The 135,375-nt window shown below is 40.0% G+C and overlaps 7 protein-coding genes and 2 long non-coding RNA genes across 27 annotated transcripts in view; 8 read left to right on the top strand and 1 right to left on the bottom strand.

Annotated features, from left to right (window-relative positions):
• Positions 1–19,200: 19,200 nt before the first annotated feature.
• Positions 19,201–54,014, top strand: LOC124397682 (ceramide transfer protein). Of its 2 annotated transcripts, XM_046867322.1 has the most exons (18): positions 19,201–20,219; positions 21,892–22,026; positions 35,411–35,527; positions 40,145–40,252; positions 41,098–41,236; positions 42,426–42,509; positions 42,757–42,914; positions 46,113–46,205; positions 47,569–47,655; positions 48,296–48,388; positions 48,561–48,644; positions 49,217–49,312; positions 49,407–49,539; positions 49,701–49,771; positions 49,851–49,979; positions 50,120–50,249; positions 50,408–50,541; positions 51,268–54,014. In XM_046867322.1, exons 1-17 carry the CDS (start codon positions 20,079–20,081, stop codon positions 50,533–50,535), a joined length of 1,926 nt encoding a protein of 641 aa, XP_046723278.1. In that variant the 5' UTR covers positions 19,201–20,078; the 3' UTR covers positions 50,536–50,541; positions 51,268–54,014. The 2 variants fall into 2 exon arrangements, with proteins under 2 accessions (XP_046723278.1, XP_046723279.1); XM_046867323.1 differs by lacking the exon at positions 48,561–48,644 and having other exon boundaries at positions 19,205–20,219.
• Positions 54,015–54,506: 492 nt separating this feature from the next.
• hmgcrb (3-hydroxy-3-methylglutaryl-CoA reductase b) lies at positions 54,507–62,539 on the bottom strand. The gene is made up of 20 exons (XM_046867320.1): positions 62,389–62,539; positions 61,485–61,678; positions 61,148–61,259; positions 60,968–61,055; positions 60,806–60,890; positions 60,267–60,372; positions 60,073–60,179; positions 59,871–59,990; positions 59,598–59,722; positions 59,144–59,379; positions 58,826–58,977; positions 57,929–58,123; positions 57,676–57,834; positions 57,326–57,483; positions 56,727–56,832; positions 56,421–56,591; positions 56,198–56,338; positions 55,608–55,766; positions 55,318–55,472; positions 54,507–55,239 (listed from the first exon to the last, which is right to left on the bottom strand). Exons 2-20 carry the CDS (start codon positions 61,650–61,652, stop codon positions 55,185–55,187), a joined length of 2,598 nt encoding a protein of 865 aa, XP_046723276.1. The 5' UTR covers positions 61,653–61,678; positions 62,389–62,539; the 3' UTR covers positions 54,507–55,184.
• A 1,946-nt stretch (positions 62,540–64,485) lies between these two features.
• On the top strand, positions 64,486–69,707 carry LOC124397637 (immune-associated nucleotide-binding protein 10-like). 3 transcript variants are annotated; one of them, XM_046867238.1, is made up of 4 exons: positions 64,486–64,650; positions 65,516–66,642; positions 67,721–67,782; positions 67,894–69,707. In XM_046867238.1, the coding sequence occupies exons 1-2, from the start codon at positions 64,626–64,628 to the stop codon at positions 66,535–66,537; spliced, it is 1,047 nt and encodes a 348-aa protein (XP_046723194.1). In that variant the 5' UTR covers positions 64,486–64,625; the 3' UTR covers positions 66,538–66,642; positions 67,721–67,782; positions 67,894–69,707. The 3 variants fall into 3 exon arrangements, with proteins under 3 accessions (XP_046723194.1, XP_046723195.1, XP_046723193.1); XM_046867239.1 differs by having other exon boundaries at positions 68,814–69,704; XM_046867237.1 differs by having other exon boundaries at positions 67,721–69,707.
• A 57-nt stretch (positions 69,708–69,764) lies between these two features.
• On the top strand, positions 69,765–76,896 carry LOC124397644 (golgin subfamily A member 6-like protein 7). 3 transcript variants are annotated; one of them, XM_046867249.1, is made up of 8 exons: positions 69,765–69,846; positions 70,210–70,258; positions 70,737–70,789; positions 71,355–71,372; positions 71,815–71,832; positions 72,433–72,456; positions 74,697–75,953; positions 76,449–76,896. In XM_046867249.1, the coding sequence occupies exons 3-8, from the start codon at positions 70,765–70,767 to the stop codon at positions 76,451–76,453; spliced, it is 1,347 nt and encodes a 448-aa protein (XP_046723205.1). In that variant the 5' UTR covers positions 69,765–69,846; positions 70,210–70,258; positions 70,737–70,764; the 3' UTR covers positions 76,454–76,896. The 3 variants fall into 3 exon arrangements, with proteins under 3 accessions (XP_046723205.1, XP_046723207.1, XP_046723206.1); XM_046867251.1 differs by lacking the exon at positions 70,737–70,789; XM_046867250.1 differs by lacking the exon at positions 71,355–71,372.
• A 788-nt stretch (positions 76,897–77,684) lies between these two features.
• Positions 77,685–80,229, top strand: LOC124398409. Its single transcript, XR_006928058.1, has 4 exons — positions 77,685–77,701; positions 78,550–78,570; positions 78,719–78,736; positions 79,914–80,229. It is a non-coding gene; the product is annotated as an uncharacterized LOC124398409 (long non-coding RNA).
• Positions 80,230–85,184: 4,955 nt separating this feature from the next.
• Positions 85,185–87,147, top strand: LOC124398115. Its single transcript, XR_006928020.1, has 3 exons — positions 85,185–85,749; positions 86,440–86,500; positions 86,620–87,147. It is a non-coding gene; the product is annotated as an uncharacterized LOC124398115 (long non-coding RNA).
• A 1,097-nt stretch (positions 87,148–88,244) lies between these two features.
• Positions 88,245–92,011, top strand: LOC124398272 (GTPase IMAP family member 4-like). Its single transcript, XM_046868366.1, has 6 exons — positions 88,245–88,379; positions 89,840–89,863; positions 90,167–90,184; positions 90,276–91,193; positions 91,296–91,355; positions 91,912–92,011. The coding sequence occupies exons 1-5, from the start codon at positions 88,337–88,339 to the stop codon at positions 91,334–91,336; spliced, it is 1,044 nt and encodes a 347-aa protein (XP_046724322.1). The 5' UTR covers positions 88,245–88,336; the 3' UTR covers positions 91,337–91,355; positions 91,912–92,011.
• Positions 92,012–99,273: 7,262 nt separating this feature from the next.
• Positions 99,274–115,047, top strand: si:ch211-241b2.5 (programmed cell death 1 ligand 1). The gene is made up of 7 exons (XM_046868260.1): positions 99,274–99,489; positions 105,049–105,105; positions 105,216–105,566; positions 106,596–106,880; positions 110,354–110,467; positions 111,349–111,427; positions 114,173–115,047. Exons 2-7 carry the CDS (start codon positions 105,054–105,056, stop codon positions 114,621–114,623), a joined length of 1,332 nt encoding a protein of 443 aa, XP_046724216.1. The 5' UTR covers positions 99,274–99,489; positions 105,049–105,053; the 3' UTR covers positions 114,624–115,047.
• Positions 115,048–135,284: 20,237 nt separating this feature from the next.
• add1 (adducin 1 (alpha)) overlaps positions 135,285–135,375 on the top strand; it is a 32,590-nt gene continuing 32,499 nt past the window's right edge. For all 14 annotated transcript variants that reach the window (XM_046867461.1, XM_046867459.1, XM_046867460.1 and 11 more), the window contains exon 1: positions 135,285–135,375. This exon is cut by the window's right edge and continues 75 nt beyond it. The gene's annotated coding sequence lies outside the window, so the exon portion shown is untranslated.

The following is a 135,375-nucleotide window of genomic DNA, read 5'->3' as shown; positions in this document are numbered from 1 at the left end:
TGTGTGTGTGTGTGTGTGTGTGTGTGTGTCTTAATGTTCAATTATTGGACATGTGAAAACTTGACTCGTGTCAAACAGTAAGTGTAAACCAGAGGTTCGTTGTTTTTTTTCTCCACGTCTCAGTGAGACATGTGCAATAATTTTGGCACCCTGCAGAGATTCCATCTGGCTGCTGCTTTCCTCTGCTTCTGTCTGTGTGACTCTGATAATGTGTGATGCACGATTAGTTCCATATGTTCAGTATTGTAGGAATAAGTCATTTCATGCCTCATTGACTCTCGTACTGCACTATCATCTCGATGCCATGTTGTATGTGTATGCTTTACATCATACACCCTGACACACCATTATCTGTATCGTGGGGTTGAACATAATCGAAATAATGGATAACACACTCATCGTCATGCTGTTACATGAAACTAATCAAGGGTTAGATGGTGGGGAGTTACTGTTCCCAACTAAAGTTCTCGTTCTCTTCTAATCAGTAATATACTATATATTATATATACACTTTATTAGCAAAAGTTTGTGGACACTTGACCATTAAATTGTCTGCTTTCTGAACATCCAATTCTACATTTGGTCTTCATTTACACATTCCACAACTCTAGTTTGGAGATTTGTGTTCATTCAGCTGCATTAATAAGAGCATAAGTAAAGTCAGGTACTGAAGGAGGTGAGGTGAGGAGACCCAAAGGTGTTCAATAGCAGGTCATTCCCACCATGGAGCTGGCTTCCAAAGATATCCTATATAACTGTGTGCCTCTGAGTATGGGGAAGAATCAAATATGGCTGATTAAAGAGGTGTCCCAATACTTTTGGTAATAAAATCTTGGCATTCTTGAAGCTTTAACATTTTCTTACTGACATCAGTAGATCTGACCATCTGTATTTTGCATTTGTACGAGGTGGTATCAAAAAGTTTTAAGGTTTGTAACACGCCAACAGATGGCAGCACAAGGCTGCACGCACGGCCACAGGGAGCACCGACCTTCATAAGTCACCACCTGTGTACATCGGGAGCTGTGCAACTGGTGTTATTGAGACCACGTGTGTTACCACGTCTGCTATTCTGACCACGTGGGCACCCATCGTACTCTTCCTAAAGATGAAGATCAGGCTCAATAATCACCGTTTTAAAACCATTGCGCAAAAAAGAAAGTGCTTGACACTCTTCGAAAAGAAGACTTCCAGGACATGTTACAGAAGTCTCGTGCTGTAGGTGAAAAGAAACTTCACACAAGCAAAGGAACTCTTTTACAAACTTTATACCCCAAAAACTTTTACGTCTGTACAGATTTTTAATTGCTTAACCACTTCTATCTACCTACAAAAATGTATTTATGTATCAATAACTGGATAGAAATCCCACCCTTGTTACTATATGGATTTAACAAGGTTCTGTGGTGGTGGTGTGTATGCAGTGTGATCAGATTTCCTTTCTCCTGTGCAGTAAGTAAATACTGTAGGTAGGTAGGAAGGTGGGGAGAGCGTGGGATGGTGGCCAGCTGTCAACGGGATCCTGAGACGAGAGCAAATCCTGTGTCTGTTTACTTTTCCACTGGCAACAATGCTCTTGTATGAGACGGTGGGACAGAGATGATGACATCAGACGCCACAGGAGCGACTGGAAATACTACTGCTGGAGATCAATGACTGTGGATCAGACAATTAGTGTGATTTCATTCAGCCATATTTCAGCCTGTTGCTTAGTGTGTGTGTGTGTGTGTGTGTGTGTGTGTGTGTGTGTGTGTGTGTGTGCATGTTTAATAATTTGATGATCATACAGTACAAATTGTCTTTATTCACCATCACTTATCGAAACTACAGAAGAGTGCAAAAGTTTGCATACCCACATGTATTTAACCTTTTTTCACATCCATCTATTGGTCAATCCGTCTACAAAACAGGATTATGCATAATCCAAACCATTAATAATATTTCCTAAAGAGAGGTTCTGCACTGTTGCTTCTTCTGCTCAGGGATCAAGCCGGGCTAAAACAAAAGAATGAGCGAATATTACATGCGAGAGCTTCTGAGAAAAAAAGAAATTCAGCGAGTTATTAAGGAGCAATGGGAAAAGATTGGTCAAAAGTTTGTGGACACCTAACTATAAGATGGATATGTGCTTCACATTAAGTCCCCGCTTGCTGTTTAATAAGCTCCACTCTTTTGGGTAGATGTTCCACCAGACTTTGTGGAGATTTGTGCTCATTTAGCTACAAGGGTGTAAGTAAAGTCAGGTACTGATGTAGGTGAGAAGGTGAGAAGGTCTGGGGTGCAGTCAGCATTCACATTCATCCCAAAGGTTGGAGCTCTGTAGCTGGAGATCTTTTACTCCAACCCATGGAAATCATATCATATCATGCTGAGAACAGATTCAGGGTTTCTAAAGTCCAAAGTCGTTTCTGAAGGCTTTACAATTGTGCGCCTCAACTTTCTGATCACTGATTCTGGTGACTCCTTTCATAGATGTTCAAATAAAGATCTCTTCAGAGAATGCTTATTTTTACATAATTGGAAATATATAAACCTGTGATTTGCTCTGAACTGCAGTCGGAAAACACCAGTCAAACAACAGATATTAATTTTTCCGACAGTTCGCATTCCCAAATTCTTTTATTTGCTCTGCATTTTTTTATGCATTTCAGTAGTTTCTTTTTTCTTCTCATAAATAACTGCGAATGAGATACTCATCAATCTTAGTTTCCAGGTTCATTTTTGACTTGTCACTAAACGTTTCTGACTCCTCCTTCTTCTGCCCGCTTATCTGTTCCTCTGCATTCATCACTGACTACATTACTGCAGTATGTTATATGCAAATCCAGATAGGCTTTGCCTCGAGCTTTGATTAATGTGGATAAAAACAAACATTAAAAGTCAGGTGGTGCTTCACTACGCATGAACACATGACTTATTAAACCATCTGCGTTCACTTCCAGCATCTCGGGCGTTTTCTACATGACTCATTAGCTTAGAATTGGCAGGGAAAAGGAAGGAAATGTATCTAAGCGGTATAGAAATGGCATCCCGTAACGTAAATATATTCATACTTAATGAAGCTGTCAGACATTGCAGCAGTGGAAACAGGGATGAGGTTTTCAAATACAGAGTAAATTGTGACTTTAGACTTCATCAGATTCATCTGCATTTCACCGTAAAGAGCCTTTCATCAGCATCCAGCCGCCGTCATGTCTACAGAGAACGGTAATGTGTGTGTGTGTGTGTGTGTGTGTGTACCATGGCCCATGGTTCCAGCCACCTGTATGCAAATGTAGTCATATTGTGAGAATCAGTTGTAAAAATTTGAAAAAAAAGAATAAAAAAAAAAATTTACATGAAAAGAAATTAATTATAAAAAATCTTAACAAATATCAAATGAATTATTCATGAAGAGAGGTTTGTGACTTTTAATGTAAGAAAACATGAACAGACAGGTCTAGATGAAAAGCAGATGTGTGCATCTGTATGTAAAGTTATGACGTATCACAACACTACAGAGACCGAGGCGTGTCCTGAGAGTCACGTAGAATACAGATTAACATGGCAGAGGTAGAGCTGTAACCTCCTGCAGACAAAACAGGAAAAGAACATTTTTATTTTGTTATTTTATTTTTTTCACTACAAATGAGTGTGTGTGAAAAGACCACGTGTTAGAAGTCAGAAGGCTCTTCAGTAAATTGATGATTTGCTGTCTGTCTGAACCGAAGGAATAAAAGTGAAGTATAAGTACCATGTTGATTTGCACAGCATCATATTTTTCCATTTTATCGTTTTGCATTGAATCGCATGGCAATCGGATCGCTCTGCATCATAACAGAGGGGAATCGTATCGAGAAGAGTGAGACAAAGGAATAAAGACAGCAGAAGAGACAGAGAGACGTGTCAGTATGCGAAAAGTTGCACCTTCAGGCAGGTGTGAAGAGTGAATCAGTGAGCAGACTGAAAACGACAGAGAGGATGAGAGAGAGAGAGAGAGAGAGAGAGAGAGAGAGAGAGAGAGAGAGAGAGAGAGAGAGAGAGAAAGAAAGAGAGGGAGGAAGCGCAGCAGTGTAGCCTGCTGGTGGATCAGTCCAGATCATAAGATTCATAAGAAAGTCCAGATTATATGATATATTTGAAAGCTGTGTGAGATACTCTCCTGTGATCAGGTGATCATCCTGACCAATCAGATTACTCCAGATTAGAAATCATAAACTACTCAAGTGACTCATTTTTATACAAAATTTGTTGATTTTTTCAGATATTATTACTTTTTACAATCATCCATTTTTACATATGACACATGTATTATCTCTTTTCATGTTATTCTTTTTTATCCACTGTTTTTTTTGTTTGTTTGTTTGTTTTTACAAACCCTTCATTTCCACCTGATTAATTTATTTTTAAATGGGTATGATTTCAAATCCAAATCGTTCGAAGCTGCAGACGACATAAACATTTCACAAAAACCCCAACAACTGATCCAAACAGACAATTTTACTATTTTTAATTAAACGATTTATTCCTCATTTATTTGTAAGTGTGTGAAAATTTTAGCATTAAAATGAGATAAGAATAAGATAGACAGCAAAAAGTATAGAAGTATTTGGTGTAGAAGGTAAACATGATGTCATGCAGAAGCTTTTCTCACTGATTTGTTTCCTTCACGTGCAGGAAAATGAGTTTATGACATTACACATTACACATTTCAATTTTTTAACCTTTAGGTAGGTTATTTCATTCAAGTTGCTGATGCTAGCACAGAACACTGGCCTGAGAGGATGTTAAAGCTCTGTGTATGTGTGTGTGTATGTGTGTGTGTGTGTGTGTGTGTGTGTGTGTGTGTATTTGCCAAGTGTGCATGCTGATTTGGCTTCCTTTCAGTGGAATTGGAATATATTCCAGTGGGACTGTGAGTGAAATTAGTTTTTGTGTGTGTGTGTGTGTGTGTGTGTGTGTGTGTGTGTGTGTGTGTGTACAGTATATATGTGTACATGTCACACACTGTGATTAGGGTTTTGTATGGCCTGCTGCTCTGGTTAATAGTGTATGTATTGAGGACAGCTGTAATTTTTGACCTGGTGACCTTTCACCACTGGGTGGCGCCACATTGCAGGTTACATCACAGCATCAGTCACCTGCAGGTTAAAATTAAGTCCAGGATAATTTGCCCAGGACCCATCCTGAGGAACTGTTCCGAAATAAACCTGGATAAAAACAAATTTATTAGATGAGTCCTTTTACTATTTTAAATGTTACACTTCTCTTTCCCCTCTCTCTGTGTCTCCCAAACCTCCCAGTGATGTGACTTTTCCTCGGTATTAGTCGGTATTCCTGAGCTCACGCTGAGACTTCATAACTCTCTCACTCCCATCAACGTTAACAGAGTCAATGAGCTTTAGTGTGATGGCAGCTATCCTTCAAAAAGCCTGCGTCCTCGGGGAGCACACACACACACACACACACACACACACACACACACACATACAAGCTGTCACTTTCCAGGACGGATGAGAAGCTGATTTCTGGCCCGCAGGATTAGATGTAAAACTCTAATGGGTTTGGCTGCATTAGCGTTGTGTGTCTCCCTGCGAGACCTCGGCCCTCTCGTTCACTCTGCTGCTTTTCCGTTGGATTTTTTCTCCCCCTCGAGCGTTTCAGTTACGACTCTCTCATTATATAACGAAGCATTATTAAAAAGTGCACATGCACATCTGTTATTTATTTTATTCCAAATCATGCATTTGTACTCTTTTGGCTGTGAGATCCAAAGTCACGATAAAGCAGACGGGGCAAAACATTTTACTCAGGTTTCGTTTTTATAGCTTTATATTTAATGTGTATAATGTAATTATTCGCTGCAAATCACCTGCATGTGAAATGAATCAGCTCGTGAAACGCTCAGTAACTGAAGGCCGTGTGGTGGAAAACTCTCATATGCCATAATTGTGGTGTTGTGGTGATTTATGAGCCTTTCAGATTGCACTCTTTCAGATCTCTCTCTCTCTCTCTCTCTCTCTCTCTCTCTCTCTCTCTCTGTCTCTATTTTTCTCTGTCTGTCAATCTGTCTTTCTCCCTTTCTCTGTCTCTTTCTCCCTGTCTATCTCTCTCTCTTTCACTGTTTCTTTCTCTCTGTCTGTCTCTCTCTTCTCTGTCTGTCAATCTGTCTCTCTCTCTCTCTCTGACTATCTGTCTGTCTCTCTCTCTCTCTGTCTCTTTCTCTCTGTCTCTCTTTCTGTGTGTCAATCTGTCTCTCTCTTTCTCTGACTATCTGTCTGTCTCTGTCTCTTTCTCTGTCTATCTGTCTGTCTCTCTCTTCTCTGTCTGTCAATCTGTCTCTCTCTCTCTCTTTCTCTCTCTGTCTATCTGTCTGTCTCTCTCTTTCTGTCTGTCAATCTGTCTCTCTCTCTTCTCTTTCTCTCTGTCTATCTGTCTCTCTCTTTCTGTCTCTTTCTCTCTGTCTATCTCTCTCTCTCTTTCTGTGTCAATCTGTCTCTCTCTCTTTCTCTCTGACTATCTGTCTGTCTCTCTCTCTCTTTCTCTGTCTCTTTCTCTGTCTATCTGTCTGTCTCTCTCTTTCTCTGTCTGTCAATCTGTCTCTCTCTCTCTCTTTCTCTTTCTCTCTGTCTATCTGTCTCGCTCTCTTTCTCTGTCTCTTTCTTTCTGTCTATCTGTCTGTCTGTCTGTCTCTCTCTCTTTTCTGGCTCTTTCTCTCTGTCTGTCTGTCTGTCTCTCTCTTTCTCTGGCTCTTTCTCTCTGTCTATCTGTCTGTCTCTCTCTTTCTCTGTCTGTCAATCTGTCTCTCTATTTCTCTGTCGCTTTCTCTCTGTCTATCTGTCTGCCTGTCTCTCTCTTTCTGTTACTCAGTCTCACACACACACACACACACACACACACACACACACACACACACACACACACACACATACACACATACACACACACTTATTACATGATTAGCTGCATTTCCCCAGACAGTGTAATAAAGTGTAATCGGTCAACACACCTCTTTCTTTGCCAGACACCAACCAGGTCAGCGTCAGAAGGGTGTCTGATGTTCCACAATCAATCATCTTTGTCTTTTCTATTTCACTTGTTCACTCTTACATTTCCCGAATGAATCGATTCTCGCCGCCCTCTCAGCTCGTTTAATCCTGCTTCTCCATGCTGCTCGCTTCAGCTCGGCAATTTCACAGATTTACGTGCTCGGTAATTTCGGTTACAGCCAGCAAATGCTGCTTGAAACGACCTTTTCAGAGATGTGGTGGAGCTTTCGTGCTCGCTCGAGTCACTGCTTTATTATAGAGGAGAGAAAAGGAGCTGATGAGGTCTGGGATAAATCACACTGCAGGTCTTTTACTGTATCACTTCTATCAGTTCTGCAGCAGCAACTTGGCCTTAAACAAACTTCGGTGTGAAGGCAAAAGACACGCTGATAAAACAACAAGCTCCATTTCACCCTCCTGATCCATTTAGGTTCATATTCACCTAAGTAAATAGGTGAATATGGATAGAAGGTAAAGGAAAAAGATTTTGGTTTTCAAATTCATCCTGATTTATAATAGACCTAAGCCATGTCCATACGAATACGTTTTTATTTTTAAACGCATATTTTTCTCCCTGTTTTGGCCTTCAGACTACGCTGAGACGGCGTTTTAGTCAAGTCTCAGCGAATCCCAGCGACACCACTGCTCTTGAGCAAAGCTTAACCCTCAACTGATCAGTCTTAATGAGACAACTGTAAGTCACTCTGGGTAGGAGTGTCTGCCAAATGTTTAAAGTTTATAAGAGAAATAAAACACCTCGAGTGTGCTGGTACAGGATAATGATCAACTTCAGGGTGGTAACAGTTACTATGTAGAGAATCTCTTTACAATCTCTGGATCAGATTTAATCACGTTGCTCATTAATCATGATGTAGAAGAAGATGAATAGTTTGAGTTTACTGCCCCCTAGTGATGTAAAGGAAAACTCTGCGCTCTCTCTCTCTCTCTCTCTCTCTCTCTCTCTCTCTCTGTGTGTGTCTGTGTGTGTGTGTGTGTGTGTGTGTGTGTGTGTGTGTGTGTGTGGTGATTAAATGTCTAAATGGAAAGTGGCAGACAGTAATAGCTCCTCAGTAATTAAAACAGTGACTAAAATCTTAAATCATTTCTTTCTCAGGAGTGTGATCCTTTACACTGTTATAAAGACACACTGGGCCTCAATAACGATCATCACAACCGAGATCAGTTTTTAATTCAAGATCAATTTCCTTTTTTCTTTTGGGCTGGACGGCATAATCTAATTATGGCATGATGTAGATTGCCTTCTGCTACTAATGAGAACAGGAAGTTGTGACCAAATATGGAAGTTGGAATAGAAAAGGATCAGAAGAGACAGAATTACTCTACTGTAGGTTAAACATTGGATTCTAATCCTGGAACTCTGTTCACCAGAACACGAAACACGAAAAGGGTCAATCAGAAATACAGAATATTAGGATATTTTATAGAAAGGCGTTCATATGAATACAATTTTATAAAAAAATATCACTGGAACATGGAACACAAAAAGGGTCAATCAACATACAAAGTATAAAGGGTAAAAACCATAAATTAAATCATTAGAGAACAGAAACATATACGGAAAGTGGAACACGAAAAGGGGCAATCGGTACACAAAATATGTAGGAAAAACAGGGAGAATATCAGAATTATTAACCCAATCAACAGATTTAATGTGAACACATTTAGATAAGAAAGTCAACTCAATAAGAACATTACCAAATACAAAAAGTGGAACACAAAAAGTGTCAATCATACATAATTTTTAACTGTGCGCAGGTACGAAATCAAATCAGCGAGCCAGATGTGAACTTTCGGCCGAGTTGAACATGCCCCTTAGGTTCCAGTGACCACTGTTCCTGCCCCTCTTTCCTCCGCGGATCTTCCTACTTTGTCCAGGCCTGCCTCTGGATAGTGTTCTCTTGGTTTGGAGGCCACTCTGTGCAGCTGGGGACGGTTTCTCATCAACGCCTTGGGTGGTTCCATGAAATTCGGGAGTAAGAACAGAAGCTTTGAGGATGGATTTGGACTGTAGTTAATGTCAACACTGACTCAGAACTACAATTTGCTTCTGATCACCATCACTGTACCCCACAACATCGTATATCTGGAATAAATGGACATTCGGTGCAACCCAGATGCAGATGGGTTCCCTCTTGAGACTGGTTCCTCTCAAGGTTTCTTCCTTATGCCGTCTCGGGGAGTTTTTCCTTGCCACAGTCGTCACCGGCTTGTTCATCAGGGACAAACTTATGCTTATAAAGAACATCTTATTCATTTTAATCACCACATTATCTGTGTAAAGCTGCTTTGAGACAATGTTCAAGTGCAATACAAATAAAAATGAATTGAATGATTGAAGATGATAAAGGTGAAAAAGGTAAAAAAAATCATCTTGTAATCATGTTTCCTTTTTTTTTTTTTTTTTTTTTTTAGACTTTACAATCTTCAGGTTAAAATGTTGCTCTAATTTATAAATATTGTATGTTTACTATTTATTTCCTGTGTGTAATGAAGGTGTGTTTACATCAGTATGCTGTAAAGTGTGTGTTTCGGGTTGTTTCAGCCGAGGCATGGTTCCCAGCTCAACAGAACCTTGGCTCTCATTACCTTCCTTCTGCTCTGGCTTTCAACAGCAGTCTGCCAAACTCCTGAAGGTTGCTAATAAAACACACGCTGTATATCTGTGTGTGTGTGTGTGTGTGTGTGTGTGTGTGTGTGTGTGTGTGTGTGTTTCTGATTACAGCTCCCAGAAAGGATATGAAGCCTCCTCTCTCTTCTCCTCTTGCTGTATTGCTGACTGTTATCTAACAGGAAAAGGGGGAAATGCTGAGCTCGAAGCTGTGTGTGGATATGAGCTATGAGAGGAACAGCAGCTGAGAAACGACCACATCCTTCCACCTATTAAATAAGCGATTTCTCCTAGTTAATAAGTGGAAATTGAGGAATTTATTAAAAATAAAAAAATCATCAGAATCATTAACCCATTTAACTCAAATATAGAAAGTGGAACACAAAAAGGGTCAAACAACATAACTGAACAACCAGTATCTGGATTTAAACTAAGCATTGATATAATGATAATAGTAACCAATCAATAGAAAGTGTGTTTATTGGAACATGACCGAATATAAATAGTTGGAGATGATAAAAGGTCAGAGGGTAAAAAACCTATCAAAAAGGATGTTGCCATGTTCTCATGGTCGTGATGGTCATTAATCTGTGAAGAACATGTTATATTTCTTTTAAGTAAGCAATTCATTCTGGTCAGGGTTCTGACCTATTCTCAGAATGGTATTCCTGGATATGAGGAAGGAAATACAACTTGTATTAGACGCCAGTACACACACATATTTACCCACTAATTCACATAGAGAGGCTATTTAGTTTAGTAGTCAATGTACCCTCATGTGTTTAGGAAATGTTAGGAAAGGATTCATATGTGGAAATAGATGAACGGTTTAAAAAAAACATATCTTAAAAACTGTAGGATTTAGCACAATTGTCATATTAGTGGTGATGTAGTGAGTGTATAAAAGACAAAGGTTATGTCATGTCAATGATTTACACACACACACACACACACACACACACACACACACACAAGATCAAACTCCATGAGTACACTTTTGGATAGACCGATGTGTGAGTCATTCTGAGTTTTCGTTTTAGTAAATGTTCCCATCGTAGTGTGCCAGTAATGTCAGGCAAGAGCTTGTGGAAGCCCCTAGAGCAAAAGCATGGCAAAGAGAAATCAAAACATACACACATACATACACACACATACACACCACACCAAGACCTTTGAAAACCTGAGACATATTTAACACGAATGCTGAATTTCTTGTTCAGCATTTGGAGGCTTTTATGCTTTTGAAGTTCATAATTCTTCCATTTATGCTGCAGCTTCTGTTTCAGATTCATGCACAGATTTTAAAGCTTCTACGTTGGTACTGCCAAGTCATAGATCAACATCTGTTACACCTAGCTGTGGCACACACACACACACAAACAGTTGTCATAATAGGCATGTCAGAAAGGCAGTAACTAAGCACTAAGTCATCTCCAGAAGATCTGCTGTTCATGGTTTGGAAGTGTGTGGATGATCTCCTAAGAACCCTTTTGAACAATGAATGTGCACCCCAGACATCCTCACCTCACCTACATCACAACATGACTTTACAAACACCCTTGTGGCTTTAGTGGAACATCTTCCCAGAAGATTGGAGGTTATTATAACAGCAAATGGTGATTAAATGTGGAATGGGATGTTCAAAAAGGAGCACATGCCAATCTTATGGTCAGGTGTCCACAAACTTTTGTCAAAATAGTGTAATAGAGCAAATGGGGGATTCAAGTAGAATAGAAATCACATACATTCGACTTAAGTGTGATAACCACAGTAGATTTTGCAGACAACAAAAATAGAAATTATGCTAAAAACCAGGTAATTGTAATCTCTCAATTAAAAACCAGTGTCTGGCTCACAAAAACATCTCAGGAACATATTTTGCTTTTAAAAGGGCAAATCAGAAAGCGTTTTGTCGGATTTGAAGAAGTATTCATTAACACCAGCAAGACCACCAAATCATCAGACGCATTTTGTAAACCGTGTTTAAAACTTCTATCTTATATTGACAGCTACAGAATTCCGAATAATATATTGAAATTTCATAGGACTGAATTTAATTTAATAACTCAATTTTCACTTTCATCCTCATGCATACGCACTACATGGGCATTTTTAAAGAAATGTCATATTTACTCTATATCCTGGAATTTGAGGTGCGGTCAAGATTGGGAGGGTGGCTGCTGGGGACTACAGTTTTCCAGTAGGGGGCGCACGCACGTACACGCACACACACACACACACACACACACACACACACACACACACACACACTACATGGTGTACTCCAGAATGAGGGAATGTGTAGGGTGGGGTAGGAATTCCTTGTGAGTTATTCGGAAGGATGAATCACTGATCTGAGAAAGCCGTGTGGGAATACACCCGCACACATACAGGAATTACAGAGCAGTGTAATCATACATAAGAGTATCGTACTTAGTAATATTAGTCCTGCCCACACACACACACACACACACACACACACACACACACACACACACAGATAGGGAAAGGAAACACAGATGAACAGATATCACACATATTTAGATTTAACATTTTGTGATATTCACACATTATTGCCTCTGCACTTAGTAAAGTATTTCTATATGTGTGTGTGTGTGTGTGTGGGGGGTATGTTTTAATATCTTGTTATGGATGAAATGTCAACGTAAAGTTAAGGGTTAGAATTTAACGTAGGAACAGCAGAGATTAGTTGTATTCATAATGATGTCAGTGGAAGGTCCTCAGAAGGATAGTTAGTGTGTGTGTGTGTGTGTGTGTGTGTGTGTGTGTGTGTGTGTGTGTGTGTGTCTGTCTGTCTGTCTGTCTGTCTGTGTGTGTCAAGAAGCAGAGGCGAAGTACAGAAATGAAATCAATCCCTAAGTTTCATGAGTTTTCTTGTCTTTAGCTAATATTGCTAAATATGTGGCAATAAAAGAGGAAAAATTCCAAATCCTAAATCCGATGTGCTTCATTAGACTTATCAAGCATTTTGAGTTCAGAAAAGTTTGTTACCCCTAACCGGCTCTATGGCAACATGATCCAGTAGTATTGCTTGCTATCTGATCGCAATGGTTTTGTTCACTGGTGTGTGTTATTGTGTAGCGTGCTATCTGATACACTGTAGATTACCACACAGGAGACAGGAGAGCTCGGGCAAGTCTTCTACTGTTTCACTGTCACAATCCGACAGATTAGATTTAACCTCAGTGCTAATCTGCTCCACCCGAGCCGGTGACAAATGCTAATCCTTCATGCTTTGTGCAATTGCAGAGATTCGCAATACTCACCTCTGTTACATCCAGCTAAACTTTCCATGCAAGATTTGGAATTCTGGGGATTAATAGAATAAAGGTTTCATTTTCTTGTCTGTCTTTATTATAAAATGTCTATAACCACTGTACCAATTTATTGAACCTGATTCGTCAGTGCCGTCTGGTTTATATTAATGCACACTGGTACATAAAACGCCCAAAGTACCAGAGATCCCACATATCCATGGAAAATCCTCCCTATTATTGTGAAGTGAAAGTAAAAATCCAAAACAATTTCGAGCAGAACCAGTGTCTGTAAATAAAAAAAACTAAGTAAAAATGTGAGTGGCCTTTAATAGAACCAGAACTCCAGAAAAAAACCTTATTCAACCTATTGAACCAAAGAGTTTTGACATATCCTGTGGAAAAAAAAAATACAGAAAAAATGTCAAATGACTTATAGAAGAACCAGAACACAACAAACCTTGAAAATTATCTATTTCAATTCAAAGGCTTTGTGAAAGAACCAAATTTCCCCCAGAAAAAAAAGCATCCCCAATATCCTAAGGAAAAAACAAAAACCAGCATTCCAATCTATACTGGATTTAAACTTAAATGGTTTTCCAGAAGATAAAAAATTCCAACATATTCTAGAGAAAAATCCCTAAGAAAAATTAAACAACCTCCATAAGAACACAGAATTCTCAAATTTCCTATTGGGGAAGACCCTGAAAATTTCAAAAGCCCTTTAGATAAAGAACCTAAATCTTTAAACCAGTGGAAAATAATCTAGAAAAATGTCCTAGAGGTATGAGCTACTAACATCCTGAAGAAGTGTACAGTCGACCTGTTATCACATATACACACAAAACTATAAGCAAAATCAGCAGCAGAATCGTAATCTTTCTGTTTAGAAGGAACGCTGCAGAACTCAGTTTATACGAACATGATATAAAGATGCCTTGAAAATACTGTAATGTTCTGTAATACCTTCAGCTTGATAAAGTTTAAAATGTACTGTACGCACAAGTCCGCCAACAGCAACGTGGTCTCTAACGTGTCAAAGTCTTGGTGTCAAAGCCCCAGTTACCATGAAACCTGAATTCTGTGGTCTTGTTTTGACACTTTAATGATGGTGTTAGTCTTGAACATGTTGTTCTGATGAATTGATGTACACAATGGCTTCACTCACCTCTCAGCTACAGAAGCTTTATACACACACACACACACACACACACACACACACACACACACACACAGTGTTCAGAACAATGGCTCCCTGTGCACAAAATGTATATATTGATTATTCAGTATGAAGGCTAACAACAAGCTCTCAAACTACTCGAAGAGCATGGCGTGACACCCGGCTTGCAGAAATGACACCAGCACAATATGTTACACCACCAAAACCTGCTACCAGTTTTTCACGCTTAAATTCACACCAGTGCACAAATTACATCCTGAGTTGCTAATACAGTTGAATAGTTAGTTTAGCAAACACATTTGACTAGTAGCTACTTACATACACTAACCAGGGCAGCTCATGCTAGGCTACGTATGCAAGTAAACCCAATCTAATCTAGCTAATCTCTAACGCAAGCTAATCTCACTGGAAAACTAGCGATCATTTACTTAGTTTTGTTTTGCTAGGTGTGGTGGGAAAATCAAAGTTAGCAAGATTTGCTGACAAGAAATAGCAGGCTACAGTCTTGGGATAAATCAGTAAAATATGGCGAAAATAGTGAACTTTATTAATATTTTACCAGGATCATTACTCTTATCCTTTACCCTGTTATCTCTGTAAGTGTTTGTTTTTGGCAGCAGTGGATCTTAACCAGAGAAGAGAACAGTGCTGACTCTAATGTGAAAGCATTAGCTCTGAAAGCAAGGATTTCTTGTATCTAGAGCGTTAGCGGAAAAGGAGTCAGTCCTCCGGGCTAATGGAGGTCTTGTGGTCTCCTTCATGGAGCTTATGACGACACAGAGGATCTCTTCATGGTCAAACCCATGACACGGCCATGGGGCAAGGCGTATAAGGGTTTCGAGGCAGGAGATGACACAGCCCAGGAGTAGTGGAAGGAGAGAAAGAGGAAGCAAAAGCTTTCTAAACACTCTCATTTCTCCATAAATGAAAGTTTTGCAATTCCTGTTCGGTTAAGTGTGATCGGAAACGCACGGCTTATACATCACACTCTCATGTCTCATGTGGGTCGGTAATAGTATTTATATATTGATAGTTAATTAAGAAAATTATTTGATTAGATTAAATACGTATACAATGAAATGCATATGCAATTAAAATTGTAGTGTTATCAGAATTACTTTTCAATTATGCCGCAATTTTTTGATAAGGACCGGCTTAGTTGGAGTATTATCTATTGTATTTTGTATATATTTTTAGAAATAATAGCGTGGCATGTACTAACACAGCAATCCACAAAGTTTTTGGCATCACGGAACAATTTATCACGAGACTATTTTTCAGTGGACCAGAGGGGACTGGGGTTGAGAAGGTGTTATGCTCAATAAAGTGCATATTACATTACAATTATACAATTTATATCATTTAATTTTTATATTACTCAACTCACATTAATGGAGAATCAGTAAATATAAAAACTTTTTTATTCTTTCTGTGCAGCCTGGTACCCAATGATACCCGGCCCAGTGTTTGGGGTACTGATAGAAAACACCTAAATATAAACCATAAGTCTGTTTGAGACACTGAACAACAAAAGAAATTGCGCGATATGGTTTAGTAGATTGTATGGTGCTAATCTGGTAGCTATAATATAAACACAAAGTAAGATTTTTGCCTAATTAGTGTATTTCATGTCTATGCTTTTTAATCTGTATTAGTACAGAATCTCCAAAAATGATTAGAAAAGTATGTGTGGCCAGATTTCGGTTTTAATCCAGACCACAAAAATTTAGAATATGTGTTATACGTCGAGATTTGTGGATTATTATTGAATGTAAGATTCTAATATACTTAAATAAACTCTAATAGACTCAGGTACTAACGAAATATACAATGTTAAATGACTCAAGACATGAAATGAATTACAGCTCATGATCAAAAGTGATTTGTCACACTTGGTATCAATTGTATAGCTGCAAATCCTATGCTACATCAGTTCTGGTATGTCCTGTAACCGGTTATTTGTGTTTCACAATTAGATGAATGACCAGGTCTGACGGTGTACATCGAGTCAGAAACTATTTACACACGGTTTACATTATTGCTATGTAACTATGAAATTATTGAAATATGAAAAGGCTTCTGCAGCCGTATACAACATGCAGCTTGTGAGGGATTTACCCCTGCATGTTCTGTCAAACTGCAACCCAGCTGCGAAAGTAAATTCTTGAATAACACTCAGGGGTTGACTCACGCTAGTGTGTGTGTGTGTGTGTTTGTGTAATCCTGCCGTGTGTCGTCAAGACGGTTGCTATGCTCCTGACTAATTCGAGTGCCTGACACACTAAATGATCTGCTAGCCACAAATGGGGCCTTCCTGAGTCCTGACTGTGGTTGTGTGTGACAACAGAGGCTAGTTTTCAAAACACGGATAAGCACCATGAGAGAAGTAGACTGAAATATCATTCAGTTGTGTCTGTTTTTGGAAATTATTTGTATTTTATTTCACATATAAATCTGATGACGTGACGTGTCTCCATTACGACATTTGTTACTGTTCTATGAAATATTTTGAGGATAGTTTGTGTTATCAAATAAAACTCAATTCCTTCTGTAATGTATTATTTGCTGACTCTTCCATCCATCCATTCATCCATCCATCCATCCATCCATCCATCCATCCACTTATGTTTTCATTCATTTATCCATCCATCTAATCACCAATTTGCCCAAATCTCTTTTGACTACATGAGTTATCTATTCAACCATCCATCATCTATCCATTTATACATATGTCCATGCATTCTCTAGTTCTTTCCCATTTATTTATTCATCCATCATCCATCTTTCCAAGCATCTATTTATGTATACTTTAATTCATCAAATCATACAAATACCACCTTTCCATCCATTTGTTTAACTTCTCACTTTTTTACCCAGCTATAAATGTACAAATGTATTTTAACCATTTATTTGTCCATTTATCTATCCATCCATTCCTGCATCCATCCATGTATTTACATATGTATTAATTTATCCCAGACCCACTACTTTTCAATCCATCTTTCCATCCATCTACTCACTCATTTATCCATCCAGCCATCCATTTTTACATCCAACTATACAGCATACAACCATCCCCTAATTTATATATCTGTCCTTTTTTCTATCTATCTGTCCAGCAATTCTCTCTGTATTATCCATATACACCGATCAGCAAACCTTTATAACATTATGAGCGGTGAAGTGAAGAACACTGACGATCTCTTCATCATGGCACCTGTTAGTGGGTGGATTTATTTATTAGGCAGCAAGTGAACATTTTGTTCTCAAAGTTGACGTAACAGGAAAAATTTGCGAGCATGAGGACTTGAGCGAGTTTGACAAATTGTGACGTCTAGACGACTGGGACAGAGCATCTCCAAAACTGCAGCTCTTGTGGGATATTCCTCATCTGCAGTGGTCAGTGTTTATCAAAAGTGCTCCAAGGAAGGAACAGTGGTGAACCAGCAACCGATCCAACCGACGAGCTCCTGTAGCTCAAATTGCTGAAGACGTTCATGCTGTCGATGCTTGAGGGGTCAAAACTGTTTTAGCAGCAAAAGGGGGGCCAACACAATAGTAGGCAGGTGGTCATAATATTATGGCTGATCTGTGTATTTCTCCATTTCCTTTTCATCCAGACCTTTACTCTGTCATCCAGTATCTGTCCATCTATCTATCTATGATTTTGTCTACACATCTGTCATTTTGTCACCTTTTTACCAATCTGTCCAATCATACACTCATTTATTAATCGATGTACAGTCCATCCTAACAAAAAAACACCCCCTTGTTTATCCTGTATTGTTTGTTCATTCATCCATTCTCCAGTTTCTTTCCACCACTGCTCTCTGGTGTAAAGTGATGACGCAGTATGGAAAGAGTTTTCAGGCCAACATACATGTTTCCCCCCTCTTTGTGTTCGACAGCATCAGTGACAAAAAAGAATAAAGCAGTGCGGTTTCAAGAGTGAGACCACAAGTGTTAACGCAAGCTCGAGTTCACCAGAATCTGAAACAGGAGATTTCATAGTTTTGAAACTGGAGTTCTGAAAAGCATTGGCTTTCACTTGTAGATGATATTTGATACTTGTGGTGGTGAGCAACAAGACTTTAATAGCAAGATCACCAGGAAGTTACAGCTGATGATATTTGAAATTGAATGGGTCTAAGAGATTCACTTGTTGAGTGGAGATTTAAGAGATGGAAAGTCCTGATCTATCATCGCACATCTAATGTAGAAAAAGCCTTCGTTCTTTGTGTTATGGTGCCGCACTAACATACATTACCAAAATGATTCTAGGGTGAATTATGAGCATGTTTAATGAAGGCAAATAAATGCAATGATTTTAATAATATGATTCCACTTTATTGCACAACCACATTTACTGTCTTATTATCGTGTTGTGTTGTTTGTAAATATTTGCATCTTGGTCCTTGAAGGAATGTCATTTTGTTCTATTGTACACTTTTCCAAGCGTATAGAGTGAAAATGACAATAAAATCCACTTGACTTTATTAGGCCATTGCATAACTTCATATTTATTTCTGCAGCCAATATAGCGATCTAAACAACTGAAGGTTTACTGATACAAAATGTCGGACAAATTTTGACATTTTGTATTACAGCAAATCTTAAGTGGTTTAGATTAATATATTGGCTGCATAAATAAATGTGTGATGCAAGTGATATTTTTTGATACCACCTCGTAAAACATGGAAGACGATGCACGTGCAAAGTCTCGCGAAAGCAGATATTGTGTTATCCATGTTGGTCTTTGTACTGTAAAGTGCTGTGTGTTTGTGTGTGTGTGTGTGTGTGTGTGGTTTCCAGAAGCAGCTAGATCGGGGTCACCAACCTTTTTGAAACTGACACCTACTTCTTGAGTACCGATTAATGTGAAGGGCTACCAGTTTGACACACACAGTTTTCAGTTTGATCTGAAATAACAAATTTGCTCAATTTACCTTTTATTATGTTATTATTAATAATTAATGATATTCATCTATGTGAAGACACTGATCATGTTAATGATTTCTCATAATAATTAATCAACAATGATTTAACAAAGTAGGAAACAGCTATTTTAGAAAAGGCCCACGGGCTACTTGTGTGGTCCTTGCGGGCTCCATGTTGGTGACCCCTGAGCTAGATGGTTAAGTGGTAGCTTTGTGGATAGGATGTTGACCTTCAATTGCTCAGTATAACGATGATAATAGTTATAATTGTAAGTTGCTATGAATAATGGTGTCTGCCAATGGAAATGTAAGGTAGCTTGTGTGGTCTATTTGCATTGTGTGTGTGTGTGTGTGTGTGTGTGTGTGTGAAGGATGGGGTAGTAGATGACACCTCTCACGACCAGAGAATATATTTCTATACTTTGGTGACATATTTCTGTGCTTCGTATCGTTTCTGTCCCGTTATTATATAATAGAGATGAAGTGTAACCTGTCAATCAATCAATCAATAAATCAATCAATCAATCAATCACGCCTCTAAGACGAGCTACGTCACAACTAAGATGGCGGCGTCTGTTTAGCTCCGTGCGCTTCGTCTTCTTCTGCAGACAGGACTGGATTCGGGAAAAAACGATCTGCGTGGTTTATTTTTCGATCACCGGAGCGTCTGTGCAAACAGTAGATTATCGATTCCCAAACAATTAAAGAAACGTGTTGACGGTTTAAAAAAAAAAATACATAACATACATATACAAAGAGAACTGGGCGTGGTTTGTGCTCAGGCTCCTCCTTCCCTTAACGCTTCCTACTTCGAGCTGCACCGCAGCAAACCTCCCATCATTTGGTCTGAAGCTCCACTGAAAGGCTGGCCAGGTACGCTAGCGCTCTCTCCGGCTCCACTCTCATGAAATCAACACAGGTGGTCTCTGGGTGGATTTTTAGATGCGAAGCCGAACGTCTCCGAACGCAGCCGAACGCCTCCGAACGCCTCTTCGGACTCTCCTGGGCTGATCCCTCCGCCGTCCGACCATGAGCTCCAGCCCGCTCTCCAACGGCAAGCAGATGTCGGACAACCAGAGCTGGAACTCGTCGGGCTCTGACGAGGACTTGGAGACGGACCCCGGGCCTCACGGTGGCGGGGTGGCCGAGTTCAGCGGCGTGCTCAGCAAGGTACCGCCAAGTCGGGGGTGGAGGGGGGGTCTCATGTTTACTACACCTGGTCTGGAGGAGGCCGCGTCTCAAATCTAATCCTAGTTTACTAAATAGGATCTCAAAATAGCTCACAACATCCCCTACGTAGGCGCCCTACTTAGTACCGTTGTACTCGTTGAGGACGTTACCCACTCAACCAAATACACAACACTGCTCTTCGGATCTAAACACGCTGACAGCGCAGACTTCTACGTGGATTTTTCGGAAAAATAAATCAAATCTACACGTTATATTAGTTAAATCAGCTTGACATCATTGTAATGTTTATAAAACTTGCTTTATAACGCGGTGACAGCCGAATAATATGGATTTTCTTTGCTGACGCTATTTGTTTACCCATTCATTGTTGTTTATCAGCTATATAACATTAGTATTTGGGGGGGTTTAATGTCTAGATCGAGTATAAATCGTGTTTTTTGGATTTTAATGGACACGCATTTACACACCGGGGTTACTAGAGGTCACTGCGACGCGGCTAAGCTTGAACAGCTAACAACAACCGCGATGAGCGGCTCGGGTTGATGACGTCACGCGGCGATCGATGCTAATCTTTGGTTTTCCGCAAACATAAACCCCCCCCGCCCCCCCAAATACGTTTTCCGAATGTCTCATGTTTTTCCAACACCACCACTAAAATTACATTTCTATAGATTTATTTATATATCACTAATAAATAGTTAATAAATAATTAATTACATTTTATTAAAACCCTATGAACATTCCTTTTCTCAGCAATCCGTGTGTTTAATTTTCAGAAAAATATTATACACAAAAGTCTTCTGTCCTGCGATAGAAAAAAGTAGACGTCACGGCTTTTACAAAAACAATGAAACTGGAGACTCATTCCGCTGCAAAAACCTGACCCACCTTCCGACCAATCAGAATCGAGCATTCAAATGCTGATTATTCACCATCATAGGATACAATTGATCAATAATCTGGAGTAGAGAACGTTAATACTAAACCTGGTGCTTAATATTCTGGGATGAGATTTAAATTTGCACGTATTCAGCGTCCTGGGGTTTATTTAGTTTATGATCATTTTCGCGGTTGTCGCATAAACACGAGCGCATCGTGTGTAACATAAGACATTTATTCATGTGTAATAACATACAGTGGATTATTAGGACGTATGTAAGAGGGAGTTGGTTGCTCAGTGGTTAAGGCATTGGACTCTGGATTAGACGGTCGCAAATTCAAATTACAGCACTATCAAGCTCCACTGCAGGGCCCTTGATCAAGGCCCTTAACCCTTAACTGCTCGGTGTCTGCCAAATGCTGTAAATGTAAAACTACTCAAATAAGAATAAACAAAAGGATTACATGAAGAACCAGACCTTTTATGGTAAGTTTGACCTTCAAAAAGTACAGAGAGTAGTACCGCTAAAAATAGTCTTCAAAAATGTATAATAAATTTTAGAACTCTCACAAATAAAAATAGTCAAATCTCAGCATTGCAGTGAAAGCAGAAAATCCCCAGGGTGTACAGCTGTGACCTTTGCCCTCTTGGCTGGCCTGATGTGAAAGATGCAACGATAGCATCTGATTCCAAAAAATATATATATAATCTGTGAAGATGTCGCTTTGAGTCTGATGTTAACGCCGTCCCACTGTCTGATTGCATCCACAGTGGACGAACTACATCCACGGCTGGCAGGATCGCTGGGTCGTGCTGAAGAACAACACTTTGAGTTATTACAAGTCTCAAGATGAGAGGGAGTACGGCTGCAGGGGCTCGCTTTGCCTCAGCAAGGCCGTCATCACGGTAAGAACCCGGACACGTGAGGTCTTGCTCATATAAGGATGTAACGTTGGTGCCGTTTCGGTTGTAAATTTCTTGCCGTAAAACTTTTTAAACGTCGCACAATTTATGCTACACTTAAGTCCGTTTCCATGGCAACCTGTAGCTATGTTGCTAGTCTGTTACAATACCAGATGTTGCATTATCGAGGTTAAGTAACTAACACGACTGATTGTCTTCTCATCCTTGTGGTTGGGCTTAAATTAACCCCCCCCCCAATAACTATTCGGTGTAGTTCGCATGACCCCATGACCCCATGTCTCGTATAGATTCTCATTCTGCGGATTTATGCTCTTCCATTCTGTTTAAAAAAAAATAACGACTACAACTCGATTTGCGAAGTAGAATTCAAATCCCAGATGTTCTCCAGTGAAATGATTGCATCCGTGCACCGCCTGGAAAAAACAAAACAACTAATCCTGTCTGAATAGGGTTTTCAGCATAACATGTGAGAGCTGGTTATGTTTTGACTAGAGCCACAGACGCTGAATAGATGATTCGAAGCTGAAAGCAGGGAACAAATACACACATGTGGTTTTGTTTATTCTTTTTTTTTTTTCTTTCATTTTGAGCAAGTGACACGGTCTAGCCAAAAGTAATAGGACATCTGATTTTTCCACCAGTAAGAAGTTCCTCTCCAAGCTGTTTCTTTTGATGTGGTGGCATAACATTTTTCCTTCACCTGAACTAGGAGACCAAAACCTGTTCCAGCATGACAATACCCCTGTGCACAAAGCCAGAAACATGAAGATCTGCGTTACATGGGTTGGAAGAAGCTCCTAATATTGAGCTCCAACCTTTTTGAACACCCAATGATAACTTCACCCCAAGCTTCCTCGCCTGCATAAATACTGGACTTTACTAACACCCTTATGGCTGAATGAGAACAGTTCTCCACAAAATCTAGTGGAACATCTTCTCAGAACAGTGGAGGTATTATGATCACAGGAAACAGAGACTAAATGTAGAAGCAAAGAACAATCTTGTGGTCAGGTGTCTACAAACATTTGTTCATTTATTTTGTCCATATACTCGAAAGAAAATTCTGGCTCCGACTTTGTTTTGATGATTGGCAGTGAATTCTTGATGTAATAATGTGTTTATTATTATTATAAATATTAAATTCACCAGAGAACTTGCTCCAAAAGCTAATAAAGAACAGCAGGATGATGTTATGACGGTCGAAACACAGCAGGACGATTGTTTATGATGCTGTGTGCCGTATTAAGATCCTTGGCTCAAGTCTTTACTCGGGTGTTTGTGTTTTTCTTTTTTTTTTTTTTTATACAAAAAAATTAATTTTATTTGTCAATTCAAAACAGAAAATGAGTTAGTTTATGGAAATAATCTGGGAATATACAAAATTGCAGGATCATTTTGGTTAAATTTACAGATTTATTGCAATTTCAGTTGAGCTTCTACTCTGCACATCCATCAATTACACCGCACACTCACTGCAGGGTTACTGAGGCCACGCCCCCTACATGCTTTTTGCATTCCTCAATCACGTAACACACACCATTTCTCGAATCCTGCGCGCAAAATAACGTCAAAATAATTGTTTGAATAATTGGAATAATTTGTTCCACTTTCTTTATAAAATGTTCTCCTTTTGCTTTTTAAATTTAAAAAAGTGAGATGTTTCATTGTTTGCTTTGGCCCCCTCGTATGATCCTGGAACACACGCAGCCACCTCACGTGTAACTACAGTCGCTGCGGCCGGCGTGAAGTTCTCGTTAAACGGCGGTTTCAGTTACGAGCTGTTTAGTGCGCGAGACAGTGTAGCGGGGACTCTGTCATCAGCACCGGGCATCCTGCCAGTACAAGACAGAGTGTTGCTTATTTCCTCCCGTTTGTTCTCGAGCACGCACACACACACACACACACACACACACACACACACTTTGCTAGCGAGGAGCCTCCGTGACCCTCGCGTTATCACACGTACTTGGCGCTCGGCTTCTTATCGCTGCCGACAAATATTGATGGAGCCGCGTGGTGGCTGAGCACACGCGCTTCTACGATTAAAAAAGGACGAGAAGTTGTCGAAAAGAGCGTCTCGTCGAAGACCGAAGTCCGGACACTCCCAGGTCACGCAGGCCGCACTTCTCAGTTCCACAAAAACAAAAGAAGGAAGGTGAAAGTAGGACCAAAGGCTCCGTCACCATAGAAACCGACTGAGCGAAAGGTACAAGCCTGCAGCCTTTCGCTCCACCTTTTTAATGATTAAACCCCGAATCGTAAACCGCAGCAGCGATTTCTCAACCCCGGGAGCACACGGGCGCTGAAACGGGACACCAGATACAAGGAAGACATGATCGATTTAAAAAAAATGCAAGCACCTGAGCTTTTAGAGTGAGACGGCATGCCTCTTACACTGGGAACAGCACGCCATGGCCACGGGTGCTTATCTTTTCTAAAATTGCGCCTCCTTGCTGCTTTTCTCCTCCTCACGATCCAAAGAACGAATCAAGGACGAACGTGTTCACCAAACAAGGTTAAACCTGTACTCGTTTAACCGCCCGAGTGTGTTTAACCCCCACCGGTCTCAAACGTGTGGACGTTTAACATAGGATTACGAAGCTCGCAATGAGCATGGCGAAATAGTAACATGAAGTCTGAGGCTTAACGTGGATGAGACAGAGGGAGTCATTGATGTAAACATGACTGAGTACAGACACATTCCTGATCATCATCATCTTTTCTCTGCTTGTGTTCGAATACATTCATTAGGCAAGACAGCCGAATCTGATCAGCGGTTCACGTCGCGGACGTGTCAGACGAGTCGGTAAAGTTTTTCCTGTCGCGGTGAGGTGGAGGTGTGGTACATTTCCACCTCTCATGCTGTTTCTGTGAAGAACAAGAAAGAGTAGAAGAGGGCCTGGAGAGAACGATGAGCCATATTTGGAGGCTCTGTTTACTTTCCCATTGTGTAAAAAAAAATTATTGAACACACACACACACACACACACAGTGTGCGGCTGCTACTCTTGGCTTCTTTTCGCGTTGTTTGTTCTCCGTCCCAGTTTTCCGAGGTCGTGTTTTGCATTTCGGAGTATGAAAATGGAGTCTGTTCGTCTCGGGCCTGTTCGCTCTTTCACAGCTGTTAAGCGACGTAGCAGGAGGCATTCCTGACTGAACCCGGCTCTCTCCTGGCATGCACGGGGCAAATTCAGGCTTTTCAGGTTAACGCTTTGCCCAACACACGCCTGGATGTGAGTGGGCGATACAGAATGTCCGTACATGCCTGCGTGTATTGCTTTATTAATTCAGGCTGTACCGGTTTCTCGTCTGGGAACAAATCCACATGCATGTCATCATCTACAACACACACACCAAGTCCGGCTTTATTGGGACACCTGACTTTTCCACCCATCACCCATACGTGGTTCTTTTTCAAACTGTTACCACAAAGTCAGAATTGCACAATTGTATCAGCCGTCTTTTGGATGTGTAGCATGAAATCTTCCCGTAACTTGATCTACGAGACCCAAACCTGTTCCTGCATGACGATGCCCCTGTTCTCAAAGATGTGATTTCCACAGGTTTAAGTGGAAGATCTTCTACTGTAAAGCTCCAAGCCTATTGAAGATATGAATATGACCGCTAACTGCACCCCAGGCCTCTTTAACTCACCTACATCACTACCTGACTTTACTAACACCATTGAAACTCAATGAATCTCCACAAAATCTCCACAAAAACTAGTAGAACATCTTCCTAGAAGAATAAAGGTTATCATCAGAGCAAATGGAGATTAAATGTGAAATTGGATGTTTAAAAGGAAGCAATATTATGGTCAGGTGTCAACAAACACTATGTTCCTAAAGTATTTCTCAAACATGCAGTGGTGCATGATGTCCTGGAAAACAGGATTCCTGTCAGCAGTTTGGTATTTAATTTTGTGGGCGTGGCTCTGGAGAACGTTATATTCGCCCTAGCTTTTCCAAAATGGAAGCCTGACTCCATATTAAGTCTATATATCTAGTTAACATTCTTAGCAAGGCATCATTAGCATGGAATCGATGCTAAGTGAGTGTATGTTTTTCTGTTCAACCAAATAATTAATTTTTTTCCCATATCAATGTGCAGAACTATAAAAACTCCCAGCGGTCGTGTATGTGGCCTTTTTGTTGCAAAACGACACTTTTTTTTGTCATTTATTCGTTGTAAACTTCCCCGCCGTGATGCGCTACAGCGACGCAGTGTAGCTCAGACTGAACGTCTGCACATAAACCTCTCAGACCGTCTGCTTCTCGTTAATGAGGCGAGCGGCAGAAGCGCTGGCGCTGATCATCATTACAGCGATGCGCCGGAGGAACTGAGCGGGACGTGATTGCATTTCGTGTCATTGATGTCCATCTTCGGAGGACACGTAGACGAGATCTGCTGGGGAAAAAAGGTCGGCCTGGATGATGTGTCCTGATGATCATTTCAAAATAATTTAACAAGTAAAATGGCTGGGACTGCAGGTTGTTTTTCCAGAGGTGGACAAGTCACAGGTTTGTTAGGTGGACCTCCAGGCATGGCAGGTCTCCAGCGTTTTGTGTTTTGGTTGCTTAGAGATGTGTGTGTGTGTGTTTTCTTGATATATTGTTCATGTAATTAGCATCTTTATATTCTCTCACCTTGTGCTGGATTTTTTTTTTTTTTGCATGTTCTTGAAGATCACGTGTAGGAATGCTAATACACCTAAATCTCAGCACGGATGATGTTTGTAGTGCTTTGGGTGGACAAATTTTGTAGCTTGTTGAAATCTGCTTCTCCTGAGACCCGTGTGTTATAGTGACTCTTCACACAAACTCGCTTATTATAAATGTTACGAGCGTTTATTCACGTTCTTGCAAGATCTAATAAGAGATTCGTTCTTCACCAACTTATCGTTCGAGTCACTGCCAGGAGAGAAAAGTCTCAAAGTTCAGCGAATCCAAAGTACACAGGTGAAGCATTTGTTACGGGGGGCGAGACCTTCTGCTGCGTGATTGTTGAACTCGAGTTATCAGCTTGGCGAGGTGTTGATTGAGGCGTTTCCGTGATAATTGTGATAAAGACACGAATCGGACAAAAATGTTTAACTTTGGGTTTCAGTGCACTCCATCGTAAACGGCGAGAAAAATCGAGCACAGTAGGAAGTAACGGAAAATTTGGATAATTGTAAATGCAAGAACGTAGCGGTGTCCTAGCAACCGAGTGTGAGTCCCCTCCCCTTTTTTCCCGAATGAATATTGAAAGGACATTCAAACAAAACTATAATGTGTTTAGAGCTTGAATCGGACGGATGGATGGGGTAGAGGGCTGTGGGGGAAAAATATTGCTTTCTCAATCGCGAGCTTGCTCCACTTTCGTCTCGACAGCGCTGTGGTGTATGTGGAAAGCCCTCAAGGCTCACGTGATGTGGCTTTACGAAAAAAAGTCTTTCGAAGTCAAAGGTGTTTTTCCCTCAACATGTGTAACATCGGTATGTGACGGGAATCTTTTCTGTGCTTTTTGAGCATCGGACGCATCTCAGACAGACACAGACGTCTTTGGGATACACTTATTTTACACATACACATAGTGGTAGGTAGAGGTTGCTCCGAGATCAGGCAGGGCAACACAAACACTCCGGCGCTGTTTAAAGCTGTCGCTTATCACGTGTTTGGACAGGAGGGGTGTGTGTGTGTGTGTGTGTGTGTGTGTGAGAGAGTTTTTGGAGGAAAAAACGAGAGGAAGGGTCAAGGGGAGGGAAAGAAGTCTGAGGCAGGATGAGGAAAAAGAAGGTTACAAAGAGGTTAGATAAAAAAACAACAAAAAAACAGGGAAACATGAAAAGGAAACGTTCATCTTTAAACATCACGTATCAAATCACGCACGCACACACTGAGTTCTCAAAGTGAAGTGAATCACGACACAGCAGACCCCCATGAATCCCTGCTGTGTGGGTGTGTAGGTGTGTTTGCATTTTGAAAGTCCAGGGGTGTGTATATGGAATGCTGCAGTAGCTCTGTTCTATGGCTGATCCCTCGCTCCGAACTCGTTCGTGCCGCTCCAGCGCTCTACCTTCTGCACTGTTAGCAGTGGGGAACAATAACGAAGTTACAGTAATTCGTTACTGTAATTAATTTGCTTTTTCACGTGTCTGTACTTTACTGAATTGTTTCTATTCGGGGAGATTTTTTCTGTAACTTCACTCATTTCAAAGTCAAATATTTGACTTTTTACTCAACTACATGTAGTGAAATCAGTCGTTCCCATTTTTATTGATGAGGATAAAAACATAACTGGTGAAACACGCAGCGAGTCACCAATCAGGATCGAGCGCACGCTCTGTTTTACACGTGTTCTGATTGGCGCTTGCTGTATCTACTGATCACCAACATACAGTTCAGCATCAGTTCAACATCAAGCAGAACATTTAGAGAGGAATAAATGATGAAGAAACTCCAGACTCGAATTCGCCACAACACACGTGACCTCATTTACACGTTTTTTTTTAGTCACATTCGAGTCTTTACACATAAACTGAGGTGATTAAGTAAAGAATCTTGTGATAAAAATGATCATAGGAACATTATCGTTATAATAAATCACTACTTTGGATACTGAAGTACATTTGAAGGCAAAAACGTTTTGTATTTTTACTCAAGTGAAAGTTTAAAGGGACACTTTTACTGGAGTCATATTTTAATGTGGAGCTCTACTTTGACTCTACATGCTTTGCGTCCACCACTGGCTGTTAAAGATGCAGTGGGTTGTTATTGAAGAACATCTCTACAGTATCTCATTAGCTTTTCATCCCACAGCTTTTTATTTCCATCATCTACAAGGGTGTTGGTAAAGTCAGGTACTGATGTAGGTGAGATGAAGAGGCCCTGGGGTGCAGTCAGCAGTCACATCCATTCCAAAAGTGCTGAATATGGTTGAAGCTCTATATCAGGAGAACTTCCACACACTTCCAATCCGTGGAGAGCATATATTCATGAGCTGGCTTTGTGCACAGGAGCATTGTCATGATGGAACAGGTTTGTATCGTATAACACTCATTAAAACGCTTCTGCTGCACTTCAGGATGGTTTTGTTTGTTAGTTTCTGTGGTGGTGTTTTTTTATTTTACTAGTTCAAATATAATTCGCTGAATTACGATTACAAATGAAACCCACATGCAATCAGCCAATCAGCTTTCTGCTATTGGTGTGTATTTCGATCGGATTGTACCACAGACGTAAAAACGGATTGTATTGTTCAACTATGAGGAAGTGCGAGTTTAGGGAAACTCGACTTGAAAAAAAGAAGAATTTAGGGCTCGGTTAAGGCCAGTCGCTAGCAAGGTATTTGTGTGTGTGTTTTTGTTGTTGTTATATAGGTCTTAAATATCATTTGGTTTTAAATTTGACTTGGTGAAACCTGTAGAAACCCCGTACAAGCATTTCACTGCGTCGTACCGAATACCGTATTAATGTGTATGTGACCAATTTATTTTGAAACATTAACCAAAACTCCAACTCTGATGAACATGTTGAAGTGTGTGTGTGTGTGTGTGTGTGTGTGTGTGTGTGTTTTAAACCATGATCCAGTCCACTGTTTTGTGTATTGTTTGGCTTATACTGATGCGAACCTGCGATAAGATGAAACACTGCTCAATTCAGCCACCTGAGATTGTATTCACAGATTAGCAAACCATGTTCCTCTGGAACAGGAAGTAGTGCGAGGATGCGAACCGCTCAGTATTTCCAGACTCGTATCGCACATTGAATACTCGCCGAGATGTTTACCGCCCGGTCTGGAGACTCTTTGGGGATCGTTTTCTTAACATCTACATGACATCACTGACGTAAACCATATGCTGATCTGGGAACTTAATGGGAGGGGCTTCAAGAACATTTTCGTTTTTTTTTTCCCAGGATAAACAGTCGGGCATGGGAGAAAAACAGCCTGCTATAAGCCGGGGTTGATTATGAGCAGATGAGGTCGTACGTCCAAATTTATTTTGGTCACGTTCATTTTATATAACAAGTTTCCCAGAAGTGGTGTAAAGATTTCTGGGGGGAGGGGGCGTGGCCTCTGCATGTCAGTTTCAGTGAGGGTTTGTTTCTTTTTTGTACATGTCGGTACATGTAACCTTTATGTGTGTTTCTGAGAGGAAGGCGTGGCTTCTGTACTTGTTAGTTACAGTAAAGGAGGTTTGGTGTTGGTTCTCAATTCCAGTGAAGGTGGTATGGTTTTTGTCTGGACCAAATGATGGAGGTGTGGGTTCCATTGATGGAGATGTGGGCTCAGTTGCACTGCTGCATCTTAAATTGCAACATTTCACTTCAGAAGGCTGCATTTTATTCGAACACACCCCAAACATCTCTGTGCTTTTTAATCCACTGGCCCTGACCTGCACTCGCTGCCCCAGTTGCAGAGCTTTTATCTTGTTAATGCTCCGTCTTCCAATTACCAAGCAGCTACGAGTTCCTCATTTCCAATTCCAATCTCATCTGAGTGAAATCCTGCTTTTTTTTTCCTGCACCAGTCCCGGTCCTGGCTAACCTCGAGCTTCTGCAGCTGCACCGCTCTTATCGCCGAGGTTCCACTCGTTTATTTAGCGCAGAGATAATAAGGGTGTGAGAGTCTACAGCTGGCTGCTTGAAAGTGAGGTGTAGGAGTAGAACCACAGCCAGGGGGAGAAACAGCTTTAGGAGGGTAGGTAGAGGTGGGAGTTTTGGGGAGAAGATAAAGTGTCTCCAAAATCGGGACGCCATTTCTTTGATGCCTTGCTGTCTTAAGTACTTTGATGTACTGAATTCTTCTCTAATTTATCCAGAGCGATGCCCCTGTGCACACATTCAGCTCCATGAAGATCTGCTTTACATGGGTTGAAGTGGAAGATCTGATTTATAGAGCTCTTGATCTCGTAGAATTTTTTTTTGTTGGTTTTGATGTTTTTTTTTTATGTATTTTTTTCACTTCAGCTCACTGAGCTGGAGGAAATCCGAGTGTTTAAGTGCAGCATGGTCGAGTTCAACTCAGGAGGGAAGCGGAAGCCAGGAACACACATTGTCCGTATTGACGCCCTGAATATTTAATAAAGGCACGGCTGTTTGTAGGCAGGGCTGCTTAACTACGAGTTTGAGGGTCAGGAGCATTTTAAAGTGTGTGTGTGTGTGTGTGTGTGTGTGTGTGTGTGTGTGTGTGTGTGTGTGTGTGTGTGTGTGTGTGGTGTCACGTGTTAAATCCTGGGCCTGCTCCAGAACTGAGCTCGCTGTTGCCATTCGTTTAGGGCTTTTGGCTTCACTCCAGCACAGACATACACATCTCAGCTCACATCTGCACACCAGCACACACTCGCGCGCACACACTCACGTGCGCGCACACACGCGCTCGTACACCGCCCTGCCTCTGAGCGACCTTTATCCTATTTACACGTCGCACTAAATAGCATGTCCTTCTTGCTAAACGCACCCGATGTAGCTTACTAACTGATTACAAAGCGCTCGATCAGCTGATCTGCGTGAGTCAGAGCGAGTTCCTGTACTTGTGACCTTTTTTTTTTTTTTTTTTGGAGTATACACTTAAGTATGAATTATTTACATTTTGTCTACACACGTGCGCAACATGGAGCTGTGATTTCAGCGACAATGGATTCCTGGCTAATTGCGTGGTCCAACTTCTCTTTCGTTTCCCACTCGTAGCATGTACGTTGCTAGTACAGCTAGCTTGCCACGCCTAACGATAACAGATTTTCACCACGTTACTCTGTTATTAAATTAAGTTGGATTTATATATAGCTACTAGTGGTGCAATTGATCACAAAACTCACGCTTTGGATCACATTACATTTTTTTGAGGAAATTTTCCGGATCCACAAAAAAGGGGAATAGACAAGTATAATTTGCTCTCCATTTACTACAAGAAAAGTTACAGCAAGGAAATCTTAACAAAATTTAAATTATTTCGCAAGTTTAAAAAAAAATGCAGGTCGTGCGTGTCGACTGCGATTTGTTGACACCCCCCTGGAAGAACAGGCCATGCCCACAAGACAAATTAAAACATTGTGACTAGTTTGTGTCAATATACTAAGCAACCTTTTTATGTACAGTACATATTTTTTCTAGTTTCACGTGATTGTCAGGACGCTGAATCAGTGGACTTGTTAAGTTTTTGTCATACCGATGTAGCCGTAGATGAGTGTTGTTTTCTTGGCAATCGGTAATTAGAACGCTTGTGAACTTTATCGACCCGTTTAAAATGGTTGGACCAGGCGTGTCTCATGTTGTGGAAAAATTGTGTGTGTGAGATTGAGAGCATGTGTGCGCACAGCTGTGGTTATCTAGTAAACCCAGAGTTCTCAAGCGGATCCGTGCGAAAGCTTTGCGAATGCTCTTCGAATTGCTTAAAACCGGGAAACCGGAAAATGCTCGAAACTTGTGAAAGTTCCCGTCGAACGCGACGTCGTGACGAAACGAATTGCTCAACGATTTGAAGCTGGTGATGAAATTCAGGACTCTCTTTAGTATATAAAGCAGGAAATGTCTCTCCTTTTCCTGTGTTGCACTTTCCTGTGTGTCCTGATGTGTTTGAGGTCACATCCTGCACTTCTCAGCCAGCAGGTCCGGTTCTCTTCGCTTCGGCTCCCTCGAGATGCATTTTATTAATATCTCAAAAGATTTAAATATCGATGAGAGAAATCGTTAAAACTACATTGAGAGACTTCTGACGTTTTCAGAAAACTGTGACCTCGAAGTTGGAGGCAAAGTGAACGATATCTTTTCTTTCTAAAGTGTTTTCTGCCCTTCGGACTTTGTTACTCCTCACACACATGCTCTCTGAGGGGAGAAAAAAATATATGTACACAGTGGAACCTTGATACTAACGACCTTGACACTCGCGACCTCGATAGTTGGTGACTTTTCATCTGGAGCCGGACTGAGAGTAACTCGTGAAAAACCTGATCGTTTACTAATAAATGACCAAAAAGTTTGAAAAAGTATTTTATTGTTGTATTATTCATTTAAAGTAGTAAATCAAACATTTATGACAAGTGAATCACAACTTCGCCATTTTTTGTTACGTGAACGCGGAACGTAACCCCCACGAGTAGACTCTATCCCCCAAAATAATCATAAATGTTAAGGGAGATGGAGGGAAGGAGAAAACGAATTGAGAAGAGGGATTAATGGAGAATGAATGGAGGAATAAAATGAAGGGGGAAGAAGAATTTAGGGGATAAACAGATATTGGGAAGGCAAGAGAAAGAATTGAGAAGAAGAAGAGAGAGAGAATTCCCCCCTTTTTTCACCACCTTTCTTCTTTTCTTAGTCGTCCTTTTATTTCCGCTTTCTATTTCTTCTCTGTGTCATCCCTCACTCTCCCCTCCCTCAGAGCTACATCTGTTTTCCGGAAATGCAAATCTTTGCGTTTGTTTTCTCATCGGGTTCCTCGAGTGGATCAGCATGTGTACTTCTAGCTGGTTTTAATTCATCAGCTGCTTTACACACACACACACACACACACACACACACACACACACACACACACACACACACACATTACCAATCCAGCGAGCTTTGAGTCATCAGTTTTGCAGTTTTCCCGGAAGCTGACTGGTTACTACTGACCGACATGTTACACTGAACTCTCCTCATCTCCTGGTTTCTCAGACTCCAGAGATGGTCGAGTTTTGTCACACCTCTACTTTTAATAGCTAGAAACAAAACCAGTGAGCGCTTCAACTGCTGACTCGTGGACTTTTGTGATGAGTGCACATCTTACTAGCTGCAAAGACAATCTCTAGTTTATTTTTATTCGCGCTCAGAAATCCAATCAATTTTTCCTGTGTCGTATTTAATACATTTATAGTTTACTGGTTCGATGCTGATGATGAAACCTCCTGCATCACCGAGTAGCAGGCGTGTAACGGTACACAAATTTCACGGTTCGGTACATACCTCGTTTTTTTTTTTTTTGTATCGGTCCGGTTTAATTTTGGGAAAGTTGGGGTGGGGAGAGAAATGCAAAACATAAAATTGCTTGTTTTTTTTTTTTTTATTAACGCAGTTTATTATCATTTAAATTTGTGACCATCAAACAGTTTTTTTAAAAACAATTTTTAATAAAATGCCCACTTTGTTAAATAATATAAATAAAAGAATATTTGATAATATTCAACGCTGACTCCACCCCAGGCCTGCTCACATCCACTAACACCCTCGTGTCTGATTATACACAAATCTCTACAAAATCTAGTGGAGCATCTACCCAGAAGAGTGGAGACTAGATGTAGACACGTTTGAGTTTTATGGTCTGGTCGACAAACTTGGTTAAAAATATGAAATTCAAATCTACAAAAAAAAATCGTATTCAGATATTCAAATCTCGAGTTTTGCAGCTGTTCAGTTTTGAATCGTGTTTATGCTGCTGAGGTAGAAGCTCCAGCTCAACTCAACCCCGCTCTGTAGTGATGATGGACAATGCATTAGCTGCGTTTAGCTCGTCCCCACCGATCGCGGAAGCTTCTAGAGTGGCGTCCGGGCTGAAAATAACCCCCCGCCAAGGTATAAAAATAATTTAAAAGGGAACTCAAGCGTCCAGCTGTGCTTTACAGGGTTTTCTCCTCTCCCTGATGGAACCAGTGAGTCTCTCTCTCTCTCTCTCTCTCTCTCTCTCTCTCTCTCTCTCTCTCTCTCTGGGCTTCTCCTCGTCTTCTCATGCCTCATTGTTCGAATTGATCCGTTCTCTGGAGAACGATGTGCTGAAAGTGTTACACACGGGTTTTACATGCAAGTCACACTGATGGGTTTTCTGATGTTCATAATGTGCTCACAACAGAAGAGCGTATCGTATACCATTAGTGCTCTGTGAAATCGACCACCAGATCACCCACAGACTTGGGCATTAAGTGGCAGGGAATCATGGGAGTGCGCTTAGCTCAGCACTTTCTTTGTATACTTGCAATGCTAGGCCTTCGATCGAGACCATAACCGTCACACGGGTAGGGGCGTGGCCTAAAGTTTAACGGTGAAAATGTATGGGAAGTATAATGTAGTTTAAATAATTAATAATAATAGTTGTAGACATAGAATTAGTAATAATACACATTTTAATAATATTTTAAAGTACGTTTGTAAGACACAAGCACACACACACACACACACACACACACACACACACACACGAACAGTTTGACTTTTTTCCTTAAAATATTACAACTTTATTCTTGTATTGCTACAATCCCAAGATTTTTTTAATGCGACACAAACGCCGTTGTAAAATCCAACTGTATTTTTGCCTTTGAATCATTAAAATTATTGGACTATTTTGTTTAGGATTTACATTTTCTTTACTTATTATTAAAATTCTACATTTGTGTGTCTCTCTGACTTTACAGCCTCACGAGTTCGATGAGTGCAGGTTGGATATCAGTGTTAATGACAGCGTGTGGTACCTGAGGGCTCTGGACCCGGAGCACCGTCACCAGTGGATCGACTCCATTGAGCAGCACAGGGTGAGTCTGACATCACTACATCCACACTTCCCATAACCTTTTACTGTGCAACATCGAAGGACTTTAGTGCTAGCTTATACGTGTACAGAAATCTCCAAAAGTACACAGAAACCTCTTCTGCATTTTTTACCATCCTGATTTCAGCATTGTGCTTTGACACAATGCAGTCTAATGGGTCACTACTTAATGGTACAACCCTTCTCCTTTTGCCTCAAGAAATTCTTACCCGCGTTCCCTTTTGCAACTTTTTAATTTTATTTTTTATGCTGCTTCATGTCATGACAAAAGTTGTAGCAAGTCCTGTTTTGCTTTTGCTCACATTTTGTAAAAAAACAAAAAACAAACATATAATAAGTAATAAGATTTGGGGTAATAAGATTAGATTTCCGAAATGTTCTAAATATACATTTTATATTATTTAAATTGTACCTAGTGTATCTGCAGTGTTTTTTCTTCTTTCTTCCGATAGCTAGCTAGATTGGATTGTACTTGACTATAACCGTTGAATCAACCGTTTAAAATGGATATTGTATTAAAAAAAACCCATAAAAGTCCATGTAAAATAGTACTGAACTGTATTAAAAAAATACAAAAACAGTACTGAATCATAAAAGTTTTAAATAAAATTTGAATATATGCATTATATTAATAAATATTTAGGTAATTAAAAAAACATGGATTCAAACTGAAACAAAAAGTACCACCAAAAAATTCAAACAGTCACATCCAAAATGAAGAATAGAAAAAGACGATTCAGATAAACAGCACGTTACATCTGTGATTCACCTCTAGAGGCTGCTCTCGTACTATAACGCAACCTGGAAAAACTATTGGTATGGATTTTTGCTGATTTTTCACCAGAAAACCCTGCACATGTTTATCGTTTCCGCCTGAAAAACTCGTCTTATGATGATCGGGTTTGTAAAGGACATGCAACTCTGTGGTAACAGTTTAAGGAGGAACCAAGAACTACATTTGTCTGTATTGCATATTGATTTCGATCAAAAAGGTCTTGGAGGTTTTGTTTCACTACAACATAACAAATGTGCCTGTACGCTTGAACGCCTTCAAATCAAATAGACCTTCATAACATGCTTATGAAGCGCTGCGACTACCTTTAGCAGTCTCCTCAATGGTCTTGTTGGTGAAAATTGAGTGTGTTCAGATAAAGAAAAACCTGCAGACTTTTTTTGAGGACAAAGTGTGTGTACTTGCAACGCACTTGAAACACTGAAGAGGTTTTGGCCTCTTGTTGCTTAGGACTCCTGTCTGGTCCATCTGGCCCTTTAATCACGTGGGCATCCCCATGGAGACATGTTGCCGAGGGGTGTCGTCTTTTCGTAAATTGCCTCGGTTCCTGGACGATACACGTGGTTTGTTTTTTTTTCTCTACAAACACTGGACGATTGTCTTCCTTTTGCAGTAATCCTAAAGTAGTAAACATCATCTGTATCAATCTTTCTTTTTTGATAGTACAAAAATTTCCCACAGTAAACTTTTTGAATCGTGAATCTCTGGAAACTTGGGCAGATGCCAAAGATGCAGAGCGCTGAAGGCTGTAAATGACAAATCAGACGCCATTGTAGGAATTCTGCATGTTGGTTAAATACAAGTAACGGGAATTAAATCATCATATTATATTTTTAGTCCACAACTTTTTTTTAGCCTGAAGTGGGGCTGATCAAGACCCTGAACCCACAACGTCTAAGTTGTATAATTGGAAGTCGCTCTGGATAAAGGTGTCTGGTTCCTCTTGAGGTTTCTTCCTCGTGCCATCTTATGGGTTTTTTTCATGCCACAGTCACCACTGGCTCACTCATTAGGGGTAAACTTGGGAAAAACGTAGGCCATGTCCACACTAATACGTTTTTATTAGAAAACGCATATTTATCTCTCCGTTCTGGCCTTCTGTCCACATCGAGATGGCGTATTCAGTCAATGGAAACACGTCGCAGTGTGGACTGTGTAAATGAAAGCTTCAGAAAACGATGACGCATTTTTAGCCATTGCCGCAACATTTCAAATAGCCGGAAAAAAGCGGCAGGCAAGAACGACGCGGGTCGGGGCGTCTTATATTTTGCTCTTACACGGTACAGGGACGTGAGCAGTTTTTAGACGTTTCAGTGTGGATCAGCAACTTTTTAGGAATGATGAATTAATTAACATTAAAGTCAGTCTTTTTAATCAGAAAAAATGAGCTGACAGGAACCACAATAGAAAGAATTTTCCAAATTCACGGATGTGATTGACAGTAAACAGGGCGTGACACCGTGTCGTTAAAAAGGTGTCAAGTGCAGTTGACCAGAACTGAGTTGCAGTGGGCGTGGCCTGCTATTGAAATCAGCTGTCTCTGTGCTCAAGTCTCAGCAGTGCAGCGGATGTAATTTATTATTTTACACACAGAGTGTGTGTGTGTGTGTGTGTGTGCGTGTGTGAGAATGTGTGTGTGACCAAGGCTGGGAGGAGACTGAACTGTAGCCATAGGGGTACCATGGCTTTTAACACATATATACACACACGCACACACACACACACACACACACACACACACAAACACCACATCCTGCAATGTGAGTCACTCATACAGAAACATGTACCCCAAATATTTTCATTTCTAAGTAAAAGTCACACACACACACACACACACACACACACACACACACACACACACACACACACACACATTGAAGGAGACTCTTGTTCAAAATACACAAACACTTTACCAACACAATAGGTGTGTCATTTGGAGGAAAAAGAAAGTGTTTGTGTGTGTGTATATATGTGTGTAGGGTTTCCTCTGAAGTCAGCTGCCAAAAAGAGACGTGTGTGTGTGTTGAGGTGTGGCCACATTACTGCACAATAACACACTTTTGGATGGACAAACACACTCCTCTGTTGTCTTTTTTTCTCTGTTGTCTTTTTGTGCATCATTTTCTAACTTGTGTTTTTCTTCCTTTCTTTCTTTCTTTTTTTTTTTTTTCCACATTTATTTGTATTTTTTTCAAGTCTGTACTTGGAGAGAGTCAGATTTGTGTTGTGTGTGTGTGTGTGTGTGTGTGTGTGTGTGTGTGTGTGTGTGTGTGTGTGTGGAGGGGGGTATAGAGCAGTCATGCTAAAGATCACATGGAAAAGTAAAAACATGAGATTTCCAGTGGCACGCACACACACACGCACGCAGAGGAGATGTGATTTAATCTGAAATGTGTGTGTGTGTGTGTGTGTGTGTGTGTGTGTGTGTGTGTGTGTGTGTGTGAGATTTACAAAGAAGACCCGACCCAAGTAAACACATTTCATCTTTTATTTACTTTATCTCTGATATAAAGTTCCCGAGCTTTACACTGTAGACCACACACACACGCTCTCGCTCTCGCTCTCGCTCTCTCTCTCTCTCACTCACTCACTCACACACACACACACACACACACACACACACACACACACACACACACACACACACTAAATCTTTTGCTTCATCCCATTAAACTTTATTGGATCGGATGCTGACTCTGCGCTATTAGATTTAGTCAGTAATCGATCAGATAAACGCGGACTCTACCCGGCCTGTGATTGGATGGTACTAATGTCTTGGCGTCAGCGCGAGACGAGCCGATTGGCTGGAACGGCCATAAAAGCGACTCAGTGTTTATTAAGAGGATCGTGTTTGAACTATAGTTACCTCTGGAGGTGATCAGGCCGAAGGCTGACTGATTGCTGACTTTTGACGTCGCTGCCCTCTAGTGGTGAACCAGCTACTGATTTTTATGTCTTTCCAGAGCCACAAATGACACCTGTTTTTCAACCCAATGAAATTGCTAATTTAATACTGAGGGTCATTCAATTAATAATTTTATGTAAAAATCACTCCACAATCTGTAAAACATTATTTATTTCAAATAGCCTTATTATTGTTACTATTATTTAGAAATCGAATTTTGATTATTTTTATTGGATTTAAGTTTTTTTTAACTAAGAATTAAGGTTGTAATATACTGTATATTTCATGCAATATATTGTGCAATAAAAAAACAGGCTTGTCTTCAAATAAAAGGAAATTGATGATTTCATAGTGACCAGTTAATATTTTTTTCCAAATGCTCAAATATTTTTTTTTTTTTTTTTTTTTTTTTTTTTAATAAATGGATTTATTTAACACTATAAATATACATACTTATTATAACGTCGAGGAACGCTCCCGCGGCAAATTGGCTCCTGTTCAGACTTGCACAATAGCAGCTATAAATCGCATTCGAAATCCTCTGTGTCGACACAGTCGGGGATGTACACAAGTGTTCTTGGACCCTGTTCTGTGTGCTCGTCTCGTCTCGCTCAGACACCCTGTCTCTCCTCTTGTCTCGTCTCAGGGGTATCATGCATGTGTTTTATGTGCTCTTGTTCTGAGCTGTTCCTCAAGATAAGCGTTTCTGATGCGTTTCTTCTATACTAGAACATGATTACTTTTTCTTTTATTTAATTATTTATTTATGTTTTTAAGGTTATAAATAAAGAAAAAATTAAAGAATCAAGAATTTAAAAGAATCAAGCGTGGCTGCATTTGTGTTTATGGTTTTTGATGAAGTTCTCGTTCTCTCTCTCTCTCTCTCTCTCTCACACACCCAGGCCGAGTCCGGTTATGGATCTGAGTCCAGTTTGAGGAGACATGGCTCCATGCTCTCCCTCACCTCCGCTACCAGCGGCTACTCCGCCACCTCCACCTCCTCGTTCAAGGTGAGAAAAAACTCCCACTCTGTCTGTGTTACTCGAACTCTCACAGCGTACACACACACACACACACACACACACACACACACACACACACACACACACACACACTTTACTTCTCTTACATACTCTTGATTTCCCAGAAAAAGAAATGAGAGCTTTACAGTCCGAGCCCAAGGGGTGGGTGATGTGACCGAAATATCGTATCACAATACACACACTTGCAGTACACTGTGTATCAACAGCGGTGATATTTTTCAGTATATAAATATGAAAAATTGAGCCATTTTGCGAATCACAGTTATAGGGATGCACTATAATAACGTTGCAAAAGTATTGGGACACCTGAATTTTGTTGTTCCTCAAACTGTACTTGGAGACACACTTTTGTATTGGACGTCTTTGGATGAAGCAGAAGATCTCCTGCTATAGAGCTCTGGACTTTGGGATGAATGTGAACGCTGACTGCACCCCAGGCCTCGTCACCTACTTACCTACATCACTACCTGACTTTACTAACACCTTTGTAGATGAATGAATCTCCACAACTCTCCACAAAATCTAGAGGAACATCTTCCCAGAAGAGTGGAGCTTATTATAAGAGCAAATACGGACGTAGTGTGGAATGAGATGTATGGAAAGAAGGACATACCAATCTTATGGTCAGGTGTCCACAAACGTTTGACCATGCAGTGTAACAGAAAAGTGTGGTATTGTGACATCACAAAATCGATATTGTATCACTCTTCCCTGGTCTAATCTGTGACACACCAGAACCCTGTGGTTAATCCTTTCTTACTGTGTGTGTGTGTGTGTGTGTGTGTGTGTGTGTGTGTGTGTGTGTTTCGCAGAAGGGCCACAGTCTCCGAGAGAAGCTTGCCGAGATGGAGACGTTTAGAGACATCCTGTGCAGGCAGGTGGACACGCTCCAGAAATATTTCGACGCCTGCTCAGACGCCGTGTCTAAAGACGAGCTGCAGAGGGATAAGAGTGAGTTTTACACACACACACACACACACACACACACACACACACACACACACACACACACACACACTCATTGTGACGGTGTATAATAAAACCTCAAATCTGATTGGTCAGGTAGGTGTTGATTCATGTCTCTCATCTGATACGTTGAGGTTTCCATGGTGACGAGTTTACAGGGACTCCACATAATCAGGATGTAGTTGTTGATATGGTGAGGGTTTTTTTTTCCCTGCTGCGATATTTATGGTATACTTTCCAAATGGAGTCTTCAGTGTCTGATCGCTTCGCAAATTAAATTGGAGGTCAGCCAATAGTTGATTTTACCGATACCGGTTAGGTAGGTTCATATTTACCGATAACCGATCAATCAACCAATAGTTTTTAAAATAGAAACTGGATAGAAAAACTAACATAACTCTCCGTGTAAAATAGTACTGAACTTTATTACAAGAAAAATACAGTACTGAATCAGGAAAATGTGCTAAAAGAAATAAGACATGCGTTCAACCTGAAACAAAAAGGACACCACAAAAAAATTTGAGCACTTGCATTCAAAATGAGAAAAAAAAGAAACTTCACAAAAACATCATGTGGCATCAGTGATTTGCCTCTAGATGCCGCATTCATGCTGTATAATGCAACCCGGAAAAACTATCAGTATCAATATTTCCATAAATCAACTATTGGTGAAAATAATACAGAGCCGAACCTGATTTCAGTAAACGATCTTTTTTTCACGCCGCAAGCCTTCTCTCATTCTCTTCCTTTTCTCGTCTTTTGCCTTTTAATATACACCTCCTCTTATTTTCTCTATCTCTCGTTCTCTCTTCATACAAGCATAATCAGTAACTTCTTTTGTCCATTCACAGTCCTCCCCCTCGTCATTTCTCACTTTGTCTCTTTCATTGTTTTCTTCATTCTTTCGATCTTCTCGTGCTCTCTCTCTCTCTCTCTCTCTCTCTCTCTCTCTCTCTCTCTCTCTCTCTCTCTCTCTTTCTGTGTCTCTGTGTGTGTGTTTGAAGAATGAGTGTTGTGTGGTGAACTGGGTTTCTACACTTGCTGCTTCACTGTGCAGCCTGATGTACTGGCAGCTCTAGGCAGTGCCTTCCACTTTCTCTCGGGTCTCTGAGTTCATACTGATCGTGTGTGTGTGTGTGTGTGTGTGTGTGTGTGTGTGTGTGTGTGTGCGCAGTTGTGGAGGATGATGAAGACGACTTCCCAACGACCCGCACCGATGGCGAATTCCTGCACAACCACAACGGCAGCAAAGAAAAGCGTAAGTTCCATAAGAATCCCGGTTGATTTTTTTAATTATTTTTTTGGCTGTATGATGTTTTCTATGTATATGGTTTAGCTTTAAAGGGGCGGTTTGTTACTTTTTTAATAGGTTTTTATAGCTCTGTGATCATGATCTAATTTGAAATCTTATCTTTAAAAAATACAGTGAAAAAGACAAACCGCCTCTTTAACGTCTCATTTTGAGGAATAAATGCAGTGTTTGTTGTTTTTGTGTGTTTCCATAGTGTTTCAGTCTTTGAGCACTAAAGGCCTCAACGGGATCGATTTTAAAGGCGAGGCCATCACATTTAAAGCCACTACAGCGGGGATCTTAGCCACGCTTTCACACTGCATCGACCTGATGGTGAAGAGAGAGGACAGCTGGCAGAGGAGACTGGATAAGGTACGGGACACAAAAAGCGTTACCGACGTACACCTGGACAAAGTCGCGTAACCGATAGCAACAAAATCTCATCCGGTTTTCCAGCCAACATTGTTTATTTTACATTGCATTTTTTTTGTCACATTGAAATTCTTTCGTCACATATCCATGCTTGTTTAGGAGGCTGGGGTCAGAGCATAGGCTCAGCCATGACACAGCACCCCGGGAGCAGAAAGGGTTAAGGGCCTTGCTCAAGGGCCCAACAGTGGCTGCTTGGACGTGCTGGGACTTGAACAACCGACCAGTTATTATTGAGCTTTGAAACCTCAGAATGTAGAACACAGACCATCAGGATATGGCTGGTGTACCAGCAGGACATCTTTTTTAAAAACGTTTCATTATTTTGGTTGTTTTAATGTTTTTTTTTTTTTTTTTTTTTGGCGACGCTTAAATAAACTATTAGTGATATAAATAAGTAATGGGATGTAACCAGGGTGACTTCAGCCCTTTAAATGAGGGGCTTCCAAACTATGCCACATTTGCAACGACCCTCTGAACAATGCCAGAATCATATAAAATTTTAGCTATATTTTTTATTTCAGTATATGTTTTGCTAGTATCATATCTGTATTTGATCATAAAGGATGGCTTTTAAACTCAATTTTCCTTAGTTATTATCTTAATAATTATAATAATAAAGCCTAATTATTTGTTTGTTTCGCCAACCAACCAACAGAATGGTACATTCAACATACTGTTTCATTGTGATCAAGCAGACGCGACTGCACGCGAGTCAGCGAGAGAATTCAAAGAGACAACAAAATGGCAAAGAGAAAAGCAGATTCAGAATGCAGGGAATTTCAATAACGACTGTTCGTTTTATCCGTCACGAAACGGCACATGCGTTCAAAGAATACACCGATTAATATGCGTAAGTAAATAAATGTTTTGATTTCAATAGCAGGGTTTCAAACCGCGAGGTCCAAAAAAAGCTATTAAAAAAAAGTCACATTTCAAAATCGAAATTTTAGGGCGTTAAAATAATTTTAAACACGTCTTAATTTTCCAATGTCCTTTGGGATGTTTTTTGTTTTCCTTGTTGTCTTACATCTTTCTCACATCTCAAATCTAATTCGCTGTACTATAAACGAGACCAGGATGCGACAGCCAATCAGATTTCTGTTATTAGAGTGAATTTCTCTCGGATTGTACCACAGACGTGAAAAGGATTTGATTTTTCAGCTATGGAAAGTTTAGCCATGACGTAGGTCTTAAATTTCATTCCTAATGATATTGAAAAGTCTTAAATTCGACTTGGTAAAACCTGCACAAACCCTGAAAGCAGTAAAGAACAAAATAATAAACTAATCCAGCTTTAGGCGGTTTAATAAATGTATTTTAAAATCATAAAATCTCCACAGTATTTCTCGTCACTTCGCCCCTTGTCATTTTCTGTTATAGGAAAGAGAAGGGAACAATTACGTGGCCTCCACAGAAAAAAGGTTCAGGAACCCTTTGCTCTAAACAATCACATACTGTATGTTAATTCACCCCTAACGTGAGGTTTGATAAACGTTCGGCCGCTGAGTCTCTGGTCAGTTCTTTGTGACTCACGTCTACACAAAGCTATCGTTCTGTTGAAAATGACTTTTCGTGCCACGCTGCTGATCTGAATAATCCGCTTGGGAACATGAAAATGCGGTTTCCTGTTATGCAAACAATAAGGCAAGTGTCAATGGAGACAAGACAACAGGAGATTAGGTGGTGAGTAGGTGGTGGTGTGTCGCAGTGTTGTGCTGAAAGAGATGCGCTACAGTGCTTCCATTCTATAAATACACAAGTTTCTGTAGGTCTAATACAGTGACTTGTTGTGTGTGTGTGTGTTAAGGGCATTGAATATTCAGTGTTGGATGAAGTACTCTGTTCCTTCCCCATACCTGAATAAAAACTACTAATCCCCTGCTTAAATAACTCTCCCTTTTACATTCCAGTCACAGTATAAAAATACTCAAAAGTTTGTGGACACTTGACCATAAGATTTTTTTTTAACTTTCCATTCAACATTTAGTCTCGATTTGCTCTCATAATAACCTCCACTCTCCTGAGAAGATCTTCTAGTAGATTTTTTGGAAATTTGAGCTCATTCAGCTACAAAGGTGTTAATAAAAATAGGTAATGATTGCCAGGAGAGGAGGCCTGGTGTGCTTTACACATGCACCATGTCCAATAGGGTTTAGAGCTCTAAAGCAGATCTTCATGGATTCGGCTTTGTGCACAGAGGTGAATTGTCATGCTGGAACAGGTTCGGGTCTCCTCAATCAAGTCAATGGAAAATCTCATGCTCCTGCATCCAAAGAAGGTGTCCCAAAACTTTTGATGATATATCGTGTAAAATGTGTATCTGGATTTAAATCCAAAGTGGGCGTGGCCTAAATCGTTTCTTTTTGGTCATGGTGTGCAAAACTGTATAATCCTGCTCACATAGGTAAAGGCCTTTGAAGACACGACTATCGCCAAGGTGTCACTCTTGGGCCCTTGAGCAAAGCCCTTAACTCTGGATGCTTTAGGGGCACTGTATCATGATGCTTTGACACCAGATTCCCATCTTTGGGATACAAGAAGAAAGGATTTCACTGTGCTGTGATGTATACATGATGAGTAAAAATCCCTTCTTTATCTAACCTGACAATCACCTCAACATGTGGGTCTGATCATCTCGTGTCCGTATACTTTTGCCAGTTTGGTGTATGTTTAGATTCCTTTTTTCCCTAAAAATGACTGTGAATCAGTCAACCACTTGAAGGTACAACTGGCGATTTGCGGATCTGATTTGGCAACCTTTTGATCAAATGATCTGATCAGCACCTGAATCATGTCTTTAACTACTGTTCTGCCAATGGCAGGCGAATTACCCTCACCCTGATCAGGCTGCTACTAACGATGTTTTTCAGATGTATTTGTGTTTTTTTATTTCTTATCTTGACCTACGCAAGCCGGTCAGGTACCATCTTATCAGCGGACGGATTTGAATTGCTTTGCCTCGCTTCTTAATTATCGTATAATTCAATAATCGGTGATAATCGAGAGATAAGAAAGTTGTAGCGTGGCAAAACATCCTTTGTGACTTTTGCTCTGAATCTTTCTCACCCTCCTACATACCCTTTCCCCTTCTCTCATTCATTCCTGTCGTTCTCAATCGCTCTGCCTGTCTGTCTGTAGGAGACGGAGAAAAGGAGGAGAGTGGAGGAGGCCTATAAAACCGCATTGACCGAGCTTAAGAAGAAATCTCATTTCGGAGGCCCGGATTACGAGGTGAGATTTGTTTTTGTTTTTCTTTTAAACAACTGAATTTTCTTCACTTATTCATGATCGGGAGGAGTTACGGTTTTATTTACGAGCACATTGGATTGTTAAAGTTTTTAAATAATTGTAATGCTTTTGTTTATGTAAAATAATTTAACAAAAAACAATATAGATGACAAATCTTTAATAGTGTTATAAAACAATATTTAGACAAATTTTGTGGAAACCTGATTATAAGATAAGAGTCGCCATTTGCTGTTATAAGAACCGGCACTCTTCTGAGATGTTCCACTAGATTTTGAGGAGATTTGTTGCGGTTCATTCAGCCACAAGGGTGTTAGTAGAGTTAGGCACTGATGTAGGTGAGATGTGGTGAGGAGGCCTGGGGTGCAGTCAGCGTTCACATTCATCATGTCCAGTAGAGTCAGAGCTCTATAGCAGAAGATCTTCCATGAAAAACAGATCTTTCTGGAACATTGTCATTCTGCAACTGGTTTGGGTCTCCTAGTTCAAGTGAGGGAAGAATTTCATGCTTCATCCAAAGACAATTGTGTGTCTCCAAGAAAAAATCGGGTGTCCCAATATTTCTGGCCATAAATCTAGATATGAGATAAAGTTATTTTTTTTAGTTTAATAAGGTATTTTCAATTAAGGTAGTCATGTGACCTAAATCTAATTAAAAAAAAAAAAGTGTCACAAATAATACTTGTAAATTTAAATCCAATTATTGTACTGGATTATTATAATATTTATTTTTATTATTTAACGTTATTTGACCCTCTGACATCACCTTCAGATGCTTTTTTTAAAAAAATACTGTACATGGACTACCGAGAACATGCAGTTTTCAGCATCTCAATAGCTTCAAGAAGGAACAGAGAGCTTTTTTGGATTTTTATCACCTTGTAAAGCTTCATTTCATGCCTCTATTTCATGTAGGCATTTATTACACGAGCAGCTGATAAGAAGGTGCTGGTTTCGATTTTTCAAAATGTGGTCAGATTGTAAATGTTCTCCCTGGAGACACTCCACCCCCTTACCAAATGTTTCACTGAATCGCAATTTAATCTAGAAGCTTTTTCCTTTAATGTCTTCTAGATAATGAATTACACCAAAAGCTGAGAACTTGTTTTAAAGTAATATGTCCTGAAGTAATATGTTCTGAAGTAATATGTCCACGTTTCATCATTTATTCATGTCTTGTGTTGGATATCGCCGTTCTGAAGAACTTGTTTATTCTATTTTCCACTCACCGATAAGAACGCTTTTGTTTATTTCCCCACTTTTATCTCTCTCTCCATCTCTTGATGTGGTTAATGCATTACTGAGAGTCATGACTTACTTTCTTTTTCCTCTGTCTCTCTGGTCTCAGGAGGGCCCGAACAGTCTCATCAACGAGGATGAGTTCTTCGATGCCGTGGAAGCTGCTCTGGACCGACAAGACAAAATAGAGGAGCAGGTTTGCACCAGTTACATCATTTTCATCACCGATTACTTCTAATCAATAATTGGCTATACACACATTTCGGAAATGGATACTGGATAGAAATGGATTGTGAACTTTATTACAAAAATGTGATAAACGAAAAAAATACGAATATATTCATTAATAAATAAAATGATAATAGTGCTCTCCGTGCAGCACGCAGTCTATCCATCTATCGTTATGGATTTTTGCCGAGAGGTCCAGCAATTATCTGTGCCGATTAATCGGTCAACCTCTAGAGCTTTTCTTAAGCTTTACATCAACACCAAGTGATTAATTGTAAATAAAACCCTATAATTATTACACGTTCATGGCGTCCTAACTGGGATCGACGCCAGAATTTCGTTGTGCAGCACTCACACTATCACCATTCTTATAAAAGGCTTTACAGCGAAAATGTATATTAACATATTAAATATATAAATATATTATATCTATATTTATAATTGTTCTACTTACAATTAATTTTAAGTCAAAAATGTCAAAAAACGATGCATCGTGAAACAAATGCCAACATGCCGCAAATCCGATCCGCAGATGCAAATCTGTATGTAGCTGTACGGAGTTACGGAGGGCAAGCAGACGCTTTATCGTTTCTCCGTGTTTTTCGCAGACCCAGACGGAAAAGTGTCGGATACAGAGGCCGAGCCCCATGCCTTCCGGAGACGTCTACTCCACGATGGGCACCCACCGATTCGCCGAGAAGGTGAGATCGCTTGACCTGCCCACGAAGAAATGACTTCCTTACGCGTCACACAAGAACTGTCTTTCCTGTTTCTGAACCTTCAGAACCGTCACTTGTCTCAGTCCAGCTTTCATTCCACAATCATTCATCATAAAACTTCTCACTTTCTCTCCATCCTGTCTCTGTGCTCCAGCCCCCCACTCCGCCCTCTTCCCCTCTGTCCCGTGACGTAGTGCTCAGTCCCGCACGGCATCACAAGCACAGGTTCAATATTGAGGTAACGGCGCCCCCTAGCCACTCCCACAGCATGTTTAACTCATTTTTATGGCACGACACGTGTTTTTTGTTTTGTTTTGTTTTTATTTATATATATATACAGTAATCCCCTGTTTATCGCAGTGATTTTACAAAACCGCCGCCATAAACGCACTTTTTTATCGCAGGCATTTTATAATTTATTATTATATTATCATTAATCAATTTCATTATTTCAACGTTAAACTCCATAAAATTCCGCGATAAACCAGAAGGGTGAGTTTGGAACCGCGGTAAAGCGGGGATTACTGTATTCCTTATTCATTTATATTATTTATTTGCTTGTTAGGTTCTTTTTTTTCTTTATTTCCTTTTCCCACTAGAGCAATACATTTGGTCATGTGTGGTTAGAACATTACACAAGTCTGTCTTGGACAGAATTTCCCAACTCTTCCTGTATTTGCTCCAATTATAAGTTTTCCCTCTTTCCTGCTGCCACACTTTTCTTGATTCTGATTGGTCCGTATTGTAGACACGTCTGCTCATAAAGTGTCTGACTCTCAGACTGCCTGTTCCTTGCTGTGTCTCTGATAGGTGGAGGAGATGGTACAGAATCACATGACCTACTCCTTGCAGGATGTGGGCGGAGATGCGAACTGGCAGCTGGTGGTCGAGGAGGGAGAGATGAAGGTGAGGAGATCAGGGAGAAGGTTTCTAATTTAAATTTGAGAAATTAAGAGTTTGGGTTCAGTTAAAACGTGTGTGTGTGTGTGTGTGTGTGTAGGTGTACAGGAGAGAGGTGGAAGAGAACGGCATCGTGTTGGATCCTCTGAAAGCCACACATGCAGTCAAAGGGGTCACAGGGCATGAAGTGTGCCATTACTTCTGGGATACGGAAGTTCGCAATGACTGGGAGAGTAAGTACACACACACAAACACACACACACACACACAGATGATCTCAGATGTGTGTGTGTGTGTGTGTTTGAAGTGTTTTTTCTTTCTTTTCAGTTTTATTGTTGTAAATGTTTTAATCTTTTGTATTTATTATTTATCCTGTATTTCTTTATATCTTCAGCTACCATTGAGAACTTCAACATCGTGGAGAGTCTGTCTGATAACGCTGTGATCATCTACCAGACCCACAAGGTGAGGCGGTTCTGCTCGGCACGGCGCTGTGTTAATGATGGGGCTGGTTTCTGATTGCTGATTGGTTTATCTCCTGCAGAGGGTGTGGCCTGCGTCACAGAGAGACGTGCTGTATTTATCTGCCATCCGTAAAATCATGGCCAGCAATGAGAACGACCCCGACACCTGGATAGTGTGCAACTTCTCCGTCGATCACGATAAAGCCCAGGTAAACAACACACAGGTGCACACAGCTGCACACATCTGTACAGGGCCTGGGGATGTGCAGTATGGACAGATGTTGTGAGACTCCTGATGAGATGGACTGAGACCAGTTTGTGTATAAACTTCCGCTCTCTTTGGTTTTAGCCGAGCAGCAGGTGCGTTCGTGCCAAAATCAACATCGCCATGATCTGCCAGACGCTGGTCAGTCCACCGGAGGGCAACAAGGAGATCAGCCGAGACAACGTCCTGTGTAAAATCACATACGTGGCCAACGGTGAGACTCTTCATCTATTCATCACGTGCTTTAGTTTGGCAGGGTGTTGATGTACATGAATATAGTGTTAATGTTCCACTAAACATCTAGCGTGTGATGTTTTCTGTTGAAACGTCACTGCGATGTTGTGAATATTGTGGTGATGTGTCGTGTTGCAGTGAACCCCGGAGGCTGGGCCCCTGCGTCTGTCCTGAGAGCCGTAGCGAAGAGAGAATACCCCAAATTCCTCAAGCGCTTCACCTCCTACGTGCAGGAGAAAACTGCCGGCAAACCCATCCTCTTCTGAGCTCAGGTGAATGTTCTACTGTTTTAACCTGACAGATGAGAGAGAGAGAGAGAGAGAGAGAGAGAGAGGATGTGGAGTGATTGACTGATTGATTAATTGATGGATGGATGGATGGATGGATGGATGGATGAATGGAGGGATGTGGGGGATGGATGGATGGAGGGATGTGGGGGATGGATGGATGGAGGGATGGATCAAGGAATGGATCTTAGGTGGATGTTTGAAAGCTTAATAAACTAGATGTATATGCTGTTACAGTGGATGGATGGATGGATGGATGGATGGATGGATGGATGGATGAGTAGTTGTCTAGATATCTAGATTTAATGAAGGATGGGTGGATGCCTGTGTGACTGAATGAATGGATGATTGATGGATGAAGATATGCCTGGGTAAAAGATAGATGGGTGTATGACATTATAGAAGAGTGGATAGAAGGATGAATAGATACCTGGACAAAAGGATAGATGGATAAACAGATGCCAAGATGAAAGAATAGATGGGTGGATAGATGACAAGATTAAAGAGAAGATAGATGGATGAATAGATGCCAAGGTGAAAGGATAGATCGCTTGAATAGATGATAAATGAATGGATATGTTTGGAGGCTTGGTGGATGAGATGAACAGGTAGATTTTGTATGTGGACCACGATAGAAGATAATTGGATGCTTAGGCAGATGAAAGATTAGACAGATAGAAGGCTGTAAACCGTTTCTCTTGTTGTGTGCAGATGGTCAGTGTACAGCGCCCCCTCTCTACACTCCCAGCTACAGCGGCCCTGAGGAGCATCCTCTCACTGAAGCCCGTCTTCCTCCTCATCTTTCTCCTGATCGTTCAGACCCTCAGCAGCCACCAGAAACAACTCGCTTATTACCCACGATTCCCTGCTGCTCTCCTCAGTCTAGACGCCTCGTAGGCTTTAAGCAGACCCCAAAGCTTTTTACGTCCTTCATGGCTCTGAGAAGACACGTTGCCAAATCTCATCATGCGTCCTGTATTTTCAGCAGAGATATTCTATTGTTATTCAGATGTATTTACGTGTTGACTGATGCGAGGTTTGATGAAAAGGTTTACGCAACTGAAACATGCAGAAGAACAGACCTGGTTTAGTTTCAATTTTTTTTTGTTGTTGTCTTTTTTTTCTTTTTTTCCCCCCACAGCATTCAATAGATTGATCGCAGAATTCATTTCTATTTTTAATCCCATGCTGCTAATCTAAAACAGAAATGCCGAACACGCTCAGACTTTCCATCGTCCGGACTACGTTTCTGCATGAACTCTGAGAGGGCTGTCATTGATCTATGACCTTCAACATGACTTTGCCTTTTTTTTTCCTTTTTGGTCTCGATCTCTTAGATGAAGCCTGGACACTGGCGCTGAAGAGGAGATCGTTTTTTTTTTGTTGTTTCCGTTTGTCGTTCTGTCATTGATTAATGATTTTTTCTTCTCTCTGGAAATCTGAATCGTGCTATTTGTTTTCCGATGTTGTTGTTGTTGTGTTCGTCGGAGACACGACGGCGTACTGTAGCACGATTACAAGAATCAGTAGTGATAGAACAACAAAAAAAAATGGGATCTTTTTAATACAAGGAATTCGCTTTCCATCTCGATGACTTGTACGTAGTTTTGGGATTATTGCTTCAAGTGCGTGCGATTCGTCGTCCGCCAATGCTTTTTGTGTGATTCATCCAAATCCATATTGGGGGGGGGTGGAGGGATAGGGGGAGACGAGGGCGTTTACGAGTGTGTGTGCGCGTCTGCAGGCGAGCATGACGAGGTGGATGAAGTTCAGCGGATCTCGTTTGCAGAAGATCTGCACGGGATGATTTGAGGGGAGTATAAATGAATAGCGAAGTGCCTAAATATCGCAAAAAACAATGGGAAAAAATGATACTCAAAACAAAGACGGGATTTAAAACATAAAAAGAAAGAATTTCGGTAATTATACTGTAACGATGACTCGATTCTGATTATATAATTGTATTATTTAATTCTCCGAATTGGTTTGCACATTGTGCCTCATGTGTCTGCGTTTTCGTTTTTCCCCACGGCCAAATGGAAATAAAATTTCCCATCATTTTTTTTTTTTAGGAACGATTTATTTATTTATTTTGTCAGGCTGTAAATGCCAAGCGGTACGTTTGGAAATAAAAACGTTCGCCTGAGAAATCTCACAGCGCAATTTTTTTCAACTTCCTGTTTTCCAGTAATGCAGCTCAGCCACTGCAGAGCATCAGTTACCATCAAGATACACGGCCGCTGTTTTCCCTTTTTTTTTTTTTTTTTAAGGGTGCAATTACTTTTGTCCAAATCCAGCCAGTCGTATTTGTTGTAATGTTTTTGTCATCGCTTTCTTATATGAGTGTCGTTAATATTTTATTGGCGTAATTACACTACAAGGCAAAATTTTGTGGACACCTGACCCTCAGCTTCTTTTTAGACACCTCGATTTTCCATTCGATTTTGGACTGTTGGGTCTCTAAGTAAAGTCGGGTACTGATGTAGGGGAGGTGACGAGACCTGGAGTCAGCGTTTCCGTTCACCCCCACTGAGGTGTTTAATAGGATTTATAGCTTTTCTGATCTTCCACTCCAAGAAAGGAAAGCAGATCTTCATGAAGCTGGCTTTGTGCACAGCTGCATTGTGATGATGGAACAGGTTTGGGTGTCCAAGGTCAAGTCAAGCTAAAATTGAATGCTCCAGCTTCCAAAGACGTCTGATACAATTGTGTGTCTACAACTTTGTGGAAGTTGGAAAGGTCAGTTGTCCCATTACATTTGCCATCGTATGGTATATTACACTAAGAACAGAAATGTAAGGTTTTTTTCTGGATTTTTATAAATCCCTGTATGTGTGGTACATGAGGCTCATTGTTTTTTGGTGTTTTAGAAAAACCCTAGGCGTTTTTTTTTTCCCATCCCACAAAAAGGCAAAAATCGATGTAACCGATTGGTAAAACTTGGCGGTTTGTGTTTTTACACCTTTCGCTGTTCACGTGTGAAGTTTACAGAGATCAGACGAACGCCACCGATACTGGCAGCACTCGGGTCACGACCCCGTCGTTTGGCTCCGGAGCGTTTGCTCTTGAAGAGGCTGGAGGACTGTTAATGATGGATGTTGAAGAAAACATTGGCGTCTTTAGTAGCTCGATTCCACACACGGCTGCTCAACTTCATCCCCGACTCGGCTGTTTCTTTCTTCTTTTCTTCTTTCAAATCTGTTCAATCGAATCGATAATGATGTCAGATCCAATTCACTACGCTTGTATAGGCTTTAAATAATCAGCAGCTGATTAGAGGGAGGGTTGGTGATGCTGGGACAGGAAACAGCCAATCAGGAGTGGAGTTTTGCACCCAAACGAAGTGTGCGCGCGCAGACGTCCTTCTAATCTTAGTCCAGTTTATTTGTTGCGTTTGCACTGAATGTAATGTTGAAATAAAACAAATGTTTCTGTAAATAAAATTGCTCCATAAACCACCATGTCTGGATAGACTGAATATGGTGTGTGTGCGTGTGTGTGCGTGTGTTAATTCCATAATGCAATGAGATTTAAAAAAGGAACAAATTCTATTGAGGTCACCATATTTGGAAGAACCCCATAGACCATGTTGACGCCATTCCTCAGCCCTCATTTGCATACTGGGTTCTGATAGGCTCTGAGACTTTGTGATGCAAAAGATGCCCATTTTTGCATTTACATAATATAATTCTCAAAGCTGTGCGTTTTATAATTTCTTATGTTCTGTCAAAATTATTGGCACCCCAGGGATGGGTAGAATGTGGGGTAGAAATGGAAGGTGACACACTTTCTAAAGTATTTTGCAAACATGAAATCCTTTATCCTCCATTACATTGAAGAAAAAAATATGGTTGTCTTGTTGCACATCAAGTAATAGACTAAATATATAATTGTATAGTATTTCACTGCTTTTTTTTTATTCCTCAAAAAAATAGAATTGTATGGAAACGTGGTTTGCAGCAGATCCGAATGACTGCGCGTTATTTATTTTATTGCAATTTTATTAAACAAACAAAAAATACAGTCATGTTGAATTTTAAATTCATTATTAAACAAGATTTAACGAAACAATACGGTTCATGAAGTTGAGAGTCATATGGCTTTAATGTTATTTTGTTTTGCAGGATCAGGGCTGAGTGTGTGTGTGCGTGTTAGTCCAAAAAAAGTTACTCGACGAGAAGCGTAACTATAAACGGAAAAAAACAACTGTGTGAACAGTGACTTACATTTGACACTGAGCTTCAACACACCAGAACAGAAAGCAGACATCTGGAAAAAATCCAGAATTTAGTGTACCACAGAATGAGCTTTTAGTAGTGATGTCACTGTTACGCCTGAAACTCGTCTCGTCTCTTTTTTTTCTTTTTTAAATACGTGTGATCTCCGCCTCGACGCAGCGCGGCTTTATACGGTTTATACAGTGCTTCACCAAGTCACAATACTTCATCGTTAGCGCATACATTCATCACTGTCCAAACACTAGTGCAAAGCTGCTCCAGAAGCACAAACATGGATCTGAGAATTCTGCTTCTGCTGAGTTTTTCCTTGGAAAGAAAAAAAAAAAAACAAGTCCTGAGAGTCGGTAATTCTGTAGCAAGCGTAGACTCTCGTTTTCCCAGAATGCACCATCAGGAAGGATCCTTCAGCGTCGAGGTGGAGATTTCCTGTAGGTTAACTGTTGATCTGGTGAAAGAAAGTAAAAATGAATACAGACACACCAGGGTGTGGGTTATGTCTAATAACAGCAGTGTGTCTGTGTACCTGTTCATAGTCATGTGACTCTTGACGAGATGTCCAGCAGCGAGAGCAGCCATGAGCGAGAGTTCTCCCGCCGTCACCGCCGCACATACCACCTGCGCCAAAGTGCGCGAGTTTTCCCCAGGGTGGTCTGCACTCGCACCCTGTACGCCCAGCATCTACACACACACACACACACACAGTTTGAACTTAGAGCTAGCTGTTTTGCATATGGCAAGAAATTCCCAAGTGCATACATGGAATATCATCAGGCCACACCCACAAAACTACAAATGGCAAAAAAGGGGATAAACCTGCAGACAGGCTTGCTGCGGGGGTAAGTTTGTGCCCCCTCCGACGGTGCCCAACTCTATAGACGGCATGGTGCAGGATATACACAGATCCTCTCCCTGTGGCCCGACGGCCTCCATTAGAGTGATACAGTTACTGCTGCCTACTGTCTGACCTGGGTCCTACACACACACACACACACACACACACACACACACACACACACACACACACACACACACACACACACACACTTAGTAGGATTGCAAAATTCCAGGAAACTTTCCATGGGAATTAATGGGAACAAAAAACTGGGAAATGTACAAAATTGCAGGATTAGAGGCCACGCCCCCCTACATGCACTGTGCATTCACCCATCCCATAACACTCATGTCCATCATGGCGATTATTGAGGTAAATTACATAAATATTATAAATATTTATGTTTAAAACTCTGTTGTGTTGTGTGTACGCTATTGTACAATATTATACTAAAAATGAAATAAAAGTACAAATTCCTAGTAAGTTTCTAACTTGGAATATTTCCAACATTCCCCACGTGAATTTTTTTGCTCCTTTGTGATTCTACGAGGTGGTCGTTTCCACAGCTCACCTGTCCACATGCGATGTAAATGGCTGCTACGATGTTAGCGGCCTGTGCGTTGAAGCCGCCCACACTGCCAGCCATGGCGGAACCCACCAGGTTCTTGCTGATATTCAGCTCTACCAGAGCTGCAGTGCTCGTCTTCAGCACCTAGAGGGAGCAAGAGAGACATCTTTTTTACAGGGAAACTGCACTACTGTTGTTTTCAGCTGCGTTTAACTCCGTGATTTACCTCTCGCACCACTCGCGCCGGGATCGTGGCTTCGCACACTGTGGATTTCCCTCGACCGTGGATCCAGTTGATGGCCGCAGGTTTTTTGTCGGTGCAGTAGTTTCCGCTCACGGCCAAAACGCGTACCTCAGGGAACTGTTCCTGCAGTCTGCGTAATGCATGCTCTGAACCCTACACACACACACACACACACACACACACACACACACACACACGGGTGTTATTCCTGTGTAAGTGTTATTACAGGAGTTATTACACAGACAGATATATAGGTGTGCGCACACACACACACACACACACACACACCTTAGAGAGCATATTCATGCCCATGGCGTCACCGGTCTGAGACTGGAAGCGGATGTAGAGGTTCCTGCCAGCCAGACAGACCTGCAGACGGTCCAGCCGAGCGAACCTGCAACACACACAACCACAATCTTAACACAACGCTAACGTTAACGACCTCTGTTTTCAGGCTACAGGGTGCTGATAACATCAACAGGTGCAAAATGGTTTGTCACTAGAGGAGATGCTGAAGGTTACAGTAGAAGATACTAGGAGATATTAGAGAAGATACAGTAGGAGTTACATGAAGTTGCAGCTGGAGAGACTGATAAAAGTAAAGTAGGAGACATTGCTGGAGATACAGGAGGAGATACATGAAGACATTCTGATGGAATTACAGGAGGTAAAACTAATAGAGATACTCCTGGAAGTACAGTAAAAGGTACTGATAGAGACAGAGTAGAAGATATTGTTAGAGATACTGGAGGAAAAACAGTAGAAGATACAGCTGGAGTTGAATACAGTTGGAGATACTGGAGAAGATGCAGTTGGAGACAGTAAAAAATACAGTTGGAGATACTGAAGGAGATACAGGATCGGATACAGTAAGTGTTCTCTCTGACCTGCTGGTGTTGTCGAAGGCGTGTTTAAGTGAACTGAAGCCGTCAGAACTTTCTAGCCAGGATTTTACTTCTGCAGCTTTACACGCTGACGGCAGCTGAACCACCGGACCCCGAGTCATACCATCAGCCAGGACACGTGCACTCGCTCCACCTGAGAGCTGCAGAGAGAGAGAGAGAGAGAGAGAGAGAGAGAGAGAGAGAGAGAGAGAAACATAATAGAAGGTTACATTTAAATACAGTAATGAAGTTTTAAAAGAAAGAAAGAAAGAAAGAAAGAAAGAACAAACAAAAAAAAAAAGAACAAATAGAAAAGACAGAGAAGAAAGAAAGAAAGAATGAAAGATGCTCACAGTGATAGCCCTGCAGCCTCGGTTAGTGCTGGCTACCAAACAGCCCTCGGTCGTCGCCATGGGAACGTAAAACTCCTTTCCATCTAATAGCAGCGGTCCAGCCACGCCCACTGGCACAGGCACATAACCAATCACGTTCTCACAGTTTGTGCCCATTACCTGAACACAAAACCCCAAAATAAATCTCGTATCATCCACTCACAACTTTAATCAATATTCCTCTAATAAACACATTAAAGAGTAAAGGCTGTACCTTGGAGTAGTCGTAGCCTGTGTAGGGGAGGTGCTCCAGGGCTGAGGGCCGGGGCAACTTACACACCAACATTTCCCTCCGTATGGCCACGCCCCTTTCCGGAGTCTCAAGCTCTGACTCCAGGCGGTATCCCAGAATGCTCTTGTTCTCCACCAGTGCTATCACTTCAGTGTCACTTAGACAACGTGGGCCTTGCTGCAGTACCACACACACATTTTTTTTAGGAGGGGGGGGTCAATAGTAAACTAAATTTAAACTGAAACTGTTTGTTATATACGAGCGTGTTTGGTGTCTGGCACAAGAGTGCTTGGCGTATGACGTGAATGTGATTGTCATTTGGTGTTTTGTGCAAGTGTGCTTGCCGTTTGGTGTAAGGGTACTTGGTGTTTGGAACGAGCATGCTTATTGTTTGATGTAGAGGTTGACCGATTCGTTGTTATTTACCGATTAATCAGCACAGAACTATGTCTATACCGATAGTTTTTCCAGGTAGCGTTATACAGTACGAGAGCGGCCTCTAGAGGCCAATCGTTGATGCCACGTGCTGTTTGTTGAAGGGTCTTTTTAATTAATTTTGGATGTAAAATATTTTTTGTTTCAATTTAAATGCATGTATTTTCCTTAATATTTTAATATATTCATATTTATTTAACCGAGCACATTCATAATTCAGTACAGCTTTATTCTTATTATTTGTAATAAAGTTCAGTACTATTTTGTACTTCATTATGGTTTTTAAAAATTTTTTTATCCAGTATCCATTTTTTTATTATTATTATTCGATTAATTAATCGGTTATTGACAAGTGCGATCCAAAATATATATCGTATCGACCTCTAATTGGTGTGAGGGTACTTGGTGTTTGGCAGAAATGTGATTGGCATAATGGTATCATACCTGTGGGTCTCTGAGGATCCTCATGCACTCGTTAAGAGGACGAGGTTGGACTGAAGTTGCAGGGATTTGTGTTTCTCTCTCCTCCCACTCTTCCTCTGCTGCAGGTCTCTGAGCAGAAGGACACGACACTGCCTGTTGCCGAGTCTCTTTATCTAACAAGAACAAAATAAATTACATCAGTCAGTAAACACACACCCATACACCCTTCCAAGTGCCTCTGACTGAACGTTCTCTCGCTCTCTCTCACACACACACACACACACACACACACACACACACACACACACACACACAAAAGGGATGTTGTGGCTACATTACCTCTGCTGTCCGGGATGAAAAGTGGCGCTGGATTCAGATCTGTGTTCGTTGTGTGGGGGATTCTGGGTAAAGCTATGTCCCTCCTACAACACTCCTCTTCTGCTCTCTTATTGGTCAGGAAGGTCTGTGGGATTTTGATTGACAAGGAGGACTCGTTTTCCACCTGCTCGAAGAAGACGTACTTCACAGCCAGCAGGAGAGCCAGAGCCAGAGTGATGACCTGCTCCATGTCCAAACTACAGAGTGAGTAAGAGAAAGAGAGAGAGAGAGAGAGAGAGACACAGACAGACAGTGAGAGACACAGATAGGCAGACAGAAGCAGAGAGACAGACAGCGAGTGAGACAGAAAGACAGACAGACAGAGTGAGAGGTCACTGATCCTGATTGAATTCCAAAGTATGAATAATATTTCATATAAAAACAATCAGGTGAAAAAGTAAAAGTGGAGCTCGACCTGGTCATGGTTGTGTGTGTGTCGATGTTGGGGCCGTGCAGATCCACAGCAGAGCCCGAGGAGTTGTTGGAAGGAGACTCAGCCAGCAAGCGTGTGTGTGCATGAACCAACGCCAGCACCAGAGACTACACACACACACACACACACACACACACACACACACACACACACACACACACACACACACACAGCATCACAATGATTTCTACTACAGCTTATACTTATACTTGTGATTGTATTTATTGATTTCCTGTGCGACGTCCTGCTGCTCACCATAATAATCTTGACGCGCTGTGTGACAGGGTTGGGTTTGTTGTCCTCTTCTTCCTTCAGCACGTGAGCAAAGTGACTCAGCTGCCAGATCGGCCGCCCCTCTCTGCTCTCTCTCGAAAGCTGCGAGAGAGAAAACAAGTGGAACACTAATAGAAACGCGGTAACGTCTGCTCAAGTTCACATGACGGTTCACGATTCTCACCTCCAGCACCAGAGAGACGCAGGCAGGGAAGAAGGTCATGAAGACGAAGTAGTTCGCCAGGACGGAAATGCAGCCGAAACAACACACCAGCTCCAGCTGTCGCACTCCTGGAAGTCGTGACGTTGAGACGTGAGATTATTGTGTCATTTTACTCGACATCTCGGATACCATCACAGACTATTATCAGACCTTACCAGACATGGTTCCTACTCCGATTACCAGGCACTCCACCACTGCATCCAGGGTGAAAGTTGGGCCCAGGATGGCCATTCCCTGAGCAATGTTCTCCCTCACCTCCTCCTGTGGGTGCAACAACATTTATAATAAATCTGCAGTTCATCTTGGAAGAAAGCTACATCATCTGACCAATCAGAGTTCAGAATCCGTCTGACCAATCAGAGTCCAGAATTTAACACCACCTGACCAATTAGACTTCATCAAATCAACATCCTCTGACCAATCAAAGTCCAGAAATAGATGCTGTCTGACCAATCAGAGTCCAAAATTTAGAAACTAAACAATCAATGAGTGTTGATTGCTGGACTCTAAATGGTCAGAAGGTTTCTGAATTCTTGACACCAATTGGTCAGAGTACAGAATTTAACAACATCTGACCAATCAGCAGACAGAAATCAACAAAGTCTAAAAAAATAAGAGCCCAGAATTCAACACCATCTGACCAATCAGAGTCCAGAATTCAGAAAAATCTTGTTGTCTTGGTTACGAGGTGTACCTGAGAGTTGGAGCTGAGCGCGAACTTGGCCAGCGTGCAGGCTTTCGACAGGTCGATCAGCAACAGGAAGAAAGGCAGCGCTTCACTGCACAGGGAAAATAGCGTGAATAATTAGTGCATTTTCAAGTTAAACACGATTAGGAAATAAAACACGAGACTCACTTGAGGCCTGTGAGCTCTTTGCCAAGGAAATGAATGACCACGATGCTGAAGACGAGGCTGGAGAACACGGTGAAGAGTCCAGCGATGCCTGAAAACACAAACATCTGAGCAGGTTACTGAGATGTGCATGTGTTCGAACCGTGTGATGGAAAGATGAAGTGGAGAGACCGGGACGTGTACCGAGCATGTACTTGGAGCCGAGCTGCCTCAGGTTTTTGAACTGCACGTAGATGTAGATGATGGCCGTGCACCTGGTGAGCGTTAGAATGAGGATGTCGCTGCTCAGGATTTTCTGGGAAAGGAAGGCGAATCACAGCTGTGTATTAATGCGCTCAAATCTTTGTGAATGTTTATAAACTAGGCGATACAAATTTGCTGTTATTTAATAACGTATCAATTGTTTAACAATTACAGAAGAAGTCTCCAGTGCCAGTCTCCGCCCCCCTCGTTCATTCACAAATCTTGACTGGCCAATCACAAAATTCCTTAACAATTTGTCCCCTTCAGGTCACAGTACCTCTTGCGCTTTAGGACACTGGTACTTCCAGTCACAGATCTGGTCTCCACTTGCGATGGCATTCATGGACATGAGACAGATGGTCACAGCGATTGTTCCCACGATCACCTCCAAGGGGTGAGAGGCCACAAACAGGCCATGAAGCCTGAAAAGGCGGGTCAGCATCATCACTGTAACTGGGCTCAGCGGGTCACCTGGCGACAAAGAAACCCAAAGTGATGATCAGCGAGATATTGAAAATAACGAAGGTGACAACCGAGGACAACCAGTGTCAAAGGTTTTACTGAAACCACAATATAGATCTATACCATATTATATATCTATACGGATCATCAGATTTTAATTATATGTCACTGATGTGTCACTGTTTATTGTTCATTTATAATCTATGTTACTGGATGAGATTTCAGAATGGAGTTTTAATGTGTGTGATGTTTATATTGCACTTAAATGGAGTTCGTTCTATACATAATAACCTAAAAAAAAAGTGGTATTCGGTATAAAAGGCTTCATAAATGTTTAACTATTTAAAATTAAAGTTAAAACTAAATCGCCCCTTAAATAATCATTCTATCTAAATGTCATACATCAACCCAAGACAGCTAGCTTTTCCTTACCCGTAATCTGACAAACCCCGCCTTCTTAAACGCGATTGGATAAACCCTCCACATTCAATGCAACCGATTAGTCAATGAAATGTCACTCAATAACAGGACCCAATCAGATTACGGAGTTCTGAATACGGGTAGGAAAAAAGAAAGTTGTGAGCCAGGTACGACACAGTGTTTGTACATTTCCGGAATCCAAATTTAGCCAAGGTCAAAAGAATTAAACGGTAAAATAAAGATAAGAGCGGCCCAGAATGTGTGATATTGAGGAGCAGTGTGTAGTTAAATCAGCCTACCTTCATGAGTTAAGCCGCTGTACGGAGCGCGTCCATGCACCGCGAAGCTGACTGATGTAATCCGCCCTCAATAATGGCGTCCATGAGTCAACGAGAGCGGAGAGACACGCCCATAAGTGTGACGTAACACAGCATGCACTGGTCACGTGATTGAAGTCGTGGTAAACCAAACGGAGCCGTTATATTTACGAGAAGGATTTAATACATAGGTCTTTAAAAGGGAATTGGCGCCCTCTAGGCTATCTGCGGCGGTACTGCAAGACAAAAATTAAAATAAATAAATATACGTGTAAAAACATCAAAGATTATTTAAAAATCTTGTAATTATTACATCAAAGTTCTATAAAATGAAAGCTGATGTTCATGTACATTTATAATTGTTCACGGAAAATGTATGAAACTGCGAATCTAATAAAATAAAAGACTGAACAACAAAAAATGTTTGTTATGATGCATAAATCTTTTTGAAAAATTATATATAAAAATATACAGACAATGATGCATGTACAACAACAACACAGTTCTAATCTTAACGTAATATAACTTGCGTTATGATTAGTTTCTATTCATATCTGGCGGCATTTGACACATTTTGTATCAGGGGTCCAAGTCTTGGGTCCTTGACTTGAAAAACGTTGAAGACCCCTGATTTAATAGAATGATAAGTTTTCTCTGGCATTAAACTGAAATGTGAAATAATTTTTGAAGCAAATCTAAGTCCTAAGTGGCCATGTATTATAATACAGTGACCTCGGTTACCTCGACAACAGTCGACGTTTTTGAAGTGGAACCGCCAAATTCTCGCTTTGTCTAAGCATTTTTTATCGGTTATGTCGACTTTTTTTATGTCGCCGAATCCTGATATCTCGAGCACAAGGGGGGAAAATTTGCCATTTAACGTCGGTTATCTCGGTGCAGCCGCAGAAGAACTCGCGGAAGTGGCGGAAAAATCAAGTCTTAAAGCTGCTACAGGTGTTGTATTGTATACTGGTGAATCTCTGCTGTTAGTTAGTGCTAGTGTTCGTAGTGTTAGTAGGGGCGCGGCACGGCTTTGGGAAGAAAAGAGCAGCCGTTGAGAGAGTGCCGGTGGAAAGACACGTACCGGGATACGCATGCGCGATAACAACGACCGCCGTGAACCAACATATACCAACAACAACGGACGGTGAGAGTGTGGAAGTTTAAATAGGAGCTGGTGATGATGATAAACGAGCACCATATGTGCGCGATTGAAGCCGAGAGCTTCGGAGAAAGCGGCCGAGAAAGCACCTGACACACTGAGGGGGGCCGAAGGGGGCGTGGCAGGTGGATTTCTGACAGATAAACATGTACTGTATGTATTTTTATAGCATGCCTTCATCAAACAAATCGCGGCAACGCTGTTGTGTAAGAAAACCCTTCAAAAACACGTGCATGCACATTCTCATTTATTAACACACATCATGTACATAAAGAAATTTCAAGCACGTTAATATATTGCCGCCATTTTGATTTTTGTTTATCTCGATCATCGGTTACCTCGATGCTTTTTGGCAACCCCCTAGGACATCGACATAACCGGGTTCCACTGTATTTCTTTCTTCCTTGTTTTCTCGTAATCACCACTTAATTTTCTCGTGATCTCGACATAACAAACATTGTTTCTTGTTGTGATCAGTACTTCATTTTTCTGTGTATTCGGCATAAGAGCATGTTCTAGACTCAGCATCATGGATAATAACCATAACCATTTGTGGCAGCAGACATGCAAGTACACGATCTCAAGATCACAAGAAAATGTTATTATAATAACGAGAAAGGAACTTTTGCTATGACGAGATCATAAAAAAAATTCTATGTATATATATATATATATATATATATATATATATATATATATATATATATATATATATATATATATAAAGGCACCATATAAACTTAAACGTATAAATTGCAAGGTCATATTTTAACACTCCTGTGATGAACTGATTGTCTGGTTGTCTGGGAAGAGGATCATCTCACCAGTATTGGGTACTAAAATACCCACTCTGTGTATGAACAAAGTCACAGTTGCTTTGCATATTTGAGTCTCGACCGGAAATGTTACCACTTCCCTTCCTCAGTAAAAGTAAAACTGAAAATGTTCATCTTACTGACACTTGTTCGGATCTTAAATGTCGGTGGGAAGTTAACAATAAACTACACTATTTCCAGATTTGTGAAGCTGTACATATAACATTTTGTTAAAAGAAACAATGGAACAGACACCGCAAAAAAAAGGTAAACACACACACACACACACACACACACACACACACACACACACACACACACACACACACACACACACACACATATCCCATTATTGCCCTAATGTCAATTGGTTCCATTAAATTGTTTAGAAATGTTTAACATTTTTTAATGTTATCAATATTCCCTATTTTTTACTTGTATATCTTGTTATGGGAACCAGTATACACACACACAGACTTCACATGATTGACATTTTTAATATCAGTACCCGTTTGTGACACTACACGACACCGAATTCAATTTTATGAAGTCAGAAATTCATTCAACCTCTGAATTAGCCAGAGATTTTATCATTATAACATGAAACTTTATTTAGTATTATAGACAGTGTTAACTAGAGAGATTTGTGTGTGATCACAATTGCATACTAGGCTACTTTGTGTTACTTTTGATAGTAGTTTGATATCAGGTTCTCAGGTGCTCAGGTTACTCTCTATCTAACATTTGGAATTTTATCACTAAAGCTTTCTTTATCCTGGCTCTCTGGTTTTCTCCCTCCTCCCAAAAACATTCCAGCAAATAGAGTGGTTATGCTAAAATTGCTCCTGAGTGTAAATAAGTGCAGACATGATGCTCTGTGATTGGCTGGTGTGCTATTCGGGCTGTATTACCAGCTCATGCACACAACAGACACCTGACCATGACCAGGATGAAGCAACTACTGAAGATGATTGAATGACTGCATGGTGTTTTGCAATTGTAAAAACATTTGCAAAGTATATACTCTATACTAAAAACAATATATGGTTCCATATATCATTATCATGTAGTTGTTTTTTTTGTCTTCTGTTCATACACACTGGGATTCGTCCATTGTTTTTCTTTTTAACAGGTGAAACTTTGTACAATTTGAAGATTTCTACAAACCCCAAAGAAGAGTGCAGACTTATACTGTTGGGAGGTGATGAACTTGCAAAGAGTGAAGCATGTCGCTTCATACTTAGGACTGCACAGGTCCAAATGGCTAATCTTGGAAGTTGTGAGATGAAAGAAAACTATATTCAACAAAGACATGTCTGTGTGGTAAAAAGTCCCTTCTTTTGGATGGATCGTTTAGAGTCGTCCAAGATTTTTTCAAGGACACTCAAAGGAATCAAAAACCAAATGCAGAACTGTGTATCGCTGGTGTTCCCCGGGCCTCATGCTTTTCTTCTGGTCATAGGTGCAGCCACTGGTAAAGAGCATTACCTTTTAAAAACCATTTCTTCTGTGTTTGGGAAAGAGGCCATAGACTACAGTATGGTGGTGTTCATTGCAGGGTCTGACATAAATTCTAGACGATCACAGAAGTCTCTTTTAATGTGTAAAGATCGGTATCACCTCCTAGAGAACACGGATGACAGCGTTCAAGAACTGTTCCGAAAAGTCGAAGAGATGCTGAGTAATAAGAGGAGCAAGTTTTTTATTCCGTCCGAATACGAAACATTTACAGAAGTTAATTTCGAATCTTGGGAAAAAAAAAGAATCAACTTATTGGATCACCACAAGGATAAGGGAGACAGGCTCAGTCAAGAAGTAGAGGATCTGAAAATAAGAAATCTAAAGCTAGAGAAGGAAACTGAAAATGTAAAGATGGAACTGGATGTGGTCACACAAAGAGAGGGCGAACTGAGGATGAAACTAAATAATTCCCAGCAAAGAGAGAGCGATTTATTGGCGAAATTAGAAGCTTCTTTGCAAACAGTGAGCAAACTAAGGATGGATCTGGATGCTTCACGACAAAGAGAGCGTGAACAAATGATAGAGTCCCAACAGAGAGAGAGTGAGTTATGGAAGGAGTTAAATGCTTCCCAAAGAAGAGAAAGTGAATTATGGAAGGAGGTAAATGCTTCCGGCAAACAGAGAGTGAACTGAGGAAAGAGGTTAAAATTAGAGAAGTCGAGAGCACACAGCAAGAGCAACAAACCACTGAAACACAACTGGAACGCAGGGGCAGCAAAGAACAAGTACATACAAACTGTAAGTACATGAGCTCTTAATTGGTGCACAGTTTTCAACGTTAATATTAGCTATATGTGTTAATACTGCATTAAAACTTAATGTAGTATTAATGTATTATTGATAATAATACATTAACACTGCACAGCCCAGTCTCACGTTATTTCATGATATCGTCAATAATGGTGTCACTGAGGACGACTTTCTATGTAATGTATTTCAATAGGAAGTATTTTTTGGTGCCTCCTTCTTTCTGCTCTGGAGACCACAGACGATATATATATTTTCTGTTTGGTATTGATTTTTTAATGTTCAAGCACCCAACATTTACGCAGGAGATTTAATCCTTGTTTTTAATGCTTTAAATTCTCTAAGCGACTCGCTATTATAAACCATCACAAGTGATTCCTTTCAGTCAAAATACAGTAAATATATAATTAAGGAGAATTAAGTGTTAATTAGAGACACACACATTTATTACAGTATAATCTCAAACCCTTATCCGAACCCTAAGGGACCCTTATTAGCCTGCATTTTTCCCCTAAAAGTAGGGGTGTGCCCCGGCATCCTGGCCAAAAAAAAAAAACTTGCCCGCTGGCCTACTAATCATCCCCTCATATTAATTGGCTTTATCACTCTATCTCCTCTCCACTAACATGCTGGTGTGTGGTGGGCGTTCTGGCGCAATATGGCTGCCGTCGCATCATCCAGGTGGATGCTGCACATTGGTGGTGGTTGAGGAGAATCCCCCCTTTTATATGTAAAGCGCTTTGAGTGCTGCAGAAAAGCGCTATATAAATGTAATGTGTAATGTAATGTAATGTAAAATAATAATCCGCACTTGTGTATTGAACGATAGCTTTATAGCTCTGGATAATACACAATAACCTTGAGGATACAAACAATCAAGCTGCTGTGTAATATGTAAAAAATGATTAAATGCATTAAAATGCTTAAAGTTTATATTTAAAGGAAGAATCATTGCATTCATTCTTCTGAATATGAAGACTGTATATATGAATATATGAGAATGAATAAGAATGATGCTAAGATCAATATATGAGAATACATTTTTCATGTTTTAATGATCTTTCTTCAGTTTCCTCTGGAAAAAATGAATATTTGGAGTGAGAATAAATGGATACATAGGAGAAGGAGAAGGTGAGTATATGATATGATTAGATATGCGAAATGGATTAAAATAAAACATAATTATTGCTCAAGTTAACTTGGTTTACTTTCTGATAAATAACCAACTGACCACATTTTTAGATCTTTCCTGAACACCAGGTGGAAGTCAATGTCAATTTTCATCTATCATATGAGGTGGTATCAAAAAGTTTCGAGACTCGTTTTTTTTTACAAGAAAATACTTTATTTATTTATGTTTGCACACTATTACCTTATGTGTCCTGGAGGTCTTCTTTTTCAAAGCGTCAAGCACTTTCTTCACCTTTGAGATGGATCTTCATCTTCAGTTAGAGGGTGAAGTCCCATATCTGGCGAGTTGGGTGGGTGCAGAAGTGAGATCATATGGATTGTTCACCGACGATCATCATGCACAAGTTGCTGAATGTTTTCGCCATTTTTGGGGGTTGAACTCGTCGAAGGTCTTCCTGATCTGTCGTCGTCTTCCGGTGATGTTCTTCCGCTCTTGAAGCACACGTCACTCATAAACACCTCGAACGACTCGTTACATCATCGTCGTATGTCAAACGTGTTTCATGTCAAATGTCTCTGTGGCAGATTTTCCCAGTTTTATGCAGTTCTTTGTTCAAACTCGCTGTCCATGATGAAATCACGTATGGTAATGCAGGAAATGGTAACGCAGAATAGCACCATAAGTCTAGAAACGTTTTGATACCACCTCATAAAAGATCACACTGTTATATATGGATCTGATAAATTTAGGTCATGGATTGATGATACCTACTGAATATTAATGTCATTTTGATTGGCTAGTAAGTAGACAGAGGTCATAGAATTTCTAAAGCTTGCAAGACCGTCTAGCCGTTAAACCTCTCTCACAGTACAACATACAATAAGACCATGACAAAGAAACTGCCACGATCGCTAAAATAAAGATGTGTACCAGGCAATAATGTTAAGCTAAATGTTTAGTGTATTCACTAAAATAACACAATTTGCTTATTTACAAGGATGAAATGATTTTTTTCTTTGTGATTGTTTAGAAATCCCTGGACATGAGCTCCTGAAACACTACAGATAAAATCACACGAGAACACAAATGAAAGCAAAGAGAAGAAGAACACAAATACAGGATACAAGACGAGATGTGTTTAATTATAGCTGTGAATGTAATGACATGAAAATAGATGGTATCCATCAATGAAAATTCTACATTAATGCCTCTGCGTTTTATTTGGGGTTCTGCATACTACTGCATTAAAACAGTTTTTCTTGTTTTTCTCTGGAATCCTTTTTTATATAAAAGTGTGTGAAACTAATAATTTCTTCTAAATTAAACCACTAATCACTGATATACTGACATCAGTCATCAGGAGTTTTATTGGGTCATGATTTTTCTTTCAGAGACAGAATTTGAGCTTGTAGGTGAACTCAAAAGCAAAGATGATTCTCTTGTTCTCGTGTTTCCTGCCATTAATTAATTAATTAATTAATACATTTTCTAATTATTAATATTAAAATAAGCATTTTATTGAAGCAGACCTTCAGATTTGTATTCATTTTGTTCAGATTGTGTTTGTTAATTTATAAATAGTTTTAAAAAAAGACATAAATAACTGCTGTCCTGCTCGATGCTGCACTGTCACAGTGTCCTAGTGAGTTTTGTTTTTGCACCATGTTGTGTTAATGTATGTTGTTTCATGTAGCACACTGGCTCTGAAGAAATGCTGTTTTATTTCACTCTGTATTGTATATGACTGAAAGGAAAATAAAAGCCGCTTGACTTGAGTACATTTAAATAAAGTGTAAATCGTAAGTAGACACATACGTCTCAGAAAACATGCAGTGGTTTCATTTCGTGGTTAAAAGTTTGCAAGTTAGACATTTTATTATATGAAACCAAACAATAGGTCTTTATTACTTCCTGTTCTGGAAATCCTATTAGAAGTGAAAGTGATGACTGTGGCACTTTGATAAATCTTAAATTTCCTGGTAAACATTTGAAACAGTATATTTTTGTGTAGAAACAGAGTGAATTAACAGCGTGGAATATTTCATGTATACAAGGTAAAAGAGGTAAGCAATTTTTATAATTACATAACTATTATAAAGTAAGATCTTGCAGTTTTATATATATATATATATATATATATATATATATATATATATATATATATATATATATATATATAGTATTTTTTCCTTTTCTGTTGTATTGCAAATATTGTGTTATTAACCTATATTTAAATTCATACTGTGTAAATGGCAAATGGAAATTTCAAAGTAAACCAATAATTGAAAGACCTCAACACCTCTTAATGACTGACACATAGACAAATATATGCAGTGTATAACACATGCTGTAATGTAAAAGGATACTTGTATTATTGCGCAGGTTGTAAACATATTAATCTCTATTTCATTTTCTTTTTTTTCCAGTGTTTACACAAAGGCCAACGATACCAATGATTTCTGTTCTTTAAATAAAGTAAGTTATTTTTAAATTGTTCATTGTTATTGGTAACATTTAATCAGTCAACAAGGTTCAGTCAGATAAATCATATATAAATAAATAAATAAATAAATAAATAAATAAATAAATAAATAAATAAATAAATAAATAAATAATGAAATCAATGGACAATAAGTGCTTACATTATAAAAATATTAATTAAAAAGCCTGTAGATTTTCCGCTGTGGCCCGGGTTCGATCCCCGGTCAGGGAACCGACCCCAGCCATTAGGGTTGCACGAGCCTTAGTGCTGGTCCCAAGCCCGGATAAATGTGGAGGGTTGCGTTAGGAAGGGCATCCAGCGTAAAAACATGTGCCAAATCAAACATGCGGATGGTCCGTTGATGCGACCCCTAACGGGAGAAGCTGAAAGAAAGTTTTTCATTTTGTGTAGTAATATTAATCGTTTGTCATTGAACATAGTGAATGTACATATTTTGCCTTTGTTTATTAGTAGGTTTATTGTGTGATCGACTGAAACAATGCAGCAGAGAAGGAACAGGAGAGGTAAAAAATTAACTAAAAGTTCCCCCTTGTGTGGTGGTTACATACAGCATAGACGAGTATTTCAGCATGTTTGAGCAGGACAGACTAAACATCCAAGATCTATTTAATATTTAAACTTTGTTTCTATAGTTTGTATGTATTAAATATAGACATTTAATTACATTTACAAAAGTGCAATACATTTTTTACATTTTTGTTATAAATGTATTATAATTCAGGACAGAAATGAGACTCGTGTTAATAATTTTTTTATTTTGGGTTGCACTGTTTATTGTGATTAAAATCAATATGTTATTATGTGTTCTTTTATCAAAAAGACTCATGACCCAGTGGAAATTCATAATATGCTCAATCTCAAAGGAGCAGAAAATCTAAACACATGCGTATAAAGAGCAGTAACGTATACACAGATGTTTGCGTTACTGTAACATGAACATTTTAGTTTTAAAAATGTTATGATCAGGAAATGTATTTATAATATAGACACAAAACCTTATAAATAAATATAATTTTATTTAAAGAATCAATAAAGAATGGTAACAGATTTTGTCCCTAATGTTCACAGGTAATGAAATGGAATTACGTAAGTTACTGTTTATTATTACACTTTTACACTTTTAGAGCCTGAGAGCAAAACTCACAAAAGCTCTTTTGCATTCTGCAGCTTCGGAGAATGTAATTTGTTATATTAAAAATAAAATTAATTACAAAAAAGATTTTACTCTATACAGTGAATTTTTATTGACAAAATTATTAAGTGCATTTATTAATGATAAAAAATTATTTTGCCTTATCATTTAAGGTTTTACATGTATAAATTCAAGACATAGAAAATTTAAAATAAATAATTTGTGGAAATGAGAAAAGTGTTTATATATATATATATATATATATATATATATATATATATATATATATATATATATATATATATATATATATATATATATATATATATATATATATATATATATTCATTCTTTTTTTTCTAATCTTGGAAAATTATTTCTTATTTATTTGAACAGAACCACTACTTGAGCATGGTAAGTAATTTATATTTATTTATGGATTATATTTGTTACTATAACACATTGGTGGGCTGTGCATTTCAGACCTTGGTCTTCACAAGTGTTCAAACTGATTAAATCCACCTCTTAATAGAGAAACGCAGTAGAACAGAGCGCTGCATAACTGACAGGAATCTCATCCAGTGAGAATGAGTGAAACCCAATGAACAGAATTTAGCACGTCTCCTTTCACTGGAGCCACAGCTGCACTGTCCGCATACATCATCTCTAGCAGAAGCATCGATATTACCCATAGTCATAAAATCAGAAAAAGGAACCTACATGAAACAGGAAACATAATGCAAGACTACAAAAAATACAGGTCAATGTTAAAAGGAAGTCACAATGTAGGCAGGCATGATATGATCAGGGCTACAAAGACAGGACCGTGGAGTAATTAATGACTCTTCTTAACTACGAATTATATTGTCCTGTTTATGTTTGTAGTTTATTCACAAATGTCAAATAGATTGAGAGATATAGATATGCATCCCAGAGTGAAATTCATGTGGTTTTTTTTGTTTATTATTTTTAAGATGGACAAATAAAAAATAACACCCATTTTTTTTCTTGCAGTACCTCAAAGTGAAGCCATATTCAGTAAGTAAATTCTGTAGTGTTTGTGTCAGATCATTGGTGTCAGGCACCGACTGGTTGGACCCAAATGTGAGATGGAGTTAGGAGTGTAGTTAAACAGTCTTTAATAAGTGCAGCATGCAAGAGAAAATGTAAACAGTTCCAAAGACCAAACAAAGCTAAAGGGTGAGAGTAAAACACATTACCGAACAGCATTACCAGGTACTCGAAGTAGCCTGAGGGAGTGTTCAAAGCCGTCTTACACTCATTCCCCTCCTGAAACCACACGAGGTGGTGGGCATTGCACAGATCCAACTTAAAGAAGATGGTGGCTTCCTTGAGGAGTTTGACTGCAATCACCATGAGAGGAAGAGGGTACCAGTTCTTGCTTTTCTGGGGAGTAAGGGAGAGGCTCTGGCAGGAAACTCCCCAATCCCACACCCAGCCACTGGTCCAATCAACGTTTGGATTGTGGTTCTGGAGCCAGGGAAAGACGAGCATGACTGGAGTTTGTGGTGATGGGATGATCGGGAAGGATAGCCACTCCTGGTGTTGCTCTGCAATGGTGAATCACAGGGGTTTAGTATGCCAAGACCCCCGGTCGAGAGAATATCCATCCAGGGTCCAGAACTGGAGAGAGTGCGGTAGGGAGTCTGTGTCAATGGCCTGCTGGAAGACTTCATTCAAATATTTACACAGGTGCTAGGTCATGGTCACGTCCTTGACTGTTGATTCAAATACAAAGAGGTGATTTGTAGAGAATGTTCTGGCTCTGCACTGGCCTTTCCCTCAGCGGTAAGCTCTGTTTTTTGCCAGGCATGAGCACGCCATATATCCTGCCTCCCGACAATAAAGGCAAAGCCCTCTGGTGCGATGTCTCGTCTTCTCTGACGATTTCCAATATCCATTGGTTTAGGAGGCAAAGTAAGTTCTGATGTAAAGACTGTCTGTGATGAGGAATGCAGAGGAAAGTATTGAGGATTGAAACGGCAGGGGAACCGGAATGCTCTCTCGCTTCAGCACTCTTGCATTCTCCAGTCAATACAGGATGACAGGGTGATCAGACTGTCTAACAGAGCATTGCAGAGAGGAACAAAACACAGTCCGAAAACACAGTACAGTGGTACCCCGCTTATCGTCCGGCTCGGACAACGACCTTTTCGCTTAGCGAACAGGTTTTTACGACCGAAATTTGCGCCCGCTGAACGGGCGCAAATTTAAACTTATCAACCTTTTTTTTACCCCAACCCACGTGGAGCATTTTTTTTGTTACTTTTTAATGTGTTAATTTATACTTTTTACTGTATTATTGTCAGAAATCCACCTGCCACTCCCCCTTCGGCGGCTGTCAAAACCTCCGCTTTCCCTGAAGCCCCCGGCTTCAACAATGCACACCTGGGGCTCATTATTCACTCATCCCCAGCTCCTATATAAACCCCTCATTCATCCACACTCCTTGTCGGTTATTGTTGGTATGTGAAGGTGTTTGGTGCATGATTGTCTGTGGTTTCCCTGTCACACCTATTCCTATGCGTTTCTTCCTTTCCGGACTCCACGCGCTCTCCCGGATTACCTTTTCCTCCCGTGCGTTCACCCATGGACCTCGCACCTCCAGGGCATACCACGGATATCTCTCTCTCGTTCGTCGGGATTCTATGGACTGCCGTGTGTGTGTGTGTTTTTGTGTTAAACTCTCTGTGTTTTTTTTAAACCAAAGCGAACAGTGCTCCGGCTTTGCCTCCGCTCATTGCGCTGCATAACAATTATATACAGTATTATTTATGTACTTGTATTATTTAGTATTAATACTGCTAAAAACAGGGCAAAAAATTTTAATAAATGGGTATCGGTGGAGGTCAGGAATGGATTAATTGGTTTTACATTATTTCTGGGATAATTACATTCGCTCTTCGACCTTTTTGCATTTCGACCGGTTTTAAGGAACGGATTAAAGTCGATAAGCGGGGTACCACTGTACTTAATTCCAAACCAGTAAACAGGGTAATGCAGGGCAGGCAAAATTCAAGAAACAATAATCCAAAAGTGCAACAGAAAGGAAAGCAGAAACAATGGTGGTATAAATCTTTGGAGCACAGTAACTGGGAGATAATCTGGTAGAGAGTACATGTTAGAAGTGTCCTTAAATAGCAAAAGGGGGACCAACACAATATTAGGCAGGTGGTCATAATGTTATGCTGATTGGTGTATGTGCTGTTGCTGTAAATAATGCTTTTTATTGTTTCAAATATATTATTCTATAACAGGGGAAGCAGAGTTTTCCTCCAAAGTGACACACTCAGGAAACTTCGGAGAAGACTGTAGATTAGTACTTCTGGGCGGTGATGACTTTGCAAAGCATGAGGCGTGCAGGTTCATACTTAGAAATGGACAGACCCAACAAACATCTGATGTGGAATGGTGGGAGGTGAAGGAGAACTATGTCCAGAGAAGACATGTCACTGTGGCAATTAGTCCTTCTTCGTGGTTGGAAAGCTTGAGATTATCTTTCTTTTTGTCCTGGGGCATAAAAAAAACAAAAAATGACATAAAGAAGTGTGTATCAGTGGTGTTTCCAGGACCTCATGCATTTCTTGTTGTAATTAGAGATGGACGTGACACTGGTAAAGAGCACTACCTTACAAAAGCAGTTGCTTCAGTGTTCGGGAAAGAGGCCTTAGACTACAGTATGGTTCTGATCATTAAAGGAGCTGGAGCACCGCGGTCAGAGCCTGCCTCAATGAAGTGTGTTAAGAAATGTGGGAAAAGGCATCACTTTCTAGAGGACACTGATATTAGTGTTCAGGAACTTTTCAGGAAAGTTGAGAAAATGGTAGCTAAACAAAAGCTCCAGTTCTTTATTCCATCAGACTTCAAACATTTTATGGAAACTGATTTTGAACAATGGGAAATGAAACAAATTTCACATTTTAAGAGCGTACTGGCTGAACGCAGCAATGAGAAAGACATAATTATTGAAAAACTAAAAGAAGATTTGGGAGCTGCTCAGCATAGAGAGCAAAAACTGAAAAAAAAGTTAGATATTTCTCAACACAGAGAGCAAGAACTGAGCAAGGAGCTGGATATTTCTCGACACAGAGAGCATGAACTAAGAAAGGAGCTGGATATTTCTCGACACAGAGAGCATAAACTAAGAAAGGAGCTGGATATTTCTCGACACAGAGAGCATGAACTAAGAAAGGAGCTGGATATTTCTCGACACAGAGAGCATGAACTAAGAAAGGAGCTGGATATTGCTCAACACAGAGAGCATGAACTAAGAACGGAGCTGGATACCTCTCAACACAGAGAGCAAGCACTGAAAGCACAGTTAGATGTCTCCCAGAAAGAAAATGAGCTTAAAAAGCAGTTTATTTTTCAGCAAAGAAAGATTAATCAAACTCAAATAAAATGTGAGGTCAGAAAAGAGGAATGTGAGCTAGAAAGAGACAACACAGAGCAAAAGCCACAACATGCTGAAACAAAGAATTGTGGAGGCAGCAAAGGAGGACCTTTTTCAAACTGTAAGTATACTGTGGTTTTTCTGTATTCAAAATCATTTTAAAATCATAAATACAATTCTAAATGCTCCCATTATTTTTGTTGAGTTATTTGCTTTAAAACTTTAAAGCCATAAAAACCATTCCTTTATATTGACAAATGTTGTTGCGTACATATTACATTGAGCCTAAGGTGAATTATGGGAATTTTCAAATGAATAAAATGTGTTTTTTTTCAATTAAACAATTAACTAATTGTTAGTTTTAAGATTTAGGTCAGGATTTCTTTCCCATGTGTATATATACTTGTCTGTTGCCACCACAGGTATCGCAGTTCGTATAGAAAACCTCTCCAAGAATTTAAGTTTTGTTTGGGCATGATAAAAATCTAAAACTAATTTATTACCAAACAGTCAAGCACACAGTGTGTGGTATCAGTCTCTGTTTAGTGTTATATTACTGATAACAAACCCCAGTGATTATCATCAGCATGTAATTGCTCATGTTTTTCTTTTCTAGGCTGACGTCACCTTAAGGTGTACACAATCTAGGAAAAAAACAATGACATGACAACGACAGCAACAGAGTCATGTTCGGAAATAAAATCTTGATTTCATGTGTGAAAAACTGATAGTATAGGGAGTCTGTGAGATCGCAGGTGATAAGAGTGAACATTTGTCCGTGTGATTTAAATGTGTTGTTTGTATTGTTAAACCAATGAATAAAGTGAAACTGATCAATTTCTCATCAATATTTGCATATAAAACAGATTTTAATGGTATGGGTTCAATTAATGTACATGTAAGTGTCATATTTTTAATCATGATTACAAGTTGCAAATCTAATTAGAAGCTTGTTTTATAAAAGCCATGCCTTTTCTTTTTCCTGCTTTTTCTTTTGCACCTTTAAAGTAATGTAATAACTATATGACTTTCATTAAATAATAGCAATGGAAAAGCATAGAGAATATAACAGTATTATATATATATATATATATATATATATATATATATATATATATATATATATATATATATATATATATATGATATACATTATTTATATTATCTATCTATCTATCTATCTATCTATCTATCTATCTATCTATCTATCTATCTATCTATCTATATATATCTATCTATCTATATATATATATATATATAGTATGTATATATACATATGTGTGTATTATATGTTATAATTATCATTATTTTGTTCTATTTGAATGTTGTTTTGAATCTTTTTGAAATCAATTTAATATAAAAACTAAAATTGTGATTTTTTTTTACATTGTGTTGAAATTTTGCTTGATTCATTTATGTAAAATAGCATATGAAATAAATTTATATATAAACTTAATCATATTTTAGAATTTTTTTACACACACACACACACACACACACACACACATGACCATAATAGTTTGTGGCAAAATAAGTAAATGAATAAATACTATATAATCAGTCAGTTGCATTAAATAAAGAGTACATTTGTAAATCAACAGTAGACACAAACTTCCCAGATACTGTATGGAATTTAGAAATGTTTCAAATGTGAAGCATGTGTTCACATTCTTTATCACTTCTACGTCTGTCTGAGCTCATCAGAAGTGAAACTGGGAGATGTGAAAGTCCTTGGTGGCACTTCGCAAAACAAACATTTCAATCTGGCAATCTTGGCAGTAGTCAGCATCTTCTGTGTATTAACAGAGTGAGTTCATACATTTAGTAGTGGAGTTGGTGAAATAATGTTTCACAGCAGGAAAACAACAGGTAAGCATTTGGATATTTTTTACTTACTAAAAAAAATTTCTTTCATTTTTCTGTTGTATTTTTATTATTGTTACTTGGATGTTAAAATGCATGTTTTTGGTAAATGCACATGTTGGCATAAAGCAATTAAACAATAGAATGCAGCAACATGTCTTCTGACTTTATTCTCCCCTTGGTATATCAACACATACCAAGTATCTATTTATTTTCTAATAATATATTGTTACACAAATAATATAACTTGTGATATTTACATTGTTTTTACTGCACAAGGTGACGATGCTGAATTCATTGTTAAATTGAGGAAACCAGACCATGATTCTATTTTACATACATACATATACAAAGTTTTTATTACAAATGATTTGCATAATTTGAGTGAAAAATACAATGTTAATAATTAACAAAAACAATTTACTTAATAGAACCTGGTGATCTAAAATAACCAGGATGTAGAAAATCGTCATATGTTCTTGTCAAAATGTTTTTTCTTTTTATATTTTAAAAGTAGCTAAATGATTTTTTCACTTGTGTACATGTTGTCTGGACACTTTCGCATTTAATTACAAAAGATTTTGACACTTAGAACTTTCACTTCAGAACAATTTTTCCAGTGTCATGAAATTCAAAGTATACATTCAAGATGTCAAATCTTTTGAAAATAATCTTCTGTACTCAATGAGGCAAAATATCGATTTCCTTAATATCGAAGCAGATATATACAAATTGAGAATCAGAAATACAAAGACAGAGATAGAAAGAGAGAATATTTGTGTATTGTTTATAGCACAAGGTGATAAAACTGAATTATCAACAATCATTTTACCATATATATTTTGCTTTTATAGCACAAGATGAGGATGATAGCAGTAAGTTAATGTTCATTAAATCATTGTTATAATTTATGAAATTATAAAAAATGTTTTTCAGACTGACCTTTATGTTTATAATACTAACTGATCATCCATAACAATAAGGCCACAGGCATAATATTTTATATCCTGTTTGTTTAAGCAGATCCTCTACTGGGAAGTGGTAAGTATTTTGTTCATGTTATTGATTATAAACTATTTTAAATGCTTTTAGTCAGGTAGACACTCAGGCTCCCTGAAAGTTTTCGATCATTTGTGTGCAAATGCAGTAGAATAGTTTTAATAGACAGAAATAATATAAACAAGTGTGTGTGGGAAAAAAAATGAAAACAGGTGGAAGTCAGTTGATTAACAATTGAGGTGATTAAAGGCTTGAGAAACAACAAGAACCAAAAAACCCCAGCAAAATTAGAGTGAGTAAACAAATTACTTTGAGTGTGTGAATAAGAGTCTCTTAAATAGTGCGTGTGGGTGTGTGTGTGTGTGTGTGTGTGTGTGTGTGTGTGTGTGTGTGTGTGTGTGTGTGTGTGTGCGTGTGATTTAATTAACACCTGAGCTCAGTCAGTATGAGGGAGACCACGAGCAAGAAATTGTGGGTGTGTGTTGAGAGTCGGGGTCCGTGATATCCATGTTAGCAGCTGCAGCAGGCTAGACAGAGCTGGAGTGTAAATCTGGCTGACAGTGAGCAATAGACTTAATACACTTTTTAAACTTGAGAAGTTTGACCTTGTAGATGAAATTATAGATATAGATTTCTGAAAGAATTCCTTAACTGTGTAAAGCACATACAAATATAGTTTGATGAATGACACATTCTTCTTATACACCGATCAGAAATAACATTATAACATTATAACAGTAGTGAAGTGAAGAACACTGATGATCTCTTCATCATGGCACCTGTTAGTGGGTGCATTTATTTATTAGGCAGCAAGTAAAATTCATTTCCTAATAGTTGATGATATAATTAGAAAAAAATAGGCGTAAGGATTTGAGCGAGTTTGACAAATCGTGACGTCTAGACGTCTAGACAACTGGGACAGAGCATCTTTAAAACTGCAGCTCTTATAGGACGTTCCTGCTCTGCAGTGGCCAGAATCTATCAAAAGTGCTCCAAGGAAGGATCAGTGGTGAACAGGCTTTGGTGAGGAGCGAAGGCTGTAGCTCAAATTGCTGAACACGTTAATTATGTTGATGCTCGACATGACAGGAATGTTTTGGCAGCAAAAGGGGGACCAACACAATATTAGGCAGGTGGTCATAATGTTATGCTGATTGGTGTATGTGCTGTTGCTGTAAATAATGCTTTTTATTGTTTCAAATATATTATTCTATAACAGGGGAAGCAGAGTTTTCCTCCAAAGTGACACACTCAGGAAACTTCGGAGAAGACTGTAGATTAGTACTTCTGGGAGGTGATGACTTTGCAAAGCATGAGGCGTGCAGGTTCATACTTAGAAATGGACAGACCCAACAAACATCTGATGTAGAATGGTGGGTGGTGAAGGAGAACTATGTCCAGAGAAGACATGTCACTGTGGCAATTAGTCCTTCCTCGTGGTTGGAAAGCTTGAGATCATCTTTCTTTTTGTCCACGGGAATCAAAAGAATAAAAAATGACATACAGAAGTGTGTATCAGTGGTGTTTCCAGGACCTCATGCATTTCTTGTTGTAATTAGAGATGGATGTGACACTGGTAACGTCTCAAGGTTACGAACGTAACCCTAGTTCCCCGAGGAACGAGACGCCGCGTCGAAACGCTATGGGAACGCCCCTGCGTGACCACGCCTGAACCACGTGTGAAATCTAGCCAATAGGCAAGCCGTGGCGTCATAGACAGGCGACGTCGCGTAAACCAGGAAGCTACAAGATGGCTGTGCGGTGGTAGCGACATTAGCTTCTGCAAAGAGAGAAGGTAAGCGCCGCAGGGATGCAGGAGTGTGGCACGGAGACGCAGCGCCTGCCCTCGGGAACTAGGGTTACGTCAGAACCTTGAGACGCCCCTTCAGGAACTCGAGCTGCGCCGAAACGCTATGGGAACGCCCCTGCGTGACCACGCCTGAACCACGTGTGAAATCTAGCCAATAGGCAAGCCGTGGCGTCATAGACAGGCGACGTCACAGAAACCAGGAAGCTACAAGATGGCTGTGCGGTGGTAGCGACATTAGCTTCTGCAAAGAGAGAAGGTAAGCGCCGCAGGGATGCAGGGAGTGTGGCACGGAGCGCGGCGTCTCGTTCCCTCGGGGAACTAGGGTTACGTCAGAACCTTGAGACGCCCCTTCAGGAACTCGAGCTGCGTCGAACGCTATGGGAACGAGTGTCCAATCACGCCACACTGACCAGACCCTGCCAAAGAGTGAGGGCCTCGGCACCAGCACGTAGGACAGAGGAGCCCGGGGTGGCTCTGAGGTCGAGGCCATAGAACCTGACAAAGGCCAGCGGGGTGGACCAACCCGCAGCGTCACAGACGTCCCGGAGTGACACTCATGTGCACCCGGCCGCAGAGGCCGCCACACTCCGGCGGGGCGAGCCCTGACCTCGATCGGGGCGGGGACCAGGACTCGCAGCTGAACAACTGCACCAACCACCCCCCAAGGACTCGTCCTGTGGAGATAAGCACCCAGTGCTCGCACTGGACACAGCCGGGTCTCGTAACCCCTGGTCGGGGGCTATAATAGAGGAGGGCAGAATGCCTGTAACACGACACATCGTGTGGGAGCACCTGGCCCCGTGTAAGAACACTCTGGGCATGCCAGGGGGCAACTCCAGGTGGGACGAGGCAACTCTACTACCTCGGTAGAGAGAACAGCCGCTACAAACCGTGTCCCCTCAGGGGCCACAGGCTCCACAACACCGGGCAGGGGTGAACCAGGGTTCCGCCCGCCAACCAGGTGCTACCCGGAGGAGACAGAGTCCCTACCGGCAAAACTTTCCCAGAACTCCCGAGAGCAGCGCAATCGGGAAAGGCGACAGGCGTAGCCTCGCCAAGACCGCCCCACGGCAGCCACTGTCTCGACAGGGCGTCTGCTCAGGCATCCAACCGTCCCGGGATGTAACCGGCTCTAAATGAGAGGAGTTCGTCCCGGGACCACAAGAGGACCCCCTGCGCCCGTTGCTCGCAAGGGCGAGACCGGAGGTCCCCCCGGTGGACGATGTACGAGACCACCGCAGCATTGTCCGAGCGGACCAACACATAGCGATCTCTAAGGACTGGGAGAAAGAGTTGTAACCCAACAACACTGCCAGCACCTCCCGCAACCTATGTGCCACAAGAGACGCGGGCCGCCCACAGACCCTGAGAGGAGTGGCCACTCATGACCGCCTCCCACCCCGTGATGGAAGCGCCCGTTGTTAGCGCACGCGACGACAAGGAGTCCCTAAACGGGCCTCGGGACAGAACGTAAGGTTCTACCATGCAACCAAGGCTCGTGGGCACACCGTAAGACCTTGATGTGATGACACAGACTCCCTCAGGGGAGAACCTACTGCCCGGAGCCACCACTGGAGGGGCCACATGCGGACACTGCCGACATGAGACCCAGCAGCCTCTGGAACTGCCTCACAGTGACCAGGCGGCCTGCCCCTACCCTCCTGACTGCAGTGAGGATGACTACAAACCGGGCGGGAGACAACCGTGCCCGCAACTCGCCGAGTCCCACACCACGCCGAGAAAGTGGCCCTCCGCGCTGGGAAAATACACACAACCCGCGCCCCAGACCGAACCCCAGTACCTTCATGCAGGCGGAACAGCACCTCAATGTTAAACCGCCAGGTGGTCTAACGAGCCACCATCAACCAATCGCTGATATAATACAGAACGCGGATGCCCTGAAGCCGCAGCGGGGTCAGTGCTGCGTTCACGCACTCTGTGAAGGCACGGGGTGAGGGCGCTAGGCCGCACGGAAGGACCGATATTGGTAAGCTTCGCCCCGAAAGCAACCTCAGGAACCTCCCGTGCGCGGTGAAGGACGGCTGCATGGGAGCATGCAACCTCCAGATCTAGCGATGACAAATCAGTCCTTGACATGACCTGAGACACGACCTCTCTAAACGAGAAACCTGAACCCGAGCCCCAAAAGTGAGTGGTTCAAGTAGCAGAGATCCAGAATGGGACGCAACCCACCGCCCTTCGAACAACGGGCACGGGCCGTAGCAGCCTGACTCGCAAACTGAGAGGGGAACCACCTCGATGGCCCCTTTCCCCAGGAGTGTGCGCACTCCCTGTTCCAGGACCAGGGTTTGCACGGGTCCCGCCAGGGCGGGACACACCCGTCGAGCCGGGGAGGAGAAGATGCGAACCGAATTGCGCAACCCTTCTTCACAGTACGCAGGACCCCCGAGAGACTCCAGGCAGCCCTAAGACTGACAAAGTCTCCACAGGGAGAACCAACCCCTCGGGGCTGGCCCCCGACCCACTCAGAGCGGCTGGAGCGCTGCTCTGCAGCCGACCACACCACCTGAGAGGTGGCGGAACCCCCTGTCCGCAGCGATCACGCCGGGCGGAATACGGGAGCAAACCGCTGGAGAAGCTGCGCCCTGAACACGACCCGTGGCAGGGCTAACAGACAGTCCTCCTGAACCCAAACGGCAGGAGCAGCGTACTGCGGCCGTTGAAGCCTCCTGAGAGGCGGCGGAACCCCCCGTCCGCAGCGATCATACGGGCGGAATACTGGGAGCAAACCGCTGGAGAAGCTGCGCCCTGAACACGACCCGTGGCAGGGCCAACAGACAGACCTCCTGAACCCGAACGGCAGGAGCAGCGTGCTGCGGCCGTCGAAGCCCCCTGAGAGGCGGCGGATGACACCCATCCGCAACGAACTGTCGAGCGGAAATAAGGGAGTTAACCGCTAGAGGGAGGCAGCGTCCCGAACACCCTGTGGCAGGGCCGACAGACCGGCCTCCCGGCGGTGCCAGGGAGGGACGAGCACCGTAGCATGAGGTGCGCACCGCCCTCCAAAATGCAAGCCATCAGGCCTACGCACCATAGCCCGTTCACCAGAGGCGAGGACGACCCTCAGGCCGTCCAGCCCCTCCTCGGCCTAGAGAGTCGCCAGGGGCCCCTAGGACCGCCCGCGAGTCGGGTGGCAACACTCTCTCACCGGGCCATCTCGCTGTGCCTGGACGTACCAGGGCGCGGCTGCCGCTGAGCAGCTCCATCGGAGCAGCGAGGCACTACCACTGAAACGCCACCGCGGCCTCCTGAACCCGCCAGCAATCACCCTTACCCACAGCGTCACCAGGTCAGGCCAGGAGGGACACCATGACGCCAGAAGGAAGCTCGCATCATCCCCCATAGCAGGCCAGCCTGGTATGCCTGCAACACACTCATCGTGGAAGCAACCTGTAGCCTGACCTGCCGCAGCGCTACCCACCAGAGCCAAGCGGCGCTCAGAGGCAAACCGATGGCCGTCACAGACGCAACACTCGGGAGAGATAGCTAGCTAGCATCTCCACCACAAGCGGCAACGTCCGTAGCCGCGCCACGCAGATCCAATAACATTCGCGCACAGCGAAGAACATCGGAAAAGCATGCGCGTCCACGGGCCTCCCAGGACCCAGACACCTCGGTGCGCAGATCAGGGGAGGCGCTGAGGCTGTGACACAGTGCAGGAAACGCACAACCAGCTCACTGGCGCGCTGCTCCCGCCACACGACCGCCAAGCTAATCCAGCTCGGACCGGCCCGTGCCACGACCACAAGGAGCTCCATATACAGCACAGGCTGTGAGGAGTCCGCAGGCTCGCCAGCATCCACCAGCTCAACCTCCTCGGAGAGAGAGACATGTAATGCTGCGCCGCCCGCACCGGGAGAAGAAGCAGCCGCCAGGCATGCTTCCCCTAATATCCCGAAATTTCATCCACCTCGGAGGAAGAAATACAGAGCACCGCGTCACACACACCGAAAAGAACCGATACCAAACGAGCGCTCTCCCGGGAACGGAGCTCGGCTAGCAGCCGGAGCGCATAGCCACACGGCTAAAATGCTAACAGCCGATACCATCGAGAGCCAAAGCCTCGAGGAGGCGCTCACCTCGGAGAGCGCTCTCTGAAATTCTCCACCTCGGAGGAAGAAATACAGAGCACCGCGTCACACACACCGGAAAGAACCGATACCAAACGAGCGCAATCCCGGGAACGGAGCTCGCCGCAGCCGGGAGCGCATAGCCGCACGGCTAAAATGCTAACAACCGATACCCTCGAGAGCCGACTAAGCACGCCCTAAGCTAAGCAAACAACACATCGGCTGCGTGTCACCCCGAAATGAATCGGGCAAGCAGGAGACACGCAGACAGAATTTTGCCTGCATATAAGCTCATGACTGCACAGATAACACACTCAAAGCGCTTACCTGAACTAGCAGAAGCTAATGTCGCTACCACCGCACAGCCATCTTGTAGCTTCCTGGTTTACGCGACGTCGCCTGTCTATGACGTCACGGCTTGCCTATTGGCTAGATTTCACACGTGGTTCAGAGCGTGGTCACGCAGGGGCGTTCCCATAGCGTTTCGACGCAGCTCGAGTTCCTGAAGGGGAAAGAGCACTACCTTACAAATGCAGTTGCTTCAGTGTTCGGGAAAGAGGCCTTAGACTACAGTATGGTTCTGATCATTAAAGGAGCTGGAGCACAGCAGTCAGAGCCTGCATCAATGAAGTGTGTTAAGAAATGTGGGAAAATACATCACTTTCTAGAGGACACTGATAGAAGTGTTCAGGAACTTTTCAGGAATGTTGAAAATATGGTAGCTAACAAAAAGCTCCAGTTCTTTATTCCATCAGACTATAAACATTTTATGGAAACTGATTTTGAACAATGGGAAATGAAACGAATTTCAGGTATGAAGAACATACTGGATAAATGCAGCAATGATAGATTAAACATTATTGAAGAACTGAAAGTGAAATTGGATGCGGCTCTGTACAGAGAGTCCAAACTGAAAGAGGAGTTGGATGCCTTTAAACAAAGAGAGCGTGAACTGAAAGCACATTGGGAAGCCACCCTGAGAGAAAATGGGCTTGAAGCGAAGTTTATTTGCTGGCAAAAATCTCTTTCTCAGAAAAAAGAAAGTGAAGTTAGAAATGAGGAAGGTGAGGTAGAAAAGCACGAGACAAAGCAAATTTCACAACTCGCTGAAACAAGGAAATGTGGAAGCAGCAAAGAAGGACCTTTAACAAACTGTAAGTATGCTGTGGTTTTTCTGTTTTCAAAAGCATTTTTAATGCGTCATTTATATTATCAAATTGTGTTTTGTGTTGTTTAACATAAAGATTTATATTATATTATACACTGATCAGGCATAACATTATTACCACTTGGCTACTGTTAACTGGTCTGTTGTCTGAACCGCATACGCAACAAACTACAAACCAGCATAAACTTCTTCGGCAGTTTGAGCTACAGGAGCTTGTCTGTTGGGTCGGACCACATGTGCGTCAATGAGCCTTGATTGCCCACGACCCTGTCGCCGGTTCACCACTGTTCCTTCCTTGGAGCACTTTTGATATACACTGATTACTGAAGACCGGGAATATCTCACAAAAGCTGTAGTTATGGAGATGATTTGACCCAGTCGTCTAGACGTTACAATTTGTCAAACTCGCTCAAATCCTTGCACAAAATTTAAGGACAAAATGTTCACTTGCTGCCTAATAAATATATCTACCTACTAACAGGTGCCATGATGAAGAGATCATTCACCTGCCATAATGTTCTAATGTCATAATGTTATGCCTGATCAGTGTATTATCTAGTATGCTAACTCTAACACAGTGTGCCTAAAAGCTCTGTTTATTTATAGTTATTTATTAGAAAACTTTAAAATAATATAAGCTATTTGTGAAATTCTACCAACCTCTGTCTTATTCTAGTTCCCATTAACCAGTGTTAGTCTGCGCACATACTGAATTACATCGAGCCTAAAGGCGGTAGGTGAGTTATGGGAATATCCATGTGTATTAAAAAATGTATTACCGACCAAGCACACGGTTATCGAACACAAACCCAGTGAATATCATCATGATTTTATTGCTCATGTTTTTCTTTTTTAGACAAACCAATGACACAACAAGGACAGAGGAAGAGTCTTGTGTGGAATCAAAATCTTCATGTGTGAAAAACAGATCGTATAAGAAGCCTTTGTGTGATCGCAGATGAAGAGTAAACACGTGAATGTAATATAAAAATAAATACATATAATACAAAGAATTTAATCAATGAAAGATCACCCATCAAAAAAAAAAAGAAACCTGTAAAATCAATCTTAGATTTTTTGTGTATAATACATAAACTTTATAATGTGGAAATGATTCATTGAAATTACAAAGATAATTAGATGCTTGTATTATGAAATTCATGCTTTTTCTGATTTCTTTTTTTTCTTATGCACATTTAAAGCACCTTAAACTAATTTAATAATCTTCAATAAATAATAGCCATTGCGGAGAAAAGTGAATCTTAAAGTATTGTTATGCAGTAATTATCATTATTTTGCTTGAATGTTGCTTTCAATCTTTTTGAAAATTACCTAAACAATATAAAATGTAAGAGTGATTCTATATATATATTAAATTGGTATTAAAAACACATTTCTGGTTTTCCCATGTCTTATTTTTAATACCGATCAAGGAATAGTTTTATAGTTTTAGCTCAAGCTTTGTCCAGTGTACCTGTATGTAAACCGCTTCAGAGTTCCCTCTTAAACCTCTTTAAACTTTAGTTTGTGCATAAAAATCTAAGGGTTAGTGATGTGTGGTGGTAAACCGAGTATGTGTGCGGATGTGTAAGAGTTTATATGTGGGTGTGGAAGCAGGTGAGGCAAAGAGAGGAGCAGGAAAGGAGGCAGGGGAGAAACTAACAAGAATAATGGCTGGTTGTGGCATTGAGAAGTCAGTGGAGAATGCAAGATGCCTCGGAGGTGTTTATAGTCCAACATTTGATTTTAAATGTCTATTAAATAGCCAAAAGAAAAACAGCAAACTATAAATCCACAAACTAAAAATCCAACACAAGAGGCAGAGCAAAACCAGAAAACAGCTAAGGAAGGAAAAATGTAATTTTCGTGGAAAATTTGGAAAAACACCTCTCTATAACGATTTGGCAAAATCAAACAAAGTCTTGCAACTCGCGATAGGACAAGAGGCTCTTACCCCCACCCCCTAAAATAAAGGTGAACTGACCTCATAAAAAGAATTCAGGTGAAATCATTTGGAACAAAGTAGGAACTCGGGAATAAAATGGCGACATCTGTTGGGGGAAAAAGAAACCACAAGGTGAAAAAAAACTAACAAGAAACCTAGAGTCAGTTCCTTATTCTATTAAGTTATGCACACTTTATGGAAACTTTGTAAAATGGAAAATTAAACGAATTCCAGTTATAATACACTTAGTACCTAAATTCACAATGAACTAAAAAATAAAGGTAGATGCCAACAAGAATCAACTAAAATCAAGCTGAGTGAACTAAAAACTCAAAAAACAGCAACTTAACTTAACTTAACTTAACAGCATAAATAATGTCTGAAATAAAGTGTCAGTAGAAACACAGATCTCAGGACAAAAACTGAATCATTTCCTCATCCTGGCCTTGTGCCCTACTGCAAATCTCACATGTGAACCACAGTCAGATCACTCCAAACCTACTGAAAGTAAAACTGATAAAAGTGGAAGTCTTGTTGTCGCTCCTAAACCTTTCACTGGGCGTTGGCTTTATATTTTTATTAATAGTTTTTTTTTTCAGTGTTGTGTATATGTTTATTAATCGAAACAATGAATGCTGAAACAGTGTGGCGGAAGAGACAGCAATGGAAAGGTGAGCAAGTTAGACAAAGTTTAATGTTATAATGCCAAGATTCACTTTATTACTATACATCAGAAGTAATCATGATTTAATTTATGGAGATTAGAACATTGGAACATTGTCTATCTTCAGGATTATTTGTCATATTATGCACAACAAATCAATGAGAAAAGATGAGATACTCTACAGCTGTGCATTATATGTGTATATATATTTCTAATGTGTGGTATATAGAAGTTATTGAGGAAATATAGTGTTTATGCAAAATATGCAGAATATTTCACTATAGGCTCAATGGTGTGTATGCATAGTTAATATGTGTGATGTCACTGTGTGAACAAGAGAATAAAGTTATATAAATAGAAATGTCCCGAGTGTCCTGAGTATAAAAGTCAGATAAAGCAAAGATATTGAACTAATAAAACAGAGTGTGTAGTGTTGAATAAATATGATCAGTTTATTAATAATTTTACACATACCACCTCTTAATACCATCATTATGACGCCACGTCTTTAGAAATCCTCAATATTAGAAAGAAACGCAGTAGAACAGAGCACTGCATCATAGGCAGGAATCTCATCCAGAGAAAATGAAGAGCATCACTAAAGCAAGATGACCACAGTTTAATATTTCTCCTTTCACTGTAGCCACAGCTGCACCGCCCGCATACATCATCTCCAGCAGAAGCGTCGATATTCACCTCATAAAATGAACCACAGTATTTTCCTGCATTTTGGTGCATTTTGGTGTGTTTTTTCTGCGCATTAATGTTTTACTGGGGATTTGAAGTGAAGGCAAAAAAGGTGTTTTTGTGCACATTTTACAAGAAAGTAGACAAAAGTATAAAAGGTTCAATAAAAAGCGCAACAACCATTTTGAACTGTTTTGGCCGACCTTTCTATAGTATGTTAACAGATCAGACATTCTCTTCACTGTGATGAATAATGTGAATATTATATCAAGCTCTTGTCATGTGCCTGTGTGATATTATTAATCACTCTGCTGCTACATAATTATATTTACAGCATTTGGCAGATGCTCTTATCCAGTGCGACTTACATGGATCTCATTCATACAACTGAGTAGCTATGGGGTTAAGAGCCTTACTCAGGGGCCCCAGGAGTGGCAGCTTTGGTGTGGCTGGGATTTTGAACTCATGACCTTCTGATCCAAAGTCTGGGGTTTTTAACCACTATTTCCTTACGTAAATATTTAAATCATTGCAAAAATAAACAGATGTACAGGTGTTTCTATTAAAGTGGACAGTGAATATTATTATTATAAGTACAGATAAATACAGATAATAATTCTAGATGTTTTAATGTAGAATGACCTAAAGTGTTTTATGGGACACTGTTACTGTTCTTGTTACTTCTTTTTTTTTTTTTTTATTAATTAATTACACATAATCATGTAAACAATAACGATGCTTGTATTAATAAAATATTTTGCATTTTTGTTTATTTTACAGCACAAACGGATGATGCAAAATTACGTAAGTTAGTTTGAAGTATTGTTACATTTTCTTGTCGCTCAGTTTGACATCCATGTTTGCAATATAAGTTTTTATGATTTTACTGTTTATATTGTGGATGTAAATTAAATTAAATTGAAAGTTGTTCAGGATATTAAGAGAAAGTTGTCATATTTTCTTACATGTAATTTATTCACATTAATTGTTTAAATACTTATAGAACTAAGGCTGTTATTTAAAAGAGATATGTATATGTATAATAAACTGAAGCAGGAGTAATTATAAAACACTGCATAGTAACACTTTGTATTCTTTTTTAAACAGTATCATCACTTTGGCCTGGTAAGAAAGAGATGCATTACACAGTATAATGTAATATGATCAATTTCACACATTCATCTTGTTTTTGTGGTTCGTGTAAACTTCTTTCCAGATGTTTATCCACACGGATCGTCATCGGATGAGAAATCAGATCTACGTCTCGTTGTTCTGGGTGGAGATTGTGTTGATAATAATTATGTATCCAACATAATACTCAGGTCCGTTCACCAGGAAATATCTACCAATCCAAAAAAAGGCAGCTTCAGAGGTGGAAATGTTCATGGAAGACGGGTCTCTGTGTTTGTAGCTCCTTCCTACTGGATGAACCACTTGGCCTCCTACATGATTTTCTCAAATGGAGTCAAATCCATCAGTCATGAGCTTGAAAACTGTACATTTCTAACGTTTCCTGGCCCTCACGCATTCCTGCTCGTGATACGAGCCGGACATACGACTGGGAAAGAACATTATCTTCTAAAAGCAATAAAGTGCATGTTTGGAGCTGAGGTGTTACAGTACACCACATTGGTATTCGTACATGCGCATGAATGGCAAAGTCCAATAAATGACCTGCAGAGCTGCTTGAAGATGTGTGGGGGAAATTACTTCTTTCTGGAGAACAGTGATGAAAAAGTTGAGCAGCTTTTCATAAGAGTCGCGGTGATGACACAGAGGAAAAGAAGCCGTTTTTTCATCCAGCAGTCGTATGAAAGCCTCATGGACATGTGTTTTGAAAGGTGGGAAAATGCTTGGGTGAAAAACGAAATCAAATTAAAACGAGAGCTTGAAGAAGTGAAGTCAGAGCAATGTTTGAGACAGGATGAGCTGGACACCCTGAGACAAACTGAGACAGAGCTGAGGAAGGAGCTGAAACAATCCAGACATCGTGAGGGTGAGTTACAGAAGGATTTGCAAATAGCTAGGTGCAGTGAGAAGCAATTAAGAGCTGAGATGGATGCGTATAAACGCAGTGAAGCAGGACAGTGGAAATGTACACGAAGCGACAGTATCAGTGATCTGCCACCTCACAGTGAGTGCCTTCAGGATCAATCTTCATGAGAGATTTAACGAATAAATGGCAATATTGCAAAGTTCACTGATTTGTTTTTGTAATTTGTTTCACCGTATGTAGTGACAGAAACCCAGAACAAAAAGCCTTCAAATGACCTTTAAATGATGTTGAAGATATCTGGTGAGTATGAGGATTTTCACATAAACCATATATTGAGAAATCTGGATAATATATAATTTAGACTTGAGTAAAATTATATTATTGAACAGTAATGCAGATTAATTGAGTCTAGTAAAAGACAAATATCATTGATTTGAACCAGTGTTTTCAACCTTCGATTCAGGATCAACAAATTAAATGAGTGTGAAATGTATGGCCCACCACTGACAGTGATATTATACCGTTTTTGAGAAGAACCATACTCAAAAAGATGAGAATCGGAAAGAGCTGCTCTTCTTTAAACGTTTTTAAAACCCTACCTAATTTGAACACTAGAGGGCAGCAAAAACCTGAATCTTATTTGTAAAAGTAAAGCAAACCTGTGAAGTGAAATCTGTGTTTAGATGCATAAATAAATCCAAAGATTCATCTCAGTCATACTGCTTATTAACCTCTGACACCAGGTCTCAAGTGCCTCTCTAATCAAACTTTGAGGTTTGATGTTAATTAGAGACATGTTCTTATCCTCAAAAGCCTGCAACAATGAACTGATTTTTGTTGTTTCTTGTCTGATTAGAAACCCCTGGAGATGATCTCCTGAGACACTACAGGACAAATAACACACCAGAAAAAAAGGAATAAAGAAAACAAATACGGGGTCAATTCGGACATAGAGATATTGATTCTGTCTTTCACTTCTAGGGCTGGCATTTGAGTAATTTGTAATATAATACTTCTAGGGCTGGCCTTTGAGTAATTTGTAATATAAAATAATAATAATTATTATAATTATAATAACAATGATTTGATTATTAATAATAATAAAATTAATAGCAATAAGTAAATCAGTAACAATAATCAATAAATTAATAATAATGATGTAGAGTTTTGGCTTTAGAGGTTTAGAAGACAAGTGAATTTTGTATGTTGGGGAAAAAAATGGTTTTCCAGTTAAACAGTAAGTCCATGGGTTTAATCCTGGTCACTTTAATACTTTTTACACAAATTAACTACATGCAAATCTAAAAAATAAGTAAATAAGTAATACTCAGAAATGAAAATAATAAAAAAAATTGCTGCCATTTTATAATGCTTTCAAGGGGTGCCAATAATTTTGACACCTACTTTTTTGAGTGAAGCAATAGTCACCGTTTTTGAACACAAACTTACAATTAAATCATATATATATATACTTTTTGAATATTATGAAGGTATTATAATATTATATTTAAAGTTTGTGGACACCTGACCATGAGATTGGTATGTGCTTCCTTCTGAACATCTCACTCCACATTTAGTTCCCGTTTACTGTTATAATATTCTCCACTCTTCTGAGAAGATGTTCCACTAGATTTTGTAGAGATTTGTGCTCATTCAGCCATAAGAGCGTTAATAAAGTCATTGAGTTTCAGAGCTCTATAGCAGGAGATCTTCCACTCCAACCCATGGAAAGCAGATCTTCATGGAGCTAGTTTTGTGCACAGTGGCATTGTCATGCTGGAACAGGTTTGGCTCTCATAGTTGGATCTCCTGTATAATTGTTTGCCTCTAACTTTGTGGGTAACAGTTTGGGGAAGAACCATATATGGCATTGTCCCAATACTTTTGCCAAGTTCGTGCATTTGTACACATCTAAAGCTGCATGATTGTTCATTGTCCTCAGCTGACACATCCTGCATTTCCATTCCTAGAAAAATGAAAAGAAGGTCACCAACTTCCCAAAAGCATAACTTCTTGGTTTACGGCATGTTAAGAAACTTAAGATTTGCCCAACGCTTTAACATATCAAGTTCTTCACGCTTCTCCGGACACGTATCATCTTCCCATCAAGCCGTGATGAGATCTATGAGCAACACGGAAAAACTCGCTTGCTTATGTAAAATGTAATGAAAGTGTAACTTGGTTTGAGTTTCTTGTCTGAAACCACAGAGGGGACGCTCAAGCAAATGAGGTGAGAAATCCCACCACTGCAGAGCTTCTACACAGGTCTGTGATCGACCTCAGGAGACGCGATTATAAAAGCACAAACACTGTCGTGAGTATTTCCTGGAGAAATCGCGTGTTTGGAATCTCCAGGTATGAAGAGTTGTACTTTTTCCATTTATAGATAAGGATCTGGATCAGGGAAGCCCACACGAGTTCCCGAAAGCTTTGATTCTATTACAAGAATGACAAAAATCCAGACTTTCACTTGTAAATCTGGAGTACTTAAATTAGCTGGTTATCCTGACATGATCTTAATACGTGCAATACAAAAGCCCCTACGGCTGTTTACAGTCATTCACAGAATCACACACTATAAGTATCAGACTTCAGCGTTAACGGTTTGGTTTTTTAGCTCGTGAACCATGTGAACCAAACATTCAGTCCACATCATGATCATGAAAAAAGAAAAGGAACCTGCACAGCAAAATGCCCAGGGTTGAAATAACAACCACAGTGTTTTATTAACAACTTTCAGAGTTCATTTGTGTCGAGGTGGACATGCTGAAGGTCTTCATTGTTACAAATGACCTCTTCAGAAATGGCATTAAAAGTTCTGAAAGAAAGAAAAATCCTGCCATTGGGCTTTATTTTATCTACAGAACATACATTATATGCACAAAATTCACCATACGATTGGTACGCGCTTCTTCTTTAACATCCCATTCCGCATTTAGTCTCTATTTACTGCTGAGGTTCAGAAATCTTCTCCATTGTTAAACCTTCACTCTTCTGGGAAGATATTTCATTAATATTAATATAAATATTGTGGAGATTCATTCAGCTACCAGGGTGAGGTAAAGTTAGGCAAGTTAGAACAGAGAGCAAACATGAAATTTTGCGTGAAACTGATCACATCTGCCACAGAGACGTTTGACATGACGTGCATTTGACATACGGTGATACTGCAACGTGGTGTTTTGATTGGCGCGCGCTCTTTAAGAGCGGAAGAACGTCACAGGAACACGACAAGAGATCAGAGAACTTCATCGAGCTCGGCCCCCAAAAATGTCGAAACCGCTCACCAAATTGTGCATGAAGATCGTCGGAGAACAATCCATATGATCTCACTGCCGCACTCACCTACTCGCCAGATTTGGCTCCTGCAAGGAGACTATTTTGAAGGTGATAGTGACTCCGGCTAGTGTAGATCGTTAATGATAGCTTGAGTTTAGGAAGATATATTTATTGATCTATTTATCCGAAGATCAAATCCCAGTCAGACCAAACTCCCACTCCTGGGCCCCTGAGCAAGACCCATAATCCCATAGCTGCTCAGTTGCATGCATTAGATTAATGTAAGTGGAAGATGGTCGCTCAGTGGTTAAGGAATTAGACTCTGGATTGGAAGGTCACAAATTCAAAGCCCAGCACACCGTAGTGGCCCCTGAAGGGCCCTGGTGCAAGGCCCTTAACCCAGAACTGCTCAGCTGTAAATCCCTCCGGATGCCAAATGCCGTAAAATGTATACATTTACAAAAATGTTCCTGCTTTAATCCATCTTTATATGAAAACACAAAATTTGTATATTTGTAAATTAATAAAAAGAGTAAGACTGATTTAAGAATATGCTTATTCAGCATAAGCTATAAAAAAAATGGCATTGTGTGCCATTTTTCCTGGGTTTTTCCCGGCTTCACAAACTTCAAGCCAAAAAAACTGAACCCCATAACATTAGACCAATGAAATTTCTGAACGGAAACGAAAAAACGCACTTCACTTGTGTTCTGAGCTGCACGGCATCGGAAGAAAAACTTCCGTCGGGTGATTTTCAAACGCACGACGATGCCAAAAGATAAAATCCCTGGAGAAATAGTTGTGAAAGGAAGGAGGAAGACAGTGAACAATGACTTTCTTGGTCGGCTACTGTTTAGATACAAGCCGTTGTAATGTGTTGAGTCTGGGTGAAGGGAGAGCTCGCTTCTGGCAGGCTATTCACAAAATACCGCTCTGCTCCTGAAGGAAGCGCAACATATTTCACCTGTTACACCGTGTGACGTGTCTTTCGTTAAAGCCTGTGTAAAGTACATTAGTGTAGACACTGCGGCTTATAGACAGGTGCGGCTTATTTATGTTAAAAATAAAAATAATTGCTAAATTTCATTGTTGTGTAAGTGTGGGAATAGAATTAAAATATGCTGCAAACAACATCTTTGTGAAAAGGGTATTTTATTCTTTTCTTCCCTGAGTTTATAATGGAGGCAGCTGGATTTGAGGAATGGAGGAAAAAAAAACACAGGGTTTATCCGGTTTCCTGTTGTAGCACCTGGATATGAAAAAAACTATATAATGACATCATTGTCCTTCACTAAAACAATCATCCTAATAGTCCTGATTCTGTGCATAACAATAACATTCAGTGTGTTTCTCCTGCACCATGTGTTTTATATTAATTACCCCTGAATAACCAGTTGGAAAGATTTCAACTCGACATCACCCACACACCCCGAGTGCAGGATTTGTTTTTCTTACCGTTTGCACATACCACAGGAAACACCACTGTACGTTTTGATTCCAGTTCTAGAGAAGCCATGCTGTTTGTACTTGTGTGGTTTTGTCGGTGTAACACGCCTCATTCCACACACATGCACTTTTCACGTCACTCATCACATTCTGATAAAGAGATAAAGGGGCTAGAAGGTTTGATCACAAGAGATTCATTAGAAAAACACATCATTACCTTCTTCATCCACCCACACACCGATCAAAAAATGAGAGAAAGAGAATAAAATGGTTTCTGAATGAACTCCCACAGAGTTATGTTTGCTCCCATTCAGTCCCGAGAAGTTTCAGTTTATGTCATGCAAATCCTGTGACACATTACACCTACTCAAAATAAACCAAATGACCTCCATCAACATGAATCCTTTCTTTTCATGTGGACTGGATCGAGGTTGAGTGGTAAAATTTTAATATGTATGGGTGACATTTTAAAAATGTGTTGGAAGTGTTTCTCACATTCCATGTGTGTGTGTGTATTTCATAGACTGTCACACTTCTCCTATACATACCAAGCTAGATAATTTGATAACCACATTCTTTCTAATCGGGGAAAAGACTGGAAAATATGGACTAACAGGATGGTGCATACTGAGAACATACCACTGATCAGCTACAGTTGTGTTCAAAATTATTCAACCCCCACTGAAATTGATTGTTTTGGTCGGTTTGACATTGATTATGATCATTCAGTCATCCTGCTTACAATTAAATCAAAGAGGCACGTGTAGGTCAGACAAATATAACATAACATTTATAATGAAATAACCACAAATGTCTTTTCTGAGCTCACATCATTATCAGTTTTATTCAACCCCCAAGTGACATTCAATCTTAGTACTTAGTACAACATCCTTTTACAGTTATAACAGCTTTTAAACGTGAAGCATAGCTTGACACAAGTGTCTTGCAGCGATCTACGGGTATCTTCGCCCATTCATCATGGGCAAAAGCCTCCAGGTCAGTCACATTCTTAGGCTTGCACTGCAACTGCTTTCTTTAAGTCCCACCAGAGGTTCTCAATCGGATTTAAGTCTGGTGACTGCGATGGCCACTTCAAAATGTTCCAGCCTTTAATCTGCAACCATGCTCTAGTGGACTTGGAGGTATGCTTGGGATCATTGTCCTGTTGAAAGGTCCAACGCCTTCCAAGCCTCAGGTTTGTGACGGACTGCATCACATTGTCATCCAATATCTCCTGGTACTGAAGAGAATTCATGGTACCTTGCACACGCTGAAGCTTCCCAGTACCTGCAGAAGCAAAACAGCCCCAAAGCATGATTGACCCCCCGCCATGCTTCACAGTAGGCAAGGTGTTCTTTTCTTCATAGGCCTTGTTCTTCCTCCTCCAAACATAGCATTGATCCATGGGCCCAAACAGTTCTAATTTTGTTTCATCAGTCCACAGAACACTATCCCAAAACTTCTGTGGTTTGTCCACATGACTTTTGGCATACTGCAGTCGACTCTTCTTATTCTTTGGGGACAGCAAGGTGCGCCTGGGAGTTCTGGCATGGAGGCCTTCATTACGCAGGGTGCGCCGTATTGTCTGAGCAGAAACTTCAGTACCCACATCTGACAAATCTTTTCTCAGTTCCTCAGCAGTCACACGGGGACTTTTCTCCACTCTACGCTTCAGGTAGCGCACAGCAGTCAAGTCAGCATCTTCTTTCTGCCACGACCAGGTAGCGTTTCAACAGTGCCCTTTGCCTTGAATTTGCGAATGATGCTTCCTATGGTGTCTCTTGGTATGTTTAACATCTTTGCAATCTTCTTATAGCCATTGCCCTTCCTGTGAAGAATAATCACCTGTTCTCTTGTCTTCCTGGACCATTCTCTTGACCTCACCATGTTTGTAACCACACCAGTAAATGTCTAGAAGGAGCTGAGTATCACAGTCATTTTAAAGCTGCCTAATTGGTGCTTATTAGGCTTTATTGCTGCTCCCTGATATCCACAGGTGTTTTCAATACCTGATTGAAAACACTTCATTGAACCTCTGTTCTTCAGAGTGGTAGTCTTTAAGGGGTTGAATAATTATGTCAATGAAGAATTCACAAAAGAAACATTTACTACTGTATTACAAAACTAATTGATGTCATTTTAGTTGCATATGGTTCTTTAAGAAGTCCTTGTAGGATTTCATTCTGAATACAATTACAAATGTACACTAAATTCCCTAAAACCATTTACAGCATTGGGGGTTGAATAATTTTGAACACAACTGTATAATATTAAAGCCACCTGCCTGATATAGTGTAGTCCCATCTTGTGCTGTGGTAACTGCAGATCTTTTAAGTTCTCTATGTTGCAAGGTGGATGGATAAAGCATGGATCAGAAATTGTTCAACCAGTAAATTCCATGGATGCTTACTGAATGGACAAAGTTTTGGGGAATTTGAAGGCCAATTCCTTGACTACCTCAAACCATTTCTGATCAATGTTGCAATGTAGCTGAAAGCCGTCACTGGTATTAGGAAACACTGTTTCCTTGAAGGAGTGTAAATTTCTCTCCAAGGTTGAAGTAACTTCCAGAATGAACACAAATACAAAAACCCAGAGAAATAAACTTCCTTTTGTCAGTGTTCCGTCTTCCCACAGTGCATCCTGGTGCCATACCTTTCAGAAGTAAGCAATCTGTTATTGTTGGAACGTCTGAGAAAAACACAAAAGAGGGTAAATTTCATCGACTATCTTGTTTTTGCTGCTCCTTCCCTAAACATGAACACAATTTATACTTGTGATTTTGGGGCAGCGTAGTTGTCACCCCAATGGGCTCTCGTTGCAGTTCCTCATTTTCACCACTAGTGTATCTAAGGGCATGCAAATGAACCAAATATCAGTTTATATTGGTGAAATGTAAACATCTTTGGCGTCACTTGTCATCCTAAAAAACGCTAATAAGTATTTCAATGAGGGAATTTTGAATGAATGGACTTGTTTGATGGAGTCCTCTGGGTTTTTCAGTTACCTCCTACTCTTCATAGACATTCAGAAATGACTGTGCTGAATTCTGTGTGTGTGTGTGTGTGTGTGTGTGTGTGATTAATCCCCATGAATGACACTGGCACTAAGGTGAACCCAAGCTGAACTGTTTCACCCCTGGCCTAGTCTTCCAGAAAACTTCACAAGATCTTGGTACGACCTAAAGCACTGATTTAAACCTTTGCTTTAAGAAGGTGTTAATAATGTTTTTTTTGTGAAGATTAACACAACATGAGTTGTACAAAAAGTTGTGCCATTATTCTTATCAAACTCCAGGAAACAACAGAAACATTGCAGGCGACGTGTCTACTTTAAAATAATTACGTAACAACACGCGTTTGTGTTTGAAAACAGTGTGTGTGTGTGTGTGTGTGTGTGTGTGGTTGTGTGTGTGTGCGTGCGCTTATGCGTGTATCTGTGTGCGAGCGCGTGTTTTCGTGCGTGCGCCTCTGCGTGTATGTGTGTGCGCGAGCGCGCGCGCGCGTGTGTGTGTGTGCGTGCACTTCAGATACAGCCCGCTCCAAAAAAACCACACAGGCGGAGTCTGATTGTAATTTACAGCGTGTTGTTTGTTTTTTTTTGTATCATTCTTTCAGACTTGTAATTGAAGCTATGTCTCAGAAGACAAGCTCAGCAGCCCTCACACACTCACTAACACACTCCAGGGATTTATGATAACAAACAAAAGGTAAGAGTTTTGTATAGTTAGAAGTCTTTTCTCAACATGTTTTAAAGGATTTTAAAATCCCACGGTGCATTAATACCGACTCTGATTTGCCATGTGTTTTTCTTTTCTTTTCTTCTTTTAATCTAGTATGCATTTATTCAACTATCTATTTCCTGGGTTTCTGCATTCCCTTTAATTATGCTTGATGACTTTACCTGCTTGCAGCGTGTGTACTTCACGTGGTTGTGATCTTTGAGGTGCGCGCGTGCGAGTTAGACTTCCTTGGAAGAACTTTTCCTTGTCTTTCCAGGAAAACATTCTGCATTATTCTCCCACTTTCTGCACGCCATTGTGTATATGTACAAGTGATTCGTGTATTCGTGTGATTATAGTGTGTATATACACATTCAGAAACACTCACGTACTGCTAGTAGATAGATAGATAGATAGATAGATAGATAGATAGATAGATAGATAGATAGATAGATAGATAGATAGATAGAACTTTGTCATTGCATAGTACAGGTACTCAGAGAAGTATGTTATGTATATGCATGTATACATACAATGTATATCAGGAGTGTAACGGTACAGGTTTTTATACCGACGTTTTTCGGTACGGGGCTTTCGGTTCGGTACACATGTGTACCGACTGCAATCATTTTTATGTGCAGAACATAGTTAAAATGTGAGTTGCCTCAGGAACATATAACCATAAGTTTGTTTTGGTTCTGCCTTGAGCGCTTTGCATTTTAAAATTATTATTAAACTTAAAAACAATGGCAGGCATATAAAAAAGAAACTGGTGTTATTGTAGTGTCACTGTGGCGACTCACTCCATACCTGAAATAAGATTTGTTTTCCATGTGTATTAAAGCGCTAAAGAATCAAGAGCGCTAAGATTTTTGATTTGTCACAAACATAGTTATATACAGGATACAACTTGCAGTGAAATTAAAAGTTAAAAAAAGAAAAAACTCGAATGTTCAATCCATCACACTAGAGCTACGGATTTTTTAGCATCCATCTTCAAGAATTTCTCTTAAAAGGATAAAAACCTGAAAGTTCTGCATATTGAGGGAGTGAATGAATGAAGGATGGAAGGAATGAAGACATGTGTTAGGGTCTGTTGAAATGAGTAGAACATTGAAGTAGGTCACTGTGGAAAATTAAATAGTTAAACACACACACACACACACACACACACACACACACACTCTAACATACACATCTGTATTTCCCAAATGTAAACTATTAAATTTTTTTTCCATTTATTTAATTGTTTTTTAATCAATTAAACTTGTCAATTTAATCAATTACTCAATTTAATCAATATAATAAACAAGTGTATTCCATCAATTTGATTTATTATATTTTTTTAAATATTTTTCAATATTATTTTATATATTATTTAACCAAGCAGGCATTAAAAAAATTAAACTCTTTAAATGTTGATGTCACAAATATTAATAAAAATAAACTGGTATAAGAAATTACAAGCTATTTAATGTTTTGCATGTTTTTTCCCCAAATCGAAACTGAACCGAACCGAACCGAACCGTGACTTAAAAACCGAGTTACTAAAGCGTGAATTCTGTATACTGTTACACCCCTTATGTATATATTTATATACATTTTATATATATATATATATATATATATATATATATATATATATATATATATATATATATATATATATACGCACAATGTTCATTTAATCACGATTAAATAAACATCTGAGATGGTTCTTTGTCCAATTATTTGTTTCTGTAAGGACGTCCAAGGAACCTTTGAATTTCACAAACTAACTTCCACTTTCGAGTGTAAAAAAGGTCTGTAAACTCAGTAGTCTCAATCGCTGGTCATAAGTAATCTCATGAAATGAAGCATGTCACTAAATTGGACAGAATATTCGGAACAAAATGGTGGTTTATATATGAGTTTGTTTTAATAATTTACTGAGAGGTTCTTTGTGGAATCTGAAATAGTTCTTCGATGGCATTGCTGTAGAAACATCTCTCTTGTTCTTCCTGGTAGCTTTTTTTTTAAATGTGTAAGTATTTCAGGAGTGATCACTTAGGAGTTCTGAAATGAAGATGATCTTTTTGCAGAGGAAACTTCTTTCTTGTTTGAACATGTCAGAGTTAACATTCAGATTCATTCCTGAGGAATGTGGCTGAGGATCTGCTGTGGATGTGTTTTACAGGGACATAGTCAGTGTGAATGGATGATTTAAAGAAATAAGATTCTGTACAAAGACAAATGGGTTAGTTTTACTTGCTAAAAAATATATCGCCATTAAAGCCACTGAATTCATTCATCCATACATCCATCCATCCATCCATCCATCCATCCATCCATCCATCCATCCATCCATCAATCCATTCATTCATTCGTTCATTCATTCACGTTATTATTTAAAGTTTTTATTGTTCCAGGTCCTAACCAGTCTATTTCCATAACAAAATGTATGAGACAAACCCAGAGGTGAAAATATCATTACTGTTCCTCCCTCATACGAAAGCAAATTGTATACTCGTTGTCACCCCAATGGGCCTCTAATACCTTTTGTTGCAATTCTGCAATTTTTTAACCACTAATATCAATAATGATAAGAAGTATAATAATTATTCTATGAAGCTAAATAGGGTAGTGTGGTCACAGATCACTAGAAAGACACACACCTGTCACTCAAAAATAGTCATGGGAAAACCACTAAGAGGAACAATAGGTAAATATTTAAGAGAATTGACCCCAGGTGGCACTCCATTTTTAACAGTAACCCCAAGTAATGATGAATCCTGTCCAAACTGTTTGTAAAATCTGAGTTAATAATGGAGCAAAGACAGGTCTATTTTGTGACATCATAAAATATTCAAGCCAATTACATATAAATATGCAAATGAAGGCCATATAACAGCAGTGTAGCTGAAGAAAGTGTTCGACTATGTGGGGTTGTGTGTCGAATGTGTGGGTATTTGTTACGTGACGTGTTTAGCGTTTTCAGTTGTATGCTTTATAGCACCGCTTTGTCATCATTTTCCAGAGAAGTTTCTGGCTTTAATGACATGTAATCAAGATAGAACAGGCTACTTTTGAGTTGAGAAATCCAAAGTACAAACAAAGAAAACTGTGTAATATGAGGGTTTTTGGAAGAAAATATTTGCCTGTTGAGAAATATATGTGTATACTGTGTATATATATATATATATATATATATATATATGCTGGGGTTTGTTTGTAGTCAGGTGATTGTTCTGTGTCAGTTCCCTTTAGTTCAGTGAGCCGTGAAAAGAATTAAGTGAAATCATTTTAGAAACAAAATCACATGCTTGTCATGACTGCATCCTCGAGAGACTAAAAGAGAAGTTCTGCTGAGTGTGACTTTGGGAAAACCTGAGAATTTTTCAGTTTATTGACCCCGTAGTTCTGTTTCCTGCCCTGATTAGCGGTGACTGGTTTTGAACCCTGGCGTTACTGAATACTCAAATCTGATTGGTCAGAAGAAGTAGAATACAGTTTTTATATATTATTATACATTTTATTTATAATAGGTTGATTATATTAATTTGATGTTCTTGTCTCTGTAGTAACGACTTGCATAATAAAAGACTGATAACAGATGGATTTAAAACGTTAAATAAAGAAAAATATATAGATTTATATGGTTTATTTGGTAAGATGTATGAAAGGAGTCTTCACAATCAGTGCTTTGTAACAGTCAATAGGTTTTTGCTAATATTTGGGATAAATCACATCGGAATAATGTAATGCTGATTCAGCGAAAAAAAGCGGGCTTTCTGGTTTTCTGGCTTTGGATAGCTCTGTTGGAGATAACAATACACATGAATACACTTGAGTTAAACCAGAAAGCAGTATAATAAGTTTTAATAACAGTGATTTATTTTCTGGTATAGCTACAAGAATAAATTGTTATAATATCTTAAGAAATCCTCAGTCTGGACAGGAGAAAGTCTGAAACATCATTTAAATCTATGAAAACCTGCACTTCATCCATGATTGAAAATAAGGAGATTGCAACTCAAGTCCAAGACCAGGAGAAGCTCGATCGAGACTTTCGCACTGCAAGTGAAAGTGAAAGCGAGACGTTTTTCTTACACTTTCTTCTGCGGTTTGGCTTCTTTGTGTCGTTTTCTAGAGGAATTCAGTTCATTGTGCATGAGCAAAGAAACAACAGAAAAAATATGATTTATTATAAAATTATCATTAACATTATAATCCTATATATAACAAGAGCAAGACCTTTTTTATAATGAGAGCAACGTTAAGACCGAAACAGTAAAAAATATGAAGTTGTTGATATTAGCTTGACATCCATTGTCAACCATCGCAGGTTTATTTATAGCTTTATATACGTTTTTTATGGAAAAAAGACGGATGTCTCTGTGGTCTAAATTCTGGCAGACAGAGAAGTTTTGGGTTAAAACTGCTTCTAGTGTTGATACTTTACTGCAGGACATCAGTAGATTTTATATATAGACTTGCTTTGGCTTTCTTTCTGTAAAGATTGTGTTGTGTAAGCAGAGTGCCATGCTGTCCTGTTTTAGGACTTTAAAATTGCATTGTTATACACTAACGAGAAAAAAGTTGGTAGACACCTGACCATAAGATTGCCATGTGCGTTCCTCAGTGAACATCCCATTCCACATCTAGTCCACATGGGCTGTTTTACTATATTCTGTTGGGATTTGTGCTCATTATTGTGCTACAAGTGTGTTAGTAAAGTCAGGTACTGATGGAGGTGAGGTGAGGAGGTCTGGAGTGCAGTCACTGTTCACATTCATCATGTTCAGGAGGGTTGGAGCTCTATAGCAGAAGATCTTCCACTCCAACCAATGTAAAGCAGATGTTCATGGAGCTGATTCAGTGGTTTGAGTCTCGTAGTTCAAGTGAAGGGAAAATTGCTAGCCACATTCTTTCTACGTTCTAAGCAATCGTGTGCCTCTAACTCCAACAGTTTTGAGGAAGAAATTCATATGGCTGGGAAAGTCTGGTGTCCCAATACTTTTGGCAATGTAGTGACTTTGTAGTTAAAACTTAAAAAAACATAAAGTAATTGTCAAATAGATAATATAATAAAAAAACAATACGTTGAAATTTCACATCACGGTTTCTGTACATTAATCTTTCAATGATGACAAGAAAATAATCGCAAATTTTCTTTTAAAAAAAAACCGATAGGGTCTTTTAAAGGTCGTTTCTTAATATTGCACAGTTTTGATTCCTGATCCGAATCCTGGCGACTTTCATTTCCAGGTTCTGGTTGAGCTATCCTGGACTTTTTGCTTTTTCCCTGTGATATAACCAGCAATGAGTCAGCACTTTGGCGTCGCTGCTTCGGCGGGAAATTAAAAAGAGGAACCGAAATCTTTTTTTATTCACTGCCATCCGATCATCAACATGTGGGGCTGTTTTAATAATTTTTTTTACGATGACTAACATATAAAGATACCAAAAATCTGAAAGAATACTGTGACTTTCCCAAGGTTCCTGTTTGGCCCATTGTTGGTTGTATATATACAGATTTTTTATATATTGTGTGTTTTTTCAATACAGGTTCAATGAGGGGTGAAATATTCACACTGCTCCTTGCCACATGGCCGTGTCTACAGGGTATGAAGCGCATCACGTACACGTTCCTTTTAATTAAATGGTGTTTGGAATTTTTGAGCTTTGTCTATGTGATAAGGTTTCATTATGGTTCCTTTTTTCTTCTCTGGTAGCCCTCTTCATCGTGAAGTCGGAGCAAGATTCCTATGATGGAGAGCTGCGTGAAGCAGTCAGGATGGGATGCCGGTTTTCAGACATCCCTAGTGTCTTGCACATATCCGTAATTTGGCAGCGTATCAAACCGCCTCCGGAAGTGGAAGTCTTTCGGCTGGATAAGGGCGTCGAGAACCTCAACATCACCAGCAAGCAGTTTCAGGGACGAGTGCGGCTCCTGAGGGAGGAGCTGGAGAAATTTCGGGCCGTAATCGAGCTCTCACAGCTTCGTCTGAACGACTCGGGGACCTATCAGTGCCTTGTGATCCATGATGAAGCTGACTACAAGCAGACCAAACTCACCGTCTCAGGTCAGTTCACTTAACACAGCAAACTATACATCCACCTTCCATCCAGGATCATGTTTTTACTTTGACTAAAATATACAGAGCAGTATAGCAGGGGATTGTTTGACCTATTGGGTAGTTTGCATAAAGTCCATTTTACAGAAATTCGGATGTAGGTTAATGGTCAAGCCAATGGTAAGTGTGGCAAAGAAAAACTCCCTGAGAAAGTATGAGGAAGAAAACATGAGAGGAACCAAATTTAAAAGGGAACCCAACCTTTTCTGACACCAGATTATAAAATCTTTTCACTGTATACAGGTGCAGATATGAAAAAACAGGAAACACTGGGCTTTGAAAGGAGGATGGGATTAAGGTTTGGGATGAGCTACAGGATTGTCTTCATGATTGCAGCAGCAGCAGCTGTTAGTTTTCCATAAGAGATTTTGAAAGCTTCCCAATCAAATAAGCTATGATTAAGTTGAGACTTAAGGCACAATTTAATTTTCTGTAAACTCCTGCACAAGTTTTGTTAATTCTTTCTATAATTTCACAGTTGCACAGAAAAAGAAACCCTTTTACTGATAAGTATTTGGAACGTGTAGGTCAAAAAATGTCAGAACTACAGAAGGAAAATCAATGGACCATTGTTTTTCGTTTTTTAATCAACAATGCACACAGAACAAGTGTTAGGATTTTTGGTGTGTCATTTCTATCCAGATTTTTGTGGACACCTGACCCTAAGATTTCTGTGTGACCTTTTTTAAACATTCCTTTACACTTTAAGTCCCCATATGCTGTTATAATAATCTCCAGTCAATAGGGTTGAGGTCAGAGCTCTGGGAAAATGTCCTGCTACCACATCCAAGGACATTGTGTACAATGATGTGCCTATGTTACTTTGAGGTAACAGTTTGGGGAAGAACCATTTATATCTGGAAAAGATGGGTGTCCAAATACTTTTGACAATACCATGTACATACATACCACTGTATGGATTTTGTGAATTCGACAAAATCAAAATTTTCAAAGCATTATACCTTTTGTGTTCTCCAGCACCATATAAAGCGATTAAGAAGTCCGTCAGGAGGCTAAACGAAAAGGAGGTGGAGCTTTCCTGCCAGTCCCAGGGCCTCCCGTTGGCCGATGTGACTTGGAGTGATGGCAAGCTCAGAGAGCCACTTTTGACAAATCGCTCCAAGAGCAGCCACACAACGAACAGCGACGGCGTCTTTGTCGTCACCAGCCGACTGTCCGTCTCAGAAAACACCAACAATTACAGCTGTTCCTACATAACAAATGACGGCAAACCGAACCAGATAGCGACGTTCGTTATCCCAGGTGGGTGTGTATGATAACACTTTTTATTTGGAGCCATACTGAGTGTTATGTTTAAAGTCGAAATGATTGATTTAAGGTGAGATTCTTTTGAGGGCTTTTGATTTGTAGAAGTTGTATTAAGTGGTTTGAGTTGATTTTTGTTGAGTGCATTGAGCTGAGCATTGATAAATCGTTTTAATGTTTAGCACCTGTGGCTAATGTGATTTATGTGAGGTTGAGAGAGTTAAGTCAAGAGCAACTGGGCAGTTCGAGTCTTGATTTGAATTCTGTTTAGCGGTTTGAATTTAGAGCTTTTGAGTTGCTTAAGTTGAAGCATATTGATTGGCTGAGTCTCAGTTGAGTGCTGCTGGGTTATTTAAGTACTTTTGGGCTGTTTGAGTTGTCGCATGCAGAGTGTTTCAGTATAATTCAAGTGGTTGCTGTTGAATGTCTCGAATTGAGTGCTGTTAAGTTGCTTGGGTGCTGTACAGTTTGTTTATGTGATTTGAGTTTGAGTGCTTTTGAGTTTTTTGAGAGCTGTTGAGTGGTTTGATATTAAGTGCTGTTATTTTGTTAAGGTGCTATTAAGTGGTTTGAGTTAAGTCCTCTTGGGTAGTTTGAGTGATGTTATGTGGTTTGAGTTTGTGTTGTTGAGTGCTTTGATTTTAAATGCTTTTTCAGTAGTTTGTTTGCTTTTGAGTAGTTTGACTGCTGGTGAATAGTTTGTGTTGATTGCTGTTGATAAATTTGAGTTGAATGCTGGTAAACAGTTTGAGTGTGAGATCTGTTATAACTATACTCACGGGCTCATTCATTCCCCCCCATCTTGAAGGTTTTCATTTGATGAGTTTATCTTAATTTTTAAAGGGTTTTTTTTCCGGTAATGTATAGCATTTTACAAGCTGAGATCATCCTCAGAGGATGGTCTTGGAAATATAACTCACATCATAAAATTCATTCATGACTAATGTTTATTTCCAAGTAATGTAGATGTACCAATATCCACCTACACATTAGACCACAGTGGTGGTTTGTGAGGTTTGTTGTGTGGGACGTTTAGTTAATCACAGTGGGACATCACCTAAAATACACACACACACACACACACACACACACACACACACACACACACACACACACACAGGTGATAAGCTTCTCATAAGTATTCGAGAGCATTTAACAAATTTTGTTTTCTCTTTATCCTTCGGGATTTCCGATTCAAAACATGTTGTAACCTAAACACAAACACAGTACGGTACATGGAATCATGGCAGGGGATTCCCCTCAAAGTTTTACAACCACAGCGTGCAGCTTTAATGTGTCTGTGTAAATGTTGAGACTGTAAATACAGCAAATCGGATCATAATCTGGTTCTTAGTATAAATATATTTTGGAACACATGCCTACATAAGTTGGCCATTTTGTAGTGAAGGAAGTCTAAGCACAAAGTTGCAACCATGCTATTGTCTACAGCGAGCATGAAATTTCCCCTTCATTCGAACAAGGAGACCCAAACCTGTTCCAGCACTACAATACCCCAGTGCACAAGACATGCATACATGAGCTGGAGTGGAAGATCTCTCGCTATAGAGCTTATTGAACACCTTATGGATGAATGTGAACGCTGACTGCACCCCAGACCTCCTCACCTACTCACCTACATCACTACCTGACTTTACTAACACCCTAATGACTGAATGAATCTCACACAAATTTCCACAAAATCTAGTGGAACATATTTCAAAAAGCACAAACAGATCAGTTCATTCTTGTAGCTGTTGTACTTAAACTGTGAAACTTAAGTCATTAAGTCTATAACTGGCAACCTGACTCACATCAACACTTATGAATTGATTCAGACTTCCTATTCATAACAGAAATCGTCCCCACCAGGTCTTATCTTTTCCTAAATAAGTAACAAATAAACACTAGTCGTCTAACTCAAATAAAAAATAGGTCCTATCAGATGAAATATCTGGAATAAATTACATGAATGACTACGTTCAAGTTTATACATGCTAGAACACAGGTAAGTTTACACAACAACTGAAAAAGAACTGAAATGCCAGACTTAGTCTTATCAGATTATGTCATGTTTTTGTAGAATGAGGAGTTAAAAAAATTGTGTTGCCTAAAAACTTAATTAGTATTTTTTTTAAATGATCAATTATATGAGCTAATGTTTGTGTTTATACAGACACAAATAAGTAATAAGTAAATATAAGTATATAAATTCCATGGTCATAGTCCTTATCCTTTTCGTAGGAATTGCTTGAGATATACACTACAGATCAATAGTTTGGACACACCTTCTCATTCAAAGAGTTTTCTTTATTTTCATGACTATGAAAATTGTAGATTCACACTGAAGGCATCAAAACTATGAATTAACACATGTGGAATTATATATGGAATTATATACATAACACACTCTTGCATATATACATTGCACACTCTTGGCATTTTCTTGATGAGCTTCAAGAGGTAGTCACCTGAAATGGTCTTCCAACAGTCTTGAAGGAGTTCCCCGAGAGATGCTTGGCACTTGTTGGCCCTTTTGCCTTCACTCTGCGGTCCAGCTCACCCCTAAACCATCTCGATTGGGTTCAGGTCCGGTGACTGTGGAGGCCAGGTCATCTGGCGCAGCACCCCATCACTCTCCTTCTTGGTCAAATAGCCCTTGAATGCCTTCAGTGTGACTCTACAATTTTCATAGTCATGAAAATAAAGAAAAGTCTTTGAATGAGAAGGTGTGTCCAAACTTTTGGTCTGTACTGTACGTAACCAAGTGATTTCACACATTCGGATCAAATTGAGCAAGGCATTAGCCACTGTGCTAGCATCTTTATATTATAGTTAATTTACTTTATTGTCACACTTCTGCATACCAAAGCATGCATACCTACGTGTCCCAGATACGATCAACTAGCTGTTTTTGGTGCGTACTATTTAATTTGACTAGCAAAGACTGATGTTTGTAGTGCAGCAGGTGGTGAAATGTTCAACATAGGAGTAACATCAAGCTGCTTCTCACTCGGTTAAACAGTGAGCCAATAGCAACCATCGCTAAACAGAAAGAAAGTATTTCTCCTCTGGGGAAATTTGAATCTTATGACATTTTACTGCACTAGATTACAGAAAAACATGCCCTTTGCCCTACTTTAAAGCTAATACATAAATACATAAAATACAAAGCAGTATCAAGGGCACAAACTGTGGTTTTTGAAGAGTGTTTGTGAAATAAGTGTTTTTCTTGTATGTTTGTAACTATAGAAAGGTGCAGGAGAATGTAAGATATAAATGCATCAATGATACAAACATGAGTTCTTGTTGACTTTTGATATGAGGAGTTTTACTTTTACAGAGTCATATTTCAGCAGGGGATTAGTACTTTGTCTAAAGATTCCACCACTGGTAGCGGCGAGGACGTTTCCTCGGCATATTACTCAATAACAGTTTCTCTAGAAATCACTGTGATCTTTTTTGCTTTGCAGATGAAATTCCTGAGGAGAGTAAAGGGGCCACGGGATACATAGCTATTACTGTGATAGTCTTGTTGTGCCTGGGATTATTCTGCACCTTTCTGATTCTGCGCAAGAGAAAGAAAGGTTTGTCTCTTGTTTTTCCCATCGTTTCTCTTCAATCCCTACTGCTGTGTTCTAATGTATGTTCTATTACTAAAATGTCCGTTCCTGCATCACTCTGCTTCATACGAGCATCACTTTTTTTGAAATAGCATCCGTTACAGTTTTCCCCGTTGGTGTGCCACATTAATTTTTAGTTCCTCTTTGCCAGATTTCAATCAGCCAGCTATGATTTAAGGTTCTTTCTATAGAATTTCTGCCTTGTCAAATGACAAGGTAAATTTTTCAGTGTGGCTTCATATGACCCTTAGCTACCGTTTGAGTACTTGAAAACAGAAACCAGCTACCTGCATGACACCAGTGGTCACTGGGGATTACCATAAGACATGATCTAAAACCATACTATCTGGCTCTAGGAAGTAGGTAGTGTGTCTCTCGCCTGTTCTTTTCATGCCTCTGTTGGTTTTTATTCTGGGTTCTCCAGTTTCTTCTCACTTTCCAAGAACACTCATGTGGAACACCGACTCTAAATTTCCCCCTAGGCATGACTGAGTGTGTTTGTTCCTGGGAATACTCTAACAATGTGTCATACATTAAACATGTCTAATGTGATTCCAAGAGAGATGGGAAGATTTTACAGAAGGTATGGAAGTCTATGCAGGTTTCATGTTCCTGATTTATGTTCCTTGTTGATGTTATCATAAGTTATTAGGAAAATTAGGTCGGATGTAAGCACGGATATCCCTATTTTCAAATTCAAACACAAGGCAACACAAAAAAAGGATAAAACTAGAATAGAGGAATAAACTCTCATGTCTGATCTGAACATGATCATGATTCTGAAACTTTAAATAAATATGGTATCATACACAAGCAATAATTCTAAAAAAATTGTTTTTTTACAGGGCAGACAGGTTCAGACATGCGGTCGATTGAGTGTGAGTCACCTGGAGAAGATCTGACAGTCCCGTTGACTGACCGTAAGTAATGTTGAATATGTGTGTATATATATATAGAGAGACTAGGGGAAAGAGAACACCTCACCACATTTGTGATACTCACCGAAACCTCATACACGTCAATCCACCTGAATCTTCTCCTCTCACCCACTGAGCTGAATCATATAGAGCAGGGAACCAATGAACTACCTGTTTTAATATTAACTTTATCTACCAACTTGACTTTTATACTTGTGCTAGTGATATACCCGAATGCTCAAGCTATGTTTTTCAGTCTGTAGTGTAAAAAATAGTGATAGTAGTGGTAGTATATACAATTCACATGTAGTATTAATAGTAGTAGTAGTAGGAGTGGTTGTATTAATGGGGGTAGTATTGCTGTTAATGGTAGCGGTTGTATTTGGTGACCAACAATCAGTGAATAATAAGAAACTTTATGGTTATTAAGTCTTTCAAGAAAAATAAACTAAACTAAAATTATGCCTGGAACAAACCTCTTGGGATTCCCAGACCACACTTTGAGAACTGAATCTTGGGACTTTCATGTTAAAGTGAATATTATTATATCGTTTCCTTATTAAAAAAAATCATACACACACACACACACACACACACTTTTTAAAAATGCAATAATTGAGAACGAGTTTATTAATATAAACCTGCGATTTGCAGTCTGAGCTGCTGTTTTAGAAAAACTTCTGGCCAATCAAATTTGAGAATGCGACACCATATTATGATGCCACTGCAGAACTCCAGATTATGACTGCATTGATCATAACTGTATTAACTACTTTATAATGATTAAAGAATGATCTACACTCGTTTGTTGGATATATTATTGTATTTTTTCTCTTCTGTACTGCAGATTTACTTTTAACAGTCGTCACCCATAATTTTACTTTAGAATGTAAATGCTGTTAATCGCTTTTAAACTAATTTACAATGCAAATAAGTAAACAGTAAAAAAAAAAAGTGGTTAAGATTTTAAACTTCTGATCAGAAGGTCATGAGTGGGACATGCTGGGGTCTTGAGCACCCTTTACTTTGCTCAGTTGTATACATGAGATTTAAATGAGATATCTGGATAACGGTGTCTGACACATGCCACAAATGTAAACCACATAGAGCTTTGATGATGTTCTTAGCCCTCAGATCACCAGCCCATGTTCTTATTCAGCATGATTCATTTGAATCATGACATTTCCAGCTTGCTTTTTCCTTCCGTTCTGAATGTTTGTGACCCATTTCTCTTTTTTTTCCACTGTGAAATGGAAAGATAGATCATCTGCAAGATGTGCTAAAGCAAAGATATGCTGATTTGAACAAAACCGAGACAGATTTTAGACTTCCTCCTACCCTTCTCTGTGGGTATGACTTTTTTTCCCTTCTCGACATAAAAACACGTGGGAGAAGAGGGAGAGGAGAATGTGAAAAGTCATGAGAAAGTGCATGTTGTTCAGTATGTTGCTGGAACTGAACCAAGCCTGCTGAGCAACCTGCCTTGAATTCATCAATAAAGTTCTTTGTGGTTCTGCGGGTTAGAAAAAAATTAGTCACTTATTTGATACGAGTGCCTCACTGGTAAAAAAAATCCCGTTCATTGCAGGTTTATATTATTTTCCAGACATTAAATAATTCCAGAAAAAGACATCAAAGATCATCAAAAGTTTTATGGAGCTGAGCATCAATACAGTTTGTAACTGTTTGAGTAAAACACTTCTATTTATATATATATATATATATATATATATATATATATATAAAACGCATATTACAATCTTCACCCAGATGAAAAACGAGTTTAACTTTCTGTTCCTCATGAAAGATCTGAGATGAGAAAAAGTCAAGTAAATCCCTTACCAATATGGAACTAAAAACCCGCTATGCTCCCTTCACTGCTTGATTTCATGGATGTCTGTGAATGAGCCAAACCTGTTCCAGCATGACAATGCTCCTGTGCACAAAGCCAATTTCATGAAGATATCCCTTACCTTTTACAGCGTTTTGGAGACGTTCTTATCCAGAGCGACTTACATCTGAGCAGGGTTAAGGGCCTTGCTAAAGGGCCCAGAAGTGGCAACTTGGTGGTGGCAGAATTGAAACTTATGACCTTCCAATCCATAGTCCAATGCTTTACCACTGAGCTACCACATCACCTTTTATATGGGTTGGAGTGGAAGATCTCCTGCTATGAAGCTCTGAACTCAAACCTACTGATCATAATGAATGTGAACACTGACTGCACCCCAGACCTCCTCACCTCACCTAACACCCTTGTGGCCGAATGAATCTCAACAAATCTCCACAAAATCTAGTGGAACATCTTCCCAGAAAAGTGGAGGCTATTATTAACAATAAACGGGAATTGAATGTGGAATGGGATGTTCAGAAAGAACTTTTGTCTATAGACTGTATGACTATTTATGGTTTTCGAATTTTTATTGTTGTCTTTACTCTTATAAGTAGTTGATTGCAAAGTTATTGTGTTAATGTGAGATATGTGAGATTTCGGCCAAAACATATCAGTTGTGTCTGATTTTGTGTGGCATTGACAATTGGAATAAATGACATAGAATGACATTAGAGTCTATTTCAATACCAGAGTGTAATACCTGTAAAGAGGGGGTGAAAACTTATGCAAAGCACTGAGTAAATGTAACTCAGTAGAATCAAATGCTTTTATACTACCGTGTGCTCGATATGAGTTGTTTGTCTGACAAGACCAATCAAATAATTTGGGTATTAATATAATCCATTTTGAACTTTACAGAGAAAACCAGCATGTCAGCATGCAGTCCGTCCCTCCAGGGCTGAGGAAAATCGTGCTCCTGGAAGGAAAAGAAGGAACCGGCAAAACCTTTATAACCCAAAGCCTGGCTTCTTCTTGGGCTAACCCTTTCACCTCAGACCTTCTCAACATTCGAAAGGTCAAGCTTGTGATTTTTGTGACCATCGGGGGAGTTGCGGGGGATTTCTTCGAAGTGGTAAAGTCCAGATTCCCAGCAGAAGCAGAATTGCAGACAAACAACCTCAAAGACATTCTTCTAGGGAATAAGGACAGTCTGCTCATCCTCGATGGTTATAAAGAAGGTGACAGAGAACTGGATAAGTCATTTGTTAAGTTCCTACGAGAGAGACGTGCATGCAGGGTGCTGATCACAGCGTGCCCTGGAGAGCACGGCATTCTGGGAGAAACGGACAGGAAGGTACTGAGGCTTTAAGACTGCCTGTGTTAGCATGAGTTCATAAAGAGATGGACACATGGTGTTATTCGATGGATTCTGCCAAAAGAACTGAAGTGTATAACTAAAAATATCTACCTAATGTCCTTCTTTTTCCATGTTGTGTTTTGCATAAGAGTGACAAATCGCTACAGTATATATTACCTCTGAAAGATATCTAGTTCTTTTAAATGACATGCTAGGTTCTGTACTTTGCGTTAGCATCATTGATAGATGAGCAACGCCACTGTCCTGGCTACGCACACAAACCAGGACCATTTCTGCTACATCTTTCCAAGTATTACTTTACTGCATACTGTTTTTGTCTGTCTCTATAAGCATATATAGTGTGTACATTATCTCATAAGATCCAGAAACTTTTCTTCCATTTGTACGTGTATAATAATAAATGGGAAATACAGTAGTAGCAGTAATGAAATGAAGAAACATCAGACCATATGCAGCACTGTATTGGTCCATCAAATCACTGAACTGTCACTTTATCACTTCCTATTTAGAGTTTTTTTAATAATTACAAGGCACTTTTTCTTTCATCAAAAGTCTTTAGAAGACCCAGATACTCTCTCTATTTTTGTAGAACTTGGCAATGTAAACTGTGTGAAATATTGATTAGCCTTGTTTGAGCATAGCCACACTTGGAGGAATTGTTTTATACAGATAGTCCCCAAGTTACGGTTCGACTTGTGATTTTTCGATCTTACAATGATGATATATTTTTTTCTGCTCAGCAGGCAAATGTAGCAGCGTACGCTCCGCCCTCCACTCGCAAACATACCAGCGTACGCTCCGCCCTCCACTCGCAAACATACCAGCGTACGCTCCGCCCTCCACTCGCAAACATACCAGCGTACGCTCCGCCCACTGCAAACATACCAGCGCACGCCCGCCTCCACTCGCAAACATACCAGCGTACGCTCCGCCCTCCACTCGCAAACATACCAGCGTACGCTCCGCCCTCCACTCGCAAACATACCAGCGCACGCCCGCCTCCACTCGCAAACATACCAGCGTACGCTCCGCCCTCCACTCGCAAAATGTACCAGCGTACGCTCCGCCCTCCACTCGCAAGCATACCAGCGTACGCTCCGCCTCCACTCGCAAGCATACCAGCGCACGCCCGCCCACTCGCAAACGTACCAGCGTACGCCCGCCTCCACTCGCAAATGTACCAGCGTACGCTCCGCCCTCCACTCGCAAATGTACCAGCGTACGCTCCACCCTCCACTCGCAAATGTACCAGCGTACGCTCCACCCTCCACTCGCAAACGTACCAGCGTACGCTCCACCCTCCACTCGCAAACGTACCAGCGTACGCTCCGCCCTCCACTCGCAAACGTACCAGCGTACGCTCCGCCCTCCACTCGCAAACGTACCAGCGTATGCTCCACCCTCCACTCGCAAACGTACCAGAATACGATCCGCCGTCCGACTTACCATATTTTCAAGTTACGATGGGGTCATTGTAACGTATCGCCAGTTCATGAACATCATATTGGAAATAAAAATAAAACAAACAAATGTACAGTGCCTGTGAAAAACAGCTAGTTTTTTTATAGGTTTTGAGAGACACCTGCATGTTCCTTTTTCTATACAGCAAACTTAGTAACCGTCTGCAGACTTCCTTTTGACCAACCAAATATATAAATGTCCAGATGTTCCTGTTCATGTTCCTCATTGAAAAATCCTCCCTTAGCATGAATAACCCTCTTGGCATCTGGAATTTTGTTTATCTAAGAATTCAGCAGAAAAAATTCGCCGTGCCTTTTGGAAAACTTGCCAAAGATTTCTTCATTAGTTGGAGATTTCATTCCTGTGATCCAGTTCATCCGAGAGAAGTTCAAAAGAGTTTAGGTGTGGTGACTGTGCAGGTCATTCCATAATAGATATTAGTCAAGACGACAGTTTGCTCTCTAAACATGTACAGAGCTCGGATGTACGATTCAGGTAATCGTCTTTATGTCTTGTTTGGTGAAGTCGGTTTCAATGAGCCACAGTCCAGACGAAATTGCATGGGGTTACATGAAGTATGGAATGGTAGTCATGTTAGTTCAGTATTCCTTTCACCAGTTAATTTACATGTATATAATAAGTTAGCATGTTCTCCAAATCTGAACAGCAACTACAGAAAATTTCTTTTTTTCTTTTATTGCCTAAGATGACAGATGAAAAGGCCTTTAAAACGACCTTGTTTGTTGCATAGAAATGAAAAAAGCAACCTGCCTACGTTTCTCAAAAACCATAAAAGACCATAATTTCCAGCAGGCTCTGTGAAATAGTGTCATGTGCACCACAGCAGTGTTCATATTTGAATTTCAGCTTCCTGTATCATTCTGTATAATTCTTTAAATTTATACAATAACACGCACATCTCGAGTTTTTGTTATACTTCTGTTTTTTCTTCTTTTTTTTCCTTTTTCTTTCTTCTTTTTTCTTCTAGATGTACATCGTCTGTTAGGATTACAGGATTACATCAAAAAGCCAAAACGGGACTTTTACAGCGATAAATATGGACGCTAGCGTGGCGGTATTGCGTGCGATAGTACTAGTGCGTCCCATTACTTTTGGGTGCCGCACATGCCGCGGTCCGGTCCAGAGACCGTTAATCAAGATGGCAGACAAGTGTTGGTGCGTGCATGGAACAGCGTGTGATGATGACATTTCTTGTGTATAAATGTAGCAGTGGAGGATGTGGAAAATAAATGCAGTTTCCACTTTTTGAAATTTGTTCTTTTATTGTTTATTGTATATTATTGTTTCATTGTTTTAACTCAAAAGTCCCGGTTTGACTTGAACGCCCCTCGTGATTACAGCCATCAAAGACTCATGTGGACCAAAGCGTTTGTTCTGCATCTGTACAAGATTTAATAGATATTTTGTTTCGAATCAGTTTAGTATATAACCTGTGAAGGCTTGATAGCTGTGGATTTCTCTGTATATTGTATGATATTGTAATTATTGTAGATCCAATTCACTTTTATTTTTGTACCTTCTAACTTCTAACAATGGCCGCTGTCACAAAGCCTTATGGAAATAAAATGAAATTTTATATGAAACATTCCTTGTTTCTCCTTATTGAGTGGTGAAAAAAAACTGATGATATGAGGAAGAAACCTTGAGAGGAACCAGACTCAAAAGGAAACCCACTCTCATCTGGGTGACACAGAATTAAACAAATAAATCCCTTTTATAACTACTGTGTGGTCTAAAAGTCTAACTGCGTAACCAAGAACATCTTTTATTTAACTGCTGGCACTCTGGAAGGTTGTGTTTACTGGCAATTGGCAAATCCAGGATTCTTCCATCGGACTGCCAAATGTTCCTCTGCTCCGTAGTCTAATGTTCATTCTTGTGTGCGGCTTGTTATCTTGTCTCATGGTGCCCCTGGTGCACATTTATTGGGTATATATTGCTTCTAGAGGCAATTTGCATGATCTATCAGTTCATACAAAACATTTTATTGCTTTTAGATGCTTCCATTTTACTTTATCAGATGACTTTGGTACCATTCTACTAGCAGTGGGTGTAGCTGAAATCCCCTGGATGGCCACATTCGTTTGATCATATTGTGTGTCCTATATATTCTGCAGAATTACAGAACACAGCTCAGGGTTTGCACTCGGACCCAGTTTGAATGTAATGTGCATCATACTGTTCAAACCACAAGCCTTTTCTCTATACCGGACCCTTATATTTGCTCTGCATGGGCGGGAAAATAGTCAGGAACACAAGGGTATCATTGTAACTTGTAAAGAAGTATACATTCATCCAGCAGTGCTCTCTGAATGCAGACATAATAGGATTCTGACAAAGAGCCTGAAGGGTGTTTTACTTTCACTTTCTGTTTTTCTCAACAGGGCTTCCCAGAAACTCTGAGACAGAATACGGAAACGAGTATTTTCTGCACTGACAGAATACATACTAAAGTTTAAATTGCCTCAAGCACAAAGCCATACCAGTAACAAGGTCCTGGTAATCTTGGTTACCAAAACGCACCAATCAAACACATTACAATAAACAGGAAACCACAGCAGCCCATTAATATAAGCGGGCATCTTTCTCAGAAACATTACATCGGGGAATATTGAAGATGTGTGTGTGTGTGTGTGTGTGTGTGTGTGTGTGTGTGTGTGTGTGTGTGTGTGTGTGTGTTTGTGTGTGTTTGTGTGTGAGTGGGGGGATGTCACCATTTTGGAATGCTGCTAGTCATCATACAAGAGTAATCTAATTTCAACCTTTTTAATTTAAAACTTAACTGGAACAAAATGACATCTGTTCTTCACAGTGGAAGTTCTGCATGGAGCCTGCAGATCAGTGGGTGTGAAGTTCTGAGATGAATTCAAAGAAAGCAAAGTTGCATATCATCTCAAATAGCCATCCGGGAAGCATACGGGGGGCGGGGGTGTTGATATGGGGGGAGGTGTTATTGCTTTCATGCTAGGTTGATTAGGGTGGATCTAAAGCCTTCCACCATCCACACACACACACACACACACACACACACACACCTTGAGGTAACAATCTATTTAAATATTAACATAGCCTTGATACAACCTCTTTTTCTCTAGATTTTGTTTGTCAAAGAGTTCAGGTGAGAAGATCTGAGGTTCTCACTAAACCATTTGATCAGCAGTAACAAAAGGTTGTGGGTATAAAAGGTAGGGATGTATTCAAGGCTCGCTCATGACGTGGCCTTCCTGGGAATTCATTATCAGCGTGCAATAATCGCAATCTCCAGTTATTCAATAATCGACTATTATTCCAATCGTCCAAATGATAGAAATAGAGAACATCTGAGGACCACTGAGGAACCAAGGGCAAGTGCTGATGATCAATGTGTCTCATAGTTCACAAAAGTTAATAAGGGAAAATGAATATAGCACCTGTGTATAGTTGCATGTAGGCATTTGACCAAAGTTTTTGTTCTTTGGAAGATAAGAGGAAACCGGATGACCCACAAAGAAACCCACTCAGAAATACACACAGAAATGTCAGGAACATGTGAAACACCACAGAAACTGCTCAAGGGAACGATATTTAAAGTGACAACCGTACACACCATAATACTCAGATGAACTCAATCCGACATTTAGATATTTTTTTATACTTTTTTTTTGCAGTTTCTGACTTAAGAACATCAAAGTCTCCTGTTCTAGCAGTGGTAGTGATGCACAGCAATTCATTATAGCTAGTTAGCTGGTTGGGCAGTTTAAAAGTACATTAGTTTTACGGTTGAAAGTCTTTCTTGGTGCAAGTTAAAGTACTTAATACTGTACAGTGTGTCTCAGTCTATTCAATAGCACATTACCCAATGGTAAAAAAAAGGGGAATTTCTCTCACATGATTGTTAAGGAAATACCTACCTATCAATCTCTCTTTAGACCTGCCAAACCATACAGCATGTTCTGTTTTGCTAAACCTCGCAATGGATAAAATCCCTCACTATTAAAAACATAATAATAAGAATCAGAAAAATAATAATGTCTATTAAATGTAAAAAAGAAAAAGTAAATGGACAAAAGTTTGGTAAGCCTAACTATAGGATGGGTATGTCCTTCTTTTTGAACATTGGATTCCACATTGAGTCCCCATTTGCTATTATAAGAACCTCCACTTTTCTAGGAAGATGTTCCACTAGATTTAATGGAGATTCGTGTTTATTTAGACACAAGGGTGTTAGTAAAGTCAGGTACTGATGTAGATGAGGTAAGGAGGCCTGGGGTGCAGTCAGCGTTCACATTCATCATGTTCAATAGAGTTCTACAGCAGGAGATCTTTTCTTAGTGAGTGCATGGGATTTTACCAGCAAATGAGGATTTTGTCTATTTGGTGTATTTGCTCAATTCTGATTGGCTGGAGGCTGTGTGTTCGAATTGTTGTAGCTCCAGTCTCAGTTTGATCTCTGTTCTAAATGATCTGTTTGTGGTTTGAAACATTGCTAGCACACTTATAGTATTGTAATTTATATATTTATATTACATTTATTTATATACATTGCTACTTACACTGTTGGTTAGATGCTAATGCATTTTATTGGCCCTGTATTTGTATTCTGCACAATAACAATAAAGCTGAATCTAATTCTAACTTTCATGGATTATCCCGTTCTTATTTTCTACTTTCTACTTGTTATTTTTATAATATTAGTCAATTTTGTGTTTACATATTAAGGGGTCAGTATTGCCGCCATCTGCACCTTTAATGTATCAATTTTTGTAACGATTCCTCGCATTTCTCAACGGTTTTCTAACCAAACATGAATTATCAACGTGAAAGTTGCATGTTTTTGTTGCAGGAACTTTTATTCAAAACTTCGGAAGATTCCTGCGGTGCAGTTCAAGGTTGTGTGTCGCATGCAATTACAAAATAATTTGCTCAAATTTACAAATATTTAATTAGTATACGTTTTTTCTAACTTGATATATTCACGATATATTACTGCTTAAAAAATTGATTTAGAAAACAGTGCAGTTGAAAAGCCTGTAACACAATATGCAAAAACAATTGCTGTCAATTAGCAAAAAAAAAGGCGAGTACATGTGTAATATATATACACATGATGTAACATGCTAACATTTACATTTTTGCAGGCGTCCATATAGAGAGTGAATTATCTCCTTTATGCAACTGAGCGGTAGGGGCCTTGCTCAGGGGCCCAGCAGTGGCAGCTTGGTGGTGCTGGGATTTTAACTGGGATTTGAAACATGCTCTTGATGTACCAGTGACCAGTGTTCCTGTCCCTTTCTTCTTTTCGGATCATGATGTTCTACCTCTGGATGAAGTTCTCTTTAACTGGAGACCATGCTGAGTGAGGATGGTTCCATATCAACAGCCTAAAGATCCATGAAGTTACTGAGCAATGCAAGAACTTTGAGGATGGATTTGTACTGTAGTTAATATCAACAGTCTGCTACTTTTTCTCAGGACCACACTTTTCATGAACTTTAATGAATGGAGATTCAGTGAACCCAGATGAGGATGGGTTCCCTTTTGAGTCTGGTTCTTCTCAGGGTTTCTTCCGGGTACCATCTCAAGGGTTTTTTTTTCTTGCCACATTCGCCACTCATTCGGGATCAACTTTTAGGAACAAACCTATACAGTTTTTTAAACCCCTTTATTTGTGTAAAGCTGCTTATAAACCACGGCCATTGTTAAAACGCTCCACAAACAAAACTGAACCTGATCAGAAGTCCAAAACCTTATCCAAAGATCTACCACTTCATCCATAGTGACATTTTTATCCAAATGAGGAAGAATCTTTTACAAAGAAGTGCTCGAATAGGGATTGTTTTTCAGTGTGACACGGCTGCAACACACACACACACACACACACAGAAATGGGAGTACACACGGGAATTACATTCACGTTTCACACAAAAAAGTTTCATTTTCATTCAGCAAGTCCCCTGTTGAGTATTTTTCCCTTTTTTTCACTCTCGTGTCTCCTCTCTTTGAAAAAAAGGAACATCGGCTGGTTTTTTTTAGCACCTGAAAAACATTTTAGCTGAAGTAGCTCAGGAACTCTGCCTCCAGCTAAACCTCAAACTCCTGAGGTTCTTTTGCAACCTGCTTTATGATTATGATGGTCTATTATATAAATAGTAATATTACTTTAATAAGGGCAAATGAAATAATTTCCCCCTTTGCTTAGTTCCAGTAACTACAATAGAAAAGCAAAGAGAAGCTATATGCATTGGTCAACATGTGGCTTCTCTGTTTTGGAAGCACCAAAGAAAGCACTTGTTGGTATTGGTCTGGTTTACGGTCAGTCGGACTCACAGGGACTTTCCGTAATTTGCTGACTGCAGCTCAAACCTTCCCCCTAGTGAGCATAAGGAAACTAAAAAAAAAAAAAACAACTAAACTATTTTTCTCTCTTTCTTCAGCCTTGACCACAGCTAGCATAGCATGAGTGTTGCTTTTTAATTTGCAAACGAAATTTTTTTACACGAGACTGCAGTTTTGCAATGCAAAAAAACAAAAAAAAATCAAACATATGACTTCTCAAATAACTTTCGTTTTAAAGTGCTTAATCAGCTGCTTCTTAACCAGAAAGAGGAACTAGAGGTGATATGTCACTTCAGTAAGAATAATGTTGAAATGCCAGCGTTTCCTTTACTGTAAGACGTGTCGTTTGCACAAGGATAATGTGTCAGCTATGAGATATGAGATATGAACATGGTAACTACTGTTTTTTTTAATCAGGTTCACATCTTCGGCAAAAAAAAAAAAGAAAATAAACTTAAGTTCATATCTCCAGACTGTCGTGGCCGATTGCTCACATTTGCCGTAAAGGAGGAAGCGAAGTGTTGCATAGAATATTTATGACTTCTCTGAATTTTTTTTTTGTAGATTGACAACAGCAGTCAATGTGTATTTTTAGAAATATAGGACTCCTATAATCTAATAGCATCTCTATTAACCTAATTAGATTAGATTGAATTAGATTAGATTGAATTTGTGCAAAGTGCATGTACAGTGCCAATAAAATGCAGTTAGTATCTAACCAGAAGTGCATAAGTGGAGGATTTGCAATAAATAGCAATATGTTAAATGAGGGTGTGGGTTTATATGTACAGTGATGAGAGTAAATCATGTGCATTATTTATGCAATTAGTATGAAACATTAAATGCATTCTTAAGATTCCAAACTTAAATTTATTTCCTGTGGTGTGAAATAAAAACCTATAGAGCATGTGTTTAGAGAATTCTTTCCCTTCTCTCTTGCTCTTTCTTTTTACCTCTCTTTTTAGATTTTGACCACCAGTGTTAGATGATACTAAAGTCCTGAAGATTTTCCCAAAGTGGAAAATTCAATAACGGAGCATGCATTTAGAGCAATTTGTCTTGCTTCCCAAAATAGAAAACCTGTGAGATGACATGATATACAGATTCGGAATACTGTCTTTATATTTGATATCGTTTCTAATGGCACCCTGTAACAAAGTAACCCTTTAATGTACATATGAGTATTTCATATTCAGTCATTTATTCATCGCAGGTAAATAGCAGATTGTCAGCATGTGTGTTTGCAAAAATAGATGCATTTTGAGCACAGCTGGTGCATGAGCACATGGTGAGTCATATATTGGTAAAGTATGGATTCATTTGAATAAAGTCATGTTTACTTCCTCATCTGTCACAAGCTTTTTATGATCCTTTTATAAGGAACAAGGAAAAGGGTTTCCTTGAAATGGAGTCCCAACACACCCATACACACACACACACACACACACACACACACACACACACACACACACACACACACAGAGGCAGAGGACAGAGGGGTATGGAGACAGATGATCCACTGTGGAGACCCCTAATGGGAGAAGCAGAGAAAGAAAGAAAGAACGAAAGAACGAAAGAACAAAAGAACAAAAGAACGAATGGAATGTTCAGAAAGCACATGCTGATCTCATGGTCAGATGTCTACAAACATTTCAGTGTATCACCAACATTCTTGTTTTGTAATTGCACCCAAAGGCCTTTTTGCATTTTTATGAAGGAAGTAATTAACAATACCAGGATGCAGCAAATCATTACTGCCAGTATCTGAACCGGTTGTTATCTTCCCACACAAGGAAAACGGATGAGTTCATTAGTATTCAGTTATTCAGCGAAGTGTTGCGTCAAACGTTTCCAGTTTAATTGAAAGCACACAATTGTTTACAATGTATTTGTCTGGTCTAAAAGTGTAATTTCCTATTTACTGGAACTAAGCAGAATCCAAACCTGTTCCAGCATGACAGTGCATAAAGTGCGTACAAGTTCCATTGTTGGACAAGTTTGGTGTAGAAGATCTCAGTTATCCTTTAAAACACTCTGACCTGAACCTCTACCTAACTCCATCTAGTACAAAACTTTTACACAAGAGTGGATATTGTTATAACAGCAAAATGTGACTAAATCTGGATACATGCTTAAGAACCACATCACATGTGGTGTGATGGTGAAGTGTTTAAAGAGCTTTAGTCATTTCTAATGTATGTCATGTGTTTTTGTGATAGGGGTTTTTAGATTTATGGCATTTGAAAGATGACAATTATATCCATGGCATACGAGAGTTTTAGTGCATTAGGTCACAGACCAAGACGCCATCAGTCTAAAAAAAAATATATTTTTTAAATAGGAGAAGTACCAATTTAAGTAGCAAAAGTAGGAACTTTAGCAGTATGAAGACTGCAAGTGACTCAGCTGTTCTTTTTAGCTCAGAGCAGCGTGTTAAAATGTCTTTCTTGTACCCTGAGAGATGGAGGGCTCCTTGGAGCAGTGGGAGAAGATGGAGAGATCAGTGGATCAGTGGTAGAGAATGGAGGGATCAGTGGAGTATTGGGAGAGGATGAAGGGATCAGTGGAGCAGTGGTAGAGGATGGAGGGATCAGTGGAGCATTGGAAGAGGATGAAGGGATCAGTGGAGCAGTGGTAGAGAATGGAGAGTTTAGTGGAGCATTGGTAGAGGATGGAGGGTTTAGTGGAGCAGTGGTAGAGGATGGAGGGCTCAGTGGAGCATTGGGAGAGGATGGAGGGATCAGTGGAGCAGTGGGAGAGGATGGAGGGCTCAGTGGAGCAGCGGTAGAGGATGGAGGGATCAGTGGAGCAGTGAAAGAGGATGGAGGGATCAGTGGAGCAGTGGAAGAGGATGGAGGGATCAGTGGAGCAGTCGTAAAGGATGGAGGGATCAGTGAAACAGTAGTGGAGGATGAAGGGAAGAGTGGAGCAGTGTTAGAGGATGGAGGGATCAGTGAAGCAGTGGTAGAGGATGGAGGGATCAGTGGAGCAGTCATAAAGGATGGAGGAATCACTGGAGCAGTGGTAGAGGTCATGAGGTGATGAAGGACTGAACAAACACCTGCACTACGCATGTACCGCTTCTGAAAAGGGGACATGCACCAAACTAGCAATGTTTGAAGAAAAACACAGCTGCTTGTCCAAGGCAGTTGCATCCAGTGTCCATAGAGATCACAAGATACTGACATAGAGATGAATCAGCAGGCCTTTTCAGCATAAAATGACGTACAGAACCAAATCCAGTCATCAGATTCCACATGAAGAGAACTGCTTTATTTCTGTAGTTCATAGTCATGTGTTCTTCTCACACTTAAGCATATGATTTAGTTTTAGCAGAATAAGACATTGTTTTCTGAACTAACTAAGCAAAATGTAAAATTGTCCAACTGACAGTAAAATTAAATGTCCAGTTTTATTAAAACTAAAGCCGAAGTTCATGTAAGTGTATAATTGTCCAACTGACAGTAAAAGAAAAATGTATTAAACTGCAAATCTATTAAAATAAAATGATGACTGAACAACTTAATAAATTGTGATTTTAATTGCAAAATATATGTTTGTTATAATGCATGAATCTTTTTAAAAGATTTGAAAATATATGAAAATATACAGACAATGGTGCATGTACAACAACAACAACAACAACGTAGTTCTAATTGTCTTAATATCATAATATACAGTAACTAGCATAATAGGGACTATTTTTGACACATTATGTATCAGGGGTGTCCCTGCCCCATTACCTAAGGGGTCCTTGACTTGAAATACATTGGAGATCATATAACATAGGAGATACTGTACAATATTTGATACGGAAATTAGCTTTTTCCTCTGCTGGAAGAGCGCTTTGGGGCTAACGCTACGCTCTGTTGTGTGTATTAAAGGAACTTTAGGTAATATTTTTCAAAATGACTCAGCTGTTGGTTTCTAGCCTGTAAATAAGTAAGCACATTTAAATGAGTACACTTAATATCTTGTTTTTCTTTGCAACAAGGACTCATCAGGTTATGTCCTTGTTAGCATTGTTAGCATTTTTGCTTCATGTTAGGCCATTCAGCTGCATGAAAACCTAATTATACAGTATACATTTGGCATGTGTGGATTTAAGAGATTCAATGAATTTGAAAAACAAATCATCTTTTGGAAAGTTGGTCTAAACGTTTTGAACTGTTCCTGTGTTTAATTCTTTACAACAGGCTTTTTACAGACACATGCACTTTATAGACAAAAGTATTGGGACATTTTTCCAGCCATATGTGGTTCTTCTCCAGAATGTTAGCACAAAGTTGGAGGCACACGATTGTATATTCCGTCTCCCTTGGAACTAGGAACCCCAAACCCATTAAAGCATGACAATGTGCCTGTGCACAAAGCCAGCTCCACGAAGATCTGCTTCACATAGGTCGGAGCTGAAGATCCTCTGCTATAGAGCTCCAACCCTATTGAACATGATAAATGTGAATGCTGACTGCACCCCAGGCCTCTTTACCACATCTCACCTACATCAGTACTTGACTTTTTTAACACCCTTGTAGCTGAATGAATCTCCACAAACCTTCACAACCTCTAGTGGAACATCTTGCCAGATGAGTGAAGGTTCTAATAACAGTATAAAGGGGCTAAAGGTGGAATGGGATGTTCAAAAAGAAGCACAAACCAATATTATGGTCAGGTGTCCACAATCATTTCATTTAAATTCCATCTAAACACAAGCAAGCGGGTCCTCCAAATTGACTTTTTTTTAATGCAACATAGTACACGTTTTTACACAGGTTATTTGTAAAAAAAAAATAAAATAAAGATGATTAAACAGAGCTTCTGTTTTATTTGTGACTCATGTGATTCATACAGCAAATGCATAACAAAGAACTTGTTTTACAGGTCAGTGTATCAGATGATTCATTGGCTAGTTTTCTTTTTCCTGATCGGAATCATTGAAACAAATAATAGCTGTCCTGGAGCCACTAACAGCCAAGCCCAGACCGTTTACTCAGTCATGTGTTTATGCTGCGATTGTTCATTCTGTCTTCATAGGAAACTGACAGTGTTATGTAAAAGGTGTTTTCTAAAAGTCATTTGTATCTCAGCATTGTTTGTGTCTCACAAACGTGTCACGGCGAGCAAAAAAGAGCCCAGTTTTAAGTTTCACGCTTTGAAGCAAACAGATTTTACAGTTGTTCGTATTATTTTACAAAGCTGTTCACTAATCCAAGTGTTTGGATGTGACTTAGTCATGGGTGGTGGTATGTTATAAATCCTTATGAGAACTTTTTCTATACCATGTTTTTCTTTTGACTAGGAGACTAGGAGTTGTTTGACACTGGTGCTCCCCAGGGCTGTGTGTTAGGTCCACTGGTTTTCAGATAATCCCATGTCATCTGTTGCTTGGATGATATGCAAATGTGGAGAGATTTTTCAGAGAGGATGTCTCCTATAATCTTGTTTGTCTAGCCAAGAAAACCCAGCACTTATTTTCACTCCATGTAGAGTTTAAAGAGAGCTAACCTCATTCCTACTCACCCCAATCCTCACCCCCTTCCACAGATACTCGTCCCACCGGACGACAACACAAAGTGTCTCATTCTTGGTTATTCAAAATGCATTTATTATAAAAGTAGTTCAGAAGATCATTGGGTTTTTTTTCTAACCACTATTCTTATTACACAATGAACCTGTTCACTTCAATACAATTCAGTTAATTTTTATTTGTGCAGCACTTAAAAAAATGGACACTGGAGATAAAAAGGTTATAAAATTGTATAGATTTGAATGTTTAGTGCTTATAAGTTTGTTACTTGTAATTGTAAGTTTATCCTTAACAAACAAGCCAGTGGCAAATGTGGCAAAGGAAAAACTCCCTGAGATGGTATGAGGAAGAAACCTAGAAAGGAACGTGACTCAAAAAGGAACCCATCCTCATCACCGACTCATTCATTGCAAGTCCATTGTTGTTGAAGTGTACAGTTCAATGAAAGGTGCTTAAATGCAGAACTGTTCATGCTACTGTGTTCCTGAACCATTGAAGCAGACTGTCGATATTAATTACAGTTCAAATCCAATATCAAAGTTCTTGAGTTTCTCAGTAACTTCATGGATATTTAGGCTGTTGATGTGGAACCATCCTCACAGGGTGTTCTTTAGTTGAAGACAACTCCATCCAGAGGAGGATGGACTCCGGCAAAACTCGCTCAGGCATTCTTTCTGAATGTTTACAGAATTTTTATCCTCCTGTCTTGAGGCAGAAACTATCGAAAAATCCCTGTTACCACCTCCGGGATCTGCTCTGTCTGCTTCCTTGTGGCAAAACCAATTCTCAACACAGTGCTGTCTCATAACACACCTGACCTAGTTAGACTCCTCCTAACGCCCATGAGTGTCTGCGGATTCAGTCTGTGTAGACTGATTGGTTCTTACTGTGTGGAGGAAGTCTGTCTCAGTTCACCGCATCTAAACTGAATGCAGTGTTTTCCTACAGTTGTTCACGGAATAGCTGTTTCCTTGTGTACTGATCTTAGAAATCTGAATACATTTATGAGTCAGCTTTTTCCCTCTTTGGTGCATACCTAAACATAAACCGCATCGGTCGCCAATGATTACATTACTTTTAATATGACGAGGTGTATTTTTTAAATCGGTTTTATAATGAAGCAAAATGTTAAGTGTGGAATGTCCATGAAGCAAGTTAGTTCCTGTTATCGTTTCTCGTAGCAGCTATAAGTAGTCGTTCGGCAGCCGTCACCAGACTCTTTAATTCTTCTGAAATTAATAGGGGAAAAAAAATCATGTTTAAAAAATTATAATAATCCCCTTTATGATGAAACTGGAGACTACTTCCAAAAATGCAAGAAAACTACTATGACTTCTCGGTATCTTCTCCTTGTTTAGGTTTCAAACAGGATTTGGTTTTTATTGCTTAAGGTACAATTTTGTGCAGATCATGATTTCGCTGAACTTTTTTAACCCTTATTCTTTCGATAACATCTGATAAATGACTGTACAAATGCAGCGATGTGACAGAACCAGTTAATGAAAATAATAAGAGCTAGCTCTGAGGATGATACCAAACATTTCTCAAGGGTTTGGTGTTGATTTTAGATTCAAAACATGGCCTATGCAATATGGTGTTTACTCACTGTGGGCAGTAATGTGAAAACGAAATGTCCTAAAAATAGCTCCGTTATCAGGGTGTAAAGCAGCGAGGTAATTTGTTTGAATTTGTTTGGTCACATTTCGATAATGCTTATCGCAATAAATCGTTTTTTAAGTGGCCTTAAAGCGATATGTCTTTCTGTCACACTCCCGTCCTGTACGCTCCAAAACCTCCATCAGATATTCAATGCAAATTAGGTTGAGATCTGGACAGAGGAGCTTTCACTGTTCCTGTTTCACTGTAACAAGACGTTCTACTTTTAAGCTCCTGTACTGTAAGTGATTCAGTATAAGGGCAAATGTTTGTGGACACCTGACTAGAAGATTGGTGTGTGCATCTATTTTAGCATCCCAATTTACTTTTATTATAACCTCCATTCTTCTGGGAGGATGTTCCACTAGATTTCTGTGGAGATTTGTGAGATCTCATTCAGCTACAAGGGTGTTAGTAAAGTCAGATGCTGATGTAGGTGAGGTGAGGAGGTCTGGGGTGCAGTCAGTGTTCACTGGGTTGAACGCTATAGTATGAGATCTTTCACTCCAAACTTTGGAAAGCAGATCTTCATGGAGCTGGCTTTGTGCACAAGGATATTGTCATGCTGGATCAGGTTTGGGTCTCCTAGTTCAAGTGGAGGAGAAATTTCATGCAACATCCAAAGACGTCTTATACAATTGTGTGCCTCTACGTTTGTGGTAACAGTTTGGGAAAGAACCACATATGGCTGGACAAGTGGGGGTGTCCCAATACTTTTGGCTATCACGTGAAACAGGAACTGACTCGTTTTTTTTTTTTTTTCAATGTAACTACAAATGGATGAAAAAGTACCGATCGTGGTGGTGGTGGTGCGAGAGGAATAAAACACATCACCTTCAAAGAAAATCTGTAATCAATTCCCACCCAATCGTTGATTATTTTTCTATAACTGCATGACGATTGTGTGTTTAATTCTTTACATATGCCCGAGTGCAGTGCAGCTGCTTATTAATGCATTATTACTAAAACACTCATCAATTGCGATATGGGGATTTTTGCTTGCATAATAAAACATCCTTAGTTTTATTTCCTTATAAAATCTTCCTTTTTTTTTTTTTTGCTGTTCAATTAAAAAAAAGGAACATTACTCCTCGGAATGATGGGAAATTTCTCTACAAAAGTGAAAATGTTTTTGTGTTGGTTTGTGTGGCGGTTATTCTGGTGCACTACCATCACCAAGTGGTCAGTGTTGTGCAACTGAAGATTTTCTGTGAGCACCTACATGCGAGGGCCAAAAGTATTGGGGCATTTTCCACCCAGATGTGTTTCTTCCTCGATCTGTTTCCACAAAGTTGGAGGCAATCAATTGTGTAGGAGGTCTTTGGATGCATTAGAATGAAAATTTCCCTTCATTTCAACTAGGAGACCCAACCTGACCCAATGCCCCTGTGCACAAAGCCTGTTCCATGAAAATATGATTTACATGGGTTGGAGTAGAAGATCTCCTGCTAGGGCTTTAACCCTATTGAACATGATGAATGTGAACACAGACTGCACCTCAGGCCTCCTCACCTCACATACATGACTACCTGTCTTTACTAACACCCTTGTAGCTGAATGATCTCCACAAATCTTCACAAAATCTAGTGGAACATCTTCCCAAAAGAGTGGAGGTTCTTCTAAGAGCAAATGGGGATTACATGTGGAATGCAATGTTAGTTAGAAATGTCAGTAAACTAGAAGGCTTGTGTTTCCATGAACAGGAATAAAAGTTTTTATTCTAAACACTTTTCTTGTTGGGATTTTATTATGCAAATTAGCAGAACCAGCTAAGAATATAATTGGGTGGCTTTTGGAGTCTTTGGTGTTTTAAGGAATCAATGAGGGGAAAAATGCATATATTTGTGTTTTCCATGTTTGGTTTTATGTATCTATTTATGCTGAGATGTAAAACCTTGCACTCTAGCGCCACCTTCAGCCCAATCATGCTCATCTCTGATTTCTGGGTCTCAGATAGTGACAAGTCATGCTGAATTTCAGGATTTTACTATGTGCCGTTAGATCCAGAAGATCGTTTGATCATTTTTTAACAGAGAAGATATAATAATAAAAGTGGACAAGAAGAAATTTGTTTACGGAAAGGAACAAATAAATGAAAAGTAAATGAAAATAAAATAAAATAAAATAAAGATACCATACTACGCATGCGCAGAAAAAGTCGCCAGGCGGCGCTAAGGCGCATGCGTGCAGATAGTGCACATGCGCAGTGCGGGTCGGGCAGGGGACGCTGATCGGGTTTGTAGCAGGAGCAGGGAAAGAAAACACTGGAGTGTCGGAGATTTTTCACAATAATATATATAAATATATATACATCCGGGTCCGGTTCTGGTTCCGAGTCGCTGTCCTTTACTGCAGCATTCACCGAAAAAGTAAGTAACAATGATTTTAGTCTTTTGCATAAACCGAGACATTTTGTGTTTTAAAGGACTTTCCAGAGGGGTGTGTAGGCAAGGCGGCTGTGTGTGTGTGTGTGTGTGTGTGTGTGTGTGTGTGTGTGTGTGTGTGTGTGTGTGTGTGTGTTGTACATCGCCGTGCACACGTTCATGAGACGTATTATAAGAGTAATAAGCTTTTGCAGAGGCCCAAACAGTCCATCCCGCCTCCTGCTGCTTGCTGCTGCTCACACTCTGGAAGACCTCATGCATCATTCCTTTGCCCAAGGCCAAGCAGCCTAGGGACAATAAAGATTACAGACCAATTGCACTGACCTCTCACATAATGAAAACTTTGGAGAGGTTAGTGCTGCAGTTGCTGAAGCCCCAGGTGCAACATGCCCAGGATCCACTGCAGTTTGCGTATAGGGAGAGGGTGGGAGTGGAGGATGCTGTCCTGCATCTCCTCCACCGCACTTTGTCTTACCTTGATGAAGGGGGATGTGCAGTGAGAATGTTGTTTTTTGATTTCTCCAGCGCATTTGACACAATCCAACCCCCAATTCTGCAGGAAAAACTCAGGAGTATGGCAGTCGAGCCATACTTAATATCCTGGATCATGGACTATCTGAAGGACAGACCCCAGTTTGTCAGAATGGGGGCCAGCCTTTCCAGAACACTTTGCAGCAGTGTGGGAGTACCTCAAGGTACAGTTCTTTCTCCAATGTTGTTTGCTCTGTACACGACCGACTTCCAACACAACACAGAGGCTTGCCACATACAGAAATTCTCAGATGATACCGTCATTGTGGCCTGCATTAAGGAAGACAAGGAGGTGGAGTACAGGCAGCTGGTGCAGGATTTTGTTCTTTGGTCCAAGCAGAACCAGCTACTGCTAAATATTAGAAAAACGAAAGAACTAATTCTGGACTTCAGAAGACAACCCCCCCTCTCCCAGCCAATATGCATTGATGGTGACCTGGTGGAGACGGTCACGTCTTATAAATATTTGGGAGTGGTGTTGGACAAGAAACTGGACTGGAACGAGAACACCACCCTGCTCAGTAAAAAATGTCAAACCAGGATGTACTTCCTGCGAAGGCTGGCATCTTTTAATATTTCCACCAAGCTTCTTAGTATGTTTTATCAATCAGTCATTGAAAGTGCTCTGCTGTACGCTGTGGTGTGCTGGTGCGGCACAAGCAAGAAAAACCTGACCCGACTAAATAAGATCATCAGGAGGGCTAGCTCTGTTGTGGGACTGAAGCTGGCCTCAGTGGAGGAGGTGGCCGAACAACGGACATTGTTGAGACTTCAGGCAATCATGGACAATGTGACACACCCTATGCATGAGGCCTTCAGTAAGAGGAAGAGCAGCTTCAGCAGCAGACTTTTATCCCAACGCTGCACCACAGACAGACTTAGGAAGTCTTTTGTCCCACGAGCCATCAGACTGCACAACACTCTGTGTTGAGAGCTTTTACTTTATCTTTTTGATTAGGCTGGAATACTGGGAAACTTGGCTTGATTTTGATTTTGGGTGATTGTTTATGTTTATATTTGCTTGTACCTTTTTATCATTTTATTTTTTATCTATTTATTGTGTTTTATTTTATTTTTTTAGGAATGATTGTGTTTTTATGTGTGGGCAGCTGGTCACTTAAAAATTTCCTTCGGGATCATTAAAGTTTATCTTATCTTATCTTATTTCATGCAACATCCAAAGACGTCTTATACAATTGTGTGCCTCTACGTTTGTGGTAACAGTTTGGGAAAGAACCACATATGGCTGGACAAGTGGGGGTGTCCCAATACTTTTGGCTATCACGTGAAACAGGAACTGACTCGTTTTTTTTTTTTTTCAATGTAACTACAAATGGATGAAAAAGTACCGATCGTGGTGGTGGTGCGAGAGGAATAAAACACATCACCTTCAAAGAAAATCTGTAATCAATTCCCACCCAATCGTTGATTATTTTTCTATAACTGCATGACGATTGTGTGTTTAATTCTTTACATATGCCCGAGTGCAGTGCAGCTGCTTATTAATGCATTATTACTAAAACACTCATCAATTGCGATATGGGGATTTTTGCTTGCATAATAAAACATCCTTAGTTTTATTTCCTTATAAAATCTTCCTTTTTTTTTTTTGCTGTTCAATTAAAAAAAAGGAACATTACTCCTCGGAATGATGGGAAATTTCTCTACAAAAGTGAAAATGTTTTTGTGTTGGTTTGTGTGGCGGTTATTCTGGTGCACTACCATCACCAAGTGGTCAGTGTTGTGCAACTGAAGATTTTCTGTGAGCACCTACATGCGAGGGCCAAAAGTATTGGGGCATTTTCCACCCAGATGTGTTTCTTCCTCGATCTGTTTCCACAAAGTTGGAGGCAATCAATTGTGTAGGAGGTCTTTGGATGCATTAGAATGAAAATTTCCCTTCATTTCAACTAGGAGACCCAACCTGACCCAATGCCCCTGTGCACAAAGCCTGTTCCATGAAAATATGATTTACATGGGTTGGAGTAGAAGATCTCCTGCTAGGGCTTTAACCCTATTGAACATGATGAATGTGAACACTGACTGCACCTCAGGCCTCCTCACCTCACATACATGACTACCTGTCTTTACTAACACCCTTGTAGCTGAATGATCTCCACAAATCTTCACAAAATCTAGTGGAACATCTTCCCAAAAGAGTGGAGGTTCTTCTAAGAGCAAATGGGGATTACATGTGGAATGCAATGTTAGTTAGAAATGTCAGTAAACTAGAAGGCTTGTGTTTTCCATGAACAGGAATAAAAGTTTTTATTCTAAACACTTTTCTTGTTGGGATTTTATTATGCAAATTAGCAGAACCAGCTAAGAATATAATTGGGTGGCTTTTTGGAGTCTTTGGTGTTTTTAAGGAATCAATGAGGGGGGAAAAATGCATATATTTGTGTTTTCCATGTTTGGTTTTATGTATCTATTTATGCTGAGATGTAAAACCTTGCACTCTAGCGCCACCTTCAGCCCAATCATGCTCATCTCTGATTTCTGGGTCTCAGATAGTGACAAGTCATGCTGAATTTCAGGATTTTACTATGTGCCGTTAGATCCAGAAGATCGTTTGATCATTCTTTAACAGAGAAGATATAATAATAAAAAGTGGACAAGAAGAAATTTGTTTACGGGAAAGGAACAAATAAATGAAAAAGTAAATGAAAAATAAAATAAAAGATACCATACTACGCATGCGCAGAAAAAGTCGCCAGGCGGCGCTAAGGCGCATGCGTGCAGATAGTGCACATGCGCAGTGCGGGTCGGGCAGGGGACGCTGATCGGGTTTGTAGCAGGAGCAGGGAAAGAAAACACTGGAGTGTCGGAGATTTTTCACAATAATATA

This window comes from Silurus meridionalis, chromosome 15 (assembly GCF_014805685.1).
Source record: "Silurus meridionalis isolate SWU-2019-XX chromosome 15, ASM1480568v1, whole genome shotgun sequence".
In the NCBI taxonomy this organism is placed as follows: Eukaryota; Metazoa; Chordata; class Actinopteri; order Siluriformes; family Siluridae; genus Silurus; species Silurus meridionalis.
This window is presented reverse-complemented; position numbering and strand designations above follow the sequence as displayed.

Bases quoted from the DNA above. Each gene is read 5' to 3' on its own strand.
- hmgcrb (XM_046867320.1), bottom strand. From the start codon at position 61,652: ATGATGCTGACCCGCCTTTTCAGGCTTCATGGCCTGTTTGTGGCCTCT. The intron at 61,056-61,147 runs GTACACGTCCCG...TTGTGTTTTCAG, and splicing joins CGGCTCCAAGTACATGCTCG to GCATCGCTGGACTCTTCACC. The intron at 60,891-60,967 runs GTGAGTCTCGTG...TTCCCTGTGCAG, and splicing joins AAAGAGCTCACAGGCCTCAA to TGAAGCGCTGCCTTTCTTCC.
- LOC124398272 (XM_046868366.1), top strand. From the start codon at position 88,337: ATGAATGCTGAAACAGTGTGGCGGAAGAGACAGCAATGGAAAG. The intron at 88,380-89,839 runs GTGAGCAAGTTA...TTTATTTTACAG, and splicing joins GAAGAGACAGCAATGGAAAG to CACAAACGGATGATGCAAAA. The intron at 91,194-91,295 runs GTGAGTGCCTTC...CACCGTATGTAG, and splicing joins CAGTGATCTGCCACCTCACA to TGACAGAAACCCAGAACAAA.
- LOC124397644 (XM_046867249.1), top strand. From the start codon at position 70,765: ATGCAGCAGAGAAGGAACAGGAGAG. The intron at 72,457-74,696 runs GTAAGTAAATTC...ATTCTATAACAG, and splicing joins TCAAAGTGAAGCCATATTCA to GGGAAGCAGAGTTTTCCTCC.
- si:ch211-241b2.5 (XM_046868260.1), top strand. From the start codon at position 105,054: ATGAGGGGTGAAATATTCACACTGCTCCTTGCCACATGGCCGTGTCTA. The intron at 106,881-110,353 runs GTGGGTGTGTAT...TTTGCTTTGCAG, and splicing joins AGCGACGTTCGTTATCCCAG to ATGAAATTCCTGAGGAGAGT. The intron at 111,428-114,172 runs GTAATGTTGAAT...TGAACTTTACAG, and splicing joins GTCCCGTTGACTGACCGTAA to AGAAAACCAGCATGTCAGCA.
- LOC124397637 (XM_046867238.1), top strand. From the start codon at position 64,626: ATGGAACAGACACCGCAAAAAAAAG. The intron at 64,651-65,515 runs GTAAACACACAC...TCTTTTTAACAG, and splicing joins ACAGACACCGCAAAAAAAAG to GTGAAACTTTGTACAATTTG.
- LOC124397682 (XM_046867322.1), top strand. From the start codon at position 20,079: ATGAGCTCCAGCCCGCTCTCCAACGGCAAGCAGATGTCGGACAACCAG. The intron at 22,027-35,410 runs GTAAGAACCCGG...CTGACTTTACAG, and splicing joins TCAGCAAGGCCGTCATCACG to CCTCACGAGTTCGATGAGTG. The intron at 40,253-41,097 runs GTGAGAAAAAAC...TGTGTTTCGCAG, and splicing joins CCTCCACCTCCTCGTTCAAG to AAGGGCCACAGTCTCCGAGA.